Raw genomic sequence first — 144,179 nt, 5'->3', positions numbered from 1 at the left:
TCGTGCCATGGATCATCACTGGAGGCTTCGTGCCATGGATCATCACTGGAGGCTTCGGGCCATGGATCATCACTGGTGCGGGGCGCTGGCCCATGATGCACTGGGCTGTGGACACGCACCGCTGGTTTGGTGCGAGGAGCAGGTACGGGGCGCACTGGGCTGGCGACACGCACCACTGGTTTGGTGCGAGGAGCAGGTACGGGCGTACCGGGCTGGCGATACGCACCACTGGTTTGGTGCGAGGAGCAGGCACGGGCCGTACTGGTCTGTGAAGGCGCACTGGTGGCACAGTGCGTAAATCCGGCGCATAGCCTGGTGCTTGCACGGTCACACGCTCCTCAAAGCGAGTGCAGGGAGTTGGCTCTCTTCTGAAGTCTGGCTCCACCAGCCTCTGGTCTAAGGACTGAGCTCTCTGCTGCTGGAGGGTTAACTCCTCTCTCAGCTCCTCCTGTTGTCTGGCCAGCTCCTCTCTCCGTGCATCCACTGACTCCTTCTCCCTGTGGGCCTCCTGCAGCGCCTCCCTCTGGAGGGAGCTCTCCTGCTCTCTCTTAGCTAACAGCCCCCGTAAGGTAGTTATCTCCTCTCTCAGAGTGCTGAGCTGCATGTCTTGGAGGGCCTCTATAATGGCGGCCTCCTCTTCCTCCACAGTCAGCCCTTTCAGGGCCTCCTTCTGCTCCGTGTGGCCCCCCCAAAAATGTTTCTTGGGGCTGCCTCTCGTGCTTCCTTTGCGGTCGGCACTGTCGGCGTCGCCGTTGATCCTCTCCTGCCTGGGCTTCCTCCTTCGCCCAGGGTCCTTTACAGGCTAATATCTCCTCCCATGTCCAAAATGTCTTCCCCACCTGTGTCCAGGGTGTCTGCTCCTCCTGGCCTCGCTGCTTGGTCCGTTACTGGTGGGATCTTCTGTCACGTTCGTTGTATAAAGGATTGGACCAAGGTGCAGCGTGGTATGCGCACATAGTCGTTTATTCTAATAAACACCGACATAATAACAAAATCCAACAGAACGTGAAGTTCAAGAGGCTACACATACAACAAGCCAAACAGTACTAGAAACAAGATCCCACAACATAGGTAGGCAAAATGGCTGCCTATGTATGATCCCCAATCAGAGACAACGATCGACAGCTGCCTCTGATTGGGCACCACACCCGGCCAAACATAGAAATAGATACACTAGAATGTATCCAAATCACACCCTGACCTAACCAAACAGAGAATACAGGTGATCTCTAAGGTCAGGGCGTGACATCAAGTGTTTTGTGTGTGCGTCTACCTATTCATTTGACAGGACGTATTGCAACACAGACGAGCACCATGAGCACCGCTCCCTCTCCCAGATCCAGGCCATTAAACTCTACCTGACCGGACGCAAGACAAACATCAAATGTAAGTTACACCACACTGGGATCTATAGGCTACTGGGGTTTCATTATATATCCTGGGAAATCATATAACCTAGCCTTAACCCTAACCCTAGCTGCAACCCCAACCCTAACCCTAGCCTTATATTCTATGTCCTGTCTGTAGAGGACTTGGTAGTGTGTTTCCAGGACTGAACCACTCCCTCTCTGCCGTAGGTGACAGGGAGCTGATCCAGGAGGTGTTGTTTGATGCTGTGGTCACAGCCCCACTGGAGGCCTACTGGACCGGCCTGGCCCTCAACAAGTCAGAGTGAGTCTAGCCTACTAACTCCTCCTCAACGCCTTTATGCAACATACCTCCCTCTGTTGCTCTCTCACAGGATGATACTTTATAAATTGCCAGGTTGGTCATAGTTACAAATAGTTATGAACATCAACTCCATCAAAGTGTCACTATGTCTCTCTGCTTTCATCACCTGTGTAGTCAGCCTCTTCCCACAGTTCTCTCTACTCTGTGATATTGTGATTAATGTGTTTGTTTTCATTTTTTGTTTGTTTGTTTCAATCACCGCAACAGGAATTCAGACAAAGGAGTGGAGATTGCTTACCTAGGCACACGCACTGGCCTCTCTAGAACCAACCTGTTTGTTGTCCCAGAGCACCTATCCAATCAGTGAGTATGATACTGAGCATCTGGCCAATCAGTGCAACAACTGAGACAAAGCAATGTAACAGTGAGTTGTAGTTTCAGTAGTGACTTGTAGTTTCAGTAGTGACTTGTAGTTTCACCAGTGACTTGTAGTTTAACCAGTGACTTGAAGTTTCAGCAGTGACTTTAAGTTTCTCTTCTGACTCCTCCATGTCTTCCTGTGTCTCATTAGAGACTTCCTGATGGCAGAGGATAAGGAGGGGGTGTTCAACGCTGACCACTTCCCTCTGTGGTACAAGAGAGCAGCGGAGCAGGTTCCCGGCACCTTCGTCTACTCTATCCCCTTTGGAGGTATGGAGACACTTACACAAAATGTACCTTTACTCTATATCCAGAATCCCCACACCCAACACAAGGTGTTACACCTTCATCATTTACTTGCACTGTATTTGTATTATGTTGTCTTTGAAATACTACTTCATTTTACTTTAATCAATATACAGTTTTTCTAATATAAAGTAGCTCACTCTCCCTAACTTGTAATTGAGTGTCATCTGCAGCTTATTTTCCCCACACCCCACTCAATATATTTATTTAGTTAACCCTGTGTACTGTATCTCTGTGGGTTACCGTGGAGATTCTGTGTATCTGTGTCTCTGATATAGGGTGTACTCAGCCTCTTCATTCCGGGAGACCTGCACACATTAATCTGGTCTCCCGTCGCTGAAGGCAACATCCCGTACCCCAAAAACATATTTACCAGCCCTCTGGTTTATCTATTTCTGATCAACTTTTCCTGTCACCGAAGGCAAATCTATAATCCGGAATGCCTTACCAGTTTGTACGGGCTATACACTCTGTGAAAATAAACGTTTAAATCCAACTTTTCCAGAGTTTACCGAATTCACACCATATCACCCTAAAGCCAAAGGTTAGTTTCCATCTGAGATCACACGGTAATCTTGCATGGCAGCTACTATGGAGTATGGGGACTAGGGAGTGAACTTTGGAAAATTTTGATTTAAATGTTTATTTTTACCATAGTTCACACATTGTATAGCCCGTTCTGATCGGTAAGGCATTCCGTATTATATATATGCCTTGTGACGGGAAAGGTTTCCCGGAAATAGGTAAATCAGAGGGCTGGTAAATATGTTTTCAGGGTATGGGATGTCGCCTGCAGTGACGGGAGACCAGATTAATGTGTACAAGTCTCACTGAGCGAAGAGGCTAGGGTGTACTGTACAGCTCATCTCTCTCACTGTAATGAATGTAATTAATGTGCCCCACTTTCTTCCCACTGAGGGAAGGAGAGGATCAGGATCATACTGTTGTTCCCTGTTGTCTACCAGCCTCTAACTGCTCTTATCTCTTAGTCTGTTGTTTAATGTCCCTCCTTTACTCCCACCTCCGCTGTTTAATACTATAACCTCCTCCAACAATCCCTGTCCCCAGAGGTTCTGTAGTGCTATTACCAGAACTGTTTTTTCCACAGAACACATCACTCTCTCTCTGTCAGAATAATTTCAAACATCCTGGTTGTAGCGTACTGATGGAATTCCATCACTGAGTGTGGTACTGTGGGTTGCGATTGCCTGCTGAAAGCTGTTGGTATGGCGCCATCTTTTGGTTAGAAAAGGTGTTTTCTCTTTTATTTCTGTAACTTGGTTTTCCTGCTGTGATTATGCAGAGGTGCTGAGGGTGGAATGGAATATATAGTGTATTTTATAAGATCTATTGAAATAGTAGAAATTGTTATTTTCCTTACACAACATTTGTTGATTGAGGCTAATGTCTGTGCTCTGTGTTCCTGTTTTTCTCCAGGAAATAAGAATAAGAGTGTGGTTTTGGCCAGCACCGCCATACAGCTGCTGGATGACAGGAAGTCGCCTATTGTTGCTTGTAAGCTCCCTGAAAAAACCTTAACTTCTCCCTAGAAGTCTCCCTAGAATAGTGTATAATGCCCCTAACATAGAGAGCTACTGTACCTGTTACAGGCTTCTAACTGTAATGTTTTCGATATAAAGCCCCCTTTGAAGACGTGTGAAGAAACTCTTTAATACATGTGTAATTCCTCTTCTAGATCTACAGTGTGCTGACTGTGTTCTGTTTGTCTTTTTGTTAAATTCACTATAGCCGTTGGGATTCAGATGAAGCTGGATTTCTTTCAGAGGAAGTTCTGGACCGCTAGCAGACAGGTAGACACACACACACAAACACACACACACACACACACACACACACACACACACACACACACACACACACATACACATAAACAATATCCAGTGTTGTGAGACATGCTTTATTGATTATTCTAATAATTGATTCATCTTATTGATTCGATCCAGTGTGCTGCTCTGGATGGGAAGTGCACCATCAGCTGTGATAATGAGGTAAGACCAGACAGTACCTGTCTGTCACTGTCTCATGCTACTTCCTGTTTCTTAGCCTCTGGTCTGTGTCTCAGCTTTTCTACTTCCTGTCTGTACTGTCTGTGACCTTTCTCTGTTTCCTCTCAGTATTGAATTACTAAATTATGTCATGCCTTGAAGATTGATCTGTATTTCTAACAGGACATCAAGTGTTACCTTATAGACAACAACGGATTTATTCTGGTCACAGAGGACTACTCTCAGGTACCATTAATAATATAATAGACACGTGTGTGTGTGTGTGTATATGTGTCCCGTAGCTCCCCTGGCTCCTAGTATTTGCCTTTAAATAAACATCTTCTTCCTCAGACGGGGCTGTTCTTTGGAGAGGTGGAGGGTGCTGTTATGAACAAGCTGCTTCTCATGGGCTCCTTCAAAAGGTTAGAGGAGAAATCCTGTTACTGTCGTACCCTGAACACACACACACACACACTGAGAATGGTCTATTGTCTCCTCTCTCTAGGATCACTCTGTATGACTACCAGGCTCTCTGTAGAGAGTATGCTGGCAGCAGTGACAGCTCCTGCTCTTTATCACATGTAAGTACTGCCCCTAAATAGTATCACATGTAGGTACTGCCCCTAAATAGTATCACATGTAAGTACTGCCCCTAAATAGTATCACATGTAAGCACTGCCCCTAAATATTATCACATGTAAGCACTGTCCCTAAATAGTATCGCATGTAAGCACTGCCCCTAAATAGTATCACATGTAAGTACTGCCCCTAAATAGTATCACATGTAGGTACTGCCCCTAAATAGTATCACATGTAAGTACTGCCCCTAAATAGTATCACATGTAAGCACTGCCCCTAAATATTATCACATGTAAGCACTGTCCCTAAATAGTATCGCATGTAAGCACTGCCCCTAAATAGTATCACATGTAAGTACTGCCCCTAAATATTATCACATGTAAGTACTGCCCCTAAATATTATCACATGTAAGTACTGCCCCTAAATTGTATCACATGTAATTACTGCCCCTAAATAGGAACGGTGTAGCTCAGTTGGTAGAGCATAGCGCTTGCAACGCCAGGGTTGTGGGTTCGATTCCCACGGGGGGCCAGTATGAAAAAAAATGTATGCACTCACTAACTGTAAGTCGCTTTGGATAAGAGTGTCTGCTAAATGACGTAAATGTAAATACTATCACATGTAAGTATTGCCCCTAAATAGTATCACATGTAAGAACTGCCCCTAAATACTATCACATGTAAGAACTGCCCCTAAATACTATCACATGTAAGTACTGTTCCTAAATATTATCACATGTCCCAAAACTACTCATCAGACTTACATACATCCAGTCAATGCTAATTATTTAATTTCTTCTCTCCCAGCCCTTCTCCATTGTGAAATGGCTCCTGACCGAACTTGTCATGTGAGAATAATAAAAGAATCACCTTGAAACGATAAAATAATGAGATGCATTGATTATCAACCACAGTACATATTATTGTATAAATGTATGTTTGTGTTATCCTCATCAGTTTCCTGCTGGAGTTCAACCTTTACAGCTGGTGGCATGTTGATCTCTCAGTCAAAGGTCAGTATGTGCAAGAACATACCTTGAGGTGTGTGTGTGTCTGTAGGTGCGTGCGTGTCTATGTCTGTGGGTGCTTGCACACATGCATGTGTGTGTGTGAGTCTTGCGTGTTTTTAGTATGTTAAGATTTACATATCCCATTTCCAGCCCAAAGATCGAGGGAAAGACCATGATGGTGCCATGTGACACGGAGTACCCTGCCTTCGTCTCTGAGCGCACCATCAAAGAGACCACGGGAAACATCGACTGTGAGGGCTGTGCCAGGTACTGGTAACAGTTACCTTACCTGTATCTTAGGCACTGATAAACTCACTTAGCCTGTGTGTTGATGGTGTATACACTATACAGGGTAATTTCATGCATTAGTGTAGTAATATTAAAAGCATCAACTGAATCAACGCAACTCTCTCTTTATTTCTCTCTCTCTCTCGCTTTTTGTCTCTCTCTTTCTGTCTTTCATTCCGTCTCTCTCTCCCTCCTCAGATCTTTTGTAATTCAGCAAATTCCTAGTAGTAACCTCTTCATGGTCGTCGTGGACAACAAGTGTGACTGCAGTTCTGCCCCCCTGGTTTCCATGGATCCCATCGAGATTATGTATATCCTTTACTAAGCCTCAATAAGTTTGAGGAGTTTGAGTGTATTTTTAGTACAAAGCTTTTGTGAGTATTTTTTAGTAGAAATATTTTGTAAGTAAATGTTTAGTAGATGGGTTTTGTAAGTTAACTGTAAGTGAACTCTGAACTTTTGTTTTCTGAGAACGTGAACAACCTTTTTCATTGTCAGAGGTATTAATACATTTCTCATACATGTAAGTATTTATGAAGCGTGCGTTATGGTTTTGTTTTCTCATCATGCTGGAATGATGTTGCAGAAACAGTCACCACAGTGTCAGTTAAATGTATCTGAGGTATCTGAGGTTCGCTTCATCATCAGTATTTATATCCTTAACCCCTCTGCACACAATGAGTCTCTGAAATGTGATAGGCTGAAGTTTCAGAAGGACAGAAAGCGGCCAGAATCGTGTCATCCTTTCCATCCCGAGGTACGCAGTATGTAGATGTGTGTGTGCGTCTGCGTCACAATTCTGTGATTACACAAAAAGTACATGAATGCCTGTTTGAGTGTTTAATAATGTGACATTAAGCATATATGTGACCATCTGTATATTGTCTGAACCATATAAATATATAGTGTATGTATTAATTAATTTCTAAGGTCTGAAACTCCTGTGATGCCCCCTGTGTCTGATGCAGGAGAATGCCATGGAGTGTGGAAGAGCAGCAGGCCTATCTGCCCCCCTCACAGCAGCACTGCTCCCCCTACTGGCCACTCTCATTAGCAGGTGACCACACCGCCCCCGAGGCCAACCGTCCTGGACCCAACACAGGACCCAACACTGGAGAGATTGATAGACTGGCGCACCATCAAATGATGACAACACACAGGGAGCCTCGCCAACAAGAATAACTTTCTCATAACTAACTGAGTTGCTTATTACCAATAGAGAGACTGCCCAATTATAAAGCATCTCCCTGACCAGCAGAGAAATAATGAATTAGAAGACAGAAACAGAACAATATTCCAAGGGGAAAACCATATTGACATTAGACTGAAAAAATATACCTTTAAGCAGCAATGAACGGGGTTCACAGGATGACAGAAAAGATACAAGATCAATTGGATAACAAAGCAAGCACTCTATAATGTAGGAACTATCTTCCTTTATGTGCAATCAGTGAAAGCATTACCATATTGATTAAAATGTTAGTTGGTACACTCCACATTAGCATTCCAAAATACTTCAGCACACTCTAACAGCTGTAATACGCTGACTGTGCAAGTGGCAAGACAGAATTTTACAGAATAAAATAGCCACTTTTCGCTACGTTCAGACAACATAACACGGGCAACGATATGTGATTATACAGATATACTAATCACAGTATTTGACATAATTTAAATCTAACATTCATTTACATGAGACAAAGTCCACTTGACCAATAATTATTGCTCTAGTATCCTATGGTGGCACTTGGGCTGATGAGATCTATAGTGCCACTAACTGGTCTGGTGCAGCCATCTAAGGTTGCAGTGACTTTATATACATACCACATTTCATTGCCCCTTGTCCATCGGCTCAGTTCTTAAAGCCAGTTGCCCATGGTGGAATTATCTACAAGGCTTGACATTGACTTTTTCTGCCACTTGTCCTTCAGACAAGTAAGACTGAGTTTTTACTTGTCCGAACGGTTAAGGAGAACTGGCCAAAACCTTCCCTGTTAAGGTGAGTGCAATGCGGATACTTGCAAAGGCTACAAGCCCAACGTTCATCAAAGCACAGCTCCCCTGCCAAGACCTGCCTACACTCTCGGCTCTGCCTTATATCAGTTTCTCAGAGTTCCGGGCAGAGTCTTGTATGCAGGCACAGGTGCGAGCAATTAGTTCATGATTGAGTGACATCTTCCCTTACTATCTGTCCTACAGCTTCACTAGACTATCCCCCCATCCTGGGTGGAAAATACCGTCTCTGAGTCACTCCGAAACCATGTGGTAACTTTGGACCACGCTTGTGGCTTCCGGTCTCGCACTGGTCGTGCTCCCCTAGAAGGTTGGGCTCCCGTTGACCTCCCTCCCACTGAAGGAGACGCTGATGGTGCCTCCCATTGCTGAAGAAGCCCGGAAGACCCCTCTCGTGGATGCTGGAGGTCAGATGACCCCTCTCGTGTGCTAGATGCGCTCGAGCAACCCAACTGACTGGGGATGATACGCAGAGGTTCGAGATTTGCAAACGTCTTTGAAAAGATTGGATTCAAAATGTCTTCTCTAATCGGAGTGAATACTGTGGGGGGGGGGGCGCCAAAGCGACAAATCCACTCCTCTGCTAAAACCTTAGCGATGGAGTAGGCTTCTTCGTTGGGAAGAGGAAACTCCTCTGTCCATTTCGAGAAATAATCTCAGACTACTAGGACTACTTATTCCCATGGCTGGTTAGAGGGAGGGGACCCAAGATATCCACAGTTATACGTTCATACGGCCGAGAGGTGACAGATGTGTTTAGGGGGGCACAGGGAGGCCGCCCTTGGGCTTTACGAGACATGCAGTCCACACACATGAGATCCCAAATCTAGAAGCAGTTTAGCTAACGCGTTCTGTTTTTTAAGAAAACGGCTAAGATTACGCAAACACTGTAGCTAGCTAGCAAGGCCTCCTCAGCAGCAATGTTATTTAATTTGAATTTAACTGTCATTGAAGTTGGTGGTCATTACTGGTTTCAGATGGCGAGTGAAACTGTCTGCCATGTTTTGTGTTTTGGTAAGGGCTCGGAGTGACGTCATGCACCAAAGAAGCCTCAAAACCAATCACGACAGATAAGGAACTTTCATGACCGGATATGCGATAACCCTACATCTCCCAAAAACGGATGTCAGGGGATTTAAAATCAATCTAAGAAATAGAGAAAAAGTGATTTGTTAATAGTTTCCTTATTTTTTTAATTGAATGAATACATCTCTTGATGCTCCTGAACACATCATCAGTGATGTAACCTGGAGTCATAGGGTGTTTCGGGTCAACATCACACACCCTCGCCCAGGCGACCCAGCCAATGTTGATCAGACCCTGACTTGTCTCCAGGTGGCATTACGCTGCTCCCCATGGATCTCCTCTCTTGATCCAGAGCCATCTTGAGGCTTTTTCAACTGCCTCGATGGTGTTGCTGATGGCTCTCCTCCTCTTCGCTCCATTGATGCCAAGTGTGCTGTAGGCTCTGTAGAGGGATTGCCCATCAAAACCCTTGCAGCCTACCTCGATAGGCATGCACCTAGCCTTCCAACCCTGCTTCTGACAGTCGATGACCAGTCCCTCGTACTTCGCCCTCTTCCTCTCATATGCCTCCTGAAGACGAACTGTCCAAGGGACTGTCAGTTCCAGAATAATGATGGTCTTTGTGGACTGAGACCAGGGTTATGTCTGGTCTAAGGGTTGTCTTGACAATGTGCTGCAGGAACTTGAGCTGCTTCTCCAGGTCTGCTGTCAGCTGCCAGTCCCGAGCAGTAGCTAGGATCCCTGCTGGTGGTCTGGATTTTGAGCCTGGCTGCTCTCCAGCTCGAACGAAAGTGATCTTCTGACAGGTGTCCCAAGCTCGCTTGCTCTTGCAGATTCCTGTGTCGATTGCTTCTGCAATGGTCTTGAGAACCTGGTCATGGCGCCAGCGATAACGGCCCCCTCCCAGAGCTTTAGGTCAGCAGCTCCAGTGTCCCTCTCTTGTAGCATAGCGGGCATGCAGGAGATTCCACAATGTCAAACTTAACATGGCTCATAACGGTAATGTCTTTGATGACCATAAAACGTTTGAAGTTGAATGGCCATTGTGAAGTGGATTTACAAAGGATTTAAATGGATACGTAAAATCTGATTTCAGATTGATCAATAAATCAACCATCTCAGCCATCTCTTAACCAATCCTTAAATTTAGCGATGTTCGATGGGCCTACATACTGAATTTGGTTTTACTTGGACCTATGGTTCATGAGAATAAGTTTTTTCAAAGATTTTCCAAAATGTCCAAGATAGAGGAAAATCTATCCTAACGGACCTTATGGGTCCTTGAGAAAAATGTGTGCAGCATGAGAAAAGACACCTACATACAAATGTTCCTGTCTCTAGGTCAAACGGGGCAGCAGATATGAAGGTTTAAGTTAGACTGCTTATATCAGCGCCACCTATAGGCCAATCGGTGCAATTATTTTTGACCAAGTTACTCCAGTTTCTGTAAGCAAAATTAGAATAAAGTTATCTATGCTTGAGTTATTTGTCCTTGTCAAGGGGAAATAAAATCTAAGAATAACAATAGGTTTCACAGCTTCGCTCTGGACCCCTAATAAAGGATGAGAAAGCACTGTGACTGCAATGATGAGATCCTGAGAGCATTACAGACACCTAAGTGGATGACAGAGCAAAGAAATCAATATCCCTGTCTACTGTACATGCACTGTAGAAAGTAACAAGAGTTTCTATGTCAAGGTAGTTATATGAATGAAAAGAACTAGAAAAAATGGCACCTTTAAAAAAAAGAGTACTATACAATTGACATTTTTTTTTTTTTAATTATGGTATAGAGCCGCGATTGTACCGTTTTTAGAGGTAAATATTTGTAGCTTTATTTTGAAGAATCTAATTCTGTCTTTTGGGATATGGAAGGGATCTTGTAAAATAACATAGACGAGAGGATGGTTGAAGTCAATTTATTCTGCCTGCTTTACATTTGACAGCAGAGAACATTTTAAAGACTAAAAAGTTGCATGTGAAGGACAAAAAATACATTTAAGTTCCGTGAAAGGAATAAAGTTCAGAGCTCTGGCTGCAAACTGAAAATATGAACATTTGCCTGTTTTAAAAATGTTATTGTAACCTTGACTAAAATCCCTAATGCTTACCCCGATCCCAAACCGCTTCCTTTTGAGAACGCTGCTAATATCTAAATAAACACACATTTTCTATCATTGTCTTTCAGCTCCATTTCTTTACTAAACTTCAACAGTTGCTTTTATGTTGGTGTTATTTTACAGTAATCCTAATGGAATTAGCTAAACTAATGAATAAAAAGCTAATGTATTTAGCCATTACGGTTTATCATAATGATCTTACACGAAAACACGAGAACTAGTAAAACATAAAATAAGTATAAATACCATCATAGAGCCATGTGATAATAGAGAGCAGTGATAGCCATTCTCTACATACAACATTCTGTAAGAGACTCAAAGGGTGTGGTGCAGACATAGGACATTTTGCGATCAGTAGCTACAGTGCTGTGAAAAAGTATTTGCCACCTTTCTAATTTTCTCTACTTTTGCATATTTTTGATACTTAATGTTATCAGACTCTCATGTCGCTGTGGAGGAATTTTGGCCCACTCTTCCATGCAGAACTGCTTTAAATCAGTGACATTTGTGGGTTTTCAAGCATGAACTGCTCGTTTCAAGTCCTGCCACAACATCTCAATTGGGATTAGGTCTGGACTTTGACTAGGTCATTCCAAAACTTCACATTTGTTGCTTTTTAGCCATTTTCATGTAGAATTGATTGTGTGTTTTGGATCATTGTCTTGCTGCATGACCCAGCTGCGCTTTAGCTTCAGCTCACAGACAGATGGCCTGATATTCTCCTGTAGAATTATCTGATACAGAGTGACATGAGAGACTGATTGTGATGAGTGATTTGAAGGAGTCAGGCGCGGGAGGGTAAATCACAGAATAACAGGATTTATTCCGGAATACAGAGTTACACAGTAATGCGTCAAAACAGTCCAGTGCGCAAAATAGGTGCACTGGAACTAACAAGGCACACAGGGAAAATAACCTGGCGAATACAAAATACAAGGAGCTCTACCGAGCTTCACGATCCTCACAATAAACAATCACACACAAAGACAAGGGGGGCAGAGGGAAAACTTATACAGGTACTGATGAGGGGATATGAACCAGGTGTGTGTAATAAACAAGACAAAACAAATGTAATGATGAGATGAGGAGAGGAGACAGCTTCGGAGGAAGTCGAGACACTGATCAACAACTACAGGAAGCGTTTGGTTGCAGGCATTGCAGTTTAAGGTGGCACAACCAGTTAGAGTGTAAGGGGGCAATTCCTTTTTCACACAGGGGAATTGAGTGTTGCATAACTTTGTTAATTAAATAAAATAAGTATCTTACTCAGGTTCCCTTTATCTGATATTAGGTTTTGGTTGAAGATCTGATAACATTCAGTATCAAAAATAGAGAAAATCAGAAAGGGGGCAAATACTTTTTCACGGCACTGTAGAGAAAGTCACAGTTGTGGTTTCAAAACTACATCAGTAGGTTGTCCTGCTGGGCTGAGGTTGCTGGTGTGTCGGGGATTGAGCTGTATACGTGGTACATATCAGACTAGATAAAAGAAACAGACAATTTCACTTTAGACCTTTGAAAATACACATTTGTACATACTGTATTATTGATTTAGGATGATTTAGACAGGAAGTGCAAAAAATGCTAATGTTTGTATCATTGATTTGCATTGGATATGTACTACAAATTCTAAAAAAGTTAGCATTTGGAAACAGTGGCCAGGTAAATAAAACCAAAGCATGGATTGTTGTCATACCTTGTCTAAAGGCTGCTTACAGGGTAAGGAATCCAATGTGTAAATGTGTAATATGGTTGAACTATCCCTCTAACAGGAGTTCCTGCAATGCATTTGATGTGATATAAATACACTTTTTATTTTAAAGAAAACTATGCTTTTGTCATCTCTTAAGAAAGCAGCTTGGGCAGCAACATCTGGGGCCTGCTTGGATAATGAGAATAAAACCAGTTTGGTCCCAGGTGGACAGCCCAATTGAAAACCACATTTACAGCCTACTTATTTCCCTAGCGGGCAAATTGAGGACTTACCCGCATGGGTCCCAGATGTTTACCCAAATGGGTTACATCTGGGTAACCCATTTGGGTAAACACCTGGGACCTATGCAGGTAAGTCCTCAATTCGCCCCCTAGGGCAATTTATGGAGCCCAACATGAACCCACATGAAGCCCACATGGCAACCACATGTGGGGCCAATGTGGTTATTGAGGACAAAACTTTGTGGGACCCTTGTGGTTATCCTTCATAGGGGCCCAAGTGTTAACCCTTCTTTGGCCCACATGGGTTATCACACATTTGCCCACTGGGGTCCCTCAATAAGCCCAACATGAACCCACATAAAGACCAACATGGCAACCACATGTGGGGCCAACGTGGATACTGAGGACAAAACTTGGTGGGTCACTGTTGGGTTTCTCTAATGGGGCCCGTGATGTACCAAGGGCCTACATATTGTAAAGCAGGCAGAATTATTTGTACCTACCGTGTGTTTCCTGAGAATTCATTTTTCAAAGGTTTTTAAAGATTTCCAAAATGGAGGAAAATCTATCCTGTCCTTGAGGCAAATTTGTTCAGCATGAGGAAAGACACCTACATACAAAGTTTCAAGTCTCTAGGTCGGGGGGTATTAAACAAATGTTGCCCCGGGGGCTGCATTCGGTCATAAACGAGGTCCGGAGGACCGCACTGACAATCATTTATATTTCCTTGCCATCAAAAATGTCCCTAAATAGTCCTCTATCCATCATTTTTAAACTTTTATGCTCCCTGACTGTCTAGATTTAATTTGGGTGATTATAAGCAAGCTAGACAGTCAATAAACTGTATGAATGTAGGTCTATTATTATTTCTAAAGTTTCGATTTGGTTTTAGTGATTTTAAAGTACAGTGCAATCGGAAAGTATTCAGACCCCTTCACTTTTTCCACATTTTGTTACTTTACAGCCTTATTCTAAATTGGATTAAATCATTGTTCCCTCTCACCAATCTACCTACGCACAATACCCCATAATGACAAAGCAAAAACTGGTTTTTAGAAATGTTTGCAAATGTATTACAAATAAAAATGGAAATATCACATTTACATAAATATTCAGACCCTTTACTCAGTACTTTGTTGAAGAACCTCTGATAGCGATTACTGCCTCAAGTCTTCTTGGGTATGACGGTACAAGCTTGGCACACCTGTATTTGGGGAGTTTCTCCCATTCTTCTCTGCAGATCCTCTCAAGATCTGTCAGGTTGGATGGGGAGCGTCGCTACACAGCTATTTTCAGGTCTCTCCAGAGATGTTAGATCGGGTTCAAGTACGGGCTCAGGCTGCGCCAATCAAGGACATTCAGAGACTTGTCCCGAAGCCACTCCTGCGTTGTCTTAGCTGTGTGCTTAGGGTTATTGCCCTGTTGGATGGTGAACCTTCACCCCAGTCTGAGGTCCTGAGCGCTCTGGACCAGGTTTTCATCAAGGATCTCTCTGTACATTGCTCTGTTCATCTTTGCCTCGATCCTGACTAGTTTGCCAGTCCCTGCCGCTGAAAAACATCCCCCAAAGCATGATGCTGCCATAACCATGCTTCACCGTAGGGATGGTGCCAGTTTCCTCCAGACGTGACGCTTGACATTCAGGCTAAAAAGTTCAATCTTGGTTTCATCAGACCAGATAATCTTGTTTCTTATGGTCTAAGAGTCTTTAGGTGCCTTTTGGCAAACTCCAAGCGGGCTGTCATGTGCCTTTTACTGAAGAGTGGCTTCCGTCTGGCCACTCTACCATAAAGGCCTGATTGGTGGAGTGCTGCAGCGATGGTTGTCATTCTGGAAGGTTCTCACATCTCCACAGAGGAACTCTGGAGCTCTGTCAGAGTGACCATCGGGTTCTTGGCCACCTCCCTGACCAAGGCCCTTCTCCCCTGATTGCTCAGTTTGGCCGGGCGGCCAGCTCTAGGAAGAGTCTTGGTGGTTCCAAACTTTTTCCATTTAAGAATGACGGAGGCCACTGTGTTCTTGGGGACCATCAATGCTGCAGACATTTTTTTGGTACCCTTGTCCAGATCTGTGCCTCGACACAATCTGAGCTTTACGGACAATTCCTTCGACCTCATGGCTTGGTTTTTGTTCTGACATGCACTGTCAGTTGTGGGACAGGTGTGTGCCTTTCCAAATCATGTCCAATCAATTGAATTTACCACAGGAGGACTCCAATCAAGTTGTAGAAACATCTTAAGGAAGATCAATGGAAACAGGATGCACCTGAGCTCAATATCGAGTCTCATAGGAAAGGGCCTGAATACTTATGTAAATGAGGTATTTCTGTTTTGTACCAAAAACAGATGACCATCCATATCAGGGGTGAATAACACCATTTTCACAGATCCTCAGACTGTCACAAACTACTAAGAGTATGGTGTCTGTGACTGAGAGAATGGTTTGAATAGAGAGGTATATGAGAAGCTTCCTCGCAGGAAAACCACAATGTCCATTAACTATGAAGTAGTGTCTCACATCATGAGGTTGGGGGAAGGTCAATCAGTCAATGTTCAACATGGTGTCTGTAGTTATCTTTGGCTCCTAAAAAATTAAAATAACCAAAAAACATTAGCTTCACTGTCAGAGTAAATTAATATATTTTATTTGAGGCCTTTTTGACTGTGACAACTCTGATAAAAAGACTCTGTAACTCAACAACACTGTACATTTCTATTGACATCTTACAATAATTGAAGCATTAATACATTTCTCATATTGGTATTTTTAGAGGGTGAATTTAGTTTTGGTATTCATATCTAAAATAGTCTGGTAAATATGTTGAATGTAAGCATAGTGTCAGTTGAATGTATCTGAGGTATCTGAGGTTTGGTTCAACTTCAACAGTTGCTTTTATGTGTAAGGTGGATGTTGGTGTTGTTTTTACAGTTTGCCTAATTGACACCTAATGGAATTAGCTAAACAGATGAATACAAAGCTAATATACTTATTAAGCCACCTCAGTTTATCATAATAAAAAAATGAGAAATACAAAAAACACAGAGACAGGCCTAACAGATAGGTAAGTGTGTAACATACATTTTTACTATCTGACCATTATACTCAAGACATGCTGTATATACAGCATCCTGTGAGAGACAAGCATTTAACTTGTTGGGCGGAACAGACATAGGATATTATATGAGAGGTGTATTTTGGGATCTGTAGCTAGAGAAAGTGACAGCTGTGGTTTCACTATAATCATGCTGGGCTGAGGTTGCTGGTCTGTCTGGGATTGTGCTGTACAAGTGTAACAGACAGTTTGACAATTAGGCCTTTGACTCTACAGAATTTAGCATATAAATTATATGGTAAGAACAATTTAAAGAAGTGCAGAACACAACCACACGGGTGATTGTGAATTAGACAAACTATGGCTATCATTATTATTTGTGCTGTCCTTTTGAGGTGCCTGTGTATCCACTCCAACAGTGGGCATTAACGTGAATGGTACAGAAGTTATCAGACTGTAGTTTCCTGTATCCCCTGCATCAACCTGGAGGAGAGACAGAGAGAGATATTAGTTATCCTGTCTGTCTGTCACTTTGAATGTTCAAGGGTCATTCTTGAATTGCGGTGGCATTTGGGCATAACATTTTGTGAAAAATTACTTACTTCTTTAAAGATTTGTTATCTATTTAAATGTATTTGGGTACATCTTCCCATTCTAAATCAACTAATATGGCAGCTTAATGACTTTAAATCATGTTTACCCTTATGGTAACATTGTGCCACCAGTAGAGTAGTAACACCAATTACAATTTTTTGGTAATTTTAGGTAATTACCCTTTTAAAATAATAGACTATATCAATATGATTAATCATTTCGGTTACAATTAAATTGAGTTACATCAATGGCACTTTGTATTAGGCACACCAAATGATCAATGGAATCCTCAAATGTATGGCATACTAGAAGGGTGGGATTCTTTTAGAATGTGCTTTAATATAGACCCCTCTCCCACAGGGAAGTAAAAACATAGGAGGGCACCAAGGTCCGGACATCTGTAACTTCCTGTCACATCCTGGCTCTGGGACTCTATTTGTTGAGCCAGGGTGTGTTTATTCTATGTGTTTATTTCTATGTTGGGGGTTCTAGTTTGTTGATTTCTATGTTTGCCTGAGTGACTCCCAATCAGAGGCAACGAGTGTCAGCTGTTGGCTGGTTGTCTCTGATTGGGAGCCATATTTAAACTGTCTGTTTTCCCTTTGTGTTTGTGGGTTTTTGTTCCGTGTTCGGTCATTGATACCGTGGACGTCACGAGTCGTTTCTTGTTTTGTATTCATGTTTAAACTTTAACTAATTAAAGTATGTTTGTTCATCACGCTGCGCCTTGGTCTGTTACCTATGACGATCGTGACAGAAAAACCCACCATGCAACGACCAAGCAGCGTGTCCAGGGGCAGCTCTTGGGCTGGACATGGGAGGAAGCGCCGGGAGAAGAGACGGTGGAGGCGCGCCGTAGAGAGGAGCAGGCAGCCTGGACATGGGAGGAGATATTGGACGGTAAAGGGTCCTGGACTTGGGAGGAAATCCTGGCCGGGATGGATCGCCGGCCATGGAGTGAGACAGTGGAGAGGCGACGGAGAGAGGAGCAACGGCGTGATCAGGGTCGTCGTCGGACGGTCGAGAGGCAACCCCAGAACATTTTTAGGGGGGGGCACACGGCATGGACGACGGGGCTGACGGAGGCAGAAAAGGGGCGGATCCAGAAGGCCACCAGGTTACGGATACACCGCCCTGTACGTCCTGTGCGGATGCCTCACACAGAGTGTGTGAGGGTAGGCATTCAGCCAGGACGGGTTGTGGCCGCTCTTCACTCCAGGTCTCCTATCCGTCTCCACAGCCCGGTTCAGCCTGTCCCTGCTCCACGCACCAAGCCTACGGTGTGCGTCGCCAGCCCGGTTCGGCCTGTCCCTGCTCCACGCACCAAGCCTACGGTGTGCGTCGCCAGCCCGGTTCGGCCTGTCCCTGCTCCACGCACCAAGCCTACGGTGTGCGTCGCCAGCCCAGTCCGGCCTGTCCCTGCTCCACGCACCAAGCCTACGGTGTGCGTCGCCAGCCCAGCCCGGCCTGTCCCTGCTCTACGCACCAAGCCTACGGTGCGCGTCGCCAGCCCGGCCCGGCCTGTTCCTGCCACTCGCACCAAGTCTACGGTGCGCGTCGCCAGCCCGGCCCGGCCTGTTCCGGCCACTCGCACCAAGTATACGGTGCGCGTCGCCAGCCCGGCCCGGCCTGTTCCTGCCACTCGCACCAAGCCAGGGGTGCGAGTCGTCAGCCTGGTGCCTAACCAGGTACCGGTCAACGGCTCCACTACGGAGTTGAAGCTAACCGCTCCTGCTACGTCCAGTCCAGCTCCAGCCAGCGGGGCCAGACCGGACCAGGGGCGCTATGGGGGGTTTGTTGGAGGGTGGTGGGCAAGGCCGGAGCCAGAACCGCCGCCGAGGAGGTATGCCCACCCAGCCCTCCCCTGTTTTGCTCTTATTGAGGAGCGGTCGCAGTCCGCGCCTTTAGGGGGGGGTACTGTCACACCCTGGCTCTGGGACTCTATTTGTTGAGCCAGGGTGTGTTTATTCTATGTGTTTATTTCTATGTTGGGGGTTCTAGTTTGTTGATTTCTATGTTTGCCTGAGTGACTCCCAATCAGAGGCAACGAGTGTCAGCTGTTGGCTGGTTGTCTCTGATTGGGAGCCATATTTAAACTGTCTGTTTTCCCTTTGTGTTTGTGGGTTTTTGTTCCGTGTTCGGTCATTGATACCGTGGACGTCACGAGTCGTTTCTTGTTTTGTATTCATGTTTAAACTTTAACTAATTAAAGTATGTTTGTTCATCACGCTGCGCCTTGGTCTGTTACCTATGACGATCGTGACACTTCCTCTAATTTGCAAAAAATTATAATAATAAACATATATTTTTTCTACACAATAAAGAACATAAATTATGGGTCAACATCTAAATACTGTCCTCGGTTGCAACACTCACTACCGAGTTCCAAACTGCCTCTGGATGCAACTTCAGCACAATAACTGTTCGTAGGGAGATTCTTGAAATGGGTTTCTATGGCCAAGCAGCCTCACACAAGCTTAAGATCACCATGTGCAATACCAAGCGTCGGCTGGAGTGGTGTAAAGCTCGCCGCCATTGGACTGATGATTCACGCTTCACCATCTGGCAGTCCGATGGACAAATCTGGGTTTGGCGGATGCCATGAGAACGCTACCTGCCCCAATGCATAGTGCCAACTGTAAAGTTTGGTGGAGAAGGAATAATGGTCTGGGGCTGTTTTTCATGATACGGTCTAGGCCCCCTAGTTCCAGTGAAGGGAAACCTTAACACTACAGCATACAATGACATTCTAGATGATTCTGTGCTTCCAACTTTGTGGCAACAGTTTGGGGAAGGCCCTTTCCTGTTTCAGTATGAAAATAACCTTGTGCACAAAGCCAGGTCCATACAGAAATTGTTTGTCAAGATCGATGTGGAAGTTGGCCTGCAGAGAGCTCTGACCTCAACCTCATCGAACACCTTTGGGATTAATTGGAACGCCGACTGCGAGCCAGTCCTAATCGCCCAACATCAGTGCCCGACCTCACTAATGCTCTTGTGGCTGAATGGAAGCAAGTCCCTGCAGCAGTGTTCCAACATCTAGTGGAAAGCCTTCCCAGAAGAGTGGAGGCTGTTATAGCAGCAAATGTTCAATGAGCTGCTCACATACTTTTGGTCATGTAGTGTATTAGAAATGTTCACATTTTGTAATGTAAAACCAATTTTAATGTAAACCCTTTTTAACAGGCTCTCTCGGAGAACCTACACTCCTGTTGGATGATTCACTGTCATGCTGAAGGGGGGAGGAGAACCGGAAGTCAAACCTAGTGAGAAGAAACTGTCCAATAAGCATCTTAATTATTTATCACAGCAACAGTATTTTGCTAAGATATCTTCCGCTTTAGAATATCTTAACTACTTACCATAAATCACACAGTACTTGCAACAGATGTAACTGGACTCTGGTTGGTATGTATCAGTTTCCCCCAAACTGTCTCTCAATATGTGTGTGTGTGTGTGTGTGATCTGATTCATTCTGTTGAAATGAATCAAAGCTTTCATGAATATGTCTGTTAGATGATACCAAGAAGCTTTGCAAATATATGATGATTTTTTCGGTGAATTTTTTCTTTTTCTCAAGGAACTAATAATGAAACAAGGGTTACAAGGGGCTCGATTTAAAGATCTCGGCTACAGCGTGATAGAAAGTGAAAGGCAATGTTCCTTCCCACTGTTACAGATTTCCCTGCCTGTGAGTTTTATAACTTAATGCAGCTCACTCCACCCATCCCCCAACAATTCCAGAGAGACTAGGCGATCATAAACTGTCTCCCCAAACTCCCAGTGACCTCTGCTACCAGGCCACCAATAGGTTGCTAGGGGGCAGGACACCTGACAGTCCTTCTGGCTGCTCAGGTCAGAGCCTCCTCAGTCTCTCTCCAAGTGGACAAGAGTGATGGAGTGCGTGGACAGAAGTGAGTGATGTTGTTATTGAAACTTTTGTTGGTGGTTACTATTGCTAGTTTTTAATAGCAGTTGATGCTGTGATTTATACAGTCCTTTGCTTATGTCACTATCTCCTTATACAGTCAATATTATTATTGCTCATGTGCTATTACTCATTAATTATCATGCTATGTTTAATAGTATATTCATTTATATTATTCTCTGTAAAGAACCACAACCATCTCATATGTCCTCTGGAAATAAAGTTATTTAGTGTGTTTAGCTCTCTGTGAGGTTGCCTTATTCCTCTGACCGGGAAAGGTGGTTTTTTCATGCTCAACAGTATCAAGAATGATCCACCACCCAAAGGACATCCAGCCAACTTGACACAACTGTGGGAAGCATTGGAGTCAACATGGGCCAGCATCCCTGTGGAAGGCTTTCAACACCTTGTGGAGTACATGCCCTGACGAATTGAGGCTGCTATGAGGGCAAAAGGGGTGCAACTCAATATTAGGAATGTTTTGTACACTCAGTGTATGATGACACTCTTATTCATAACAAAAAAACAGGTAGCTAAATATAATAACAAGACGCAATCATGTGCCTTTAGTGAGAAGAGTTCAAATCTAGTCCTATTTATTTTATCTTTGGATTCTAAAATTATTAGAAATAGGCATCTATTTCCTATTATTTATTTCATTTCCTTGATCATTGCAGAATAAATTCCTCACCTTTTCTGAATGTGATGGTTTCATGCTAGTGAAATAGCTTATAGGCCTACAACATGCGCATTTTAACGGTAGAACAGACAGTTCACCCTTTCCATTGGCGTTTGTAGGCTATGTCTTAATACTGTAATGTCACATTTCTCGAGTATACAATATTCATTTATAAACATAATACATAATAAATATATCATAACCATTGCATAATAAATTCCTCACCTTTTCTGGCCATGAAAAGTTCATATTCACTAAGTAGCCATACAACAAATTACCATGCACATCTCATTTAATTGGGCCTATTAGATCTATTGCAGGATATTACATTTGTTTTTGCTCTATGCATCCGAAAGGGAGCGCGGTTTATAACACAGGCCTACAGTAGAATTTGACAGGTGAACAGGCAGTTTTTTGCATTGAAGTGTGTAGGCTACCACTGCAAGTAGGCCTACTGTAGTTTTCATAATTTTATTTGAGAATTCGCAAGCAGTGCAGTATATTTAGGTAAAAAGTAAATGCAAAACATTATTGAATGCAAACGATCTGTTTACAGGTCCAAAAATATTTGCAATTGTTTTTGTGTTTCAGAAACGGTCAGAAACAGATACAGCAAATGTATTTGATCTTTTTTTCAACCAACTTCTCACCTAAATCCAATGAAATTGGTGAAAGACCAGGTGTTCTTAATGTTTTGTATACAATATTCACATGAAATATAATCAAATTGATCAAATAAGACACTCAATACCAATGTTACAGCTGTATACAGTATATACAGTGGGGGGAAAAAGTATTTAGTCAGCCACCAATTGTGCAAGTTCTCCCACTTAAAAAGATGAGAGAGGCCTGTAATTTTCATCATAGGTACACGTCAACTATGACAGACAAATTGAAACAAAAATTTCCAGAAAATCACATTGTAGGATTTTTTATGAATTTATTTGCAAATTATGGTGGAAAATAAGTATTTGGTCACCTACAAACAAGCAAGATTTCTGGCTCTCACAGACCTGTAACTTCTTCTTTAAGAGGCTCCTTTGTCCTCCTGTTACCTGTATTAATGGCACCTGTTTGAACTTGTTATCAGTATAAAAGACACCTGTCCACAACCTCAAACAGTCACACTCCAAACTCCTGGAGGTCCTGGAGTGGCCTAGCCAGTCTACTGATCTCAACCCCATAGAAAATCTTTGGAGGGAGTTGAAAGTACGTGTTGCCCAGCGACAGCCCCAAAACATCACTGCTCTAGAGGAGATCTGCATGGAGGAATGGGCCAAAATACCAGCAACAGTGTGTGAAAACCTTGTGAAGACTTACAGAAAATGTTTGACCTGTGTCATTGCCAACAAAGGGTATATAACAAAGTATTGAGAAACTTTTGTTATTGACCAAATACTTATTTTCCACCATAATTTGCAAATAAATTCATTAAAAATCCTACAATGTGATTTTCTGGAAAAACAAATCTCAATTTGTCTGTCATAGTTGACGTGTACCTATGGTGAAAATTACAGGCCTCTCGCATCTTTTTAAGTGGGAGAACTTGCACAATTGGTGGCTGACTAAATACTTTTTTCCCCACTGTATACTAGTGTAAGAGCTGGATCGGAGGAATAACTCACAGCAAATGAGGATGACGAAAAACAGATGACGAGCCAGATCAGGGGTGAATAATGCTATTTTCCTGAGAAACAGACTGTCACAAACTACATAATAAGTACGGTATCTGTGACTGAGAGAATGGTTTTAATAGAGAGGAAGATGAGGAGTCTGCTCACAGGAAAACCACAAAGAAAGTTAATCAACTGGTGTGATGGGAGGTTGGGGAGGGGTCAATGTCTCCTGCTCCTTACATGAGCCAAAACCATTTGCTTATCTGTCAGAGTAAATTACTATATTTTATTCAGGCTTTCTTTTTAACCTTTTTGATTATGACAACTACACTTCACAATAAAAAGCAGGTTTCATGTACAAAACTGGTGTGATGGGAGCTCTGCGTGGTCTGCGTGGTCCTCTGTAGCTCAGCTGGTAGAGCACGGAGCTTGTAACGCCAAGGTAGTGGGTTCGATCCCCGGGACCACCCATACACAAAACATTTATGCACGCATGACTGTAAGTCGCTTTGGATAAAAGCGTCTGCTAAATGGCATATTAATTAATTATGAAATGGGAGGTTGGGCAGGGGTCAATGTCTCCTGCTCCTTACATGAGCCCAAATGACTATATTTTATTCAGGCTTTCTTTTTAACCTTTTTGATTATGACAACTACACTTCACAATAACAACTACAGTATATATTGCCAACATCCAAAAGTCACCAATGGCCAGAAAAAGGTGACAGATAACAGGACATATTTTTTGCATTATCTTGAATAATCAAAATCAAATAATGTAAAATACTAACAAAGACGAGGGAACGGTTTAAGTCAATTTATTCTGTTACTTTTTTGTTTTACAGATTTATATAGGAGGTGAGGGGGGAGCCACCCATTTTTTCAACAAACAAAGCCATCCCCCATAGCCTGATCAACCATCCTGACCGCTGGGCTCAAGTGTGCATCGAAACAGAATGTAAGCTCGCAAGATCAGGAAGGTCAAACGAGGCTAATCCCCGCATGTTAACTATAAAAATATGTAATGAAAGTTATGATCTCACACCGTTTACATCTTAACCACTCCGCAGTCATTGGACTAAAACGCTAGAAAGTGTCTACAACACTGCACATTGAAGGAGCGACTGAAGTGCTGAGTAAATTGAAATTAAACTGGGAACTTGGAAAATAACAGGTAAACACAGGGAAATTGGGAGATTTGTATAGCATTTAGGAAATCTGTATTTTAAGTTTTGATGATCTGATGTTGCCAACAATGTAAACACTTTTAAAACTAAAATATTATATTTTGTAGCATGAAGCAAAGTGTGTGGGCAATATCAGTATAAATGATTTTGCTATAAGATAAGGCTTTTGGGGTTCGCAAACTTTTGCCGCAAAAATTGTTAAATTAAACATAAAAATAAACATTTGACTTTTACCTCAGTTTTTTAAAAAACATTTTAGTGGCCCCCCCTCCTGGCGGCGGAGAGAAACATTTTGAGCTTTAAAGTTAATGTCCTGCAATTCTACACATTTTGCCATGGGGCGGAGAGAACTTTGCAGTTATAAAGTTAATTTCCTGCAATTCTACACATTGTGTCATGGGGTTGAAATAATACAATTCATTTTTAAAAGCTAATTTCCTGCAGTTCTACACATTTTGCCATGGGATGGAGAGACATTTTAAAGATAATTTCCTGCAATTCTACACATTTTGCCATGACTTATGCCATGTTCATTTGATTTCTGAGTGAGAGTGACTAACAAAATCATTGGGGGCCCCCTGGATGTCAGGGCCCCTGGGCAGTAATTTAGCCATTGCTACAAGGCTTAGATAGCTGGCTAGACTAACTTGCCTAGCAATCTATCAAATGTAGCTGACATGGGCTAATTGAGTGACTGTCAGTGACATAACAAGAGGAAAACTGCTAATGAAGAACCACATTTTGAAACTGCACGTTGTGTATTCTACTTTCCTAAGTAACAGTAACTTGAGACCCCAACTGACGTTTTTTTGGTGTGTGGGGGGGGCTCTAGCGGCCACTTATGTCTCACAGCAGTAGATGTATTAGATACTTATTCACAGTACCATGTTGTATGATAAATAAAGGACATCCTACATAGAAGAGTATTTATGTGAGACATAGTTATAGAAAGCCAGTGGTGTAGTTTCAGTGTGCCTGCAGAAGACTGTACAACCCATCCGGCTGGGCTGAAGTTGCTGGTCTGTCGGGGATTGAGCTGTATACGTGGTACACATCAGACTAGAGAAAATAAACAGACAGTTTAACTTCAGTCCTTTGAATCTACAATATTGTACATGTAAATGTGTATACTAAGATGTAACATCAATCTGAAACTGAGAGTCGTTCACAATCACCAAACACAGTGGATGATTCTGAACTTACATTGTCGTTTTCAGATGACTGTCCATTTTCTTCAAAAGGGCCTGTACATCACAGAGGGAACCTAAGTTAGAGTTTGTGTGTATGTATGTGTGTGTGTGTTTGTGTGTGTGTTTTTGTGTGTGTGTGTGTGTGTGCGTCAGTGTGGGTGTGGTTCTGCGTGTCACTTTGCTGTGCTTAATGTCACTTCCCACTTCTCCTCCTGACTCAAACCATCCTGTAGACTTACAGCTCTATTCTCATGCTTTCAAGATGCTCTAACACATTATCTTTTGTATAACTTAAATACATACATGCTTACTGATGTGACTACATCAGACCAAAATCCAAGCCTAAACAACAAATAGACTAACCTGATGGTATAGATGTGGATGGTACAGAAGTGATCAGGCTGTAGATCCTTACATTCTCTGAATCCACCTGGAGGAAAGAGAGAGAGATCGATCCATATTATCCCTCAGTCTGTCTGTCTGTCCGTCCGAAAACAAGTATGTATCTCTATCCAAGGTTAATATTTTTGCTGTACTTACATCTTCATTTGCAGATACCTGCACAGGACCTGCATGTCAACGAGAGAGACAAAGCCACAAGTAAGAGGTTGTGTGTGTGTGGGGTTGGGGTGGGGTCAGAAGAAGTGAAAATAACAGGGCTTGATGTCACTTCACACTTCTCCTCCTGACTCAAACCACCCTGGTGACTTTCATCTCTGTTCTCAAACTCTTAAGATGCTCTGACTAATACATTTTAAGTTAGTATGGTTGGCATTGAGTGACCAAGTGTTATTGTGCTGGGGGTCCCAAATTCACGTCCCAGGTCAGGAAGACAGGGACAGAAGACATTCTGTTACAAACTCACCTGAGGGCAAAAACGTGGACGGTACAAAGGTGATGAGAGAATTGATCCCAGCATCCCTTGAATCCAACATGCCTGCACTGCTCACAGCTCCCATCACCAAATCATCTAGAACAGATACTAAATGAAAACGTAATTACAACATGTGTTTGTACATGTATGTGTGTAGTTGTGTTAGTAGTGTGTGCAGTGTTTGATGTATTTTTTTTTATACATACATCGGCTGTGATCATCCTGAATGGCTGTAGGTCTATACAAAATACAAGTATAAGAAGGTTGTGGTAAGAACATCTCATCATGGACAATACAGAACTAAAGGTTGAGATAGAATCTGCATCATAAAATATCCACAAAGGGAATTATTACCTCTGGGAATAGTTTTTCTCTGAAAAACAAATTAGGCTAAATTAATTATATTGATTATAGCCTATCCTATACAATATGACCAAAATGAGTTGATAGATTAACCCATGTCAAAGGCACTTACATTCAAATGAGAAAGGAAAATGCTTGCAAATTATTTGTTATGCAGAATCAGAAGTACTCACTGTTCCTCCTACAGAGACAGACAGCTGTCATTCCCATCAGGAACATGCCAACTCCAGAAGCCATACCCACTGCTGCCTGCCATAATTGCACCGCTGTTTGGTGACATGATGACATCAGGAGAGGTCATTATCAAATCAAATCACATACACGTGTTTAGCAGATGTTATAGCGGGTGTAGCGAAATGCTTGTGCTTCTAGCTCCGACACTGCAGTAATATGTAACAATTACGCAACATATACCCAATACACACACAAAAGTAAGGAATGGGATTTAATAATATCAAATCAAATCAAATCAAATTATATTGGCCACATGCGCCGAATACAACAGGTGTAGATATTACATTGAAATGCTTACTTACAGCCCTTAACCAATAATGCATTTATTTTTTTTATAAAAAAAGTAAAATAAAACAACAACAAAAAAGGGTTGAGAAAAAAAGAGCAGAAGTAAAATAAAATAACAGTAGGGAGGCTATATATACAGGGGGGTACCGGTGCAGAGTCAATGTGCGGGGGCACCAGCTAATTGAGGTAGTTAAGGTAATATGTACATGTGGGTAGAGTTAAAGTGTACTCCCGAGTGGCGCAGTGGTCTAAGGCAAAAATGTATGCACTCACTAACTGTAAGTCGCTCTGGATAAGAGCGTCTGCTAGTCGCTCTGGATAAGAGCGTCTGGTAAATGTATGCATAAATAATAATACATTTTTCCTGTAGTCCACAATCATCTCTTTGTCTTGGTCACGTTGATGGAGAGGTTGTTATCCTGGCACCACACGGCCAGGTCTCTGACCTCCTCCCTATAGGCTGTCTCATCGTTGTCGGTGATCAGGCCACTGTTGTGTCATCGGCAAACATAACGATGGTGTTGGAATCGTGCCTGGCCATGCAGTCACGGGTGAACAGGGAGTACAGGAGGGGACTGAGGGGCCCCCGTGATGAGGATCAGTGTGGCAGATGTGTTGTGACCTACCCTTACCACCTGGGGGCGGCCCGTCAGGAAGTCCAGGATCCAGTTGTAGAGGGAGGTGTTTAGTCCCAGGATCCTTAGCTTAGTGATTAGCTTTGAGGGCACTATGGTGTTGAATGCTGAGCTGTAGTCAATGAATAGCATTCTCACGTAGGTGTTCCTCTTGTCCAGGTGGGAAAGGGCAGTGTGGAGTGCAATAGAGATTGCATCATCTGTGGATCTGTTGGGGCAGTATGCAAAATGGAGTGGGTCTAGGGTTTCTGGGATAATGGTGTTGATGTGAGCCATGACCAGCCTTTCAAAGCACTTCATGGCTACAGACGTCAGTGCTACGGGTCGGTAGTCATTTAGGCAGGTTATCTTAGTGTCCTTGGGCACGAGGACTATGGTGGTCTGCTTGAAACATGTCGGTATTACAGACTCAGTCAGGGACATGTTGAAAATGTCAGTGAAGACACTTGCCAGTTGTTCAGCACATGCTCAGAGTACATATACATACAGTGAGGGAAAAAAGTATTTGATCCCCTGCTGATTTTGTACGTTTGCCCACTGACAAAGACATGATCAGTCTATAATTTTAATGGTAGGTTTATTTGAACAGTGAGAGACAGAATAACAACAAAGAAATCCAGAAAAACGCATGTCAAAAATGTTATAAATTGATTTGCATTTTAATGAGGGAAATAAGTATTTGACCCCTCTGCAAAACATGACTTAGTACTTGGTGGCAAAACCCTTGTTGGCAATCACAGAGGTCAGACGTTTCTTGTAGTTGGCCACCAGGTTTGCACACATCTCAGGAGGGATTTTGTTCCACTCCTCTTTGCAGATCTTCTCCAAGTCATTAAGGTTTCGAGGCTGACGTTTGGCAACTCGAACCTTCAGCTCCCTCTACAGATTTTCTATGGGATTAAAGTCTGGAGACTGGCTAAGCTGCTTCTTCTTGAGCCACTCCTTTGTTGGCTTGGCCGTGTGTTTTGGGTCATTGACATGCTGGAATACCCATCCACGACCCATTTTCAATGCCCTGGCTGAGGGAAGGATGTTCTCACCCAATATTTGACGGTACATGGCCCCATCCATTGTCCCTTTGATGCGGTGAAGTTGTCCTGTCCCCTTAACAGAAAAACACCCCCAAAGCATAATGTTTCCACCTCCATTTTTGAAGGTGGAGATGGTGTTCTTCGGGTCATAGGCAGCATTCCTCCTCCTCCAAACACGGCGAGTTGAGTTGATGCCAAAGAGCTCCATTTTGGTCTCATCTGACCACAACACTTTCACCCAGTTCTCCTCTGAATCATTCAGATGTTCATCGGCAAACTTCAGACGGCCCTGTATATGTGCTTTCTTGAGCAGGGGGGACCTTGCGGGCGCTGCAGGATTTCAGTCCTTCACAGCGTAGTGTGTTACCAATTGTTTTCTTGGTGACTATGGTCCCAGCTGCCTTGAGCTCATTGACAAGATCCTCCTGTGTAGTTCTGGGCTGATTCCTCACCATTCTCATGATCATTGCAACTCCACGAGGTGAGATCTTGCATGGAGCCCCAGGCCGAGGGAGATTGACAGGTCTTTTGTGTTTCTTCCATTTGCGAATAATCGCACCAACTGTTGTCACCTTCTCACCAAGCTGCTTGGCGATGGTCTTGTAGCCCATTCCAGCCTTGTGTAGGTCTACAATCTTGTCCCTGACATCCTTGGAGAGCTCTTTGGTCTTGGCCATGGTGGAGAGTTTGGAATCTGATTGATTGATTGCTTCTGTGGACAGGTGTCTTTTATACAGGTAACAAACTGAGATTAGGAGCACTCCTTTAAGAGTGTGTTCCTAATCTCAGCTCGATACCTGTATAAAAGACACCTGGGAGCCAGAAACCTTTCTCATTGAGAGGGGGTCAAATACTTATTTCCCTCATTAAAATGCAAATCAATTTATAACATTTTTGACATGCGTTCTTCTGGATGTTTTTGTTGTTATTCAGTCTCTCACTCTTCAAATAAACCTACCATTAAAATGATAGACTGATCATTTCTTTGTCAGTGGGCAAACGTACAAAATCAGCAGGGGATCAAATGCTTTTTTTCCCTCACTGTACATGGACAAGCAATGACAGAGCGGCATGGACTAAGATACAGAAGAATATTATAGAATAGAATGCAGTATATACATATGAGATGAGTAGTGCAAGATATGTAAACATTATTAAAGTGACTAGTGTTCCATTTCTTAAAGTGGCCATTGATTTCAATAGGCAGCAGCAGCCTCTAATGTGCTAGTGATGGCTATTTAACAGTCTGATGGCCTTGAGATAGAAGCTGTTTTTTATTCTCTCGGTCCCAGCTTTGATGCACCTGTACTGACCTCGCCTTCTGGATGATAGCGGGGTGAACATGCAGTGGCTCGGGTGGTTGATGTCCTTGATGATCTTTTTGGCCTTCCTGTGACATCGGGTGCTGTATGTGTCTTGGAGGGAGGCTAGTTTTCCCTCAGTAATGCGTTCGGCAGACCGCACCACCCTCTGGAGAGCCCTGCGGTTGTGGGTGGTGCAGTTGCCGTACCAGGCGGTGATACAGCCCAACAGGATGCTCTCAATTGTGCATCTGTAAAGGTTTGTGAGGGTTTTAGGTGATAAGCCAAATTTCTTCAGCCTCCTGAGGTTGAAGATGCTCTGTTGCGCCTTCTTCACCACACTGTCTGCGTGGGTGGACCATTTCAGTTTGTCGGTGATGTGTACGCCAAGGAACTTGAAGCAACACCTTCTCCACTGTCAATGTGGATAGGGGGGTGCACCCTCTGCTGTTTCCTGAAGTCCACAATCATCTCCTTTGTTTTGTTGATGTTGAGTGAGAGGTTATTTTCCTGGCACCACACTCCCAGAGCCCTCACCTCCTCCCTGTAGGAGGTCTCGTCATTGTTGGTAATCAAGCCTACTACTGTTGTGTCGTCTACAAACTTGATGATTGAGTTGGAGGCGTGCTTGGCCACGCAGTCATGGGTGAACAGGGAGTACAGGAGAGGGCTGAGCATGCACCCTTGAGGGGCCCCAGTGTTGAGGATCAGCGAAGTGGAGATGTTGTTTCCTACCTTCACCACCTGGGGGCGGCCCGTCAGGATGTCCAGGACCCAGTTGCACAGGGCGGGGTTCAGACCCAGGGCCTCGAGCTTAATGATGAGCTTGGAGGGTACTATGGTGTTGAATGCTGAGCTATAGTCAATGAACAGCATTCATCTTGAAGCATGCAAGCGCCCTCTGCTGTTTCCTGAAGTCCACGATCATCTCCTTTGTTTGGTTGATGTTGAGTGAGAGGTTATTTTCCTGGCACCACACTCCCAGAGCCATTACCTCCTCCCTGTAGGCGGTCTCGTCATTGTTGGTAATCAAGCCTACTACTGTGGTGTCGTCTGCAAACTTGATGATTGAGTTGGAGGCGTGCTTGGCCACGCAGTCATGGGTGAACAGGGAGTTCAGGAGGGCGCTGACTTTGCTGATAACTACTTTGTTGAGGGAAAATGTACTTGCTACGATTGTGATATGTTGTTGTCTCACCTAGCTATCTTAAGATGAATGCACTCTGGATAAGAGCGTCTGCTAAATGACTTTTCGTGGAAATTACCACCTGAAGTCAATATTAAATGAATCATTCTTTATTATCAGCAAGCTGGAGAGGTGCCAACAAACTTAATTCACCAGAGTACACGTCGGTCGGGAGCTCCGCCGGGGCAGTTAGTTCTCTTATATACTGCTTACACAGACAAGTTATATTTGCATGATTTAGCTTATTACTTATTCATCATTAATATTTGGTTCATGCATGTGACCAACCAATACCTCACGAGGCTTCTTCTCTTCAAGCTGAGACCTTGAAACTGAGACACCCCGTTCTGTTCTCCAAACAATGTTTTGGGCGTACTGACAAATTGCTTGTACTGGTAGTGAGGATTCCTCCCAGGCACGATCAATCAGTCACTCGCATGAACCCAGTTGAATTGGCTTTCCAGAGAGACATCAAGGCCTGTAACATACTCTGTTTCACGGAAACATGGCTCTCTTGGGATATTCTGTCGAAATCGGTCCAGCCAGATGGGTTCTCAGTTCATCGCCCAGACAGGAATAAAGGGCGGAGGTGTGTGTTTCATGATTAACGACTCATGGTGTAATTTTAGTAACATAGAGGAACTCGAGTCCTTCTGTTCACCCGACCTAGAATTTCTCACAATCAAATGCCGACCGTATTATCTCCCAAGAGAATTCTCTTCGGTTATAGTCATGGCCGTGTATATCCCCCCTCAAGCAAATACCACGATGGCCCTCAAAGAACTTCACTGGACCTTATGCAAACAGGAAACCACATATCCTGAGGCTGCATTTATTGTGGGATTTTAACAAAGCAAATTTGAGGACTAGGCTGCCGAAGTTCTATCAACATATCGACTGTTGTACTCGCGCTGCTAAAATCCTCGACCATTGCTATTCAAACTTCCGGGATGGTTATAAGGCCCTCCCCCGCCCTCCTTTCGGCAAATCTGACCACGACTCCATTTTGCTTCTCCCTTCCTATAGGCAGAAACTCACACAGGAAGTACCCGTGCTAAGGACTATTCAACACTGGTCTGACCAATCGGAATCCACGCTTCAAGATTGTTTTGATCACGCGGACTGGGATATGTTAACCACCGCATTTGGGATAGGCACTGTCCTGTCTGAGGGTGGCAGGTAGCTTAGTGGTTAAGAGCGTTGTGCCAGTAACTGAAAAGTCACTTGTTCTAATCCCCGAGCCGACTAGGTGAAAAATCTGTCGATGTGCCCTTGAGCAAGGCACTTAACCCTAATTGCTCTTGTAAGTCGCTCTGGATAAGAGCGTCTGCTAAATGACAACAAAAAATAAATTCAACCATGGCAAGGTGACTGGGAATATGGCAGAATACAAACAGTGTAGCTACTCACTCCGCAAGGCAATTAAACTGGCAAAACATCAGTATAGAGACGAAGTGGAGTCGCAATTCAACGGCTCAGACACGAGACGTATGTAGCAGGGTCTACAGACAATCACGGACTACAAAAAGAAAACCAGCCACGTTGCAGACACCGACGTCTCGCTTCCAGACAAGCTAAACACCTTCTTCACCCGCTTTGAGGATAACACAGTGCCACTGACGAGGCCCACTACCAAGGAATATGGCCGATGTGCATGTTAACCCCCGCAAGGCTGCCGGACCAGACGGCATCCCTAGCCACGTCCTCAGAGCATGCACAGACCAGCAGCTGGTGTGTTCATGGACATATTCAATCGCTCCCTTTCCCAGTCTGCTGTTCCCACATGCTTCAAGATGGCCACCATTGTTCCTGTACCCAAGAAAGCAAAGGTAACTGAACTAAATGACTATCCCCTGTAGCACTCACCTCTGTCATCATGAAGTGCTTTGAGAGACTAGTCAAGGATGCATGGCCAAGCACGGTTGTGGGTGGTGCATATATGTATATATTCTTAAATCCCATTCCTTACTTTTTGTGTGTATTGGGTATATGTTGTGTAATTGTTAGATATTACTGCACTGTTGGATCTAGTACAAGTACAAGCATTTCGCTACACCCGCTATAACATCTGCTAAACACGTGTATGTGACAAATAACATTTGATTTGATTTGATTTAGCAGGAAAGTACTAAATGAAGATACTTACCCAAAACTCTTTTCTGACCGTTTGACTTCACAACACTGTCTGTGGAGCTTTGACCTCCTGTGCACATGCAAGAGAGAGACGGTTTGTTAACAGTTAACACACATCACAACTTAGTAAATACCAATAAACTAAAATCGTGTGGCCACACTCACTTTCAGTTGGACTCTTTGGGGTGTCAGATGTCAAAGTAGGACTAACAGTCAAATCTGGTGCAAAGCAAAGTCATTGGATCTGGTTATACAATAAGGTATCTTAATAGGATTATTTAATCAATCCAATATCTACCTCTTTTCTAGAAATTAGGCAAATTTGTGATCGGGAAAAAAAATACAAAAACCTGGGTAAGATAAAGGAAGTCCATTTGTTTCAGTTTTGCTAACTAAAGATGACCAACACACCTGATATAAGATTCACTGCTGTGCTGGGGGCAAAAGGAGAGGTCAAACCTGGTGAGAAGAAATGAGAAGAAAAATTTATATTTGTTTCATATAAAATAAAATACACTTTTATTTATCTCCCGAGTGGCGCAGTGGTCTAAGGCACTGCATCGCAGTGCTAGCTGTGCCACTAGAGATCCTGGTTTGAATCCAGGGTTGTGGGTTCAATCCCCACGGGGGGCCATTATGAAAGAAATTAAAATAATGTATGCACTCACTAACTGTAAGTCGCTCTGGATAAGAGCATCAGCTAAATGACTAAAATGTAAATTTGTCACATGTGCCGAATACAACAGGATGTTACAATACAACCTTACCGTGAAATGCTTACTTACATGCCCTTAACCAACAATGCAGTTTTTTCTAAGTAAGAAAATATTTGCTAAAACAATGATACATATATAAATAAACTAAAGTAACAAAAAAGTAACACAATAAAATAACAATAACGAGGCTAATACAGGAGGTTATTGAGGTAATATGTACATTTGGTATGGTTAAAGTGACTATGCATAGGTAATAAATAGCGAGTAGCAGCAGTGTAAAAAAGGGGGTCAATGCAAATAGTCCGGGTAGCCATTTAATTAACTGTTTAGCAGTCTTATGGCTTGGGGTTAGAAGCTGTTAAGGTGCCTTTTGGACCTTGAATTGGCACTCCGGTACCGCTTGCATATCTTGGCATTCTTGGGTAGAGGGACTATGGTGGTCTGCTTGAAACATGTCGGTATTACTGACTCGGTCATGGAGAGGATGAAAATGTGCTCTCAGTACACGTCCTGGTAATCCGTCTGGCCCTGCAGTCTTGTGAATGTTGACCTGTTTAAAGGTCTTACTCACATCGGCTACGGAGAGCATGATCTCACAGTCGTCCAGAACAGCTGGTGCTCTAATGCATGGTTCAGTGTTGCTTGCCTCGAAGCAAGCATAGAAGGCATTTAGCTCATCTGGTAGGCTTTCGTCACTGGGCAGCTCATGGCTGGGTTTCCCTTTGTAATCCATAATAGTTTACAAGCCCTGCCATATCCGATGAGCATCAGAGCCGGTGTAGTAGGATTCAATCTTAGTCCTGTATTGACGCTTTGCCTATTTGATGGTTCGTCTGAGGGCATAGCAGGATTTCTTATAAGCGTCTGGATTAGTTACCCGCTTCTTGAAAGCGACAGCTCTAGCTTTTAGCTCAGTGCGGATGTTGCCTGTAATCCATGGCTTCTGGTTGGGATATGTATGTACGGTCACCGTGGGGACGACGTCGTCGATGCACTTATTGATGAAGTCGGTGACTGTGGTGGTATACTCCTCAATTCCATCGGATGAATCCCTAAACATATTCTAGTCTGTGCTAGCAAAACAGTCCTGTAGCTTAGCATCCGCGTCATCCGACCACTTCCGTGATGAGCGAGTTACTGGCACGTCCTGCTTGAGTTTTTGCTTGTTAGCAGGAATCAGGAGGATAGAATTATGGTCAGATTTGCCAAATGGTGGGTCGAGGGAGAGCTTTGTACGTGTCTCTTTGTGTTGTAGTAAAGGTGGTCTAGAGTTGTTTTCCCTCTAGTTGCACATTTTACATGCTGGTAGAGATGAAGTAAAACAGATTTAAGTTTTCCTGCATTAAAGTCCCCAGCCAATAGGAGCGCTGCTTCTGGGTGAGCATTCTCTTGTTTGCTTATGGACTTATACAGCTCGTTGAGTGCGGTCTTATTGCCTGCATCGGTTTGTGATGGTAAATAGACAGCTATGAAAAATATAGATAAACTCTCTTTGTAAATATTGTGGTCTTCAGCTTATCATGAGATCCTCTACCTCAGACGAGCAAAACCTCTAGACTTCCTTAATATTAGAGATCGCGCACCAGCTGTTATTGACAAATAGACACAGACCACCACCCCTCCTCTTACTGGAAGTTTATTGTTCTGTCTTGCCGATGCACGGAAAACCCAGCCAACTGCATATTATCCATGTCCTCGTTCAGCCACGACTCGGTGAAACATAAGATAGTGGGACAGATGGTAAAGGCGGATTATCCACTTGCAGACTAATTCTCACCAAGCATCCGGATCTGCGGCCCCTGTATCGGCGTCTCCTCTTCATGCGAATGACGGGGCCTGGTCCGAGAGGAGATGTCAATCTTTCTCCTCCAATTCATTACAGAAAAAATCTTTGTCCAGTGAGTAATTGCTGTTCTGATGTCCAGAAGCTCTTTTCGGTCATAAGAAACATTATGTACAAAAAAAGTTACAAACAACGTGAAAGAACACCCAGAATAGCACAATTGGTTAGGAGCCCATAAAACGGCAGCCATCCCCCTCCAGCGCCATTCATATCTAAGAAAAGAACAACAATTTAGAGTGAAAGTACAAGCAGCTATGAATAAGTCTATGAGTAAACCTGTTGGAGTTTTAGTGAATTAGAGCAGTGGCGGCTCCTGAAAAAATTCTCAGGAGGGGCAATTTTTCTGATGATTTAGGTGACCTACACACATTTAAAAAAAGATATGTCCAGCAACAACATGAAGACAGGGGCAGCATATAAGTCAATACCAGAAGCATTTATTGACTGATCTCAAAAGTGTTGGCTTACCAGGGTTGGTGGAGCCCTCAGTTTCATCTTTGCCTCGCAAAGCTAACTCAAACACTCCGCAAAACTTCACACACTGGATTAGCCGGCTGAGGATGTGGCGGTTCTTGCTAATGTCGTAGTAAATATATTTGTTATAGTGAATATGGAATATGATATGTTGAGTAAAATGTTGTGCTAAGATCTATTTAGGTCAGGAGCTGGTTATAAGTTCTGTTCCTATCCAATAACAATGGACAAAAGGGTCCTATCTTGTCAGCCTTGTCAGCAGGTGGCCAAGGACAACACCCACGCCATAGGCCTCTCAGTTCTTCCAACTCACGAGTTCTTGCTCTGAGGACACACACACACACAAACACACACACACACACATCATCACTGTTAAACACACACACACACACACACATCATCACTGTTAAACACACACACACACACACACACAAATCCCCTCTCTTAGGCTGAACATTTGAAGACAGAGAACCCGACTCAGAGCCAATGCAACAGTGACAGTAGCCTGCAGGGGACCTCGCCCAACTCATCAGGACCAATCAGAAGATCAGAACTACTAGATTGAACCTACTTCATTTATTGCATAAAATGTCTGCACACAATGTTTCGGGGCTCTCTTCAGATAATAATAATAATAATAATAATAATAATAATATGCCATTTAGCAGACGCTTTTATCCAAAGCGACTTACAGTCATGCGTGCATACATTTTTGTGTATGGGTGGTCCCGGGGATCGAACCCACTACCTTGGCGTTACAAGCACCATGCTCTACCAGCTGAGCTACAGAAAGTGGATACTCATGGATGCGCATTGCAATTGTAAAATGTCAACACAATTGGAGACACCACGTCATTTTTGGAGACATGTTATTGACAGTAAACTATTGTAGATGCGACTGCTAACTAAATAAAACATTTTAGCTGGCTAGCTAATCATCTTAGCTAAATGTGGGGCAAACAATTCAGTTATTTACCGTTAATTTGAGGGATTGGGGTGAAAGAAATCGAGTTACATAGTGATACTTTACGATATACTGTATTGACAATATCGCAATATTTTAGCGCTAGTTGGCTGTACCTGCACCAAAACACCATTATTGTTCCTTCATAGCTTGTTCTCAATCTTTTCACATTGGGAGCAAATTTGTTTTCAGCACTTTTATTTCCATGACTGATCAAAACTCGTTCTCATGGCTTTCTGATCCCTCTGCAACAGACATATGGTGCGCAATAAAATCACAGTATCGAATCGCAATACGTATAGAATCATGAGACTCGCAATGCTGATGCACATATCTTATCGTGAGGTTCCTGGCAATTCCCAGCCCAAGTTCATTTGCCACAACAAATCTCTTCGCTAGCAAACGCGATGTCTTCTCCAAAACGGCAATGTGTCTCCAGCAATGTTTACTTTTTTGACGTTCTATGGCATCTCCACTTTCCAAGCATATATGACCACATGTAATATTTTGGTAAGTGATGCAAATAGTGAACTATGTAGGGCCAGGATGTAAAATATATGTAGCTGCAGCAATTTCTCTTATCTGATATGGTAAGTAATGGGGCTTAATTTATAGCTCCCTAAGGAGTTTGACGAACGGGTCCGTGAACGCGATTCCAGATATATTTACCTCTGAATAAACTGCCTTTATTACACCATATCCACATCCAGTAAACTTGTGATTATCAACACTAACCTCATCGTTGTGGCGGCGGACAGCTAGCCTGTATCCCTCGTCATCCAGTTGAGTGAGTGGCAATGTCTTTTTCGTTCAGTACCAATTTTTGGAAAATCCTCGGGTGTAGGACTTTCCGCCTTTAGTAGAAACCTGTTGAATTATTAAATTTGGTCTGGGAGGTCCTAATTGTTTCGTTGCCAATTTATCTTAATTTGTTCGCCGACAAAAAGGAACTTCTTTCAAACAATCCACTCTTTTCTCAGTTACGTTCATGGTTACGTAACGTATGACGCAAAGCGTAAGTGCAAGCCCACAGACACCCATTGAGATTGTATTGAAGGCTCTGAAATTTGAAAAAAATAGATTTTACATGGGAGTCTATTACAGACTTCTGGGCGATTTTCAACCTGACTGAAATCGCCCCAAAAGGGGGGGGAGCCATTTGAAGCACGACTTTAGCCTGATTCGACATTTAGTGGCAGTGTGGCACTGTGGCAGATCAGACGTATAGATTACAACACTGATAACTACTGTTGCCGTGATATAATTGATTAGAAAAAAAATCCCTTCCTTTTCCCGTTTGGCAGTGCGTCGCCCATATCGCCCTATTGAACAGGCCGCCCCTGAATTAGAGTGAACAAAAATGGAATTGCAAAGTAAGGGATACTTACTAGTTGGTCTCACTGTGATGTCAGGGGTCAAAGTAGAAGTAACAGTCGAACCTGTTGGAAGTAATAAAAGTGAATTCTGTATCTGATTACACAAGAAGAAAGGTATTCATTATTTCTGTTAGAAAACAACACCACTCAGTCAGTAGAAAGATTAAATGTTTAAAATGTCATAATTGGGCATATTATTGTTAAAACCCAGACCCTTAAAAGCTTATGGTGTACCATGGGATGCCCCGTTAACATCCCACATAATGCTTACATGGACAGACCTTTCATTAACTTCTAAAATGGTCTCTGCCACTTGTGATTGCCTGCTGTCTGTTAAATGCTACACATTGGGTGTCACTCTAGTATGGAACTGTGAAATGCAGGGATTGGGGCATGACCTGAACTGGGATACCATTTGGGAAAATATATTTGTTACCTCTAAAAACCCAGCACACCAGCTTATACATTATAAGGTTATGCGTAGAAGTTATGCAACCCCATTTTAGATGTTTTAAGATTAAGCAGATTCCTACTCCAATATGTGATAGATGCTGTATGAATGCTGTTGAAACACTAATGCACATGTTTTGGGAATGTCCTATGGTGTCCCAGTTCTGGTCACATGTTTCAGATTTCCTTACAAAAAGTATGTGTTTCCCTGTGAACAAAGATCCACCATTATTTTTGTTGAATGATCACTCTTCCTTTGTACTGCAACTGGTTCAGAAAATAAGCCTTTATGCGAGATTAACAGCAGCAATAAAAGGTTATCCTTAGTGTTTGGATTACCCCTACAATCCTCTCGCCTCAAACATGGTTATCATATTATCAAGATATTGTTCGTATAGAGCGATCAGCGGCCGTGATAAACAAAGCTCCGGCAAATACAGTTGATGCATGGGATGTATTATGCAAAACTCTATCAGATATCAACAACTCTTGACCAAGCAGTGGACCTACATGGTAAGGGAGTGGGGGGGGGGAGACAGTTTCTTTTCTGAGAATAATATAGAATATGTTTAATTGTAAACTCTACTTCCTTCCTGTAAATGTCATATTGTGCACTCAAATAATTGACTCCTGACAGTATGTAAATAGTTTATTTTATGTTAGTGTTGTCATGTCTGCTAATATTTGTATCATGATCCTGCCTTGTGTGCTGTATAAGGTGAAATAAAAATAAAATGTTGATCACAAAAAAATAAACAGACCCTTGACATAAGGTACAGGTGGAAACAGTATTTGAGCGCCCACTCCAGAAGCCACACCCACTGCTGCCTGCCATAATTGCACAGTTTGGTGACATTGGAAAGGTTATTAACTTGTATTCCCAGGGTCAATACTACATCTCAAGATTTGTGTGTGAAAAAAAAGGTAGTCAGCTAGAGAAGGATACTTACCCAGAACGCTTTCTGTGGAGCTTTGACCTCCTGGGCACATGCAAGAGAGAGACTGTTTAATAACAGTTAACACACAACACAACTTATTACGCCACTAAACTAAAATCATGTGGCCACTTTGGGGTATCAGTTGTCAAAGTAGAACTAGTAGTCCAACCTGGTGCAAAGCAAAGTCATTGGATCTGATTACACAAAAATAAAGATATCTAAATGGGTTGATTTAATTAATTAAATATCAACTTTCTTTTTTATCAGGGAAAATGTGTGAGTAAAAAACCTGGGTAAGATAAAGCTATTCTATTTGTTTAGGTTCTATCTACTAACTAGAGAAAGATGACCAACACACCTGATGTAGGATTCACTGCTGTACTGGGGGTCAAAGGAGAGGTCAAACCTGGTGAGATGAGATAACTCATATTACACAAAAACAAATATAAATTAATGTAATATCTAAGGTCATTCAATAAGCAGAAAGAGAGAAGTACACTACACATTACCTACAAATCAGATGAACAAAAAAAAAATCTAAATCTGGACTGAAAATCACAAGCAGCTGTAGTGGAACAGGTTGAGAGCTTCAAGTTCCTTGGTGCCCTCAAAATTGTCAAAGACTCCAGCCACCCTAGTCATAGACTGTTCTCTCTGCTACCGCACGGCAAGCGGTACCGGAGTGCCAAGTCTAGATCCAAAAGACTTCTCAACAGCTTCTACCCCCAAGCCATAAGACTCCTGAACAGCTAATCATGGCTACCCGGACTATTTGCACTGCCCCCCACCCCATCCTTTTTACGCTGCTGCTACTCTGTTAAGTATTTATGCATAGTCACTTTAACTCTACCCACATGTACATATTACCTCAACTACCTCAACTAGCCGGTGCCCCCGCACATTGACTCTGCAACGGTACCCCCTGTATATATAGCCTCCCTACTGTCACTTTATTTTACTTCTGCTCTTTTTTTCTCAACACTTTTTTTGTTGTTGTTTTATTCTTACTTTTTTTGTTTAAAATAAATGCACTGTTGGTTAAGGGCTGTAAGTAAGCATTTCACTGTAATGTCTGCACCTGTTGTATTCGGCGCATGTGACCAATAAAATTTGATTTGATTTGAATGGGTCAATTCATAAATCGGTTGGAGCTTTAGTGAATTAATGTGACAAAAAATATAGATGTAAGTTAAACTTTGTAGGCCTACTTACTGGTAGTTGGTCTCACTGTGGTGTCTGAGGTCAAAGTAGAAGTAACAGTTGAAACTAGTCGGAAGCAATATGATTACACAAGAATACAGTATTACATTAAAATGTTGGTCACTTAATTTTACAGGCCCGTGATCTAAACCCTTGACTGTACAATTGGTATTTGCAGAGATGGTGATTTAGAGGACCAACACACCTTCTGTAGGACTCACTGTCGTGGTGGGCGGCAAAGTAGATCTAGGACCTGGAGTCAAACCCACTGAGAAGGCATATTAATGAAATTAGCATTTTATTCATGATCATATTAATGATCATTATGTTGTTGTTGGCCTTTTGAAATATCTTTATGACAAAGTAGGACTATAAAAATCACTACAGACAGATTGCTTCTAGCCCAGGTTGATTATATTTCTCCTCATTATAGAGATGATAAGACCAATTCATAAGGTGATAAAGTCTTTCAGGACAGATAAGGTGTTGATTGTTGTTGACAGCTTCCTAGAATAAGGTCACCGTGTTATCTAACAGCAGAAGCATAACAGTGCATAGATACGATCTAAACACTAAACCAGATTGAACAAAGAAATTGTATTACTTGTGGTAATGGTCCCAGGCGCTGATGTTGAGACTGGTTTCATATTTATGAACACAATTATATAAGGTTTCTAATGTAAAGTGTTCTAAATAACATCCTCCATCATCAACACAATGAATTACAGAGAAAGCCATTCCAACAGCTATACTTACTGCTGAAACCCCCTTTGTCTCCCTGCTGTAGAGAATGTCTGTTTAGCTGTTGGATCACTGATGTGAACTCCCACCAGATCTACAACCATTTTGGGATTGGAATGTGGTCTTTAGCTTGTGGGTCAGAATGCTATTAACTGGCAGTAGCTCCCCGCCTGCCCTCATCCTCAAGGAGCCATCCCCCAACTGGCCACACCCAAGAGGAAGACAGAGAGCCAGGTGGTCCGACCAGTTGGGGGACGATGTACACAACCTGGGACTCAACACCAGATCAGCCTGGGACCTGGCCCAGAATAAGAGTGTGGAGATCCATATGTTGAAGCGCTATGCTCCAAGGAGCGAGCGAAGATGAGAGTGAGTGAGTGAGTGAGTGAGTGAGTGAGTGATTGAGTGAGTGGGGGAGGGTCAGAATGAATATAGTCATACTAAAATGATCAAAGGGAAGTCAGATCATGAAGACCTGCAGCACTGATAGATTATTATTGTATAGATTATGACTCACCTGTAAATCTGTACCCATCACTGCGTGGAGAGAGAGAGTTTGGTTCTGAGCTCACTCTGTAGTCACAGCTCACCTCCTTACGCCTCACTGACTGTAGACGTCGGATCAGATCACTCTCAGCCACAAAGAATTGACAGAACCAGCCTTTGGAATCTGTGTGTTTCTTCTTCCTGATGGGAGCTCTTATAAAATACTGACTCTGCTCTCCAACATACAGGTTACAGGGGGTGTCATTACTGACAGAGCCAGGAATTAAACAGGTGATGATGAGGTTCTCTTTCAGACTGACTGTAATATTTGGTTTCTGACCTGTTGGGAGAGGACAAAGACTTAATGAAGTAAAAGGCACACCATTCTGCATATAAAAATATACTGTAGAGCCTACAGTCTTTCACAATGCAAGTTCAAATCATGATAGTCATAAACATAACATGGATTTATGATTTGTATAACTATTTTGAAGAAACTTGGACTGTGATTTAAAAACATTAATTAAAGCTAATTGATTTTGTTCTAAATTAGTTAGCAATAAATTAAGCAATTCCCCAATGTGCACATACATCAGTTCCACATGATTTACATTTGATTGAGTTGTCAACTAATGTGAATTCAAAGTGAATTCAAAAGAATTTCAGCCATGTCATTGGATTTAGGTTAAAGTTGGGTGAAAGAAAGACAAGCATTCCCAAAATTCCTTTATGTCGATGGCTTTTGGCAAATCCAATACATTTTCCACGTTGATTTAATGTCATCAGAAGGAAAAACATTGTAATTCTTTGTTGAAAAGACGTGAAAACAATGTAGATTCAACCAGTTTTTGCCCATACTAATAAAACTGCACTTAAAAAATGTACATATAATACATATTTCTGTATTTTTTATTTAAGTATCTTACCTGTGATAATGTATTCATCACTGCGGGGAGAGAGCGAGTGTAACCCTGTGTTCACTCTATAGTCACATCTCACATCTCTCTTCAACTGCAGATGCCTGAACAGATCATTCTTAGTAACACTGAAGGTACAGAATAGTTTGGATGATGCTGCGTTAAATCTCCTGACCCAAGCCTTTTTGTAAGCCTGAGGCTGGTCTCCAGTGTACAGGTTACAGCTACTACCATCACTGACAGACTCAGGAAGAACACAGGCAATAGTGATGTCATGAGAAGATTCGTCATTGACACTAATGTCTGGTTTCTGTAGTTCACCTGTGAGGAGAACACATCAATAACGGTCTATACCGTAGGTTAATGAGAATACACACCTCTTTCTGTATTAGATAACTAAAATAGTAAGAAATACATTGTTTGTATATGTTAGCATGACATTACATATTCCAATCCTATTACAGTGAGCCAGTCAGATCAGTGTATTCATAATAATAATCTCTTACCAAGAATAGTGATAGGCGCAGGGTCAGTGTGCGTCGATGGATAGTGAGTCTCTACTGTGTAAAAACATCTCAGTTTGACCTCAGCAGATGAACTTTGACCTGCCCATGAGAGTAGCTCAGTCCCCGTGAGTGACCTCGTACAGGGTGAGGGTTTAGGATGTCTCCCCTCTGTGTAGAAGTAACACTGAGACACAGAGACAGATGGAGGAGCCTCACAGCTCAGCTGAACTGAGTCTCTCTCTGTGATGACTGTAGAACTCACTGTCAGTCTGGGCTGAGGGAGGTCTGTAACATCAGAATAAGGAAGTAAACCACTTTCAACAGCTTGCTAAAATACAGTACCAGTCAAAGGTTTGGACGCACCTACTCATTCCATGGTTTTTCTTTATTATTACTATTTTCTATATTGTAGAATAATAGTGAAGACATCAAAACTATGAAATAACACACATTGAATCATGTAGTAACCAAAAAACTGTTAAACAAATCAAAATATATTTTATATTTGAGATTCTTCAAAGTAGCCACCTGGAATGCATTTCAATTAACAGTGTGCCTTCTTAAAGGTTAATTTGTGGAATTTCTAGCCTTCTTAATACGTTTGAGCCAATCAGTTGTGTTGTGACAAGGTAGGGGTGGTATACAGAAGATAGCCCTATTTGGGAAAAGACCAAGTCCATATTATGGAAAGAACAGCTCAAATCAGAAAAGAGAAATGACAGTCCATCATTACTTTAAGACATGAAGGTCAGTCAATACGGAACATTTCAAGAACGTTTAAAGTTTCTTCAAGTGCAGTCGCAAAAACCATCAAGCGCTATGATGAAATTGGCTCTCATGAGGACCGCTACAGGAAAGCAAGACCCAGAGTTACCTCTGCTGCAGAGGATAAGTTCATAAGAGTTAACTGCACCTCAGATTGCAGCCCAAATTAATTATTCAAAGAGTTCAAGTAACAGACACATCTCAACATCAACTGTTCAGAGGAAACTATGTGAATCAGGCCTTCATTGGTTGAATTGCTGCAAAGAAACCACTTCTAAAGGACACCAATAAGAAGAAGAGACTTGCTTGGGCCAAGAAACACGAGCAATGGACATTGGACTGGTGGAAATCTGTTCTTTGGTCTAATGAGTCCAAATTTGAGATTTTTGGTTCCAACCGACGTGTCTTTGTAAGACACAGAGTAGGTGAACGGATGATCTCTGCATGTTTGGTTCCCACCGTGAAGCATGGAGGAGGTGTGATGGTGTGGGGGTGCTTTGTTGGTGACACTGTTGGTGATATCTTTAGAATTCAAGGCACACTTAACCAGCATGGCTACCACAGCATTCTGCAGCGATACGCCAACCCATCTGGTTTGAGCTTAGCGGGACTATCATTTGTTTTTCAACAGGACAATGACCCAAAACACACCTCCAGTTTCTTTAAGGGCTATTAGACCAAGGAGAATGATGGAGTGCTGCATCAGATGACCTGGCCTCCACAATCACCCGACCTCAACCAATTGAGATGGTTTGTGATGAGTTGGACCGCAAGAGTGAAGGAAAAGCAGCCAACAAGTGCTCAGCATATGTGGGAACTCCTTCAAGACTGTTGGAAAAGCACTCCAGTTGACTACCTCATGAAGCTGGTTGAGAGAATGTCAAGAGTGTGCAATGCTGTCATCAAGGCTGTTACGGATACAGGTATCCTGTGTTTTTGTGTGTTTCTCTCCTTCTGCCCTAATCACAGGTGTCCTGTATGTTCCTGATTGGTGGTCGTTGAGGTGTCTGCTGATTGGACCAATCAGTGAACATTCCTGTTAATTGCACCACCTGTTATTCGTTTGTTCAATCACACATCCCATTTTATAAAAACCAGACTTGTGTTTGTTGGAGGAGAGAGAGACTTTTTGCCATATGTGAGTATGGACACGGTGGTGTCCTGTGTGTTGTGTACGCACTAAGTTGTTGGTTACCCTGTTGGTAACGTTATTAGAATATATTTCTTTACCTGAGTGTGGATACTGTTGTATCCTGTGTACTTATTTAATCGCTGATTACCCTGTTTAGTAGCTTTGTGTGTTTTTGGGAAAAAGGGGAGTTTAAGCTAGTTGCCCTTGGGCGTACATTACCCGTAGGGAAGAAATCTGTCTATAAACACCAGTTAGACCTGAGCGGACCACCCACTGTATTTTTGTATGGTAGCAGTAGCCTAGCGGTTCTTTAGGCAGGCTAGATCAGTTTAGGGGGTTTTACACCATTGTTTCATTTCTTGGGTCCTGCTCAGCCCTTTTTCCCAAACCTTTACCGTGTGTTTAGCAATAAACCATTTAAGTTTGACGGTAGTTCATGGTTGTTGTGTCATTTTTGGTTCTCACTGTTCCATGTCACACTTATAATTTGCATAATTTATGTTACGGGTCTCATGTCCATCCACCCTAGACGTTTAGAGCCACGGGGTTCGTAACATGAAGTGGGGGCTCGTCTGGGATTTATCCCATGCTACTCATGCAAATTAGTAAGTGTCTGGTTCAGTGTTGAGCTTGGCAGCTGTCCTACCTGTTTTTTTTTGTGTGTTCAGTAGTCGACGGCTCGTGTTGCTAGTAGGATGGCTACTTTTGATTTGGAAGCATTTTTGGAAAACCCTACGTGGGAGATTTTTGAGAATTGTCGTAGAGTGGATCTACAGGCTTTGGCTGACCACTTTTCTGCACCCATACCGAGGGGTTTAGTGAAAGCAGAAGTTAGGGAAGTAGTGCTAGCGATATTGTTGAACGAGCGAGTGCTTGAGTTACCGCCGCCTGAGTCTGCTGCTCCTGTAGGGGATGTGGTTGCTGTTCCTGTAAGCCCATCAGTGTCTGAGGACGAGACTAAGGCTCCAGCCACATTGCCCCGTTATGACCCACTCTCCCCACTGACTGACAGTGATGCCAGGATGGATGTCCGCTCGACACGGCTCCAAATGGAGGCGGAAGAGCGGGCACAAATCAGGCTAGACAAACTGGAAACGCGTAGGCTTGATCAGGAGACGCGTAAGCTAGAGGCAGAGCTGGAAACGCGTAGGCTTGATCAGGAACTGGAGACGCGTAAGATGGAACTGGAGACGCGTAGGCTTGATCAAGAACTGGAGACGCGTAAGATGGAACTGGAGTTGCGTAAAATGGAACTAGAGGCAGAAACAGCGGGGTTAGTCTCTGCTCATACTATGCCTGCTAGTGAGCCATCCTCACCAGCTGGGTCGTCTACTACGTTTGATATTAGTAGGCAGATCACCTTGGTACCTGTGTTCAGGGAGTCAGAGGTTGATTCCTATTTCAGTGTGTTTGAACGGATAGCGGTAGCATTGAAATGGCCCGAAGAGGTATGGTGCCTATTACTTCAGTGTAAACTAACAGGTAAAGCCCAAGAGGTTCTGGCAGCGCTACCTCTTGAAGACAGTTTGAATTATGAAGTGGTCAAAGCTACTGTTCTTCGTGCCTATGAGCTTGTTCCTGAGGCATATCGACAGAGATTTAGGTCTCATAAAAAGTCTCCTACTCAGACTTATGTGGAGTTTGCTAGAGACAAAGGAAATCTGTTTGACAAATGGCACAGTGCTAGTAAGGTAACTGATTTTAACTCTCTACGGGAGTTAATCTTGTTAGAAGAGTTTAAAAATTGTTTACCGGAACGCATTGTAGTTTATCTGAACGAACAGAAAGTATCCTCACTGTCGGAAGCGTCTGTATTGGCAGACGAGTTTGTGTTGACGCATAAGAGCGTGTTTTCGGCTCGTACGGAGAGCAGGGCTGCAGAGTTGCTAACTTTTAGTCCTAGTCGACCAGCAGTACATCCAGCACGCCCAAAAGATGTGCGTCACTGTTTCTATTGTCATAAGGTGGGACATATAGTTAATGATTGCTTTCTGCTAAAACGCAAACCGGGGATGCCTCAGCACGCCAGACCGCCAACGGGTGTTGGGCTGATTCGTACGGTTGTAAGGCCGGAATCAAGACAGAAGCCTCATAGTGAATGTGGTTTGAAAGTCCCTGTCCCAGATCACAGTTATGAACCGTTCATTTTTGAGGGGTTTGTTTCTATATCAGATGACGAAGCGTCTCAGCGTCCAGTTAGAATCCTCAGAGATACTGGTGCGGGCGCAGTCGTTCATACTCGCTGATGTGTTGCCCTTGTCCAGTAATACATATTGTGGTTCCAGTGTGTTAGTACAAGGAATTGAAATGGGATTTGTCCCAGTGCCATTGCACTTTGTGAACGTACACTCTGAGTTAGTCAGTGGATTGTTCAGAGTGGGCGTACGTCCTATGTTGCCAGTAAAAGGTGTGACATTTATAATGGGCAACGATATTGCCGGAGGAAAGGTAATACCCATATTGGAGGTATTGGATAAAAGTGACCAGTCTCTCTCCGAGGAGCTGGCACAGGGTTATCCAGATGTGTTCCCCGCTTGTGCTGTCACACGTGCTCAAGCACGACAAGTGGGTGAAGTGATAGATTTGTCGAACACGATTCTATTCAGAGAGTGTGACCCAGAGGATAGTTCGGGTGCTACCTCTGGTAAGCTGGTGCAGTCTGACCAACAGCCCAGAGAAAGGAAGAAGGATGTGGAACTTGTTGCTGAAGCAATACAGTTACCAGTTACTCGTGAGCAGCTGATCGCTAACCAACAGGTTGACATTAGTCTGGCTAAATGTTTTTCTAGTGTTGTCTCAGAGGACGAGCTAAAGAAGAAAAACATGGCATACTTCATTGATGGTAATCTCCTCATGCGTAAATGGACATCCCATGTTGACGCTGGCGGAGATTGGAATGCTGTTTACCAAATAGTGATTCCTACAGCCTTTCGACAAAATGTTTTATCCTCGCTCATGATCACCAGTGGTCCGGACATCTGGGAGTCACCAAGACTTATGATCGAAGTTTTGCGACATTTCTTTTGGCCTGGCTTAAAACAAGATGTGGCTCAGTTCTGTCGGACTTGCCACACCTGTCAAGTAGTTGGGAAACCGAACCAGGTTATTTCCCCCGCGCCTCTTTGTCCCATACCGGCCATAGGTGAACCATTCGAACATGTGATGGTTGATTGTGTTGGACCATTACCAAAAACAAAATCTGGTAACCAGTTTATGTTGACAATTATGTGTGTGGCCACCAGGTACCCAGAGGCCATTCCTCTGCGAAGGATTACTGCTCCAGTGGTGAGTAAAGCGTTGATCAAATTCTTCTCAACTTTTGGATTACCTAGGGTGATACAAACTGATCAGGGTACGAATTTCCTTTCTAAACTTTTCAAACAAGTGTTAAAATCCTTGTCAGTTACACACCGTGTGTCAAGCGCATATCACCCAGAGTCTCAGGGTGCGCTTGAACGTTGGCATCAGACCCTGAAGTCTATGCTCCGTAAATATTGTTTGGAATCTGAGAAAGATTGGGATGAGGGAGTTCCTCTAGTGTTGTTTGCTGTCCGTGAGACAGTACAGGAATCCCTAGGGTTCAGCCCAGCTGAACTGGTGTTTGGACACACCATGAGAGGACCTATGAAAGTCCTTAAGGATCAGTTTTTGTCACAAGAGTTGTGTGTGAAAGAAAATGTGTTGGACTACGTTAGTCGCTTTCGTGAGCGCCTACATGCTGCCTGTGCTCTAGCAAAGGAAGCGCTGTCTTCCTCACAGAAACGGATGAAACGACACTATGACACACAGGCTGTTTCTCGTTCACTGCAGCCAGGTGACCGAGTTCTTGTGTTGTTGCCTGTGCCAGGAGCGTCATTGTCAGCACGTTTCTCTGGTCCTTATGTCATTGAAAAGAAACTAACTGAAACTGACTATGTGATACAGACTCCTGATAGAAAACGCCAATCTCGTGTGTGCCACGTTAACATGTTGAAGACATACCACAACAGACCCGTCACTCAGGTAGACAGTCCAGAGAAACTGGCCGAGTCGGCTGTCTCTGTTGCTGCTACGGCTGTAGTGGGAGGTAATGTTAATGATGTGGACGGAGATGGTTTGGAGTTGCGCAATACTCAGCAGCAGTGTGCTAGATTGCCCAATTCAGAGATGCTGTTGTCTCTCCCGGCAAGCCTGATTCATTTAACGGACAGACAGTCAGATGATATTGTGAGACTGTTACACAGCTTTCCATGTCTTTTTAATGATGTTCCTACATGTACAAATGTGTTAGAACATGACATTAATGTTGGAAACGCTGCACCTATCAAGCAACATCCTTATCGTGTCAACGTCGCTAAGAGAAAGATAATGAGGGGTGAGGTCGGTTATTTGCTGGAGAATAACCTGGCTATGCCAAGTTCAAGTCCTTGGAGTTCTCCGTGCATTCTGGTTCCTAAACCTGATGGGACATCCAGATTATGTACGGACTATCGGAAAGTCAATGCTGTCACAGTGCCCGACTCGTTCCCGTTACCCAGACTGGATGACTGTATTGATACTGTTGGTGCTGCTACTTATGTAACCAAATTAGATCTTCTAAAAGGTTACTGGCAGGTGCCGTTAACCCCACGTGCCTCCGACATCTCTGCCTTTGTTATCCCAGATCACTTCCTACAATATGCTGTCATGGCATTTGGGATGCGGAACGCACCAGCCACTTTCCAACGCCTGGTTAACACAGTATTGGCTGGAGTTCCTAATTGTAGTGCTTACCTTGATGATCTGGTAATTTATTCAACTGAGTGGTCTGATCATGTTAACACTCTAAGGGTAGTGTGTGAACGTCTAGCAACCGCTTCTCTAACCCCTGAACTTAGCAAAGTGCGAGTTTGGGAAGGCCACTGTTACTTATCTTGGTAAACAGGTCGGCCATGGTCAGGTGCGCCCTGTAGATGCCAAGGTCTCAGCTATAAACGCATTTCCCGCACCTACCACCAGAAGAGAGCTACGCCGTTTTTTAGGGATGGTTGGCTACTACCGTAGTTTCTGTAAAAATTTCTCTGCGGTAGTTGCTCCATTAACGGATTTGCTCAGTCCGGCGAGAAAATTTGTATGGTCTGAAGATTGTTGTACTGCTTTCAACACTGCTAAAGCACTCTTGTGTAGTACTCCTGTTCTTGCTGCGCCAGATTTTGAGCGGCCGTTTAAACTGGAGGTAGATGCAAGTGCCAGAGGTGCTGGTGCTGTTCTACTGCAGCAAGACCAGAGTGGAGTGGACCATCCTGTCTGTTATTTTTCACGGAAATTTAACAAATGTCAGACAAACTATTCCACCATTGAACAAGAAGCTCTAGCTTTGTTGTTAGCTCTGCAGTACTTTGAAGTTTATGTTGGTTCCAGTGCATTACCAGTGGTAGTGTATACTGACCATAATCCCTTAGTTTTTCTCCACCGGATGTACAACCAGAACCAACGCCTTATGCGTTGGGCACTTGTCGTGCAAAATTATAATTTGGAGATCCGCCACAAAAAGGGGTTAGATAATGTGTTGGCAGATGCTTTGTCTCGTGTGTAATGATCTAGGTTTTTTTTTGTTATCCCGGCAGGATGATTATTGAATTTTGGGTGTTGTGATAGTACGTGTGTCGCAAACCATTTTGGTTTGCTCTTTTAAGGGTGGGAGTGTTACGGATACAGGTATCCTGTGTTTTTGTGTGTTTCTCTCCTTCTGCCCTAATCACAGGTGTCCTGTATGTTCCTGATTGGTGGTCGTTGAGGTGTCTGCTGATTGGACCAATCAGTGAACATTCCTGTTAATTGCACCACCTGTTATTCGTTTGTTCAATCACACATCCCATTTTATAAAAACCAGACTTGTGTTTGTTGGAGGAGAGAGAGACTTTTTGCCATATGTGAGTATGGACACGGTGGTGTCCTGTGTGTTGTGTACGCACTAAGTTGTTGGTTACCCTGTTGGTAACGTTATTAGAATATATTTCTTTACCTGAGTGTGGATACTGTTGTATCCTGTGTACTTATTTAATCGCTGATTACCCTGTTTAGTAGCTTTGTGTGTTTTTGGGAAAAGGGGAGTTTAAGCTAGTTGCCCTTGGGCGTACATTACCCGTAGGAAGAAATCTGTCTATAAACACCAGTTAGACCTGAGCGGACCACCCACTGTATTTTTGTATGGTAGCAGTAGCCTAGCGGTTCTTTAGGCAGGCTAGATCAGTTTAGGGGTTTTACACCATTGTTTCATTTCTTGGGTCCTGCTCAGCCCTTTTTCCCAAACCTTTACCGTGTGTTTAGCAATAAACCATTTAAGTTTGACGGTAGTTCATGGTTGTTGTGTCATTTTTGGTTCTCACTGTTCCATGTCACACTTATAATTTGCATAATTTATGTTACGGGTCTCATGTCCATCCACCCTAGACGTTTAGAGCCACGGGGTTCGTAACAAAGGCAAAGGGTGGCTACTTTGATGAATCTCAAATATAAAATATATTTTGATTTGTTCAACACTTTTTTGGTTACTACATGATTCCATATGTGTTATTTCATTGTTTTGATGTCTTCCCTATTATTCTACAATGTAAAAAATAGTAAAAATAAAGAAAAACCCTTGAATGAGTAGGTGTGTCCAAACTTTTGACTGGTACTGTACATTCCATGAAATAATCCCAAAAATCTAAAAGTGCATAACTTCATCTCTTATTGCTTCAGTCAGTATTTATTATATAAATAATATAAATGAATCCGGTGTGCTAATCTTGACCAGAATAGAAAAACACTGGGGTATAATAATACATAAACTACCCCGCTTACCCAGGAGAATGACTGAGACAGGGTCACTGTAAGGAGAGTATATAGACATCTCTACAGCATAGTAGATACATCTCACGTTGACCTCAGTGGTTGGACCACGACCTGCCAATTCAAGCAGCTTGGTCCCTGTGATTGACTGCTGACAGGATGTAGTATGTTGGAGACTACGTCTTTCCTCTATGTAGAAGTTACACTGAGACACAGAGGTAGATTGAGAAGTGTGACATCTCAGCTGAACTGAGTCTGTATCCCTGATGACTTTAGGACTCACTGTCAGCTGAGGAGGGACTGTGAGTTCAGAGGAAAATAGTATGTCAATATAATATTTAACAGATTACTATTACATAAAATCATCATGTTCAACAGACCTGAGCATTTCAAGAAAATGATTCATCACTTCAAATTACTTCTCGATTGTAAAAAGACAGTAAATCATTTCATGAAACATATGTCTTTGAAATCAGAATAATATTGTTGCAGGTTAGTGTATTGTTGCAGATTGTATCTCATAATATGGTACGATTTTAAAGGAGGGTCATGTTTACAATTATGTAAACAACCTGCTTACCTTGGACAGTGACTGAGACAGGGTCACTGTGAGAGGATGGGGAAGAACTCCCTACAGCGTAGTAGTAACATCTCACTTTGACCACAGCAGGTGAACGCTGATCTGACCACGAGAGGAGCTCAGTCCCTGTGAGTGTCTGCCGACAGGATGGTTTAGAGCCTCCATTCTCAGTGAAGAGATAACACTGAGACACAGAGACGGATGGACTCTCACAGCTCAGCTGAACTGAGTCTCTCTCTCTGATGACTGCAAGACTCACTGTCAACCTGGGAAGAGGAGGACCTGTAAGATCAGAAAATAGTCATTTGTCACATTTTTTGACTGGTTTTGAGAAATGTACTGACAACCATTCAATTAGATTTAAATATGTATGTCTATTATAAAATCAAGTCAATCTATCAACATTTAACACTTATCTTCATGTTTATTGAGACTAAAGAATTTTGATAATAAGGTCCATTGCTTCATATAATGATAGTATGTGAAATATATAATCTATTGTTTTAAGTAATAGCGTTTTGAGACTGCTCTTCTCTGTGTCACGGAGGCTCTCCGCACTGCTAAAGCTAACTCTCTCTCCTCTGCTCTTATCCTTCTCGATCCATCTGCTGCCTTTGATACTGTGAACCATCAGATCCTCCTCTCCACCCTCTCCGAATTGGGCATCTCCGGCGCTGCTCACTCTTGGATTGCGTCCTACCTGACAAGTCGCTCCTACCAGATGGCGTGGCGAGAATCTTTCTCCGCACCACTTAATCTCACCACTGGTGTCCCCCAGGGCTCAGTTCTAGGCCCTCTCCTATTCTCTCTATACACCAAGTCACTTGGCTCTGTCATATCCTCACATGGTCTCTCCTATCATTGCTACGCAGATGACACACAATTAATTTTCTCCTTTCCCCCTTCTGATAACCAGGTGACGAATCGCATCTCTACATGTCTGGCAAACATATCAGTGTGGATGTCGGATCACCACCTCAAGCTGAACCTCGGCAAGACAGAACTGCTATTCCTCCCAGGGAAGGACTGCCCGCTCCATGATCTCGCAATCACGGTTGACAACTCCATTGTGTCCTCCTCCCAGAGTGCAAAGAACCTTGGCGTGACCCTGGACAACACCCTGTCGTTCTCCGCTAACATCAAAGCGGTAACCCGATCCTGCAGGTTCATGCTCTACAACATTTGCAGAGTATGACCCTACCTCACACAGAAAGCGGCTGTCACGATCGTCGGAGGAAGTGGACCAATGCGCAGCGTGATAAGTGAACATACTTATTTTATTCCAGAACAAAACAACAAACGATACGAAACGTGCAGTCCTACGGTTACACAAACCAAACGGAACAAGATCCCACAACACACCGTGGAAAACAGGCTGCCTAAGTATGGTTCCCAATCAGAGACAACAAGCAACAGCTGATTCACGTTGCCTCTGATTGAGAACCACACCGGCCAACATAGAAACAAATGAACTAGAATATCACCCTAGCACACAAAACACAAAGAAACAACACCCTGGCTCAACATAACAGAGTCCCAGAGCCAGGGCGTGACAGTACCCCCCCCCAAAGGCGCGGACTGCGACCGCGTCAAACATAAACCGAACAGGGGAGGGCCGGGTGGGCATTCCTCCTCGGAGGCGGTTCCGGCTCCGGGCATGACCCCCACTCCCTCTCTAACCCCCCAAAGCGCCCCTGGTCTGGTCTGGCCCTGCTGGCCGGAGCTGGACTAAACACTGGTGGAGCGGATTGCTCTAGCTCCGGAGTGGAGCAGCTGACCGGTGCTGGACCAGGCACCGGTGGAACAGGCACGGGCTGTGCCGGACTGACGACGCGCACCACAGGCTTGGTGCGGGGAGCATGGACGGGCCGAACCGGGCTGACGAAGCGCACCACTGGCTTGGTGCGGGGAGCAGGGACGGGCCGAACCGGGCTGACGAAGAGCACCACTGGCTTGGTGCGGGGAGCAGGAACAGGCCGGACCGGGCTGACGACGCGCACCATTGGCTTGGTGCGGGGAGCAGGGACGGGCCGAACCGGGCTGACGAAGCGCACCACTGGTTTGGTGTGGGGAGCAGGAACAGGCCGGACCGGGCTGACGACGCGCACCATTGGCTTGGTGCGGGGAGCAGGGACGGGCCGAACCGGTTGACGAGCGCACCACTGGCTTGGTGCGGGGAGCAGGGGACGGGCCGAACCGGGCTGACGGAGCGCACCACTGGCTTGGTGCGGGAGCAGGAACAGGACGGACCGGGCTGACGACGCGCACCATTGGCTTGGTGCGGAGAGCAGGGACGGGCCGAACCGGGCTGACGAAGCGCACCACTGGCTTGGTGCGGGGAGCAGAGACGGGCCGAACCGGGCTGACGAAGCGCACCACTGGTTTGGTGCGAGGGGCAGGAACAGGCCGGACCGGGCTGGCGACGTGCACCACAGGCTTGGTGCGAGGGGCAGGAACATGCCGGACCAGGCTGGCGACGCGCACCACAGGCTCGGTGCGAGGGACAGGAACAAGCCGGACCGTACTGGGGACACACACCACTGGCCCTACGCGGGGATCAGGAACGGGCCGGACCGGACTGGCAACACACCCCAGTACCTCTCGCCGTGCCTCTACATCCTCCTTCCCCCTGGTGACCAGTGACTCCCGTAACCTGGCGGCCTCCTGCTGCCCCGTCGTCCACGGCGTGAGCCCCCCCCTAAAAAAATTCTGGGTGTCTCTCCTCCCCGTGGGCCAGGCCTCCATGGCTCTCGCCAGACTCTTGCTCCTCTGCTCCCAAGTCCAGCCTCTCTCCTCCTCCCGCGGCTTGACCCAGTCGAGGTTGATGTTCGTTAGAGTCCTCTCTGGCGTTGACTCCTGGACACGCTGCTTGGTCCAGTTAAGGTGGGATCTTCTGTCACGATCGTCGGAGGAAGTGGACCAATGCACAGCGTGATAAGTGAACATACTTCTTTTATTCCAGAACAAAACAACAAACGATACGAAATGTGCAGTCCTACGGTTACACAAACCAAACGGAACAAGATCCCACAACACACCGTGGAAAACAGGCTGCCTAAGTATGGTTCCCAATCAGAGACAACAAGCAACAGCTGATTCACGTTGCCTCTGATTGAGAACCACACCGGCCAACATAGAAACAAATTAACTAGAATATCACCCTAGCACACAAAACACAAAGAAACAACACCCTGGCTCAACATAACAGAGTCCCAGAGCCAGGGCGTGACAGCGGCATAGGTCCTAATCCAGGCACTTGTCATCTCCCGTCTGGATTACTGCAACTCGCTGTTGGCTGGGCTCCCTGCCTGTGCCATTAAACCCTTACAACTTATCCAGAATGCTGCAGCCCATCTGGTGTTCAACCTTCCCAAGTTCTCTCATGTCACCCCGCTCCTCCGCACACTCCACTGGCTTCCAGTTGAGGCTTGCATCTACTACAAGACCATGGTGCTTGCCTACGGAGCTGTGAGGGGAACGGCACCTCCGTACCTTCAGGCTCTGATCAGACCCTACACCCAAACGAGGGCACTACGTTCATCCACCTCTGGCCTGTTAGCCCCACTACCTCTACGGAAGCACAGTTCCCGCTCAGCCCAGTCAAAGCTATTCGCTGCTCTGGCACCCCAATGGTGGAACAAGCTCCCCCACGACGCCAGGACAGCGGAGTCACTGACCACCTTCCGGAGACACTTGAAACCCTACCTCTTTAAGGAATACCTGGAATAGTATAAAAGTAATCCTTCTACCCCTCCCTCCCCCACCCACCCATATTTTTTTTTTTTTTTTTAAGTGGTTGTCCCACTGGCTATCATAAGTTGAATGCACCAATTTGTAAGTCGCTCTGGATAAGAGCGTCTGCTAAATGATGTAAATGTTAATAACAAATATTTCAGACTGGGCTGAGGAAGGTCTGAGAGAACAGAGGAACTGAGCATTTTGTGACTGGTTTGGGAACTGTACTTTCAGCCGTTGAACATAAAATAATCACACCTTGTTTTTTCAGACCCAAGGTTCTGAGAATAATTCCCAGCGATAGTATGGGGAAAAAAAGGGGATATAATATATTGATTCATGCAATGGCTCTTCACAAAAGACAATATGACAATGTATTCCGAGAGGACCAATTGAGCAGTACAGTGTTTGCAGTGTTTACAGCTATAGAATGAATAAATTACCCTGAATTTGGACAGAAGTAGGTTCATTGTATACGGATTTAAACTGCCAACCTTCAGCACTGTATTGTATTAATTATTTATCTTTTGAATTCATCATGTCATATGGATACGGTATCAGCTAATGTTATGTTTGAATAATAAGAATTGACAGCAGGATTCTTTTTTTTTTTTTGTGGGTAACTAAAAACTCATAATAATGATACTGACCTTGGGCTTTGATGGATTGGAAGGTATCTAGAAATTACAAAATAGTTTATCATCATCTGCCATTAATGTAAACAAATGTAAAACGTGAGACACCTGAACACTTCACACAAGTTGGTAACGTAGCATAACCTACTGTAATGCATTAATAGGAATCAAGCAGCGGTCATTCTTATCTGAACAAAATGTAAAATACTGACAGAGAAAAATAAATAAGATTATTAATTAATTAATGGAATAAGATACAAGACACTAATCATGAAGTAAAGTAAAGTAAAATACTAAAAATTAAGACTAAAAGAGGGGAGAGAAGAAGAGGAATATCCTGTAGCACAAACAGATGACTGTAAGTCGCTTTGGATAAAAGCATCTGCTAAATGGCTTATTATATTATTATATATTATATGGAATTTGGAATGGAGGAATAACTCACCAAAAAGGAGGATGACCAAAAACAGATGACCAGCCATATCAGGGATGAACAATGCCATTTGGCAGACAGCTACAGACTGTTACTATGACTTCACAGTATGGTGTGTGACTGAGTCAGATGATTGTTTAAATAGAGAAGTAGATGTGGAGCTTGTTCACAGCAAAACCACAGAGAGCAGAAATTTAAACCACAGTCTCATAAAGCAAGTGTGAGCTAATGTTGCAGAGGTAAGGGTATCTGACCAATCAGAATAATTTATCGGTCATACACTCCCCTCCATATGCATTTGGACAGTGAAGCCCCTAAAAAACATTTGTCTCTAAAGTCCAGTATTTTAGATTTGAGATAGAATGTTTCATATAAGGCGACAGTACAGAATTTCCGCTTTTAATTGAGGATATTTTAATAAAGTATTTATACCCCTTGACTTATTACACATTTTCTTACAGCCTGAATTCAAAATGTATCAAATAAAATAAATGTCCACCCATCTAGACACAATACCCCCAGTATGACCAAGTGAAAACATGTTTTTAGTCATTTTTGCTAATTTATTGAAAATGAAATACAGAAATATCTCATTTAGATAAGTATTTACACCCCTGAGTCAATACTTTGTAGAAGCACTTTTGACAGTGATTACAGCTGTCAGTCTTACTGGGTCTCTAAGACCTTTCCACACCTGGAATGTGCAACATTTACCCATTATTATTTTCAAATTTCTTCAAGCTCTGTCAAATTGGTTGTTGATCATTGCTAGACAACCATTTTCAGGTCTAGCCATAGATTTTCAAGTAGATTTAAGTCAAAACTGTAACTCGGCCACTCAGGAAAATTCACTGTCTTCTTGGTAAGCAACTCCAGTGTAGATTTGGCCTTGTGTTTTAGGTTATTGTCCTGCTGAAAGGTGAATTCATCTTCCAGTGTCTGGTGGAAAGCATCCTCAACCAAGTTTTCCTCTAGGACTTTGACTGTGCTTAGCTGCATTCGGTATATTTTCTATCCTGAAAAACTCCCCAGTCCTTAATGATTACAATCATACCCATAACATGATGCAGCCACCACTGTGCTTGAAAATATGGAGAATGGTACTCAGTAATGTGTTGTATTGGATTTGCCCCAAACATAACATTTTGTATTCAGGACAAAAAGTGAATTGCTTTGCCAAATGTTTTACAGTATTACTTTAGTACCTTGTTGCAAACAGGTCCAGGCTTCCTTCTTTTTACTCTGTCATTTAGGTTAGTATTGTGGATTAACTACAATGTTGTTGATCCACCCACAGTTTTCTCCTATCACAGCCATTAAACTCTGTAACTGTTTTAAATTTACCATTGGCCTCATGGTGAAATCTCTGAGCGGGTTTCTTCCTCTCCGGCAACTAAGTTAGGAAGGACACCTGTATCTTTGTAGTGACTGGGTGTATTGATACAACATCCAAAGTGTAATTAAAAACTTAACCATGCTCAAAGGGATATTCAATGCCTACGTTTCTTCTTCTTTTTTTTCCCCATCTACAAATAAGTGCCCTTCTTTGCGAGGCATTAGACAACCTCCCTGGTCTTTGTGGTTGAATCTGTGTTTGAATTTCACTGCCTGACTGACCGACCTTACAGATAATTGTATGTGTAAGGTACAGAGATGAAGTAGTCATTAAAAAATCATGTTAAACACTATTATTGCACACAGAGTGAGTCCATGCAACTTATTATGTGACTTGTTCAGCAAGTTTTTACTCCTGAACTTACCGGTAATTAGGCTTTCCATAACAAATGTGTTGAATACTTAATGACTCTTTGTATTTTATTTTTTATTTTATACATAATTCCACTTTGACATTATGGGGTATTGTGTGTAGGCCAGTGACAAAAATCTAAATGTAATCAATTTTAAATTCAGGCTGTAACACAACAAAATGTGGAAAAATTCAAGGGGTGTGAATACTTTCTGAAGGCACTGTATGTTTTACCATTTAGAAATAAAAACACTTTATGTATATAGTCCCCCCATTTGAAGAAGTCATAAGTATTTGGACAAATTCCTTTATAGTGTATTAAAGTAGCCAAACATTTAGTTTTTTTCCCCACATTCCTTTCACGCAATAAATACATCAAGCTTGTGACTCAACAAACTTTTTGGATGCATTTGCAGGTTGTTTTGGTTGTGTTTTGGATTGTGTTTTGCCCAATAGGAAATGAATTGTATAAACCGTTATGGAAGGAGGTATCACACAGGTGACATAATAGACATAAATACAGTAGATTTAGCATTTATTAGGGGGAAGAAATAAGAAAGATGCTCAAAGGGGAGTTTGCCCCGGACCCCTCCAATATTAACACACTAACAGATATTATGGATAGACATGTAACAGAAGCCAGTTGTCCACGTATAATACAGTCAATATATTACCTGCTAAGCGACTTATTTACAATAACTGGATGTGTGATAAACAAAGGATATCATGTGAAAAAAAGGTATTTATGTGAGATGTGTGAGACATATCTACAGAAAGCCAGTGGTGTAGTTTCAGTGTGTCTGCAGACTGTAAAACCCATCCGGCTGGGCTGAGGTTGCTGGTCTGTCAGGGATTGAGTTGTATACATGGTACGTATCAGACTAGAGAAAATAAACAGATTTACTTTAGGGCTTCAAATCTACAGTACTGTAAATGTAATTCATAAGGGGTATTTTATGAGGATGTAACGCCAGTCTTAAATTGAAAGTCATAAAACACAGTGTGAGAGAGAGAGCGAGAGAGAGAGAGATACTTTAATCCTCTACTTAGTCTGTCTGTGAAAACAATACTATATATAATAATAATAATAATATAACAATATAATACAATATAATGAATAGGACAACCGATATAACTGTACTCCGTGCAATTATTTGTGCTGTACTTACATCTTCATTTGCAAATGGCTGTGTATCCACATCAATGGGACCTGCACATCACAAAGAGAGACAATTCCATGAATAAGAGGTTGTGTATGTACACTACCAGTCAAAGGTTTTAGAACACCTATTAATTAAAGGGTTTTTCTTTATTTGTACTATTTCCTACATTGTAGAATAATAGTGAAGACATCAAAACTATGAAATAACACCTGGAAGCATGTAGTAACCAAAAAAGTGTTAAACAAATATATTTTATATTTGAGATTCTTCAAATAGCCACCCTTTGCCTTGAAGACAGCTTTGCACACTCGTTGAATTCTCTCAACCAGCTTCACCTGGAATGCTTTTCCAACAGTCTAGAAAGAGTTCCCACATATGCTGAGCACTTGTTGGCTGCTTTTCCTTCACTCTGCCGTCCGACTCATCCCAAACCATCTCAATTTGGTTGAGGTCAGGGGATGGTGGAGGCCAGGTAATCTGATGCAGCACTCCATCACTCTCCTTCTTTGTAAAATAGCCCTTACACAGCCTGGAGGTGTGTTTTGGGTCATTGTCCTGTTGAAAAACTAATGATAGTCCCACTAAGCCAAAACCAGATGGGATGGTGTATCGCTGCAGAATGCTGAGGTAGCCATGCTGGTTAAGTGTGCCTTGAATTCTAAATAAATCACAGACAGTGTCACCAGCAAAGCACCCCCACACCATAACACCTCCTCCTCCAAGCTTTATGGTGGGAAATACACATGCGGAGATAATCCATTCACCCACACGCGTCTCACAAAGACACAGCGGTTGGAACCAAAAATCTCAAATTTAGACTCCAGACCAAAGGACACATTTCCACCGGTCTAATGTCCATTGCTCGTGTTTCTTGGCCCAAGAAAGTATCTTCTTATTGGTGTCCTTTAGTAGTGGTTTCTTTGCAGCAAGGGTACCATGAAGGCCTGATTCACACAGTCTCCTCTGAACAGTTGATGTTGAGATGTGTCTGTTACTTGAACTCTGTGAAGCATTTATTTGGGCTGCAATTTCTGAGAGTGATAACGCTAATGAACTTATCCCCTGCAGCAGAAGTAACTCTGGGTCTTCCTTTCCTGTGGCGGTCCTCATTAGAGCCAGTTTCATCATAGCGCTTGATGGTTTGTGCGACTGCACTTGAAGAAACTTTCAAAGTTATTGAAATGTTCCGTATTGACTGACCTTCATGTCTTAAAGTAATGATGGACTGTCGTTTCTCTTTGCTTATTTGAGCTGTTCTTGCCATAATATGGACTTGGTCTTTTACCAAATAGGGCTATCTTCTGTATACCACCCTACCTTGTAACAACACAACTGATTGGCTCAAACGCATTAAGAAGGAAAGAAATTCCACAAATTAACTTTTAAGAAGGCACACCAGTTGATTGAAATGCATTCCAGGTGACTACCTCATGAAGCTGGTTGAGAGAATGCCAAGAGTGTGCAAAGCTGTCATCAAGGCAAAGGGTGGCTATTTGAATATAAAATATATTTTGATTTGTTTAACAGTTTTATGGTTACTACATGATTCCATATGTGTTATTTCATAGTTTTGATGTCTTCACTATTATTCTACAATGTAGAAAATTTTAAAATTAAAGAAAAACCCTTTAATGAGTACAGTGAGGGAAAAAAGTATTTGATCCCCTGCTGATTTTGTACGTTTGCCCACTGACAAAAAAATGATCAGTCTATAATTTTAATGGTAGGTTTATTTGAACAGTGAGAGACAGAATAACAACAAAAAAATCCAGAAAAACGCATGTGAAAATTTTTATAAATTGATTTGTATTTTAATGAGGGAAATAAGTATTTGACCCCTCTGCAAAACATGACTTAGTACTTGGTGGCAAAACCCTTGTTGGCAGTCACAGAGGTCAGACGTTTCTTGTAGTTGGCCACCAGGTTTGCACACATCTCAGGAGGGATTTTGTCCCACTCCTCTTTGCAGATCTTCTCCAAGTCATTAAGGTTTCGAGGATGACATTTGGCAACTCGAACCTTCAGCTCCCTCCACAGATTTCCTATGGGATTAAGGTCTGGAGACTGGCTAGGCCACTCCAGGACCTTAACGTGCTTCTTCTTGAGCCACTCCTTTGTTGCTTTGGCCGTGTGTTTTGGGTCATTGTCATGCTGGAATACCCATCCACGACCCATTTTCGTCCATCGTCCCTTTGATGCGGTGAAGTTGTCCTGTCCCCTTAGAAGAAAAACACCCCCAAAGCATAATGTTTCCACCTCCATGTTTGACGGTGGGGATGGTGTTCTTGGGGTCATAGGCAGCATTCCTCCTCCTCCAAACACGGCGAGTTGAGATGATGCCAAAGAGCTCCATTTTGGTCTCATCTGACCACAATACTTTCACCCAGTTCTCCTCTGAATCATTCAGATGTTCATTGGCAAACTTCAGACGGGCATGTATATGTGCTTTCTTGAGCAGGGGGGACTTTGCGGGCGCTGCAGGATTTCAGTCCTTCACGGCGTAGTGTGTTACCAATTATTTTCTTGGTGACTATGGTCCCAGCTGCCTTGAGATCATTGACAAGATCCTCCCGTGTAGTTCTGGGCTGATTCCTCACCGTTCTCATGATCATTGCAACTCCACGAGGTGAGAACTTGCATGGAGCCCCAGGCCGAGGGAGATTGACAGGTCTTTTGTGTTTCTTCCATTTGCGAATAATCGCACCAACTGTTGTCACCTTCTCACCAAGCTGCTTGGCAATGGTCTTGTAGCCCATTCCAGCCTTGTGTAGGTCTACAATCTTGTCCCTGACATCCTTGGAGAGCTCTTTGGTCTTGTCCATGGTGGAGAGTTTGGAATCTGATTAATTGATTGCTTCTGTGGACAGGTGTCTTTTATACAGGTAACAAGCTGAGATTAGGAGCACTCCCTTTAAGAGTGTGCTCCTAATCTCAGCTCGTTACCTGTATAAAAGACACCTGGGAGCCAGAAATCTTTCTGATTGAGAGGGGGTCAAATACTTATTTCCCTCATTAAAATGCAAATCAATTTATAACATTCTGTCTCTCACTGTTCAAATAAACCTACCATTAAAATTATAGACTGATCATTTCCTTGTCAGTGGGCAAACATACAAAATCAGCAGGGGATCAAATACTTTTTTCCCTCACTGTAGGTGTTCTAAAACTTTTGACCGGTAGTGTATGTATGAGTGTGTGTTTGGGGGGGGGGTCATGTGTATATTGCATGTGCACCTTGCATGTGTGTTACTTAGTCGAGTTGCCATTTTGCGTTAGTAACAGCAAAACAGAAGAAGTGCAAGTAACAGGGCTTGATGTCATTTCACACTTCTCCTCATGGTTCAAACCACCCTGCAGATCTACAGCTCTATTCTCACGCTCCACAGATGCTCTGACACATTTCTGTTTTAAGTGCCATATATGCTTGTTGATATGGTTAGGCCCAAAGTTTAAAATGCTGACTAAACATGTACAGTAGCTGTGTACTTGCAGATGGTCTTGAGTTCTGAGGGACAAACCTGAGAGCATGAATGTGGACTGTACAGAAGTGATCTGGCAATAGATTCCAGCATCTCCTGAATCCACCTGTAGTAGAGAGAGAGGGAGAAAAAGAGAGAGAAAAGAGAGAGAGAGACTTTTTATGCTCCAGTCTAACAAACTCTGTCTATTCTACTCTCTAACTCGTAACATGAACTGCACCCTCCTTTGTATCACAGGAAGTGTTTGTGGGTTTTGTCATTTTGAGGTCAACCCATATCCAATGGTAGGTTATTTGATCAAAAATAGTTTATACGACTGAACTCTGTACCTACTTAGGAACAAATCTACAAGGTTTACATTAATTAATGTATTAGGAAATTATTTCAGGTGAAAACATCTTATTTGGTAATAAATATAAATTACCATATACATCTGTAAATAAATATAGCTGTTGGTTCGATACTTTGAACATTCATATGTTGAAGCACTACTAATGTAACATTAAGGTCTTGAACCTCATATCAGACAGTCAGAGGGCAGAGGAGGCTGGTGGGAGGAGTTATAGGAGGACGGGCTCATTGTAATGGCTGCAATGGAATGGAGTCAAACACGTGGGATCCATGTATTTGATTTGTTTGACTCCAATCCATTGATTCCATTCCAGCCATTACAATGAGCCCGTCCTCCCATAACTCCTCCCACCAGTCTCCTCTGTCAGAGGGGTATATGTGCATAGATACCACTGTAATGTCTAGAATACTCACCATGCCTCCACTGCTCACCACTCCCATAGACACCAAATCATCTACAACACAAACACAATGAAAATTGAATGAGTGTTTGTACATGTATGTGTGTAGTTGTGTTAGTAGTGTGTGCAGTGTTTGATGTATTTTGTTTGGAACATACATTGGCTGTGATCATCCTGTCTGGCTGTAGGTCTATACGAAATACAAGTATAAGAAGGTTGTGGTAAGAACATCTCATCATGGACAATACAGAACTAAAGGTTGATAGAAAGATTGATAGAATCTGCATCATACAATATCCCAAACAAGGGGAATTCCTACCTCTGAGAATTGTTTTTCTCTGAAAAACAAATGAGGCTAAATTAATTATATTGATTATAGCCTACCCTATACAATATGATCCAAAGGAGTTGATAAATTAAATAATGCCAAAGGTACTTATATTAATGTCAGCATGGTACATTTTCAAATGAATGTCCCGTGTAGCTCAGTTGGTAGAGCATGGCGTTTGCAACGTCAGGGTTGTGGGTTCGATTCCCACGGGGGGCCAGTATGAAAAAAATATGTATGCATTCAGTAACTGTAAGTTGCTCTGGAAAAGAGTGTCTGCTAAATGACTTAAAAGTAAAATGATATGCAGAATCGAATGTACTCACTGGTCCTCCTGCAGAGACAGACAGCTGTCAATCCTACAAGGAACACGCCCACTCCAGAAGCCACACCCACTGCTGCCTGCCATAATTGTGCCACTATTTGGTGACATGATGACATCGAGAGAAGTCATTAGCTCTTGATGACCACATTGTTCTTCTGATAAAATGTGCACAGCTCTGTTTTCATATGTGTGAGAAAAGACAGCTAGAAAAGGATACTTACCCAGAATGCTTTCTTGACTGTTTGATTCCACATCACTTTCTGTGGAGCTTTGACCTCCTGGGCACATGCAAAAGAGAAAGACAGTTTAATAACAGAGTTATGTACATATTTCTATAATGAGACTGTCACACCCTGGCTCTGGGGACTCTATATGTTGAGCCAGGGTGTGTAGATTCTATGTGTTCTAGTTCTGTGTTGTAGGTCTTTGTGTTATATTTCTATTTTGGCCAGTGTGGTTCTCAATCAGAGGCAACGAGTGTCAGCTGTGGCTGGTTGTCTCTGATTGGGAACCATATTTAAACAGTCTGTTTTCCCTTTGTGTTTGTGGGATCTTGTTTCCGTTTGGTTTGTTTCCGTGTTGGTTGTGTAAACCGTAGGACTGCACGTTTCGTTTGTTGTTTTGTTGTTATATTATCACTAAAGATAATAAAGTTTAAGTATGTTTGCAACTAACGCTGCGCATTGGTCTACTCCGTCTAACGATCGTGACAGAGACAAATTGTTTGATTAATCCTAAACCCTTGACTGAATTTACATTTGGCTATATTTGCAAAACTGGTTCATGCTTTAGTAAACAAAAATATTTTGCAAACTAAATTAAATCTATTGGCTATACTTACTTTCCGTTGGACTCGCTGGGGTGTCAGTGGTCAAGGTACAACAAACAGTCGACCCTGATGCAAAGCAAATCATTGGATCGGATTATACACAAATACATCTAAATGGGATGATTTTATTCAATCAAATATCAACCTCTTTTTGTAATGAGGCAAATTTGTGATGGGAAAAAAATGTACAAAAACCTAGCTAATCTATTTGTTTTACTTATATTTGCTAACTAGATAAATATGACTAAGAGACCTGATGTAGGATTCAATGCCGTGCTGGGGGTCAAAGGGGAGGTCAAACCTGGTGAGAAGAGATGACTCATATTACACAAAAACAAATGTAAATTCATTTAATATCTGAGGTCATTCAATAAGCAGAAAAGAGAAGTACACTACACATTACCTACAAATCAGATGGACTAAAAGTACACAAATCTGGACTGAAATTACAAGCAGCTATGAATAGGTCTATTAGTAAACAGGTTGGAGCTTTAGTGAATTAATGTGAACAGAAATATTGTAATTGCAAACTAGGTTAAACTTAGTGGGCCTACTTACTGGTAGTTGGTCTCACTGTGGTGTCTGGGGTCAAAGTAGAAGTAACAGTTGAAACTAGTGAGAAGCAATATGATTACACAAGAATAAGGTTTTACATGAAAATGTTGGTCACTTAATTTTACAGGCCCGTAATCTAAACCCTTGACTGTACAATTGGTATTTGCAGAGATGGTGATTTAGAGGACCAACACACCTTCTGTAGGACTCACTGCCGTGGTGGCCGGCAAAGTAGATCTAGGACCTGGAGTCAAACCCACTGAGAAGACATATTAATGAAGTTTTCATTTTCTTCATGATCATTATGTTGTTGTTGGCCTTTTTAAATATCTTTATGACTTGTCTTTTCAAAGTGGGCAAAGTAGGACTATAAAAATCACTATGGATAGATTGCTTCAAACCCAGGTAGATTATATTTCTCCTCATTATAGAGATGATAAGACCAATTCATAAAGTGATCAAGTCTTTCAGGACAGATAAGGTGTTGATTGTTGTTGTCAGCTTCCTAGAATAAGATCACCATGTTATCTAACAGCAGAAGCATAACAGTGCATAGATACGATCTAAACACTCGACTTGATGAACACAGAAATGATATTACTTGTGCTGATGATCCCAGGCATTGGTGTTGAGGCTGGTGTCCTATCTATAGAACTGCTTAATTATCTAACAGAACAGCTTAATTTACACAACTATTCTTATTGCTGAAACCTGCTATGTTTTAAAATAACAGCAGTGCCACTATAAAATAACAAATGTGTAGCCTACCTGCTATAGAAGGTGTCTGAATAGTTTGTCATGCATATTTATGAGTGCCATTTAAATCATGTGTGCTGTGTGCTGTGTGACTTTCACTTAATTCCTTACATTCTCCGGTGTGAAATCAAATGGAATCGCATGCACTATTTTGCCTGCTTGTATGGTGTCCTGTGATTCCACAGATTAGCATGGACTAAAGTGACATTGAGACAGCTGTTGTTAATTCTCTATCAACTCCTCCCTCCCCAAACAAATTACTAAACACGCCCCAGAACTAGAGTTAAAAGGAACTGGACCAGTGACCTCTCGACCGACTCACTGCTCCTCTCCGCTGGTCCCCTGCTGTGGGAAAGACACAAATCACAACGCTCTCTATAGCACTACTAAAGGAAAGTGCTTGTTTCAAACATGTGACTGTGACCCCAATTGTTGGCCAGTACATGCTCTAATTGTATGTTTTGTGTCTCCCACGACTACAGACACTGGGGACACGCCCGACGCTGCTGTGATAGGCTAAACCCAACTCTACCACGCAGCTGGGCTGGTGCGGAGCGTAGGACAGTAGGCGACCTGCCGTTGAACACCGAACCAGCCATCGACTACCAGACCAGCCATCGACTACCAGACCAGCCATCGACTACCAGACCAGCCATCGACTACCAGACCAGCCATCGACTACCAGACCAGCCATCGACTACCAGACCAGCCATCGACTACCAGACCAGCCATCGGGTCTGACTACCAGACCAGCCATCGACTACCAGACCAGCCATCGACTACCAGACCAGCCATCGACTACCAGACCAGCCATCGACTTACGATCCCTGCTCGGGAGGAAGAACCAAACCCTGCTCAGGTAGAGCCGAACGAACCCTGCTTGGGTAGAACCGAACAAACTAACCCTGATCAGAAAGAACCGAATGAACATTGGCCACCGATCGGGAATGAACTGCTGTGTTAGTTTGGGAGACACAGAGACAGATGGAGGAGTCTCTTTCTCTGATTACTGTAAAACTGACTGTCAGCCTGGGAGGAGGTGGGTCTGTGAGATCAGAAGAATAGAGTATGCTTCTTTGATTGTTGCATTTAAAAACATTACAGGTAATCCATACATACTAACAGTATGTAAAATCTATAAATACTGTCGAACTCTTCATTTTCAACTACATCAGTATTCATGTTTACATTGTACAGTAAAACCTACAGTAAGACCTATTATGTGAATTGAAGACATTGGTGAAATATGACATAAGATCTAATTTTCTGAACAAGCATAATGAGCATACAGTATAACAGTGAAGTGTATAATTTTACAAACCACCTACTTACCCTGAACAGTGACTGAGACAGGGTCACTGAAAGGAGATATGTGAGACTTCCTTATAGAGTAGTAACATTTCACTTTGACCACAGCTGGAATTGTTGAACCCGCCCTCTTGAGCAGCTCAGTTCCTGTTATTGTCTGCGTACACGATGAGTCTGGAAGATCCTTCACCCCCTCTATGTAGAAGTAACAGTGAGACACATGGAGAGATGGAGGAGTCTCACAACTCAGCTGAACTGATTCTGTCACTCTGATGACTGTAGAACTCACTGTCAGCTGAGGATGGTCTGTGAGAATAGGGGAATTAAGCATTTAGCATTTTGTGGTTTTGAGAAATTTACTGACAGCCTAATCCCTCCTTGTTATTTTAGACTTAAGGATCTTGAGTCAATTATCTCATGTAGCGACATTATGGGAAATTAAGGAGATATCATATATTGCTTGATTACTTCATGTAATAGCTTATTACAACAAACAGTATGATAAAATATCCCAAGAGGAACATGGTAATCATGGCACAACAGTAAATAGTTTACAACCATTAAAAACAATCTTCTTACCCTGAATTGTGACTGTAGAAGGCTCACTGTATATGGATCTAAACTGTGAACCTGTATCATTGTACTGACATTGTATTTTGACCTCAGCTGGTGAGCTCTGACCTGTCCACCTCAACAGTAGTGTTCCTGTGAGTGTCTGTTGACAGGGTGATGGTAGGGTAAATTCCACTTGCCCCTCTATTTTGAAGTAACACTCAGAGACAGATGGAGGAGTCTGACAGTTCATCTGAACTGAGTCTCTCTCTTTGATGACTGCAGGAATCACTGTTAGACTGGGCTGGGGAAGATCTGTGAGATCAGAGGGATGATGGAGTGTCTCTTTTAATTTAATTATGAATTAATGTTCAATGTTTAACTACTCATATAGATCACAGGAGGTTGGTGGCATCTTAATTGGGGAGAACGGGCTCGTGGTAATGATTAGAGCGGAATAAGTGGAATGGTATCAAATACATCAAACATGGTTTCCATATGTTTGATGCCATTCCATTCAATCCATTCAAGCCATTATTATGAACCGTCCTCCCCTCAGCAGCATCCACTCATATAGATACTGTACCACTTAATATTATATAAGTTTGAAAGACAAAAAAAATGAAGTCACTGTTGACTATTTCAGCAATAAACCATGAGAACCTGTGCCAGGAACAGCCCTTAGGAGGGAGTTATCACACAATAATCCCCGGGGTCGAGGGTCATTTTGCTTTTATAAAATGGTTGCCAACATAAAAAAAAAAAAGATTAAGGACATGTTTTCATTAAAGACGTTGTTGTAATGAGTAAATTTGCTTTATTTAATCCTTCCACCAGAACATATGTGCCTCATTTTCGAACGTTGCTATATGGGCACAGCCAAATAACGGAAGTGATGGATTCGACTTCCGCTTGACTTACCTACTGCAGCGCGCTGGTGGCAAACTTGCCAGAGTAAATTATTTAAAAGAGTCCATTTATAGAGTATAAATGTCAAGTAAACAAGTATAAGTGTAATTTTATATTTATTTCATTCAAGTTCGGTAACGTTAGCTATACCTATTAGTAGCCTAGGCTAGTTCTGTTGTGATTAAAACGTTAGTTGTGTTGTGTTAAGGCCCGGGCCATCCAAGCCAATAACTATAACAAAAACTATAATGATAAACTATAGGCTACATAACTATAAAACGTTGGTGAGCATCCATACTAGAGGAAAATTGATAGTTTATCGTTCTACAGTCCTACACCTGTCAATCAACTGATCAACGCATCCTACTGCATGCTGCCTATTAATTAGGTGGTAACACAAGACCATTCATGAGGTCTCTAACGCACAGATACTGGTTCAGACCATTCAGTGCTTTCAGGGTGTGTTCATTGTCAGTGACAACTACAAATAATACTTCAATGTAGGCTACATGTAGACCTAATGAAAAATAATATAGTATTTAAATGTAGCAATTCAACAACAAACGCTGTTTAGCCTGCTAATCTTTTACAGCATGTCATTGCCTCCTTGCTCAAGTGGTTTGCAAGTGATTTCCATTTTGCTAATGGTTGTCAATGCCTTTTGGGTCTTTTTTTTGACTGCGCTCATCTGTGTGTGTCCTGTGCAACTATTTGCAATACATCAGTGCAACAATGTTATCATAACCTGCCAAAAGCGATCACACCAATGCATTTTCTCTCCTCAACTTTTCCCGACATACATTGTCTATGCTGTAGGCCTGTTTTAGATTCAGCAATTAGCAAGAGCAAGCCTGCTTCTTTCCCCAAATAGGCTATTAGGCCTAGTATAAACAATTATCAAAATAAATGTCCTATAGCTTTTGCAGCCTATAGGAATGGCCCATTGCGGAGAGGCATGCGTAGCCTATAGCCTGTTGCGAACGGGAACAGCTGGAAGAGTGGCTAGTGATGTGTAGCCGAAGTAAGAAGCTAAGTATTAGCTAGATATTAGGCCATTCATTAGTTAAATATTAGGAATGTTTGCTAAATATTTACCTGTCAAATAAATTAACACGTTATGAAATGGTTGATCTGTAGTGCGTTTCTCAACGCTGTGCTATGTGGTCCTCAGGCTCGCAAAGCTCCACTATTGATCAGGCCTACGTTTTTAGACAAGAAAATTATTATACCTGGGCTACAACAACACAGTGCAATGAAGAATGTATTATTGTTATCAAGTGAATACACAATTATTCTACATAGGTTGTAAACTGCAGTGCTAATTTGAATAACCGCTCATGCGTCCTGTTTTGTTTCATGCCTAAATAACTGCATAGGCCAACAACCTAGGCCTGATTATGTAACAATTTGGATCAGTTTGGGTCCATTCTCGATAGTTTAGATTTAGCAGGTCCAGAAAGGTACATTAGCAGGCCACTCATATGGTGTAGGCCTATTTTGTCAGGATGTAGCCCGGTGTTAAGATAGGCCTACTATCGGAAAATATGGGCTTCTCCAACTCCCCGCCCGTTAATGCTGTACCCTATTTTACATTCAGCAAGCAAGAGCAAGCATGCATCTCTCCTTCAATAGGCTACAATAGGCTACAGAAAACAAGTATAAATAAGTGTCCAACTGTCACGCCCTGGCTTTGGGGACTCTCAAATGTTGAGTCAGGGTGTGTAGTTTCTATGTTGTTTTTCTATGTTTAGTTCTAGATCGTTTAGATCTATGTTGGCCGGTGTGGTTCCCAATCAGGGGCAGCTGTAGCTCGTTGTCTCTGATTGGGGACCATACTTAGGCAGCCTTTTGGCACCAGTCTGTTGTGGGATCTTGTTCCGTGTGAGGTATGTTAGTTGTCTACCTTGGACTTCACGTTTCGTTTGTTGTTTTGTCGTGTGTTCAGTACGTAAATAAATATGAATGCATATCACGCTGCGCCTTGGTCCTTCTCGTTAAGTAACAAACGTGACAGAAGATCCCACCAAGCCTGGATCAAGCAGCGTGACGAGGAGAGAGGATGGACTTGGGAGGAGATGACGAGAGTCTGGCAAGAGGGATGGAGGCCATGATCACGGGGGAGAGACAAGCCCAATACATTTTTAGGGGGGGGCTCACGCCGTGGACGACGAGGCAGCAGGAGGCCGCGATAGAGCGGTTCAGCCGTTTAGCAGAGGAGGCCGCCAGGTTAAGGGGGTCATTGGTTCAGAGGGAACAGAAGGAAAGTGTAGAGGCACGGCAAGAGGAGCTGGTTAGGCAGCAGAAGGAGCGGGGGTTAATGAAGGAACCCAGTCCCGCTCCTCGCACCAATCAAGTGGTGCGTGTCGCCAGTCCGGTCCGGCCCGTTCCTGATTCCCGCACTAAGCCAGTGGTGGGTGTTCCCAGTACGGTTCGGCCTGTTCCTGCTCCTCGCATCAAGCCAGTGGTTCCCGTCGCCAGCCCGGCCCGGCCTGTTCCTGCTCCCCGCACCAAGCCAGTGGTGCGCGTCGTCAGCCCAGTCCGCCCCGTTCCTGCTCCCCGCACCAAGCCAGTGGTGCGCGTCGTCAGCCCGGCCCGTTCCTGCTCCCCGCACCAAGCCAGTGGTGCGCGTCGCCAGCCCGGCCCGGCCTGTTCCTGCTCCCCGCACCAAGCCAGTGGTGCGCGTCATCAGCCCAGTCCGGCCCGTTCCTGCTCCCCGCACCAAGCCAGTGGTGCGCGTCGTCAGCCCAGTCCGGCCCGTTCCTGCTCCCCGCACCAAGCCAGTGGTGCGCGTCGTCAGCCCGGCCCGTTCCTGCTCCCCGCACCAGGCCAGTGGTGCGTGTCGTCAGCGCAGTCCGGCCCGTTCCTGCTCCCCGCACCAAGCCAGGGGTGCGCGTCATCAGCCAGGTCCGGCCCTGTCCTGCTCCCCGCACCAAGCCAGTGGTGCGTTTGTCCAGTCCGGCACGGCCCGTGCCTGTTCCACCGGTGCCTGGTCCGGCACCGGTCAGCGGCTCCACTCCGGAGCCAGAGCAGTCCGCTCCACCGGTGCCTGATCCAGCCCCGGTCAGCGGCTCCACCCTGGAGCCAGAGCAGTTCGATCCACCGTCGTCGGGTCCAGCTCCAGTCAGCGCGCCGAGGTCCAGACCAGACCAGGGGCGCAACGGGGAGGTGGAGAGTAGGTGGTGGTCACGCCCGGAGCCGGATCTGCCTCCGAGGCGGAATGCCCACCCGGCCCCTACCCTGTTGTGTTTAGGTTGCGCGGTCGGAGTCCGCACCTTTGGGGGGGGGGTACTGTCACGCCCTAGCTCTGGGGACTCTCAAATGTTGAGTCAGGGTGTGTAGTTTCTATGTTGTTTTTCTATGTTTAGTTCTAGATCGTTTAGATCTATGTTGGCCGGTGTGGTTCCCAATCAGGGGCAGCTGTAGCTCATTGTCTCTGATTGGGGACCATACTTAGGCAGCCTTTTGGCACCAGTCTGTTGTGGGATCTTGTTCCGTGTGAGGTATGTTATTTGTCTACCTTGGACTTCACGTTTCGTTTGTTGTTTTGTCGTGTGTTCAGTACGTAAATAAATATGAATGCATATCACGAACGTGACACCAACAAGTTTTTGTAGTCTGACTTTTCCTGGGACTCCACAAGATTTAAAAGGAATAGCCGTGGCAGCAGAGAGGACAGGTTGAGCAACAGAACAATTAAGACAGACTCGAGATGTAGCCTATAGCCTAAGTTAGAAGCATATGCATATTAGCCCATAATTCATAAACTCAATGTTAGCCTTAATACTGCAGTGAATTCAGTGCCCTCCATAATTATTGGGACAGTGAAGCATTTATTATTATTTTGGCTCAATACTTACAATACTCAATAAAGTGCAGACTGTCAACTTGAATTTGCGTGTAATGGATGTTTTCATCCATATCGGGTGAACCGTTCAGAAATTAGAGCATTTTTTGTACATAGTCCCCCCATTTTAGGGGAGCAAAAGTATATGGTCCAACATTCATAGCACGAAATGACTACATCAAGCTTGTGACTCTACAAATTTGTTGGATACATTTGCTGTTTGTTTTGGTTGTGTTTCAGATTATTTTGTGTTGTGAAGTATATGTGGGTAGAGTTAAATTCACTATGCATAGATAATAAACAGTCTGGGTAGCCATGATTAACTGTTCATGAGTCTTATGGCTTGCGGGTAGAAGCTGTTAAGAAGCCTCTTGGACCTGGACTTGGCACTCCGGTACAGCTTGCCGTGCGGTAGCATAGAGACCAGTCTATGACTAAGGTGGCTGGAGTCTATGACACTTTTTAGGGCCTTCCTCTGACACCGCCTGGTATAGAGGTCCTGGATGGCAGGAAGCTTGGCCCCAGTGATGTACTGGGCCATACGCACTACCCTCTGTAGTGCCTTGCAGTCGGAGGCCGAGCAGTTGCCATACCAGGCAGTGATGCAACCAGTCAGGATGCTCTAGATGGTGCAGCTGTAAAACTTTTTGAGGATCTGAGGACCCATGCCAAATCTTTTAACGCTAATATTTGAAATTCGATCTCCAGCTGTCCCATAGTAATAAACGAATGTGTCGGGATGAGACAGTCTGGCAGCTTTTCTCAGCCAGTCGAAATCATGAATCAGTATAATTTTTATGGATATATATAAAGAACACAAAATCCAGCTAGTTTGCTGTCATTCCAGCTTCAGTTTGAAGTGATTATGTTAGCTGTGTAGTTGGCTAGCTATTCTGAATAGTGTCCTGGAGAGAGAGCACATTTTCTATGCCAGGCAAAATCGCGCATCGAGTCATTAGCTCATTGTTATGGATGTATCCCCCCAAAAAAATCAATAGAAAACAGCTTAAACAAACGCAAATGCAGCTTCTTTGCTGGTATTCTGGCTGCACTGTTTGACGTGACTGTGTTAGCTGAAGTTGCCTAGCTAGCAAGCAAGGGATAAGAACGTTGACAGCCATCATGGCAATGGAACATTTAGAATGATTGACCAGCCGGCTTGGGTACCAACCCTAGATTTGTGTATACCAAAGTACTACACCGAGTATACCAAACGGCCCTCTGGTTCGTTCAGCCATTCTTATGGGAAAAATTAATGGGGAAAGAATAGGGTTTTGGAATAAACGCTGAAAATAAGGTCTGAATTTAACACAGGCTTATGAGATCTTATACGTTTCATTCTATGAGATAATAGCAGTCAGTTAACATGACCTTTATGAATTATGAAGTCTTTATGTGATTTATGTGTTTTTTATTATTACATAAATTCTTCAAAATTCACAAAAAGTGATGTTAGCTGATGAAGATGATCTCATAGAACAAAACGTATAAGATATCCTAAGCCTCTGTTTACCACAGACCTTATTTTCGGTGTTTATCTAAAAACCCTCCAAAAACCACATACATTTTCCTCATAGGCTTTGTCCAACGAACCATGGCGGAGTTATTGCCTACAAAAAGACGCGATTACTATTTATCTCTATAGAAACAACATTTCAATTGTATTTCGTCTCTATTGTTTATTGAAAATATACATTAATTTGCACAATGAGCGCTTGTTGTCTCTCAAATACATCGTTAAGGTACAGTTTTTGGTTAGCTAGCTAGCGCATTTTTGCCATATTAGCATTGACATGAAATCAGTCAAAACACCTCAAAACAAGACATGGTATCAATAAATAACATGAAACAAGCCACTTATGACTCCCCACATGGCAGTCTCTAAAGTTATGTATTTGAGGTTAACAAGGTAATTAGAACGACAAAGTTGCCATTTTGATTTACAGTGGATAATGATCACTTTGATTGATTGGTGGTAATATTATGTAGTAAAAATAGTTAACTGAATTGTTTAAAATTGAAAATCATTACAGTTTAAAGATGCACTAAACAGAAATCTCTCCGCCATTTCCTGGTTGCTAAAATTCTAATATTTCGCCTAATTTCAGTTTGTGACAAAACAAGCAAGTATAGTGTAGAGAATCATTGAACCATCTAAACCGCTGTGAAATATATTTTCCATAACCAAAAATATTGTATTATCAGCTGTTTGAAGCTGGTGTACAAAACAGAAAGTAAAAGAAGCAAAAACAAAACTTAAAAACGGGAAGCATAGAAATAGCGCACATAGAACAGACCTACCGCTTCTTAGACTTGCTTTCAATGCGGATGACAGATCTATAACTCACAATTCTATTTGAAATTGTCTGGTAGCCCAAAAAATTACATATTGCAGCTTTAAATTCAGAATAATGATACTGACCTTGGCCTTTGATGTATTGGAAGGTATCTAGAAATAACAAAATGGGTCATTATCATGCTCTTTTTACTATTATGAAAAATAAGAAAACATGAGAGGGGAACACTTTACACAAGTTGGCGAAGCAGAATAGCCTGTAATGCATTCACGGCCATGTTATCAAGAAGTGGTCCTTCTTAGCTGAACAAAATGTAAAATAATGACAGAGAAACATTTATCAATAGGATGATCAATGGAATAAGACACACTTATTATAACCATAAAATGTAGAAATATCAAGAGTTCCTAAAGTAAAAGACTAAAAGAGGGGAAAGAAGAAGAAGAGGAATATCGTGTAGCACAAACAGATGATGGAATTTGGAATGGAGGAATAACTCACCGAAAAGGAGGATGACCAAAAACAGATGACCAGCCATATCAGGGATGAAGAATGCCATTTTTTAGAGAGCTACATACATACTGTTAGTCTGACTTCACAGAATATGGTGGCTGTGACTGGGACATAGAATAAATATTTCAATAGAGAAGTAGATGTGGAGCTTGTTCACAGGAAAACCACAGATGTCTCATATGGCAAGTGTGGGCTAATGTTGCAGAGGACAGGGGGGCTGAACATTCAGAATCATTTATAATAATAAGAATATGCCATTTAGCAGACGCTTTTATCCAAAGCGACTTACAGTCATGCGTGCATACATTTTTTGTGTATGGGTGGTCCCGGGGATCGAACCAACTACCTTGGCATTACAAGCGCGTGCTCTACCAGTTGGGCTACAGAGAACCACATCAGTCATTAAAGCTATGTCTTTAACATATATTATTTTGCATCATTATTGGCGTCAATTTGATTTTTAAAACCAACAGACTAACATGTCTGTCTGAGTAAAATATTTATCTTTGACCTTTTGTTTTAAGTTTTTGACAGCTGTACAAAGTTTAATTACAAAAACCCTGCATTTGTGGTTGAGAGTTTTATGATCACCCTATAGTCTGCCCACTTGTATGGGATTATTGTTATTGAGCTACACCCATTGCAATGGAGGGTGTAACATTGCTCATTCAATTACTTGTATGGGTATCTCACTTCTCCTCATGGTGTCCATGATTGCATGCGTAGGCATGTCTATATACATTGCTAACTCTTGTTTCTTGGAGCTGAGAAGAAAAAGCAGCAGGAGAAACCTTCAGAGGAAGGTATGGTTTTAGTTATGTTCTGACTATTGGCATTGTTCAAGTGGTTTTGGTGTATAGGGAATTTTTGTAATACTTGTCATAATGGGTACTGTTCCCTATTTGGGCTTTATGGTTAAAATGAACCTAAAATGTTCAATGGGTGATTGTCTGGCAAACCTGTCATTTATCTATCAGGATGCAGAACTCAGGAAGGCCGCAAAAGCATCTGCATCCAAGGTGTCCCCTGCTAAGAAGCCCAGGTCAAAGAGGCCTGCAGAGGACAAAGAGGCAGAGGGAGAGCTGAGGATCAACCCAAAGCACAGAAGACTACCAAAGCTGCCAAGGGTGAAGGAGCAGCCAAGAAGGGTGCAAAGGCCAAAGCTTCCCAGAAGCCTGCAGAGGGTGATGAAGGGGACAATGCTGCTCCTGAAGCTAAAACCACAGGGAAACGAGAAAAGAGGGCAGCAGCAGAGTGACTGCACTCCTTTTATCCAAATGTTGGTTTTAAAGATTCACTTTGTATGTTTTTGAATAAAGCAGTTTGTTTTTTGAAGTTCTTGTTTGTGGTATTAAGTGTAGACCTGGCTGCTGTAAAATGTAATTGTGCAGTCTCCACTTTTCCTGTAGAAAAGCGTTGATGGTAGCTAGGGGTTTGTGAAGATGTTTAATGATTCACTGATGCTTTTTTAAAAAGTTGTTTCTTATACCTGCTTAATGAGTACCCTCTTCTGCCAGGTTACTTGTATCACTAGGACAGTGACTCCCCTGTTCCTAGAATATATTGATGGCAAAGGTGTTTTCTATACAGTCAAGACTTCGTTGTTCGTCCATCATAGGTTGATGACCATGACACGATTCATTGGGATAATCTGGTACAGTGAGTGTACACATGGCTGAGACCAATCTGAGCCCGGCACACTGGACATGACATCTTGGTACCAGTCTCCTGAGGGACGGCTTATACTGGTCTTTCGCTGTTCTCTTCACCGTGGCATTTTTGGTCCTGCTGGTTTGTGGTAGCAGCAGTCTTTCTGTACAGTTAGAACTAACCATCTCAAACTAACATTTCCCATAACTATGAAGCCATGGGAAATTATTAAACTATTCTGTTATGGGTCAGTGCCCACAATGGTGCAATGCAACATGTTGTACCACTTCAGTTTGAATACCCAATTAGTTCTTGCACCACCTTGTGGACACAGTTTGATATTCCTGATCAAAGGTACCCAAAACAGAGCATTGCGGTCCGGTGGTGCTCCTGGTTCTTTATTCCCTGGAGGTTTAACCAGCTTCTACTCAACCACCCCTAAGGAGAATAATAAATCATTAATGCTGTGGACCTCAAGGCCTGGATTTGAAAAAGGATACACGGGAAGAGACAAAGCCAGGTTTTACTCTGCCCAGAATCTGTCCACGACGTGAGGAATTTGTATGGGGGTCAATGAGTCAAATTTGGTCAATAAATAATTGGCAATTTGCTACGTGGGGCTTATTTTGATCGAATTTTTTGTTGTTGTAATTGTTAGGTTATGCAGAGTGACGCACGAGGCATTTCTGCAACTGAAAACTACATATTGGAGTTGTGTCTGTTGTGATACTTATGGACATTGCCATGGAGGGCTTCCACTATTTTAACGTAGTCAACCGGGTGGGAATTCCTGAGTTGGGAGAAATCTGCCATTGAAGAAAATTGAATACTTTAACATGGAGAGCATAGGCAACGCCATTGAAGCTGTCACTGATACAGATGAGTTATATATCTGTATCTGCCCTCTCATTCGTTAGAATGGTCCCGCCTGCCTTCCATTTTTGAGGACATTGTTAGAGCGGTCACTCGACTAGCTTGACAATACAGGTAATATTTGCTACACAACAAAAACATGAGGTTGAAATAGAAACTGGGTGATGTTGACTCAATGACAAGTCAATCCTTCATTTTTAAAACAGCATTTTTATTTGTTTAAAAAAATAACATTTCATTTCATTGTCACTAATAAACAGTACGGAAGCACTGAAAGTCTGAGCAGTTTCACAGCTCTTCAAGTATGTTCATTCAGTTTAGTCTCTGCAGGGGCAGGGCCAAGAGTGCAGGGCTTCAAGCTGAGCATATTCCGACTCAGTGTCCTGATCCAATCAGGCCCAACGTCGCGTCCAATAGAAACAAGTCAAGAACCCATCACTTGCTTGATCCAGTGATGAACAAATTAGATGTTGTCCTCAGTAGTGCACTGTAGTTAGTCACATCAATCCTCCCAGAAAGAAGAGCGATTTGGTGAAATGGGCAAAGAGAGGGGCAGAGGAAGAGAAACAAAGGAAGAGAACATATTGGGAGTAAGGAAAGGAAGGGAGAAAGGAGAGATTTTGGGGTTAGAGAAAAGGAGAGCGAAAAAAGGGAAAGACACTTGCCATGTGGATCATCAAAATGCCAGCTGTTTACCTTCCGTATCCAGCCACAAGAGAAAGCCCTCAAGAATCTGCATTAATGACTGCAATAACATGAAGAAACAAATTCAATACCACTTGAATCAATTCTAAAGCAATAAAACATCTTCCACATGTAAACAATTTCACTGTTTGAAGAGAGAGAGAAATAAAAGTGTGCAGTTCTCCTGGCTCCTCATCCTCCTCTTTTCCGCTAAGCCCGCCCATTGTGCTGGCGCCACCACAGTTACATCAGAGGCAGTGTACGAGTTTGTTAGTTAGTCCCCTCCCCTCACACCAGGCCCCGCCTCTCCGTCCCTCATTGTTCCGGGAGCCCCACCCCTAGGTCGCCTCCCCTCGTCATTTATTAAGAGAGCCCCCCCGTAGGTCAACTCGGGGACAACAGGAAGCGATCCAGGTACTGCGAGATTTTCTCCCAGTTCCTCCACAGGAAGGCGAGGAGGACGACGAAGAGCAGTGTGGAGAAGGTGCGGCTGCGCGTCTTCATCAGGGGCACCACGCAGTTGGCCACGGTGGAGACGAACACCAGGAGCACGGCCATGACGGCTAGCAGCACGTTGATGAGCTTGCCCAGCAGGGTCCGGGCCGTGGCGTTCTCTAGGCCCTCTAGCTGGACCACCTGCTGCTGTTGCTGCTGCAGCTCCATCTTGGAGATACGTGTCTGGCACACCTCCAGAGCCTCCTACATGGGGGGGGGGACATGGTTAAACAGTTTGGAACGTCACCAACTCGCTTCAGCACAAAACACAGCTAGACCCTATCGTAGAACATATTTTAAATATACACACACACGTATATACACATATATACATATACACACACACATATATATACGCATACATACATACATACATATATATATATATATATATATATATATATACATACAGTTGAAGTCGGATGTTTACATACACCTTTGCCAAATACATTTAAACTCAGTTTTTCACAATTCCTGACATTTAATCCTAGTAAAAATTCCCTGTCTTAAGTCAGTTAGGATCACCACTTTATTTTAAGAATGTGAAATGTTAGAATAATAGTAGAGAGAATGATTTATTTCAGCTTTTATTTCTTTCATCACATTCACAGTGGGTCAGAAGTTTACATACACTCAATTAGTATTTGGTAGCATTGCCTTTAAATTGTTTAACTTGGGTCAAATGTATCGGGTAGTCTTCCAGAAGCTTCCCACAATAAATTGGGTGAATTTTGGCCCAATCCTCCTGACAGAGCTAGTGTAACGGAGTCAGGTTTGTAGGCCTCCTTGCTCGCACATGCTTTTTCAGTTCTGCCCACAAATTTTCTATAGGATTGAGGTCAGGGCTTTGTGATGGCCACTCCAATACCTTGACGTTGTTGTCCTTAAGCCATTTTGCCACAACTTTGGAAGTATGCTTGGGGCCATTGTCCATTTGGAAGACCCATTTGCGACCAAGCTTTAACTTCCTGACTGATGTCTTGAGATGTTGCTTCAATATATCCACATAATTTTCCTTCCTCATGATGCCATCTATTTTGTGAAGTGCACCAGTCCCTCCTGCAGCAAAGCACCCCCACAGCATGATGCTGCCACCCCCGTGCTTCACGGTTGGGATGGTGTTCTTCGGCTTGCAAGCAACCCCCTTTTTCCTCCAAACATAACGATGGTCATTATGGCCAAACAGTTCTATTTTTGTTTCATCAGACCAGAGGACATTTCTCCAAAAAGTCCCCATGTGCAGTTGCAAACCGTAGTCTGGCTTTTTTATGGTGGTTTTGGAGCAGTGGCTTCTTCCTTGCTGAGCGGCCTTTCAGGTTTTGTCAATATAGGACTCGTTTTACTGTGGATATAAATACTTTTGTACCTGTTTCCTCCAGCATCTGCACAAGGTCCTTTGCTGTTGTTCTGGGATTGATTTGCACTTTTCACACCAAACTACGTTCATCTCTAGGAGACAGAACGCGTCTCCTTCCTGAGCGGTATGACGGCTGCGTGGTCCTATGGTGTTTATACTTGCGTTCTATTGTTTGTACAGATGAACATGGTACCTTCAGGCATTTGGAAATTGCCCCCAAGGATGAACCAGACTAGTGGAGGTCTACAATTCGTTTTCTGAATCCTTGGCTGATTTCTTTAGATTTTCCCATGATGTCAAGCAAAGAGGCACTGAGTTTGAAGGTAGGCCTTGAAATACATCCACAGGTACACCTCCAATTGACTCAAATTATGTCAATTAGCCTATCAGAAGCTTCTAAAGCCATGACATCATTTTCTGGAATTTTCCAAGCTGTTTAAAGGAACATTCAACTTAGTGTATGTAAAGTATTTTTTGAGTGTATGTAAACTTCTGACCCACTGGAATTGTGATTCAGTGAATTATAAGTGAAATAATCTGTCTGTAAACAATTGTTGGAAAAATTATTTGTGTCTTGCACAAAGTAGATGTCCTAACCGACTTGCCAAAACTATAGTTTGTTAACAAGAAATGTGTGGAGTGGTTGAAAAACTAGTTTTAATGACTCCAACTTAAGTGTATGTACATTTCCGACTTCAACTGTACTTCCATTTTTTTTTTAATTGGTACCGGGCTACCTTAAGACGAGGCTTGTGAGGCTTGTGGGGTGGGTGTCCTAGAGCAAAACAAACAACATATACGTGTTCGTGAGAGTCTCACCTTTCGATGGTGAGGTCATAGTGCAGAGTTTCCCAAACTCGGTCCTCGGGACCTCAAAGGGTGCACGTTTTGGTTTTTTCCCTAACACTACACAGCTGATTCAAATTATCAAAGCATGATGATTAGTTAATTATTTGAATCAGCAGTTTGGAAAACCCTGTATTAATGTGTAGGCTAAACTGTTCAGACGCTACAGACAGAAGTTGGCAGATCGGTGGTACCGACTGACACTTGTGGGGGTCGTAGAGCAAAACGGAGAACACCATCGTGTTTGTGAGAATCTCATCTTTCCTTAGAGTTTGTAGGCCAAACCGTTCGGACGCTACAGACATTTTGTGAGAAGACAGATTTGCGGGATGTCTCCTAGTCTGACAAACACCTCTGTAGCTCTGCCACCTTCCACCGCAGATTCGGAAGGCCGACATCGGCGGATGCGGTGGATTGAGACGCAGTCGATGCAAAACAGAAATCTCTAGCTTAATCAGACAGATTTTTAATGGGGATGTTTTTATTATGCTAATTATATTTCCTCAGGGGCGCGGACATTGACTTTTAATGAGATCCACTGGATGAGTCCTCATTCTCCATGTTTTCAGAAAAGACTCCTGAAGATGCACAATGACTACTTCTACACTGAAGTCAAGGGAACTCCCTTCAGGTGAGGGGAGATGCTTTGAGAGTAGGGTACACACGCTTCTTTCGTTTTTCAGCACATTTATTGATTTATCCATTTATCTTGATAAATTCTCTGATGTCCTTCTGAAAGTTGACATGATGGCTGGTTCAGTGCCATGTGTCTCTGTGGGCCCATTTCCCAGACATAGATAACGCCTAGTCCAGTGGAGGCTGCTGAGGGGAGGACGGCTCATAATAATGTCTGGAACGGGGCAAATGGAATGGCATCAAACACATGGAAACCTTGTGTTTATGTATTTGATACCATTCCATCTATTCCGCTCTAGCCAATACCACAAGCCCGTTCTCCCCAATTAAGGTGCCACCAACCTCCTGTGGCCTAGTCCTAAACTGAAAAGCAGAGACTTCCTGATGGCGGAGGATAAGGAGGGGGTGTTCAACGCTGACCACTTCCCTCTGTGGTGCAAGAGAGCAGCGGAGCAGGTTCCCGGCACCTTCGTCTACTCTATCCCCTTTGGAGGTATGGAGACACTTACACAAAATGTACCTTTACTCTATATCCAGAATCCCCACACCCAACACAAGGTGTTACACGTTCATCATTTACTTGCACTGTATTTGTATTATGTTGTCTTTGAAATACTACTTCATTTTACTTTAATCAATATACAGTTTCTCTAATATATTCTTTAAATGGAGTGTCATCTGCAGCTTATTTTCCCCACACCCCACTCAATAGATCTCTTTAGTTAACCCTGTGTACTGTATTTCTGTGGGTTACCGTGGAGATTCGGTGTGTCTCTGATAGGTTTATCATGGAGATTCTGTGTATCTGTGTCTCTGATATAGGGTGTACTCAGCCTCTTCGCTCCGGGAGACCTGCACACATTAATCTGGTCTCCCGTCGCTGAAGGCGACATCCCGTACCCCAAAAACATATTTACCAGCCCTCTAGTTTATCTATTTCCGATCAACTTTTCCTGTCACCGAAGGCAAATCTATAATCCGGAATGTCTTACCAGTTTGTACGGACTATACACTCTGTGAAAATAAACGTTTAAATCCAACTTTTCCAGAGTTTACCGAATTCACACCATATCACCCTAAAGCCAAAGGTTCATTGACATCTGAGATCACACGGTAATCTTGCATGGCAACTACTACAGAGTATGGCGACTAGGGAGTGACCTTTGGAAAAAAATTATTTCAACGTTTACTTTTCCCATAGTTCACACATTGTATAGGCCGTACCGATCGGTAAGGTATTATAGATTTGCCTTGTGACGGGAAAAGTTTCCCGGAAATAGGTCAATCAGAGGGCTGGTAAATATGTTTTCAGGGTATGGGATGTCGCCTGCAGTGACGGGAGACCAGATTAATGTGTACAAGTCTCACTGAGCGAAGAGGCTAGGGTGTACTGTATAGCTCATCTCTCTCACTGTAATGAATGTAATGAATGTGCCCCACTTTCTTCCCACTGAGGGAAGGAGAGGATCAGGATCATACTGTTGTTCCCTGTTGTCTACCAGCCTCTACCTTCCTCTAACTGCTCTTATCTCTTAGTCTGTTGTTTAATGTCCCTCCTTTACTCCCACCTCCGCTGTTTAATACTATAACCTCCTCCAACAATCCCTGTCCCCAGAGGTTCTGTAGTGCAATTACCAGAACTGTCTTTTCCACAGAACACATCACTCTCTCTCTGTCAGAATAATTTCAAACATCCTGGTTGTAGCGTACTGATGGAATTCCATCACTGAGTGTGGTACTGTGGGTTGCGATTGCCTGCTGAAAGCTGTTGGTATGGCGCCATCTTTTGGTTAGAAAAGGTGTTTTCAATTTTATTTCTGTGACTTGGTTTTCCTGCTGTGATTATGCAGAGGTGCTGAGGGTGGAATGGAATATATAGTGTATTTTATAAGATCTATTGAAATAGTAGAAATTGTTATTTTCCATTTACACAACATTTGTTGATTGAGGCTAATGTCTGTGCTCTGTGTTCCTGTTTTTCTCCAGGAAATAAGAATAAGAGTGTGGTTTTGGCCAGCACCGCCATACAGCTGCTGGATGACAGGAAGTCGCCTATTGTTGCTTGTAAGCTCCCTGAAAAAACCTTAACTTCTCCCTAGAAGTCTCCCTAGAATAGTGTATAATGCCCCTAACATAGAGAGCTACTGTACCTGTTACAGGCTTGTAACTGTAATGTTTTCGATATAAAGCCCCCTTTGAAGACGTGTGAAGAAACTCTTTAATACATTTGTAATTCCTCTTCTAGATCTACAGTGTGCTGACTGTGTTCTGTTTGTGTTTTTGTTAAATTCACTATAGCCGTTGGGATTCAGATGAAGCTGGATTTCTTTCAGAGGAAGTTCTGGACCGCTAGCAGACAGGTAGACAAACACACACAAACACACACACACACACACATGAACAATATCCAGTGCTGTGAGACATGCTTTATTGATTATTCTAATAATTGATTCATCTTATTGATTCGATCCAGTGTGCTGCTCTGGATGGGAAGTGCACCATCAGCTGTGATAATGAGGTAAGACCAGACAGTACCTGTCTGTCACTGTCTCATGCTACTTCCTGTTTCTTAGCCTCTGGTCTGTGTCTCAGCTTTTCTACTTCCTGTCTGTACTGTCTGTGACCTTTCTCTGTTTCCTCTCAGTATTGAATTACTAAATTATGTCATGCCTTGAAGATTGATCTGTATTTCTAACAGGACATCAAGTGTTACCTTATAGACAACAACGGATTTATTCTGGTCACAGAGGACTACTCTCAGGTACCATTAATAATATAATAGACACGTGTGTGTGTGTGTGTGTGTGTGTGTGTGTGTGTGTGTGTGTGTCCCGTAGCTCCCCTGGCTCCTAGTATTTGCCTTTAAATAAACATCTTCTTCCTCAGACGGGGCTGTTCTTTGGAGAGGTGGAGGGTGCTGTTATGAACAAGCTGCTTCTCATGGGCTCCTTCAAAAGGTTAGAGGAGAAATCCTGTTACAGTCGTACCCTGAACACACACACACACACACTGAGAATGGTCTATTGTCTCCTCTCTCTAGGATCACTCTGTATGACTACCAGGCTCTCTGTAGAGAGTATGCTGGCAGCAGTGACAGCGCCCGCTCTTTATCACATGTAAGTACTGCCCCTAAATAGTATCACATGTAAGTACTGTCCCTAAATAGTATCACATGTAAGTACTGCCCCTAAATAGTATCACATGTAAGCACTGCCCCTAAATATTATCACATGTAAGCACTGCCCCTAAATATTATCACATGTAAGTACTGTCCCTAAATAGTATCACATGTAAGCACTGCCCCTAAATATTATCACATGTAAGCACTGCCCCTAAATAGTATCACATGTAAGTACTGCCCCTAAATAGTATCACATGTAAGCACTGCCCCTAAATAGTATCACATGTAAGTACTGCCCCTAAATAGTATCACATGTAAGCACTGCCCCTAAATATTATCGCATGTAAGCACTGCCCCTAAATAGTATCACATGTAAGTACTGCCCCTAAATATTATCACATGTAAGTACTGCCCCTAAATATTATCACATGTAAGTACTGCCCCTAAATTGTATCACATGTAAGTACTGCCCCTAAATAGGTCCGGTGTAGCTCAGTTGGTAGAGCATAGCGCTTGCAACGCCAGGGTTGTGGGTTCGATTCCCACGGGGGGCCAGTATGAAAAAAAATTTATGCACTCACTAACTGTAAGTCGCTTTGGATAAGAGTGTCTGCTAAATGACGTAAATGTAAATACTATCACATGTAAGTATTGCCCCTAAATAGTATCACATGTAAGAACTGCCCCTAAATACTATCACATGTAAGAACTGCCCCTAAATACTATCACATGTAAGTACTGCCCCTAAATAGTATCACATGTAAGTACTGTTCCTAAATATTATCACATGTCCCAAAACTACTCATCAGACTTACATACATCCAGTCAATGCTAATTATTTAATTTCTTCTCTCCCAGCCCTTCTCCATTGTGAAATGGCTCCTGACCGAACTTGTCATGTGAGAATAATAAAAGAATCACCTTGAAACGATAAAATAATGAGATGCATTGATTAACAACCACAGTACATATTATTGTATAAATGTATGTTTGTGTTATCCTCATCAGTTTCCTGCTGGAGTTCAACCTTTACAGCTGGTGGCATGTTGATCTCTCAGTCAAAGGTCAGTATGTGCAAGAACATACCTTGAGGTGTGTGTGTGTCTGTAGGTGCGTGCGTGTCTATGTCTGTGGGTGCTTGCACACATGCATGTGTGAGTCTTGCGTGTTTTTAGTATGTTAAGATTTACATATCCCATTTCCAGCCCAAAGATCGAGGGGAAAGACCATGATGGTGCCATGTGACACGGAGTACCCTGCCTTCGTCTCTGAGCGCACCATCAAAGAGACCACGGGAAACATCGACTGTGAGGGCTGTGCCAGGTACTGGTAACAGTTACCTTACCTGTATCTTAGGCACTGATAAACTCACTTAGCCTGTGTGTTGATGGTGTATACACTATACAGGGTAATTTCATGCATTAGTGTAGTAATATTAAAAGCATCAACTGAATCAACGCAACTCTCTCTTTATTTCTCTCTCTCTCTGCTTTTTGTCTCTCTCTTTCTGTCTTTCATTCCGTCTCTCTCTCCCTCCTCAGATCTTTTGTAATTCAGCAAATTCCTAGTAGTAACCTCTTCATGGTCGTCGTGGACAACAAGTGTGACTGCAGTTCTGCCCCCTGGTTTCCATGGATCCCATCGAGATTATGTATATCCTTTACTAAGCCTCAATAAGTTTGAGGAGTTTGAGTGTATTTTTAGTACAAAGCTTTTGTGAGTATTTTTTAGTAGAAATATTTTGTAAGTAAATGTTTAGTAGATGGGTTTTGTAAGTTAACTGTAAGTGAACTCTGAACTTTTGTTTTCTGAGAACGTGAACAACCTTTTTCATTGTCAGAGGTATTAATACATTTCTCATACATGTAGGTATTTATGAAGCGTGCGTTATGGTTTTGTTTTCTCATCATGCTAGAATGATGTTGCAGAAATGGTCACCACAGTGTCAGTTAAATGTATCTGAGGTATCTGAGGTTCGCTTCATCATCAGTATTTCTATCCTTAACCCCTCTGCACACAATGACTCTCTGAAATGTGACAGGCTGAAGTTTCAGAAGGACAGAAAGCGGCCAGAATCGTGTCATCCTTTCCATCCCGAGGTACGCAGTATGTAGATGTGTGTGTGCGTCTGCGTCACAATTCTGTGATTACACAAAAAGTACATGAATGCCTGTTTGAGTGTTTAATAATGTGACATTAAGCATATATGTGACCATCTGTATATTGTCTGAACCATATAAATATATAGTGTATGTATTAATTAATTTCTAAGGTCTGAAACTCCTGTGATGCCCCCTGTGTCTGATGCAGGAGAATGCCATGGAGTGTGGAAGAGCAGCAGGCCTATCTGCCCCCCTCACAGCAGCACTGCTCCCCCCTACTGGCCACTCTCATTAGCAGGTGACCACACCGCCCCCGAGGCCAACCGTCCTGGACCCAACACAGGACCCAACACTGGAGAGATTGATAGACTGGCGCACCATCAAATGATGACAACACACAGGGAGCCTCGCCAACAAGAATAACTTTCTCATAACTAACTGAGTTGCTTATAACCAATAGAGAGACTGCCCAATTATAAAGCATCTCCCTGACCAGCAGAGAAATAATGAATTAGAAGACAGAAACAGAACAATATTCCAAGGGGAAAACCATATGGACATTAGACTGAAAAAATATACCTGCAAGCAGCAATGAACGGGGTTCACAGGATGACAGAAAAGATACAAGATCAATTGGATAACAAAGCAAGCACTCTATAATGTAGGAACTATCTTCCTTTATGTGCAATCAGTGAAAGCATTACCATATTGATTAAAATGTTAGTTGGTACACTCCATATTAGCATTCAAAATACTCTAACAGCTGTAATACGCTGACTGTGCAAGTGGCAAGACATAATTTTACAGAATACAATAGCCACTTTTCGCTACGTTCAGACAACATAACACGGGCAACGATATGTGATTATACAGATATACTAATCACAGTATTTGACATAATTTAAATCTAACATTCATTTACATGAGACAAAGTCCACTTGAGCAATAATTATTGCTCTAGTATCCTATGGTGGCACTTGGGCTGATGAGATCTATAGTGCCACTAACTGGTCTGGTGCAGCCATCTAAGGTTGCAGTGACTTTATATACATACCACATTTCATTGCCCCTTGTCCATCGGCTCAGTTCTTAAAGCCAGTTGCCCATGGTGGAATTATCTACAAGGCTTGACATTGACTTTTTCTGCCACTTGTCCTTCAGACAAGTAAGACTGAGTTTTTACTTGTCCGAACGGTTAAGGAGAACTGGCCAAAACCTTCCCTGTTAAGGTGAGTGCAATGCGGATACTTGCAAAGGCTACAAGCCCAACGTTCATCAAAGCACAGCTCCCCTGCCAAGACCTGCCTACACTCTCGGCTCTGCCTTATATCAGTTTCTCAGAGTTCCGGGCAGAGTCTTGTATGCAGGCACAGGTGCGAGCAATTAGTTCATGATTGAGTGACATCTTCCCTTACTATCTGTCCTACAGCTTCACTAGACTATCCCCCATCCTGGGTGGAAAATACCGTCTCTGAGTCACTCCGAAACCATGTGGTAACTTTGGACCACGCTTGTGGCTTCCGGTCTCGCACTGGTCGTGCTCCCCTAGAAGGTTGGGCTCCCGTTGACCTCCCTCCCACTGAAGGAGACGCTGATGGTGCCTCCCATTGCTGAAGAAGCCCGGAAGACCCCTCTCGTGGATGCTGGAGGTCAGATGACCCCTCTCGTGTGCTAGATGCGCTCGAGCAACCCAACTGACTGGGGATGATACGCAGAGGTTCGAGATTTGCAAACGTCTTTGAAAAGATTGGATTCAAAATGTCTTCTCTAATCGGAGTGAATACTGTGGGGGGGGGGGGGCGCCAAAGCGACAAATCCACTCCTCTGCTAAAACCTTAGCGATGGAGTAGGCTTCTTCGTTGGGAAGAGGAAACTCCTCTGTCCATTTCGAGAAATAATCTCAGACTACTAGGATGTACTTATTCCCATGGCTGGTTAGAGGGAGGGGACCCAAGATATCCACAGTTATACGTTCATACGGCCGAGAGGTGACAGATGTGTTTAGGGGGGCACAGGGAGGCCGCCCTTGGGCTTTACGAGACATGCAGTCCACACACATGAGATCCCAAATCTAGAAGCAGTTTAGCTAACGTGTTCTGTTTTTTAAGAAAACGGCTAAGATTACGCAAACACTGTAGCTAGCTAGCAAGGCCTCCTCAGCAGCAATGTTATTTAATTTGAATTTAACTGTCATTGAAGTTGGTGGTCATTACTGGTTTCAGATGGCGAGTGAAACTGTCTGCCATGTTTTGTGTTTTGGTAAGGGCTCGGAGTGACGTCATGCACCAAAGAAGCCTCAAAACCAATCACGACAGATAAGGAACTTTCATGACCGGATATGCGATAACCCTACATCTCCCAAAAACGGATGTCAGGGGATTTAAAATCAATCTAAGAAATAGAGAAAAAGTGATTTGTTAATTGTTTCCTAATTTTTTTAATTGAATGAATACATCTCTTGATGCTCCTGAACACATCATCAGTGATGTAACCTGGAGTCATAGGGTGTTTCGGGTCAACATCACACACCCTCGCCCAGGCGACCCAGCCAATGTTGATCAGACCCTGACTTGTCTCCAGGTGGCATTACGCTGCTCCCCATGGATCTCCTCTCTTGATCCAGAGCCATCTTGAGGCTTTTTCAGCTGCCTCGATGGTGTTGCTGATGGCTCTCCTCCTCTTCGCTCCATTGATGCCAAGTGTGCTGTAGGCTCTGTAGAGGGATTGCCCATCAAAACCCTTGCAGCCTACCTCGATAGGCATGCACCTAGCCTTCCAACCCTGCTTCTGACAGTCGATGACCAGTCCCTCGTACTTCGCCCTCTTCCTCTCATATGCCTCCTGAAGACGAACTGTCCAAGGGACTGTCAGTTCCAGAATAATGATGGTCTTTGTGGACTGAGACCAGGGTTATGTCTGGTCTAAGGGTTGTCTTGACAATGTGCTGCAGGAACTTGAGCTGCTTCTCCAGGTCTGCTGTCAGCTGCCAGTCCCGAGCAGTAGCTAGGATCCCTGCTGGTGGTCTGGATTTTGAGCCTGGCTGCTCTCCAGCTCGAACGAAAGTGATCTTCTGACAGGTGTCCCAAGCTCGCTTGCTCTTGCAGATTCCTGTGTCGATTGCTTCTGCAATGGTCTTGAGAACCTGGTCATGGCGCCAGCGATAACGGCCCCCCTCCCAGAGCTTTAGGTCAGCAGCTCCAGTGTCCCTCTCTTGTAGCATAGCGGGCATGCAGGAGATTCCACAATGTCAAACTTAACATGGCTCATAACGGTAATGTCTTTGATGACCATAAAACGTTTGAAGTTGAATGGCCATTATGAAGTGGATTTACAAAGGATTTAAATGGATACGTAAAATCTGATTTCAGATTGATCAATAAATCAACCATCTCAGCCATCTCTTAACCAATCCTTAAATTTAGCGATGTTCCATGGGCCTACATACTGAATTTGGTTTTACTTGGACCTATGGTTCATGAGAATAAGTTTTTTCAAAGATTTTCCAAAATGTCCAAGATAGAGGAAAATCTATCCTAACGGACCTTATGGGTCCTTGAGAAAAATGTGTGCAGCATGAGGAAAGACACCTACATACAAATGTTCCTGTCTCTAGGTCAAACGGGGCAGCAGATATGAAGGTTTAAGTTAGACTGCTTATATCAGCGCCACCTATAGGCCAATCGGTGCAATTATTTTTGACCAAGTTACTCCAGTTTCTGTAAGCAAAATTAGAATAAAGTTATCTATGCTTGAGTTATTTGTCCTTGTCAAGGGGAAATAAAATCTAAGAATAACAATAGGTTTCACAGCTTCGCTCTGGACCCCTAATAAAGGATGAGAAAGCACTGTGACTGCAATGATGAGATCCTGAGAGCATTACAGACACCTAAGTGGATGACAGAGCAAAGAAATCAATATCCCTGTCTACTGTACATGCACTGTAGAAAGTAACAAGAGTTTCTATGTCAAGGTAGTTATATGAATGAAAAGAACTAGAAAAAATGGCACCTTTAAAAAAAAGAGTACTATACAATTGAAAAAAAAAATGTAAAAATTATGGTATAGAGCCGCGATTGTACCGTTTTTAGAGGTAAATATTTGTAGCTTTATTTTGAAGAATCTAATTCTGTCTTTTGGGATATGGAAGGGATCTTGTAAAATAACATAGACGAGAGGATGGTTGAAGTCAATTTATTCTGCCTGCTTTACATTTGACAGCAGAGAACATTTTAAAGACTAAAAAGTTGCATGTGAAGGACAAAAAATACATTTAAGTTCCGTGAAAGGAATAAAGTTCAGAGCTCTGGCTGCAAACTGAAAATATGAACATTTGCCTGTTTTAAAAATGTTATTGTAACCTTGACTAAAATCCCTAATGCTTACCCCCGATCCCAAACCGCTTCCTTTTGAGAACGCTGCTAATATCTAAATAAACACACATTTTCTATCATTGTCTTTCAGCTCCATTTCTTTACTAAACTTCAACAGTTGCTTTTATGTTGGTGTTATTTTACAGTAATCCTAATGGAATTAGCTAAACTAATGAATAAAAAGCTAATGTATTTAGCCATTACGGTTTATCATAATGATCTTACACGAAAACACGAGAACTAGTAAAACATAAAATAAGTATAAATACCATCATAGAGCCATGTGATAATAGAGAGCAGTGATAGCCATTCTCTACATACAACATTCTGTAAGAGACTCAAAGGGTGTGGTGCAGACATAGGACATTTTGCGATCAGTAGCTACAGTGCTGTGAAAAAGTATTTGCCACCTTTCTAATTTTCTCTACTTTTGCATATTTTTGATACTTAATGTTATCAGACTCTCATGTCGCTGTGGAGGAATTTTGGCCCACTCTTCCATGCAGAACTGCTTTAAATCAGTGACATTTGTGGGTTTTCAAGCATGAACTGCTCGTTTCAAGTCCTGCCACAACATCTCAATTGGGATTAGGTCTGGACTTTGACTAGGTCATTCCAAAACTTCACATTTGTTGCTTTTTAGCCATTTTCATGTAGACTTGATTGTGTGTTTTGGATCATTGTCTTGCTGCATGACCCAGCTGCGCTTTAGCTTCAGCTCACAGACAGATGGCCTGATATTCTCCTGTAGAATTATCTGATACAGAGTGACATGAGAGACTGATTGTGATGAGTGATTTGAAGGAGTCAGGCGCGGGAGGGTAAATCACAGAATAACAGGATTTATTCCGGAATACAGAGTTACACAGTAATGCGTCAAAACAGTCCAGTGCGCAAAATAGGTGCACTGGAACTAACAAGGCACACAGGGAAAATAACCTGGCGAATACAAAATACAAGGAGCTCTACCGAGCTTCACGATCCTCACAATAAATAATCACACACAAAGACAAGGGGGCAGAGGGAAAACTTATACAGGTACTGATGAGGGGATATGAACCAGGTGTGTGTAATAAACAAGACAAAACAAATGTAATGATGAGATGAGGAGAGGAGACAGCTTCGGAGGAAGTCGAGACACTGATCAACAACTACAGGAAGCGTTTGGTTGCAGGCATTGCAGTTTAAGGTGGCACAACCAGTTAGAGTGTAAGGGGGCAATTCCTTTTTCACACAGGGGAATTGAGTGTTGCATAACTTTGTTAATTAAATAAAATAAGTATCTTACTCAGGTTCCCTTTATCTGATATTAGGTTTTGGTTGAAGATCTGATAACATTCAGTATCAAAAATAGAGAAAATCAGAAAGGGGGCAAATACTTTTTCACGGCACTGTAGAGAAAGTCACAGTTGTGGTTTCAAAACTACATCAGTAGGTTGTCCTGCTGGGCTGAGGTTGCTGGTGTGTCGGGGATTGAGCTGTATACGTGGTACATATCAGACTAGATAAAAGAAACAGACAATTTCACTTTAGACCTTTGAAAATACACATTTGTACATACTGTATTATTGATTTAGGATGATTTAGACAGGAAGTGCAAAAAATGCTAATGTTTGTATCATTGATTTGCATTGGATATGTACTACAAATTCTAAAAAGTTAGCATTTGGAAACAGTGGCCAGGTAAATAAAACCAAAGCATGGATTGTTGTCATACCTTGTCTAAAGGCTGCTTACAGGGTAAGGAATCCAATGTGTAAATGTGTAATATGGCTGAACTATCCCTCTAACAGGAGTTCCTGCAATGCATTTGATGTGATATAAATACACTTTTTATTTTAAAGAAAACTATGCTTTTGTCATCTCTTAAGAAAGCAGCTTGGGCAGCAACATCTGGGGCCTGCTTGGATAATGAGAATAAAACCAGTTTGGTCCCAGGTGGACAGCCCAATTGAAAACCACATTTACAGCCTACTTATTTCCCTAGCGGGCAAATTGAGGACTTACCCGCATGGGTCCCAGATGTTTACCCAAATGGGTTACATCTGGGTAACCCATTTGGGTAAACACCTGGGACCTATGCAGGTAAGTCCTCAATTCGCCCCCTAGGGCAATTTATGGAGCCCAACATGAACACACATGAAGCCCACATGGCAACCACATGTGGGGCCAATGTGGTTATTGAGGACAAAACTTTGTGGGACCCTTGTGGTTATCCTTCATAGGGGCCCAAGTGTTAACCCTTCTTTGGCCCACATGGGTTATCACACATTTGCCCACTGGGGTCCCTCAATAAGCCCAACATGAACCCACATAAAGACCAACATGGCAACCACATGTGGGGCCAACGTGGATACTGAGGACAAAACTTGGTGGGTCACTGTTGGGTTTCTCTAATGGGGCCCGTGATGTACCAAGGGCCTACATATTGTAAAGCAGGCAGAATTATTTGTACCTACCGTGTGTTTCCTGAGAATTCATTTTTCAAAGGTTTTTAAAGATTTCCAAAATGGAGGAAAATCTATCCTGTCCTTGAGGCAAATTTGTTCAGCATGAGGAAAGACACCTACATACAAAGTTTCAAGTCTCTAGGTCGGGGGGGGTATTAAACAAATGTTGCCCCGGGGGCTGCATTCGGTCATAAACGAGGTCCGGAGGACCGCACTGACAATCATTTATATTTCCTTGCCATCAAAAATGTCCCTAAATAGTCCTCTATCCATCATTTTTTAAACTTTTTATGCTCCCTGACTGTCTAGATTTAATTTGGGTGATTATAAGCAAGCTAGACAGTCAATAAACTGTATGAATGTAGGTCTATTATTATTTCTAAAGTTTCGATTTGGTTTTAGTGATTTTAAAGTACAGTGCAATCGGAAAGTATTCAGACCCCTTCACTTTTTCCACATTTTGTTACTTTACAGCCTTATTCTAAATTGGATTAAATCATTGTTCCCTCTCACCAATCTACCTACGCACAATACCCCATAATGACAAAGCAAAAACTGGTTTTTAGAAATGTTTGCAAATGTATTACAAATAAAAATGGAAATATTACATTTACATAAATATTCAGACCCTTTACTCAGTACTTTGTTGAAGAACCTCTGATAGCGATTACTGCCTCAAGTCTTCTTGGGTATGACGGTACAAGCTTGGCACACCTGTATTTGGGGAGTTTCTCCCATTCTTCTCTGCAGATCCTCTCAAGATCTGTCAGGTTGGATGGGGAGCGTCGCTACACAGCTATTTTCAGGTCTCTCCAGAGATGTTAGATCGGGTTCAAGTACGGGCTCAGGCTGCGCCAATCAAGGACATTCAGAGACTTGTCCCGAAGCCACTCCTGCGTTGTCTTAGCTGTGTGCTTAGGGTTATTGTCCTGTTGGATGGTGAACCTTCACCCCAGTCTGAGGTCCTGAGCGCTCTGGACCAGGTTTTCATCAAGGATCTCTCTGTACATTGCTCTGTTCATCTTTGCCTCGATCCTGACTAGTTTGCCAGTCCCTGCCGCTGAAAAACATCCCCAAAGCATGATGCTGCCATAACCATGCTTCACCGTAGGGATGGTGCCAGTTTCCTCCAGACGTGACGCTTGACATTCAGGCTAAAAAGTTCAATCTTGGTTTCATCAGACCAGATAATCTTGTTTCTTATGGTCTAAGAGTCTTTAGGTGCCTTTTGGCAAACTCCAAGCGGGCTGTCATGTGCCTTTTACTGAAGAGTGGCTTCCGTCTGGCCACTCTACCATAAAGGCCTGATTGGTGGAGTGCTGCAGCGATGGTTGTCATTCTGGAAGGTTCTCACATCTCCACAGAGGAACTCTGGAGCTCTGTCAGAGTGACCATCGGGTTCTTGGCCACCTCCCTGACCAAGGCCCTTCTCCCCTGATTGCTCAGTTTGGCCGGGCGGCCAGCTCTAGGAAGAGTCTTGGTGGTTCCAAACTTTTTCCATTTAAGAATGACGGAGGCCACTGTGTTCTTGGGGACCTTCAATGCTGCAGACATTTTTTGGTACCCTTGTCCAGATCTGTGCCTCGACACAATCTGAGCTTTACGGACAATTCCTTCGACCTCATGGCTTGGTTTTTGTTCTGACATGCACTGTCAGTTGTGGGACAGGTGTGTGCCTTTCCAAATCATGTCCAATCAATTGAATTTACCACAGGAGGACTCCAATCAAGTTGTAGAAACATCTTAAGGAAGATCAATGGAAACAGGATGCACCTGAGCTCAATATCGAGTCTCATAGGAAAGGGCCTGAATACTTATGTAAATTAGGTATTTCTGTTTTGTACCAAAAACAGATGACCATCCATATCAGGGGTGAATAACACCATTTTCACAGATCCTCAGACTGTCACAAACTACTAAGAGTATGGTGTCTGTGACTGAGAGAATGGTTTGAATAGAGAGGTATATGAGAAGCTTCCTCACAGGAAAACCACAATGTCCATTAACTATGAAGTAGTGTCTCACATCATGAGGTTGGGGGAAGGTCAATCAGTCAATGTTCAACATGGTGTCTGTAGTTATCTTTGGCTCCTAAAAAATTAAAATAACCAAAAAACATTAGCTTCACTGTCAGAGTAAATTAATATATTTTATTTGAGGCCTTTTTGACTGTGACAACTCTGATAAAAAGACTCTGTAACTCAACAACACTGTACATTTCTATTGACATCTTACAATAATTGAAGCATTAATACATTTCTCATATTGGTATTTTTAGAGGGTGAATTTAGTTTTGGTATTCATATCTAAAATAGTCTGGTAAAGATGTTGAATGTAAGCATAGTGTCAGTTGAATGTATCTGAGGTATCTGAGGTTTGGTTCAACTTCAACAGTTGCTTTTATGTGTAAGGTGGATGTTGGTGTTGTTTTACAGTTTGCCTAATTGACACCTAATGGAATTAGCTAAACAGATGAATACAAAGCTAATATACTTATTAAGCCACCTCAGTTTATCATAATAAAAAAATGAGAAATACAAAAAACACAGAGACAGGCCTAACAGATAGGTAAGTGTGTAACATACATTTTTACTATCTGACCATTATACTCAAGACATGCTGTATATACAGCATCCTGTGAGAGACAAGCATTTAACTTGTTGGGCGGAACAGACATAGGATATTATATGAGAGGTGTATTTTGGGATCTGTAGCTAGAGAAAGTGACAGTTGTGGTTTCACTATAATCATGCTGGGCTGAGGTTGCTGGTCTGTCTGGGATTGTGCTGTACACGTGTAACAGACAGTTTGACAATTAGGCCTTTGACTCTACAGAATTTAGCATATAAATTATATGGTAAGAACAATTTAAAGAAGTGCAGAACACAACCACACGGGTGATTGTGAATTAGACAAACTATGGCTATCATTATTATTTGTGCTGTCCTTTTGAGATGCCTGTGTATCCACTCCAACAGTGGGCATTAACGTGAATGGTACAGAAGTTATCAGACTGTAGTTTCCTGTATCCCCTGCATCAACCTGGAGGAGAGACAGAGAGAGATATTAGTTATCCTGTCTGTCTGTCACTTTGAATGTTCAAGGGTCATTCTTGAATTGCGGTGGCATTTGGGCATAACATTTTGTGAAAAATTACTTACTTCTTTAAAGATTTGTTATCTATTTAAATGTATTTGGGTACATCTTCCCATTCTAAATCAACTAATATGGCAGCTTAATGACTTTAAATCATGTTTACCCTTATGGTAACATTGTGCCACCAGTAGAGTAGTAACACCAATGACAATTTTTTGGTAATTTTAGGTAATTACCCTTTTAAAATAATAGACTATATCAATATGATTAATCATTTCGGTTACAATTAAATAGAGTTACATCAATGGCACTTTGTATTAGGCACACCAAATGATCAATGGAATCCTCAAATGTATGGCATACTAGAAGGGTGGGATTCTTTTAGAATGTGCTTTAATATAGACCCCTCTCCCACAGGGAAGTAAAAACATAGGAGGGCACCAAGGTCCGGACATCTGTAACTTCCTTTAATTTGCAAAAAATTATAATAATAAACATATATTTTTTCTACACAATAAAGAACATAAATTATGGGTCAACATCTAAATACTGTCCTCGGTTGCAACACTCACTACCGAGTTCCAAACTGCCTCTGGATGCAACTTCAGCACAATAACTGTTCGTAGGGAGATTCGTGAAATGGGTTTCTATGGCCGAGCAGCCTCACACAAGCTTAAGATCACCATGTGCAATGCCAAGCGTCGGCTGGAGTGGTGTAAAGCTCGCCGCCATTGGACTGATGATTCACGCTTCACCATCTGGCAGTCCGATGGACAAATCTGGGTTTGGCGGATGCCATGAGAACGCTACCTGCCCCAATGCATAGTGCCAACTGTAAAGTTTGGTAGAGAAGGAATAATGGTCTGGGGCTGTTTTTCATGATACGGTCTAGGCCCCCTAGTTCCAGTGAAGGGAAACCTTAACACTACAGCATACAATGACATTCTAGATGATTCTGTGCTTCCAACTTTGTGGCAACAGTTTGGGGAAGGCCCTTTCCTGTTTCAGTATGAAAATAACCTTGTGCACAAAGCCAGGTCCATACAGAAATTGTTTGTCAAGATCGATGTGGAAGTTGGCCTGCAGAGAGCTCTGACCTCAACCTCATCGAACATCTTTGGGATTAATTGGAACGCCGACTGCGAGCCAGGCCTAATCGCCCAACATCAGTGCCCGACCTCACTAATGCTCTTGTGGCTGAATGGAAGCAAGTCCCTGCAGCAGTGTTCCAACATCTAGTGGAAAGCCTTCCCAGAAGAGTGGAGGCTGTTATAGCAGCAAATGTTCAATGAGCTGGTCACATACTTTTGGTCATGTAGTGTATTAGAAATGTTCACATTTTGTAATGTAAAACCGATTTTAATGTAAACCCTTTTTAACAGGCTCTCTCGGAGAACCTACACTCCTGTTGGATGATTCACTGTCATGCTGAAGGGGGGAGGAGAACCGGAAGTCAAACCTAGTGAGAAGAAACTGTCCAATAAGCATCTTAATTATTTATCACAGCAACAGTATTTTGCTAAGATATCTTCCGCTTTAGAATATCTTAACTACTTACCATAAATCGCACAGTACTTGCAACAGATGTAACTGGACTCTGGTTGGTATGTATCAGTTTCCCCCAAACTGTCTCTCAATATGTGTGTGTGTGTGTGTGTGATCTGATTCATTCTGTTGAAATGAATCAAAGCTTTCATGAATATGTCTGTTAGATGATACCAAGAAGTTTTGCAAATATATGATGATTTTTTCGGTGAATTTTTTCTTTTTCTCAAGGAACTAATAATGTAACAAGGGTTACAAGGGGCTCGATTTAAAGATCTCGGCTACAGCGTGATAGAAAGTGAAAGGCAATGTTCCTTCCCACTGTTACAGATTTCCCTGCCTGTGAGTTTTATAACTTAATGCAGCTCACTCCACCCATCCCCCAACAATTCCAGAGAGACTAGGCGATCATAAACTGTCTCCCCAAACTCCCAGTGACCTCTGCTACCAGGCCACCAATAGGTTGCTAGGGGGAAGAACACCTGACAGTCCTTCTGCCTGCTCAGGTCAGAGCCTCCTCAGTCTCTCTCCAAGTGGACAAGAGTGATGGAGTGCGTGGACAGAAGTGAGTGATGTTGTTATTGAAACTTGTGCATTTACTGTTGGTTGTTACTATTGCTAGTTTTTAATAGCAGTTGATGCTGTGATTTATACAGTCCTTTGCTTATGTCACTATCTCCTTATACAGTCAATATTATTATTGCTCATGTGCTATTACTCATTAATTCTCATGCTATGTTTAATAGTATATTCATTTATATTATTCTCTGTAAAGAACCACAACCATCTCATATGTCCTCTGGAAATAAAGTTATTTAGTGTGTTTAGCTCTCTGTGAGGTTGCCTTATTCCTCTGACTGTGAAAGGTGGTTTTTTCATGCTCAACAGTATCAAGAATGATCCACCACCCAAAGGACATCCAGCCAACTTGACACAACTGTGGGAAGCATTGGAGTCAACATGGGCCAGCATCCCTGTGGAAGGCTTTCAACACCTTGTGGAGTACATGCCCTGACGAATTGAGGCTGCTATGAGGGCAAAAGGGGTGCAACTCAATATTAGGAATGTTTTGTACACTCAGTGTATGATGACACTCTTATTCATAACAAAAAAACAGGTAGATAAATATAATAACAAGACGCAATCATGTGCCTTTAGTGAGAAGAGTTCAAATCTAGACCTATTTATTTTATCTTTGGATTCTAAAATAATTAGAAATAGGCATCTATTTCATATTATTTATTTCATTTCCATGATCATTGCAGAATAAATTCCTCACCTTTTCTGACTGTGATGGTTTCATGCTAGTGAAATAGCTTATAGGCCTACAACATGCGCATTTTAACGGTAGAACAGACAGTTCACCCTTTCCATTGGCGTTTGTAGGCTATGTCTTAATACTGTAATGTCACATTTCTCGAGTATACAATATTAATTTATAAACATAATACATAATAAATATATCATAACCATTGCATAATAAATTCCTCACCTTTTCTGGCCATGAAAAGTTCATATTCACTAAGTAGCCATACAACAAATTACCATGCATATCTCATTTAATTGGGCCTATTAGATCTATTGCAGGATATTACATTTGTTTTTGCTCTATGCATCCGAAAGGGAGCGCGGTTTATAACACAGGCCTACAGTAGAATTTGACAGGTGAACAGGCAGTTTTTTGCATTGAAGTGTGTAGGCTACCACTGCAAGTAGGCCTACTGTAGTTTTCATAATTTTATTTGTGAATTCGCAAGCAGTGCAGTATATTTAGGTAAAAAGTAAATGCAAAACATTATTGAATGCAAACGATCTGTTTACAGGTCCAAAAATATTTGCAATTGTTTTTGTGTTTCAGAAACGGTCAGATACAGATACAGCAAATGTATTTGATCTTTTTTTCAACCAACTTTTCACCTAAATCCAATGAAATTGGTGAAAGACCAGGTGTTCTTAATGTTTTGTATACAATATTCACATGAAATATAATCAAATTGATCAAATAAGACACTCAATACCAATGTTACAGCTGTATATAGTATATACAGTGGGGGAAAAAGAGATTCTTCAAAGTAGCCACCTGGAATGCATTTCAATTAACAGTGTGCATTCTTAAAGGTTAATTTGTGGAATTTCTAGCCTTCTTAATACGTTTGAGCCAATCAGTTGTGTTGTGACAAGGTAGGGGTGGTATACAGAAGATAGCCCTATTTGGGAAAAGACCAAGTCCATATTATGGCAAGAACAGCTCAAATCAGAAAAGAGAAACGACAGTCCATCATTAGTTTAAGACATGAAGGTCAGTCAATACGGAACATTTCAAGAACTTTTTAAGTTTCTTCAAGTGCAGTCGCAAAAACCATCAAGCGCTATGATGAAACTGGCTCTCATGAGGACCGCCACAGGAAAGCAAAACCTAGAGTTACCTCTGCTGCAGAGGATAAGTTCATAAGAGTTAACTGCACCTCAGATTGCAGCCCAAATAAATTATTCAAAGAGTTCAAGTAACAGACACATCTCAACATCAACTGTTCAGAGGAGACTATGTGAATCAGGCCTTCATTGGTTGAATTGCTGCAAAGAAACCACTTCTAAAGGACACCAATAAGAAGAATTGGACTGGTGTAAATCTGTTCTTTGGTCTAATGAGTCCAAATTTGAGATTTTTGGTTCCAACCGACGTGTCTTTGTAAGACACAGAGTAGGTGAACGGATGATCTCTGCATGTTTGGTTCCCACCGTGAAGCATGGAGGAGGTGTGATGGTGTGGGGGTGCTTTGCTGGTGACACTGTTGGTGATTTCTTTAGAATTCAAGGCACACTTAACCAGCATGGCTACCACAGCATTCTGCAGCGATACGCCATCTCATCTGGTTTGAGCTTAGCGGGACTATCACTTGTTTTTCAACAGGACAATGACCCAAAACACACCTCCAGGCTCTGTAAGGGCTATTTGACCAAGGAGAATGATGGAGTGCTGCATCAGATGACCTGGCCTCCACAATCACCCGACCTCAACCCAATTGAGATGGTTTGTGATGAGTTGGACCGCAAGAGTGAAGGAAAAGCAGCCAACAAGTGCTCAGCATATGTGGGAACTCCTTCAAGACTGTTGGAAAAGCACTCCAGTTGACTACCTCATGAAGCTGGTTGAGAGAATGCCAAGAGTGTGCAATGCTGTCATCAAGGCAAAAGGTGGCTACTTTGACGAATCTCAAATATAAAATATATTTTGATTTGTTCAACACTTTTTTGGTTACTACATGATTCCATATGTGTTTTTTCATTGTTTTGATGTTTTCCCTATTATTCTAATGTAGAAAATAGTAAAAATAAAGAAAAACCCTTGAATGAGTAGGTGTGTCCAAACTTTTGACTGGTACTGTACATTGCATGAAATAATCCCAAAAATCTAAAAGTGCATAACTTCATCTCTTATTGCTTCAGTCAGTATTTAAAATGTATGTTACAGTGGGGGAAAAAAGTATTTAGTCAGCCACCAATTGTGCAAGTTCTCCCACTTAAAAAGATGAGAGAGGCCTGTAATTTTCATCATAGGTACACGTCAACTATGACAGACAAATTGAGAATTTTTTTTCCAGAAAATCACATGTAGGATTTTTTATGAATTTATTTGCAAATTATGGTGGAAAATAAGTATTTGGTCACCTACAAACAAGCAAGATTTCTGGCTCTCACAGACCTGTAACTTCTTCTTTAAGAGGCTCCTCTGTCCTCCACTCGTTACCTATATTAATGGCACCTGTTTGAACTTGTTATCAGTATAAAAGACACCTGTCCACAACCTCAAACAGTCACACTCCAAACTCCTGGAGGTCCTGGAGTGGCCTAGCCAGTCTACTGATCTCAACCCCATAGAAAATCTTTGGAGGGAGTTGAAAGTACGTGTTGCCCAGTGACAGCCCCAAAACATCACTGCTCTAGAGGAGATCTGCATGGAGGAATGGGCCAAAATACCAGCAACAGTGTGTGAAAACCTTGTGAAGACTTACAGAAAATGTTTGACCTGTGTCATTGCCAACAAAGGGTATATAACAAAGTATTGAGAAACTTTTGTTATTGACCAAATACTTATTTTCCACCATAATTTGCAAATAAATTCATTAAAAATCCTACAATGTGATTTTCTGGAAAAAAAATTCTCAATTTGTCTGTCATAGTTGACGTGTACCTATGGTGAAAATTACAGGCCTCTCTCATCTTTTTAAGTGGGAGAACTTGCACAATTGGTGGCTGACTAAATACTTTTTTTCCCCACTGTATACTAGTGTAAGAGCTGGATCGGAGGAATAACTCACAGCAAATGAGAATGACGAAAAACAGATGACGAGCCAGATCAGGGGTGAATAACGCCATTTTCCTGAGAAACAGACTGTCACAAACTACATAATAAGTACGGTATCTGTGACTGAGAGAATGGTTTTAATAGAGAGGAAGATGAGGAGCCTGCTCACAGGAAAACCACAAAGAAAGTTCATCAACTGGTGTGATGGGAGCTCTGCGTGGTCTGCGTGGTCCTCTGTAGCTCAGCTGGTAGAGCACGGCGCTTGTAACGCCAAGGTAGTGGGTTCGATCCCCGGGACCACCCATACACAAAAAATGTATGCGCTCATGACTGTAAGTCGCTTTGGATAAAAGTGTCTGCTAAATGGCATATTAATTAATTATTAAATGGTAGGTTGGGCAGGGGTCAATGTCTCTTGCTCCTTACATGAGCCCAAATGACAATATTTTATTCAGGCTTTCTTTTTAACCTTTTTGATTATGACAACTACACTTCACAATAAAAAGCAGGTTTCATGTACAACTACAGTATATATTGCCAACAATAAAAAAACAGGACATATTTTTAGCATTATCTTGAATAATCAAAATCAAATAATGTAAAATACTAACAAAGACGAGGGAAGGGTATAAGTCAATTTATTATGTTACTTTTTTGTTTTACAGAAGAGAGTATTTCCAACAGAGCAAAAAAGAATAGGATTTTGTATTTACTGTACCTCAAGGGTCTTATAGAAGAGGGATTTATATAGGAGGTGAGGGGGGAGCCACCCATTTTTTCAACAAACAAAGCCATCCCCCATAGCCTGATCCACCATCCTGACCGCTGAGCTCAAGTGTGCATCAAAACAGAATGTAAGCTCACAAGATCAGGAAGGTCAAACGAGGCTAATCCCCGCATGTTAACTATAAAAATATGTAATGAAAGTTATGGTCTCACACCGTTTGCATCTTAACCACTCCGCAGTCATTGGACTAAAACGCTAGAAAGTGTCTACAACACTGCACATTGAAGGAGCGACTGAAGTGCTAAGTAAATAGAAATTAAACTGGGAACTTGGAAAATAACAGGTAAACACAGGGAAATTGGGAGATTTGTATAGCATTTAGGAAATCTGTATTTTAAGTTTTGATGATCTGATGTTGCCAACAATGTAAACACTTTTAAAACTAAAATATTATATTTTGTAGCATGAAGCAAAGTGTGTGGGCAATATCAATATAAATGCTTTTGCTATAAGATAAGGCTTTTGGGGTTTGCAAACTTTTGCCGCAAAAATTGTTAAATTAACATTTGACTTTTACCTCAGTTTTTTTTTAAACATTTTAGTGGCCCCCCCTCATGGCGGCGGAGAGAAACATTTTGAGCTTTAAAGTTAATGTCCTGCAATTCTACACATTTTGCCATGAGGCGGAGAGAACTTTGCAGTTATAAAGTTAATTTCCTGCAATTCTACACATTGTGTCATGGGGTTGAAATAATACAATTCATTTTTAAAAGCTAATTTCCTGCAGTTCTACACATTTTGCCATGGGATGGAGAGACATTTTAAAGATAATTTCCTGCAATTCTACACATTTTGCCATGACTTATGCCATGTTCATTTGATTTCTGAGTGAGAGTGACTAACAAAATCATTGGGGGCCCCCTGGATGTCAGGGCCCCTGGGCAGTAATTTAGCCATTGCTACAAGGCTTAGATAGCTGGCTAGACTAACTTGCCTAGCAATCTATCAAATGTAGCTGACATGGGCTAATTGAGTGACTGTCAGTGACATAACAAGAGGGAAACTGCTTATGAAGAACCACATTTTGAAACTGCACGTTGTGTATTCTACTTTCCTAAGTAACAGTAACTTGAGACCCCAACTGACGTTTTTTTGGTGTGTGTGTGTGGGGGGGGGGGCCTCTAGCGGCCACTTATGTCTCTTATGACTAGAAACGGCACAGCAGTAGATGTATTAGATACTTATTCACAGTACCATGTTGTATGACAAATAAAGGACATCCTACATAGAAGAGTATTTCTGTGAGACATAGTTATAGAAAGCCAGTGGTGTAGTTTCAGTGTGCCTGCAGAAGACTGTACAACCCATCCGGCTGGGCTGAAGTTGCTGGTCTGTCGGGGATTGAGCTGTATACGTGGTACACATCAGACTAGAGAAAATAAACAGACAGTTTAACTTCAGTCCTTTGAATCTACAATATTGTACATGTAAATGTGTATACTAAGATGTAACATCAATCTGAAACTGAGAGTCGTTCACAATCACCAAACACAGTGGATGATTCTGAACTTACATTGTCGTTTTCAGATGACTGTCCATTTTCTTCAAAAGGGCCTGTACATCACAGAGGGAACCTAAGTTAGAGTTTGTGTGTATGTATGTGTGTGTGTGTTTGTGTGTGTGTTTTTGTGTGTGTGTGTGTGTGTGCGTCAGTGTGGGTGTGGTTCTGCGTGTCACTTTGCTGTGCTCAATGTCACTTCCCACTTCTCCTCCTGACTCAAACCATCCTGTAGACTTACAGCTCTATTCTCATGCTTTCAAGATGCTCTAACACATTATCTTTTGTATAACTTAAATACATACATGCTTACTGATGTGACTACATCAGACCAAAATCCAGGCCTAAACAACAAATAGACTAACCTGATGGTATAGATGTGGATGGTACAGAAGTGATCAGGCTGTAGATCCTTACATTCTCTGAATCCACCTGGAGGAAAGAGAGAGAGATCGATCCATATTATCCCTCAGTCTGTCTGTCTGTCCGTCCGAAAACAAGTATGTATCTCTATCCAAGGTTAATATTTTTGCTGTACTTACATCTTCATTTGCAGATACCTGCACAGGACCTGCATGTCAACAAAGCCACAAGTAAGAGGTTGTGTGTGTGTGGGGTTGGGGTGGGGTCAGAAGAAGTGAAAATAACAGGGCTTGATGTCACTTCACACTTCTCCTCCTGACTCAAACCACCCTGGTGACTTTCATCTCTGTTCTCACACTCTTAAGATGCTCTGACTAATACATTTTAAGTTAGTATGGTTGGCATTGAGTGACCAAGTGTTATTGTGCTGGGGGTCCCAAATTCACGTCCCAGGTCAGGAAGACAGGGACAGAAGACATTCTGTTACAAACTCACCTGAGGGCAAAAACGTGGACGGTACAAAGGTGATGAGAGAATTGATCCCAGCATCCCTTGAATCCAACATGCCTGCACTGCTCACAGCTCCCATCACCAAATCATCTAGAACAGATACTAAATGAAACGTAATTACAACATGTGTTTGTACATGTATGTGTGTAGTTGTGTTAGTAGTGTGTGCAGTGTTTGATGTATTTTTTTTTATACATACATCGGCTGTGATCATCCTGAATGGCTGTAGGTCTATACAAAATACAAGTATAAGAAGGTTGTGGTAAGAACATCTCATCATGGACAATACAGAACTAAAGGTTGAGATAGAATCTGCATCATAAAATATCCACAAAGGGAATTCTTACCTCTGGGAATAGTTTTTCTCTGAAAAACAAATTAGGCTAAATTAATTATATTGATTATAGCCTATCCTATACAATATGACCAAAATGAGTTGATAGATTAACCCATGTCAAAGGCACTTACATTCAAATGAGAAAGGAAAATGCTTGCAAATTATTTGTTATGCAGAATCAGAAGTACTCACTGTTCCTCCTACAGAGACAGACAGCTGTCATTCCCATCAGGAACATGCCAACTCCAGAAGCCATACCCACTGCTGCCTGCCATAATTGCACCGCTGTTTGGTGACATGATGACATCAGGAGAGGTCATTATCAAATCAAATCACATACACGTGTTTAGCAGATGTTATAGCGGGTGTAGCGAAATGCTTGTGCTTCTAGCTCCGACACTGCAGTAATATGTAACAATTACGCAACATATACCCAATACACACACAAAAGTAAGGAATGGGATTTAATAATATCAAATCAAATCAAATCAAATTGTATTGGCCACATGCGCCGAATACAACAGGTGTAGATATTACATTGAAATGCTTACTTACAGCCCTTAACCAATAATGCATTTATTTTTTTTTATAAAAAAAGTAAAATAAAACAACAACAAAAAAGTGTTGAGAAAAAAAGAGCAGAAGTAAAATAAAATAACAGTAGGGAGGCTATATATACAGGGGGGTACCGGTGCAGAGTCAATGTGTGGGGGCACCAGCTAATTGAGGTAGTTAAGGTAATATGTACATGTGGGTAGAGTTAAAGTGTACTCCCGAGTGGCGCAGTGGTCTAAGGCAAAAATGTATGCACTCACTAACTGTAAGTCGCTCTGGATAAGAGCGTCTGCTAGTCGCTCTGGATAAGAGCGTCTGGTAAATGTATGCATAAATAATAATACATTTTTCCTGTAGTCCACAATCATCTCCTTTGTCTTGGTCACGTTGAGGGAGAGGTTGTTATCCTGGCACCACACGGCCAGGTCTCTGACCTCCTCCCTATAGGCTGTCTCATCGTTGTCGGTGATCAGGCCACTGTTGTGTCATCGGCAAACTTAACGATGGTGTTGGAATCGTGCCTGGCCATGCAGTCATGGGTGAACAGGGAGTACAGGAGGGGACTGAGGGGCCCCCGTGATGAGGATCAGTGTGGCAGATGTGTTGTTACCTACCCTTACCACCTGGGGGCGGCCCATCAGGAAGTCCAGGATCCAGTTGCAGAGGGAGGTGTTTAGTCCCAGGATCCTTAGCTTAGTGATTAGCTTTGAGGGCACTATGGTGTTGAATGCTGAGCTGTAGTCAATGAATAGCATTCTCACGTAGGTGTTCCTCTTGTCCAGGTGGGAAAGGGCAGTGTGGAGTGCAATAGAGATTGCATCATCTGTGGATCTGTTGGGGCAGTATGCAAAATGGAGTGGGTCTAGGGTTTCTGGGATAATGGTGTTGATGTGAGCCATGACCAGCCTTTCAAAGCACTTCATGGCTACAGACGTCAGTGCTACGGGTCGGTAGTCATTTAGGCAGGTTATCTTAGTGTCCTTGGGCACGAGGACTATGGTGGTCTGCTTGAAACATGTCGGTATTACAGACTCAGTCAGGGACATGTTGAAAATGTCAGTGAAGACACTTGCCAGTTGTTCAGCACATGCTCAGAGTACATATACATACAGTGAGGGAAAAAAGTATTTGATCCCCTGCTGATTTTGTACGTTTGCCCACTGACAAAGACATGATCAGTCTATAATTTTAATGGTAGGTTTATTTGAACAGTGAGAGACAGAACAACAACAAAAAAATCCAGAAAAACGCATGTCAAAAATGTTATAAATTGATTTGCATTTTAATGAGGGAAATAAGTATTTGACCCCTCTGCAAAACATGACTTAGTACTTGGTGGCAAAACCCTTGTTGGCAATCACAGAGGTCAGACGTTTCTTGTAGTTGGCCACCAGGTTTGCACACATCTCAGGAGGGATTTTGTTCCACTCCTCTTTGCAGATCTTCTCCAAGTCATTAAGGTTTCGAGGCTGACGTTTGGCAACTCGAACCTTCAGCTCCCTCTACAGATTTTCTATGGGATTAAAGTCTGGAGACTGGCTAAGCTGCTTCTTCTTGAGCCACTCCTTTGTTGGCTTGGCCGTGTGTTTTGGGTCATTGTCATGCTGGAATTCCCATCCACGACCCATTTTCAATGCCCTGGCTGAGGGAAGGATGTTCTCACCCAAGATTTGACGGTACATGGCCCCATCCATTGTCCCTTTGATGCGGTGAAGTTGTCCTGTCCCCTTAACAGAAAAACACCCCCAAAGCATAATGTTTCCACCTCCATTTTTGACGGTGGAGAGGGTGTTCTTCGGGTCATAGGCAGCATTCCTCCTCCTCCAAACACGGCGAGTTGAGTTGATGCCAAAGAGCTCCATTTTGGTCTCATCTGACCACAACACTTTCACCCAGTTCTCCTCTGAATCATTCAGATGTTCATCGGCAAACTTCAGACGGCCCTGTATATGTGCTTTCTTGAGCAGGGGGACCTTGCGGGCGCTGCAGGATTTCAGTCCTTCACGGCGTAGTGTGTTACCAATTGTTTTCTTGGTGACTATGGTCCCAGCTGCCTTGAGCTCATTGACAAGATCCTCCTGTGTAGTTCTGGGCTGATTCCTCACCATTCTCATGATCATTGCAACTCCACGAGGTGAGATCTTGCATGGAGCCCCAGGCCGAGGGAGATTGACAGGTCTTTTGTGTTTCTTCCATTTGCGAATAATCGCACCAACTGTTGTCACCTTCTCACCAAGCTGCTTGGCGATGGTCTTGTAGCCCATTCCAGCCTTGTGTAGGTCTACAATCTTGTCCCTGACATCCTTGGAGAGCTCTTTGGTCTTGGCCATGGTGGAGAGTTTGGAATCTGATTGATTGATTGCTTCTGTGGACAGGTGTCTTTTATACAGGTAACAAACTGAGATTAGGAGCACTCCCTTTAAGAGTGTGTTCCTAATCTCAGCTCGATACCTGTATAAAAGACACCTGGGAGCCAGAAACCTTTCTCATTGAGAGGGGGTCAAATACTTATTTCCCTCATTAAAATGCAAATCAATTTATAACATTTTTGACATGCGTTCTTCTGGATGTTTTTGTTGTTATTCAGTCTCTCACTGTTCAAATAAACCTACCATTAAAATGATAGACTGATCATTTCTTTGTCAGTGGGCAAACGTACAAAATCAGCAGGGGATCAAATGCTTTTTTCCCTCACTGTACATGGACAAGCAATGACAGAGCGGCATGGACTAAGATACAGAAGAATATTATAGAATAGAATGCAGTATATACATATGAGATGAGTAGTGCAAGATATGTAAACATTATTAAAGTGACTAGTGTTCCATTTCTTAAAGTGGCCATTGATTTCAATAGGCAGCAGCAGCCTCTAATGTGCTAGTGATGGCTATTTAACAGTCTGATGGCCTTGAGATAGAAGCTGTTTTTTATTCTCTCGGTCCCAGCTTTGATGCACCTGTACTGACCTCGCCTTCTGGATGATAGCGGGGTGAACATGCAGTGGCTCGGGTGGTTGATGTCCTTGATGATCTTTTTGGCCTTCCTGTGACATCGGGTGCTGTATGTGTCTTGGAGGGAGGCTAGTTTTCCCCCAGTAATGCGTTCGGCAGACCGCACCACCCTCTGGAGAGCCCTGCGGTTGTGGGTGGTGCAGTTGCCGTACCAGGCGGTGATACAGCCCGACAGGATGCTCTCAATTGTGCATCTGTAAAGGTTTGCGAGGCTTTTAGGTGATAAGCCAAATTTCTTCAGCCTCCTGAGGTTGAAGATGCTCTGTTGCGCCTTCTTCACCACACTGTCTGCGTGGGTGGACCATTTCAGTTTGTCGGTGATGTGTACGCCAAGGAATTTGAAGCAACACCTTCTCCACTGTCAATGTGGATAGGGGGGTGCACCCTCTGCTGTTTCCTGAAGTCCACAATCATCTCCTTTGTTTTGTTGATGTTGAGTGAGAGGTTATTTTCCTGGCACCACACTCCCAGAGCCCTCACCTCCTCCCTGTAGGCGGTCTCGTCATTGTTGGTAATCAAGCCTACTACTGTTGTGTCGTCTACAAACTTGATGATTGAGTTGGAGGCGTGCTTGGCCACGCAGTCATGGGTGAACAGGGAGTACAGGAGAGGGCTGAGCATGCACCCTTGAGGGGCCCCAGTGTTGAGGATCAGCGAAGTGGAGATGTTGTTTCCTACCTTCACCACCTGGGTGCGGCCCGTCAGGATGTCCAGGACCCAGTTGCACAGGGCGGGGTTCAGACCCAGGGCCTCGAGCTTAATGATGAGCTTGGAGGGTACTATGGTGTTGAATGCTGAGCTATAGTCAATGAACAGCATTCATCTTGAAGCATGCAAGCACCCTCTGCTGTTTCCTGAAGTCCACGATCATCTCCTTTGTTTGGTTGATGTTGAGTGAGAGGTTATTTTCCTGGCACCACACTCCCAGAGCCATTACCTCCTCCCTGTAGGCGGTCTCGTCATTGTTGGTAATCAAGCCTACTACTGTGGTGTCGTCTGCAAACTTGATGATTGAGTTGGAGGCATGCTTGGCCACGCAGTCATGGGTGAACAGGGAGTTCAGGAGGGCGCTGACTTTGCTGATAACTACTTTGTTGAGGGAAAATGTACTTGCTACGATTGTGATATGTTGTTGTCTCACCTAGCTATCTTAAGATGAATGCACTAATGTAAGTCGCTCTGGATAAGAGCGTCTGCTAAATGACTTGTCGTGGAAATTACCACCTGAAGTCAATATTAAATGAATCATTCTTTATTATCAGCAAGCTGGAGAGGTGCCAACAAACTTAATGCACCAGAGTACACGTCGGTCGGGAGCTCCGCCGGGGCAGTTAGTTCTCTTATATACTGCTTACACAGACAAGTTATATTTGCATGATTTAGCTTATTACTTATTCATCATTAATATTTGGTTCATGCATGTGACCAACCAATACCTCACGAGGCTTCTTCTCTTGAAGCTGAGACCTTGAAACTGAGACACCCCGTTCTGTTCTCCAAACAATGTTTTGGGCGTACTGACAAATTGGTTATACTGGTAGTGAGGATTCCTCCCAGGCACGATCAATCAGTCACTTGCATGAACCCAGTTGAATTGGCTTTCCAGAGAGACATCAAGGCCTGTGACATACTCTGTTTCACGGAAACATGGCTCTCTTGGGATATTCTGTCGAAATCGGTCCAGCCCGATGGGTTCTCAGTTCATCGCCCAGACAGGAATAAAGGGCGGAGGTGTGTGTTTCATGATTAACGACTCATGGTGTAATTGTAGTAACATAGAGGAACTCGAGTCCTTCTGTTCACCCGACCTAGAATTTCTCACAATCGAATGCCGACCGTATTATCTCCCAAGAGAATTCTCTTCGGTTATAGTCATGGCCGTGTATATCCCCCCTCAAGCCAATACCACGATGGCCCTCAAATAACTTCACTGGACCTTATGCAAACAGGAAACCACATATCCTGAGGCTGAATTTATTGTGGGATTTAAAAAAAGCAAATTTGAGGACTAGGCTGCCGAAGTTCTATCAACATATCGACTGTTGTACTCGCGCTGCTAAAATCCTCGACCATTGCTATTCAAACTTCCGGGATGGTTATAAGGCCCTCCCCCGCCCTCCTTTCGGCAAATCTGACCACGACTCCATTTTGCTTCTCCCTTCCTATAGGCAGAAACTCACACAGGAAGTACCCGTGCTAAGGACTATTCAACACTGGTCTGACCAATCGGAATCCACGCTTCAAGATTGTTTTGATCACGCGGACTGGGATATGTTAACCACCGCATTTGGGATAGGCACTGTCCTGTCTGAGGGTGGCAGGTAGCTTAGTGGTTAAGAGCGTTGTGCCAGTAACCGAAAAGTCACTTGTTCTAATCCCCGAGCCGACTAGGTGAAAAATCTGTCGATGTGCCCTTGAGCAAGGCACTTAACCCTAATTGCTCTTGTAAGTCGCTCTGGATAAGAGCGTCTGCTAAATGACAACAAAAAATTAATTTAACCATGGCAAGGTGACTGGGAATATGGCAGAATAAAAAACAGTGTAGCTACTCACTCCGCAAGGCAATTAAACTGGCAAAACATCAGTATAGAGACGAAGTGGAGTCGCAATTCAACGGCTCAGACACGAGACGTATGTAGCAGGGTCTACAGACAATCACGGACTACAAAAAGAAAACCAGCCACGTTGCAGACACCGACGTCTCGCTTCCAGACAAGCTAAACACCTTCTTCACCCGCTTTGAGGATAACACAGTGCCACTGACGAGGCCCACTACCAAGGAATATGGCCGATGTGCATGTTAACCCCCGCAAGGCTGCCGGACCAGACGGCATCCCTAGCCACGTCCTCAGAGCATGCACAGACCAGCTGCTGGTGTGTTCATGGACATATTCAATCTCTCCCTTTCCCAGTCTGCTGTTCCCACATGCTTCAAGATGGCCACCATTGTTCCTGTACCCAAGAAAGCAAAGGTAACTGAACTAAATGACTATCCCCTGTAGCACTCACCTCTGTCATCATGAAGTGCTTTGAGAGACTAGTCAAGGATGCATGGCCAAGCATGGTTGTGGGTGGTGCATATATGTATATATTCTTAAATCCCATTCCTTACTTCTTGTGTGTATTGGGTATATGTTGTGTAATTGTTAGATATTACTGCACTGTTGGATCTAGTACAAGTACAAGCATTTCGCTACACCCGCTATAACATCTGCTAAACACGTGTATGTGACAAATAACATTTGATTTGATTTGATTTAGCAGGAAAGTACTAAATGAAGATAATTACCCAAAACTCTTTTCTGACCGTTTGAATTCACAACACTGTCTGTGGAGCTTTGACCTCCTGTGCACATGCAAGAGAGAGACGGTTTGTTAACAGTTAACACACATCACAACTTAGTAAATACCAATAAACTAAAATCGTGTGGCCACACTCACTTTCAGTTGGACTCTTTGGGGTGTCAGATGTCAAAGTAGGACTAACAGTCAAATCTGGTGCAAAGCAAAGTCATTGGATCTGGTTATACAATAAGGTATCTTAATAGGATTATTTAATCAAACCAATATCTACCTCTTTTCTAGAAATTAGGCAAATTTGTGATCGGGAAAAAAAATACAAAAACCTGGGTAAGATAAAGGAAGTCTATTTGTTTCAGTTTTGCTAACTAAAGATGACCAACACACCTGATATAAGATTCACTGCTGTGCTGGGGGCAAAAGGAGAGGTCAAACCTGGTGAGAAGAAATGAGAAGAAAAATGTATATTTGTTTCATATAAAATAAAATACACTTTTATTTATCTCCCGAGTGGCGCAGTGGTCTAAGGCACTGCATCGCAGTGCTAGCTGTGCTACTAGAGATCCTGGTTTGAATCCAGGGTTGTGGGTTCAATTCCCACGGGGGGCCATTATGAAAGAAATTAAAATAATGTATGCACTCACTAACTGTAAGTCGCTCTGGATAAGAGCGTCAGCTAAATGACTAAAATGTAAATTTGTCACATGTGCCGAATACAACAGGATGTTACAATACAACCTTACCGTGAAATGCTTACTTACATGCCCTTAACCAACAATGCAGTTTTTTATAAGTAAGAAAATATTTGCTAAAACAATGATACATATATTAAAATAAACTAAAGTAACAAAAAAGTAACACAATAAAATAACAATAACGAGGCTAATACAGGAGGTTATTGAGGTAATATGTACATGTAGGTATGGTTAAAGTGACTATGCATAGGTAATAAACAGCGAGTAGCAGCAGTGTAAAAAAGGGGGTCAAAGCAAATAGTCTGGGTAGCCATTTAATTAACTGTTTAGCAGTCTTATTGCTTGGGGTTAGAAGCTGTTAAGGAGCCTTTTGGACCTTGAATTGGCACTCCGGTACCGCTTGCATACCTTGGCATTCTTGGGCAGAGGGACTATGGTGGTCTGCTTGAAACATGTCGGTATTACTGACTCGGTCATGGAGAGGATGAAAATGTGCTCTCAGTACACGTCCTGGTAATCCGTCTGGCCCTGCAGTCTTGTGAATGTTGACCTGTTTAAAGGTCTTACTCACATCGGCTACGGAGAGCATGATCTCACAGTCGTCCAGAACAGCTGGTGCTCTAATGCATGGTTCAGTGTTGCTTGCCTCGAAGCAAGCATAGAAGGCATTTAGCTCATCTGGTAGGCTTTCGTCACTGGGCAGCTCATGGCTGGGTTTCCCTTTGTAATCCATAATAGTTTACAAGCCCTGCCATATCCAATGAGCATCAGAGCCGGTGTAGTAGGATTCAATCTTAGTCCTGTATTGACGCTTTGCCTATTTGATGGTTCGTCGGAGGGCATAGCAGGATTTCTTATAAGCGTCTGGATTAGTTACCCGCTTCTTGAAAGCGACAGCTCTAGCTTTTAGCTCAGTGCGGATGTTGCCTGTAATCCATGGCTTCTGGTTGGGATATGTATGTACGGTCACCGTGGGGACGACGTCGTCGATGCACTTATTGATGAAGTCGGTGACTGTGGTGGTATACTCCTCAATTCCATCGGATGAATCCCTAAACATATTCTAGTCTGTGCTAGCAAAACAGTCCTGTAGCTTAGCATCCGCGTCATCTGACCACTTCCGTGATGAGCGAGTTACTGGCACGTCCTGCTTGAGTTTTTGCTTGTTAGCAGGAATCAGGAGGATAGAATTATGGTCAGATTTGCCAAATGGTGGGTCGAGGGAGAGCTTTGTACGTGTCTCTTTGTGTTGTAGTAAAGGTGGTCTAGAGTTGTTTTCCCTCTGGTTGCACATTTTACATGCTGGTAGAGATGAAGTAAAACAGATTTAAGTTTTCCTGCATTAAAGTCCCCAGCCAATAGGAGCGCTGCTTCTGGGTGAGCATTCTCTTGTTTGCTTATGGACTTATACAGCTCGTTGAGTGCGGTCTTATTGCCTGCATCGGTTTGTGATGGTAAATAGACAGCTATGAAAAATATAGATAAACTCTCTTTGTAAATATTGTGGTCTTCAGCTTATCATGAGATCCTCTACCTCAGACGAGCAAAACCTCTAGACTTCCTTAATATTAGAGATCGCGCACCAGCTGTTATTGACAAATAGACACAGACCACCACCCCTCCTCTTACTGGAAGTTTATTGTTCTGTCTTGCCGATGCACGGAAAACCCAGCCAACTGCATATTATCCATGTCCTCGTTCAGCCACGACTCGGTGAAACATAAGATAGTGGGACGGATGGTAAAGGCGGATTATCCACTTGCAGACTAATTCTCACCAAGCATCCGGATCTGCGGCCCCTGTATCGGCGTCTCCTCTTCATGCGAATGACGGGGCCTGGTCCGAGAGGAGATGTCAATCTTTCTCCTCCAATTCATTACAGAAAAAATATTTGTCCAGTGAGTAATTGCTGTTCTGATGTCCAGAAGCTCTTTTCAGTCATAAGAAACATTATGTACAAAAAAAGTTACAAACAACGTGAAAGAACACCCAGAATAGCACAATTGGTTAGGAGCCCATAAAACGGCAGCCATCCCCCTCCAGCGCCATTCATATCTAAGAAAAGAACAACAATTTAGAGTGAAAGTACAAGCAGCTATGAATAAGTCTATGAGTAAACCTGTTGGAGTTTTAGTGAATTAGAGTGAACAAAAATGGAATTGCAAAGTAAGGGATACTTACTAGTTGGTCTCACTGTGATGTCAGGGGTCAAAGTAGAAGTAACAGTCGAACCTGTTGGAAGTAATAAAAGTGAATTCTGTATCTGATTACACAAGAAGAAAGGTATTCATTATTTCTGTTAGAAAACAACACCACTCAGTCAGTAGAAAGATTAAATGTTTAAAATGTCATAATTTGGCATATTATTGTTAAAACCCAGACCCTTAAAAGCTTATGGTGTACCATGGGATGCCCCGTTAACATCCCACATAATGCTTACATGGACAGACCTTTCATTAACTTCTAAAATGGTCTCTGCCACTTGTGATTGCCTGCTGTCTGTTAAATGCTCTACATTGGTATCAATCTAGTTTGGAACTGTGAAATTCAGGGATTGGGGCATGACCTGAACTGGGATACCATTTGGGAAAATATATTTGTTACCTCTAAAAACCCAGCACACCAGCTTATACATTATAAGGTTATGCGTAGAATTTATGCAACCCCATTTAGATGTTTTAAGATTAAGCAGATTCCTACTCCAATATGTGATAGATGCTGTATGAATGCTGTTGAAACACTAATGCACATGTTTTGGGAATGTCCTATGGTGTCCCAGTTCTGGTCACATGTTTCAGATTTCCTTACAAAAAGTATGTGTTTCCCTGTGAACAAAGATCCACCATTATTTTTGTTGAATGATCACTCTTCCTTTGTACTGCAACTGGTTCAGAAAATAAGCCTTTATGCAAGATTAACAGCAGCAATAAAAGGTTATCCTTAGTGTTTGGATTACCCCTACAATCCTCTCGCCTCAAACATGGTTATCATATTATCAAGATATTGTTCGTATAGAGCGATCAGCGGCCGTGATAAACAAAGCTCCGGCAAATACAGTTGATGCATGGGATGTATTATGCAAAACTCTATCAGATATCAACAACTCTTGACCAAGCAGTGGACCTACATGGTAAGGGAGTGGGGGGGGAGACAGTTTCTTTTCTGAGAATAATATAGAATATGTTTCATTGTAAACTCTACTTCCTTCCTGTAAATGTCATATTGTGCACTCAAATAATTGACTCCTGACAGTATGTAAATAGTTTATTTTATGTTAGTGTTGTCATGTCTGCTAATATTTGTAACATGATCCTGCCTTGTGTGCTGTATAAGGTGAAATAAAAATTAAATGTTGATCACAAAAAAATAAACAGACCCTTGACATAAGGTACAGGTGGAAACAGTATTTGAGCGCCCACTCCAGAAGCCACATTGGACATTGGAAAGGTTATTAACTTGTATTCCCAGGGTCAATACTACATCTCAAGATTTGTGTGTGAAAAAACAGGTAGTCAGCTAGAGAAGGATACTTACCCAGAACGCTTTCTGTGGAGCTTTGACCTCCTGGGCACATGCAAGAGAGAGACTGTTTAATAACAGTTAACACACAACACAACTTATTACGCCACTAAACTAAAATCGTGTGGCCACTTTGGGGTATCAGTTGTCAAAGTAGAACTAGTAGTCCAACCTGGTGCAAAGCAAAGTCATTGGATCTGATTACACAAAAATAAAGATATCTAAATGGGTTGATTTAATTAATTAAATATCAAATTTCTTTTTTATCAGGGAAAATGTGTGAGTAAAAAACCTGGGTAAGATAAAGCTATTCTATTTGTTTAGGTTCTATCTACTAACTAGAGAAAGATGACCAACACACCTGATGTAGGATTCACTGCTGTACTGGGGGTCAAAGGAGAGGTCAAACCTGGTGAGATGAGATAACTCATATTACACAAAAACAAATATAAATTAATGTAATATCTAAGGTCATTCAATAAGCAGAAAGAGAGAAGTACACTACACATTACCTACAAATCAGATGAACAAAAAAAAAATCTAAATCTGGACTGAAAATCACAAGCAGCTATGAATGGGTCAATTCATAAATCGGTTGGAGCTTTAGTGAATTAATGTGACTAAAAATATAGATGTAAGTTAAACTTTGTAGGCCTACTTACTGGTAGTTGGTCTCACTGTGGTGTCTGAGGTCAAAGTAGAAGTAACAGTTGAAACTAGTCGGAAGCAATATGATTACACAAGAATACAGTATTACATTAAAATGTTGGTCACTTAATTTTACAGGCCCGTGATCTAAACCCTTGACTGTACAATTGGTATTTGCAGAGATGGTGATTTAGAGGACCAACACACCTTCTGTAGGACTCACTGTCGTGCTGGCCGGCAAAGTAGATCTAGGACCTGGAGTCAAACCCACTGAGAAGAAATATTAATGAAATTAGCATTTTTTTCATGATCATATTAATGATCATTATGTTGTTGTTGGCCTTTTGAAATATCTTTATGACAAAGTAGGACTATAAAAATCACTACAGACAGATTGCTTCTAGCCCAGGTTGATTATATTTCTCCTCATTATAGAGATGATAAGACCAATTCATAAGGTGATAAAGTCTTTCAGGACAGATAAGGTGTTGATTGTTGTTGACAGCTTCCTAGAATAAGGTCACCGTGTTATCTAACAGCAGAAGCATAACAGTGCATAGATACGATCTAAACACTAAACCAGATTGAACAAAGAAATTGTATTACTTGTGGTAATGGTCCCAGGCGCTGATGTTGAGACTGGTTTCATATTTATGAACACAATTATATAAGGTTTCTAATGTAAAGTGTTCTAAACAACATCCTCCATCATCAACACAATGAATTACAGAGAAAGCCATTCCAACAGCTATACTTACTGCTGAAACCCCCTTTGTCTCCCTGCTGTAGAGAATGTCTGTTTAGCTGTTGGATCACTGATGTGAACTCCCACCAGATCTACAACCATTTTGGGATTGGAATGTGGTCTTTAGCTTGTGGGTCAGAATGCTATTAAGTGGCAGTAGCTCCCCGCCTGCCCTCATCCTCAAGGAGCCATCCCCCAACTGGCCACACCCAAGAGGAAGACAGAGAGCCAGGTGGTCCGACCAGTTGGGGGACGATGTACACAACCTGGGACTCAACACCAGATCAGCCTGGGACCTGGCCCAGAATAAGAGTGTGGAGATCCATATGTTGAAGCGCTATGCTCCAAGGAGCGAGCGAAGATGAGAGTGAGTGAGTGAGTGAGTGAGTGATTGAGTGAGTGGGGGAGGGTCAGAATGAATATAGTCATACTAAAATGATCAAAGGGAAGTCAGATCATGAAGACCTGCAGCACTGATAGATTATTATTGTATAGATCATGACTCACCTGTAAATCTGTACCCATCACTGCGTGGAGAGAGAGAGTTTGGTTCTGAGCTCACTCTGTAGTCACAGCTCACCTCCTTACGCCTCACTGACTGTAGACGTCGGATCAGATCACTCTCAGCCACAAAGAATTGACAGAACCAGCCTTTAGAATCTGTGTGTTTCTTCTTCCTGATGGGTGCTCTTATAAAATACTGACTCTGCTCTCCAACATACAGGTTACAGGGGGTGTCAGGACTCACAGATCCAGGAATTAAACAGGTGATGATGAGGTTCTCTTTCAGACTGACTGTAATATTTGGTTTCTGACCTGTTGGGAGAGGACAAAGACTTAATGAAGTAAAAGGCACACCATTCTGCATATAAAAATATACTGTAGAGCCTACAGTCTTTCACAATGCAAGTTCAAATCATAATAGTCATAAACATAACATGGATTTATGATTTGTATAACTATTTTGAAGAAACTTGGACTGTGATTTAAAAACATTAATTAAAGCTAATTGATTTTGTTCTAAATTAGTTACCAATAAATTAAGCAATTCCCCAATGTGCACATACATCAGTTCCACATGATTTACATTTGATTGAGTTGTCAACTAATGTGAATTCAAAGTGAATTCAAAAGAATTTCAGCCATGTCATTGGATTTAGGTTAAAGTTGGGTGAAAGAAAGACAAGCATTCCCAAAATTCCTTTATGTCGATGGCTTTTGGCAAATCCAATACATTTTCCACGTTGATTTAATGTCATCAGAAGGAAAAACATTGTAATTCTTTGTTGAAAAGACGTGAAAACAATGTAGATTCAACCAGTTTTTGCCCATACTAATAAAACTGCACTTAAAAAATGTACATATAATACATATTTCTGTATTTTTTATGTAAGTATCTTACCTGTGATAATGTATTCATCACTGCGGGGAGAGAGCGAGTGTAACCCTGTGTTCACTCTATAGTCACATCTCACATCTCTCTTCAACTGCAGATGCCTGAACAGATCATTCTTAGTAACACTGAAGGTACAGAATAGTTTGGATGATGCTGCGTTAAATCTCCTGACCCAAGCCTCTTTGTAAGCCTGAGGCTGGTCTCCAGTGTACAGGTTACAGCTACTACCATCACTGACAGACTCAGGAAGAACACAGGCAATAGTGATGTCATGAGAAGATTCGTCATTGACACTAATGTCTGGTTTCTGTAGTTCACCTGTGAGGAGAACACATCAATAACGGTCTATACCGTAGGTTAATGAGAATACACACCTCTTTCTGTATTAGATAACTAAAAGAGTAAGAAATACATTGTTTGCATATGTTAGCATGACATTATATATTCCAATCCTATTACAGTGAGCCAGTCAGATCAGTGTATTCATAATGATAATCTCTTACCAAGAATAGTGATAGGCGCAGGGTCAGTGTGCGTCGATGGATAGCGAGTCTCTACTGTGTAAAAACATCTCAGTTTGACCTCAGCAGATGAACTTTGACCTGCCCATGAGAGTAGCTCAGTCCCCGTGAGTGACCTCGTACAGGGTGAGGGTTTAGGATGTCTCCCCTCTGTGTAGAAGTAACACTGAGACACAGAGACATATGGAGGAGCCTCACAGCTCAGCTGAACTGAGTCTCTCTCTCTGATGACTGTAGAACTCACTGTCAGTCTGGGCTGAGGGAGGTCTGTAACATCAGAATAAGGAAGTAAACCACTTTCAACAGCTTGCTAAAATACAGTACCAGTCAAAGGTTTGGACGCACCTACTCATTCCATGGTTTTTCTTTATTTTTACAATTTTCTACATTGTAGAATAATAGTGAAGACATCAAAACTATGAAATAACACACATTGAATCATGTAGTAACCAAAAAACTGTTAAACAAATCAAAATATATTTTATATTTGAGATTCTTCAAAGTAGCCACCTGGAATGCATTTCAATTAACAGTGTGCATTCTTAAAGGTTAATTTGTGGAATTTCTAGCCTTCTTAATACGTTTGAGCCAATCAGTTGTGTTGTGACAAGGTAGGGGTGGTATACAGAAGATAGCCCTATTTGGGAAAAGACCAAGTCCATATTATGGCAAGAACAGCTCAAATCAGAAAAGAGAAACGACAGTCCATCATTACTTTAAGACATGAAGGTCAGTCAATACGGAACATTTCAAGAACTTTTTAAGTTTCTTCAAGTGCAGTCGCAAAAACCATCAAGCGCTATGATGAAACTGGCTCTCATGAGGACCGCCACAGGAAAGCAAAACCCAAAGTTACCTCTGCTGCAGAGGATAAGTTCATAAGAGTTAACTGCACCTCAGATTGCAGCCCAAATAAATTATTCAAAGAGTTCAAGTAACAGACACATCTCAACATCAACTGTTCAGAGGAGACTATGTGAATCAGGCCTTCATTGGTTGAATTGCTGCAAAGAAACCACTTCTAAAGGACACCAATAAGAAGAAGAGACTTGCTTGGGCCAAGAAACACGAGCAATGGACATTGGACTGGTGGAAATCTGTTCTTTGGTCTAATGAGTCCAAATGTGAGATTTTTGGTTCCAACCGACGTGTCTTTGTAAGACACAGAGTAGGTGAACGGATGATCTCTGCATGTTTGGTTCCCACCGTGAAGCATGGAGGAGGTGTGATGGTGTGGGGGTGCTTTGCTGGTGACACTGTTGGTGATTTCTTTAGAATTCAAGGCACACTTAACCAGCATGGCTACCACAGCATTCTGCAGCGATACACCATCCCATCTGGTTTGAGCTTAGCGGGACTATCACTTGTTTTTCAACAGGACAATGACCCAAAACACACCTCCAGGCTCTGTAAGGGCTATTTGACCAAGGAGAATGATGGAGTGCTGCATCAGATGACCTGGCCTCTACAATCACCCGACCTCAACCCAATTGAGATGGTTTGTGATGAGTTGGACCGCAAGAGTGAAGGAAAAGCAGCCAACAAGAGCTCAGCATATGTGGGAACTCCTTCAAGACTGTTGGAAAAGCACTCCAGTTGACTACCTCATGAAGCTGGTTGAGAGAATGCCAAGAGTGTGCAATGCTGTCATCAAGGCAAAGGGTGGCTACTTTGACGAATCTCAAATATAAAATATATTTTGATTTGTTCAACACTATTTTGGTTACTACATGATTCCATATGTGTTATTTCATTGTTTTGATGTATTCCCTATTATTCTAATGTAGAAAATAGTAAAAATAAAGAAAAACCCTTAAATGAGTAGGTGTGTCCAAACTTTTGACTGGTACTGTACATTGCATGAAATAATCCCAAAAATCTAAAAGTGCATAACTTCATCTCTTATTGCTTCAGTCAGTATTTAAAATGTATGTTATATAAATAATATAAATGAATCCGGTGTGCTAATCTTGACCAGAATAGAAAAACACTGGGGTATAATAATACATAAACTACCCCGCTTACCCAGGAGAGTGACTGAGACAGTGTCACTGTAAGGAGAGTAGATAGACATCTCTACAGCATAGTAGATACATCTCACGTTGACCTCAGTGGTTGGACCACGACCTGCCAATTCAAGCAGCTTGGTCCCTGTGATTGACTGCTGACAGGATGTAGTATGTTGGAGACTACGTCTTTCCTCTATGTAGAAGTAACACTGAGACACAGAGGTAGATTGAGAAGTGTGACATCTCAGCTGAACTGAGTCTGTATCCCTGATGACTTTAGGACTCACTGTCAGCTGAGGAAGGACTGTGAGTTCAGAGGAAAATAGTATGTCAATATAATATTTAACAGATTACTATTACATAAAATCATCATGTTCAACAGACCTGAGCATTTCAAGAACATGATTCTTCACTTCAAATTACTTCTCGATTGTAAAAAGACAGTAAATCATTTCATGAAACATAAGTCTTTGAAATCAGAATAATATTGTTGCAGGTTAGTGTATTGTTGCAGATTGTATCTCATAATATGGTACGATTTTAAAGGAGGGTCATGTTTACAATTATGTAAACAACCTGCTTACCTTGGACAGTGACTGAGACAGGGTCACTGTGAGAGGATGGGGAAGAACTCCCTGCAGCGTAGTAGTAACATCTCACTTTGACCACAGCAGGTGAACGCTGATCTGACCACGAGAGGAGCTCAGTCCCTGTGAGTGTCTGCCGACAGGATGGTTTAGAGTCTCCATTCTCAGTGAAGAGATAACACTGAGACACAGAGACGGATGGACTCTCACAGCTCAGCTGAACTGAGTCTCTCTCTCTGATGACTGCAAGACTCACTGTCAACCTGGGAAGAGGAGGGCCTGTAAGAACAGAAAAGAGAAGAATGTCACATTTTTTGACTGGTTTTGAGAAATGTACTGACAACCATTCAATTAGATTTAAATATGTATGTCTATTATAAAATCAAGTAAATCTATCAACATTTAACACTTATCTTCATGTTTATTGAGACTAAAGAATTTTGATAATAAGGTCCATTGCTTCATATAATGATAGTATGTGAAATATATAATCTATTGTTTTAAGTAATAGCGTTTTGAGACTGCGCTTCTCTGTGTCACGGAGGCTCTCCGCACTGCTAAAGCTAACTCTCTCTCCTCTGCTCTTATCCTTCTCGACCTATCTGCTGCCTTTGATACTGTGAACCATCAGATCCTCCTCTCCACCCTCTCCGAATTGGACATCTCCGGCGCTGCTCACTCTTGGATTGCGTCCTACCTGACAGGTCGCTCCTACCAGGTGGCGTGGCGAGAATCTGTCTCCGCACCACTTAATCTCACCACTGGTGTCCCCCAGGGCTCAGTTCTAGGCCCTCTCCTATTCTCTCTATACACCAAGTCACTTGGCTCTGTCATATCCTCACATGGTCTCTCCTATCATTGCTACGCAGATGACACACAATTCATTTTCTCCTTTCCCCCTTCTGATAACCAGGTGGCGAATCGCATCTCTACATGTCTGGCAAACATATCAGTGTGGATGTCGGATCACCACCTCAAGCTGAACCTCGGCAAGACGGAACTGCTATTCCTCCCGGGGAAGGACTGCCCGCTCCATGATCTCGCCATCACGGTTGACAACTCCATTGTGTCCTCCTCCCAGAGTGCAAAGAACCTTGGCGTGACCCTGGACAACACGCTGTCGTTCTCCGCTAACATCAAAGCGTTGACCCGATCCTGCAGGTTCATGCTCTACAACATTCGCAGAGTACGACCCTACCTCACACAGAAAGCGGCACAGGTCCTAATCCAGGCACTTGTCATCTCCCGTCTGGATTACTGCAACTCGCTGTTGGCTGGGCTCCCTGCCTGTGCCATTAAACCCCTACAACTTATCCAGAACGCTGCAGCCCATCTGGTGTTCAACCTTCCCAAGTTCTCTCATGTCACCCCGCTCCTCCGCACACTCCACTGGCTTCCAGTTGAGGCTTGCATCTATTACAAGACCATGGTGCTTGCCTACGGAGCTGTGAGGGGAACGGCACCTCCTTACCTTCAGGCTCTGATCAGACCCTACACCCAAACGAGGGCACTACGTTCATCCACCTCTGGCCTGCTAGCCCCACTACCTCTACGGAAGCACAGTTCCCGCTCAGCCCAGTCAAAGCTATTCGCTGCTCTGGCACCCCAATGGTGGAACAAGCTCCCCCACGACGCCAGGACAGCGGAGTCACTGACCACCTTCCGGAGACACTTGAAACCCTACCTCTTTAAGGAATACCTGGAACAGTATAAAAGTAATCCTTCTACCCCTCCCTCCCCCACCCACCCATACTTTATTTATTTTTTTAAGTGGTTGTCCCACTGGCTATCATAAGTTGAATGCACCAATTTGTAAGTCGCTCTGGATAAGAGCATCTGCTAAATGATGTAAATGTTAATAACAAATATTTCAGACTGGGCTGAGGAAGGTCTGAGAGAACAGAGGAACTGAGCATTTTGTGACTGGTTTGGGAACTGTACTGTCAGCCGTTGAACATAAAATAATCACACCTTGTTTTTTCAGACCCAAGGTTTTGAGAATAATTCCCAGCGATAGTATGGGAAATAAAGGGGATATAATATATTGATTCATGCAATGGCTCTTCACAAAAGACAATATGACAATGTATTCCGAGAGGACCAATTGAGCAGTACAGTGTTTGCATTGTTTACAGCTATAGAATGAATAAATTACCCTGAATTTGGACAGAAGTAGGTTCATTGTATACGGATTTAAACTGCCAACCTTCAGCACTGTATTGTATTAATTATTTATCTTTTGAATTCATCATGTCATATGGATACGGTATCAGCTAATGTTATGTTTGAATAATAAGAATTGACAGCAGGATTCATTTTTTTTTTTGTGGGTAACTAAAAACTCATAATAATGTTACTGACCTTGGGCTTTGATGGATTGGAAGGTATCTAGAAATTACAAAATAGTTTATCATCATCTGCCATTAATGTAAACAAATGTAAAACGTGAGACACCTGAACACTTCACACAAGTTGGTAACGTAGCATAACCTACTGTAATGCATTAATGGGAATCAAGCAGCGGTCATTCTTATCTGAACAAAATGTAAAATACTGACAGAGAAAAATAAATAAGATTATTAATTAATTAATGGAATAAGATACAAGACACTAATCATGAAGTAAAGTAAAGTAAAATACTAAAAATTAAGACTAAAAGAGGGGAGAGAAGAAGAGGAATATCCTGTAGCACAAACAGATGATGGAATTTGGAATGGAGGAATAACTCACCAAAAAGGAGGATGACCAAAAACAGATGACCAGCCATATCAGAGATTAACAATGCCATTTGGCAGACAGCTACAGACTGTTACTATGACTTCACAGTATGGTGTGTGACTGAGTCAGATGATTGTTTAAATAGAGAAGTAGATGTGGAGCTTGTTCACAGCAAAACCACAGAGAGCAGAAATTTAAACCACCGTCTCATAAAGCAAGTGTGAGCTAATGTTGCAAAGGTAAGGGTATCTGACCAATCAGAATAATTTATTGGTCATACACTCCCCTCCTTATGCATTTGGACAGTGAAACCCCTAAAAAACATTTGTCTCTAAAGTCCAGTATTTTAGATTTGAGATAGAATGTTTCATATAAGGCGACAGTACAGAATTTCCGCTTTTAATTGAGGATATTTTAATAAAGTATTTATACCCCTTGACTTATTACACATTTTCTTACAGCCTGAATTCAAAATGTATCAAATAAAATAAATGTCCACCCATCTAGACACTTTAGTCATTTTTGCTAATTTATTGAAAATGAAATACAGAAATATCTCATTTAGATAAGTATTTACACCCCTGAGTCAATACTTTGTAGAAGCACTTTTGACAGTGATAACAGCTGTCAGTCTTACTGGGTCTCTAAGACCTTTTCACACCTGGAATGTGCAACATTTACCCATTATTATTTTCAAATTTCTTCAAGCTCTGTCAAATTGGTTGTTGATCATTGCTAGATAACCATTTTCAGGTCTAGCCATAGATTTTCAAGTAGATTTAAGTCAAAACTGTAACTCGGCCACTCAGGAAAATTCACTGTCTTCTTGGTAAGCAACTCCAGTGTAGATTTGGCCTTGTGTTTTAGGTTATTGTCCTGCTGAAAGGTGAATTCATCTTCCAGTGTCTGGTGGAAAGCATCCTCAACCAAGTTTTCCTCTAGGACTTTGACTGTGCTTAGCTCCATTCGGTTTATTTTCTATGCTGAAAAACTCCCCAGTCCTTAATGATTACAATCATACCCATAACATGATGCAGCCACCACTGTGCTTGAAAATATGGAGAATGGTACTCAGTAATGTGTTGTATTGGATTTGCCCCAAACATAACATTTTTTATTCAGGACAAAAAGTGAATTGCTTTGCCAAATGTTTTACAGTATTACTTTAGTACCTTGTTGCAAACAGGTCCAGGCTTCCTTCTTTTCACTCTGTCATTTAGGTTAGTATTGTGGATTGACTACAATGTTGTTGATCCATCCACAGTTTTCTCCTATCACAGCCATTAAACTCTGTAACTGTTTTAAATTCACCATTGGCCTCATGGTGAAATCTCTGAGCGGGTTTCTTCCTCTCCGGCAACTAAGTTAGGAAGGACACCTGTATCTTTGTAGTGACTGGGTGTATTGATACAACATCCAAAGTGTAATTAATAACTTAACCATGCTCAAAGGGATATTCAATGTCTACTTTTCTTCTTCTTTTTTTCCCCATCTACAAATAAGTGCCCTTCTTTGCGAGGCATTAGACAACCTCCCTGGTCTTTGTGGTTGAATCTGTGTTTGAATTTCACTGCTCGACTGACCGACCTTACAGATAATTGTATGTGTGGGGTACAGAGATGAGGTAGTCATTAAAAAATCATGTTAAACACTATTATTGCACACAGAGTGAGTCCATGCAACTTATTATGTGACTTGTTCTGCAAGTTTTTACTCCTGAACTTAATTAGGCTTCCCATAACAAATGTGTTGAATACTTAATGACTCTTTGTATTTTATTTTTTATTTTATACATAATTCCACTTTGACATTATGGGGTATTGTGTGTAGGCCAGTGACAAAAATATAAATTTAAAAATTTTGAATTCAGGCTGTAACACAACGAAATGTGGAAAAAGTCAAGGGGTGTGAATACTTTCTGAAGGCACTGTATGTTTTACCATTTAGAAATAAAAACACTTTATGTATATAGTCCCCCCATTTGAAGAAGTCATAAGTATTTGGACAAATTCCTTTATAGTGTATTAAAGTAGCCAAACATTTAGTATTTTGTTCCCACATTGCTTTCACGCAATAAATACATCAAGCTTGTGACTCAACAAACTTTTTGGATGCATTTGCGGGTTGTTTTGGTTGTGTTTTGGATTGTGTTTTGCCCAATAGGAAATTAATTGTATCCAACCGTTATGGAAGGAGGTATCACACAGGTGACATAATAGACATAAATACAGTAGATTTAGCATTTATTAGGGGGAAGAAATAAGAAAGATGCTCAAAGGGGAGTTTGCCCCGGACCCCTCCAATATTAACACAGTAACAGATATTATGGATAGACATGTAACAGAAGCCAGTTGTCCACGTATAATACAGTCAATATATTACCTGCTAAGCGAGTTATTTACAATAACTGGATGTGTGATAAACAAAGGATATCATGTGAGAAAAAGGTATTTATGTGAGATGTGTGAGACATATCTACAGAAAGCCAGTGGTGTAGTTTCAGTGTGTCTGCAGACTGTAAAACCCATCCGGCTGGGCTGAGGTTGCTGGTCTGTCGAGGATTGAGTTGTATACATGGTATGTATCAGACTAGAGAAAATAAACAGATTTACTTCAGAGCTTCGAATCTACAGTACTGTAAATGTAATTCATAAGGGGTATTTTATGAGGATGTAACGCCAATCTTAAATTGAAAGTCATAAAACACAGTGAGAGAGAGAGAGCGAGAGAGAGAGAGATACTTTAATCCTCTACTTAGTCTGTCTGTGAAAACAATACTATATATAATAATAATAATAATATAACAATATAATATAATACAATGAATAGGACAACCGATATAACTGTACTCCATGCAATTATTTGTGCTGTACTTACATCTCATTTGCAAATGGCTGTGTATCCACATCAATGGGACCTGCACATCACAGAGAGAGACAATTCCATGAGTAAGAGGTTATGTATGTACACTACCAGTCAAAGGTTTTAGAACGCCTACTCATTAAAGGGTTTTTCTTTATTTGTACTATTTCCTACATTGTAGAATAATAGTGAAGACATCAAAACTATGAAATAACACCTGGAATCATGTAGTAACCAAAAAAGTGTTAAACAAATATATTTTATATTTGAGATTCTTCAAATAGCCACCCTTTGCCTTGAAGACAGCTTTGCACACTCATTGAATTCTCTCAACCAGCTTCACCTGGAATGCTTTTCCAACAGTCTAGAAAGAGTTCCAACATATGCTGAGCACTTGTTGGCTGCTTTTCCTTCACTCTGCCGTCCGACTCATCCCAAACCATCTCAATTTGGTTGAGGTCAGGGGATGGTGGAGGCCAGGTCATCTGATGCAGCACTCCATCACTCTCCTTCTTGGTAAAATAGCCCTTACACAGCCTGGAGGTGTGTTGGGTCATTGTCCTGTTGAAAAACGAATGATAGTCCCACTAAGCCAAAACCAGATGGGATGGTGTATCGCTGCAGAATGCTGAAGTAGCCATGCTGGTTAAGTGTGCCTTGAATTCTAAATAAATCACAGACAGTGTCACCAGCAAAGCACCCCCACACCATAACACCTCCTCATCCAAGCTTTATGGTGGGAAATACACATGCGGAGATCATCCATTCACCCACACCGCGTCTCACAAAGACACAGCGGTTGGAACCAAATTTAGACTCCAGACCAAAGGACAAATTTCCACCGGTCTAATGTCCATTGCTCGTGTTTCTTGGCCCAAGAAAGTCTCTTCTTATTGGTGTCCTTTAGTAGTGGTTTCTTTGCAGCAAGTGTACCATGAAGGCCTGATTCACACAGTCTCCTCTGAACAGTTGATGTTGAGATGTGTCTGTCACTTGAACTCTGTGAAGCATTTATTTGGGCTGCAATTTCTGAAAGTGATAACGCTAATGAACTTATCCCCTGCAGCAGAAGTAACTCTGGGTCTTCCTTTCCTGTGGCGGTCCTCATTAGAGCCCGTTTCATCATAGCGCTTAATGGTTTGTGCGACTGCACTTGAAGAAACTTTCAAAGTTATTGAAATGTTCCGTATTGACTAACCTTCATGTCTTAAAGTAATGATGGACTGTCGTTTCTCTTTGCTTATTTTAGCTGTTCTTGCCATAATATGGACTTGGTCTTTTACCAAATAGGGCTATCTTCTGTATACCCCCCTACCTTGTCACAACACAACTGATTGCCTCAAACGCATTAAGAAGGAAAGAAATTCCACAAATTAACTTTTAAGAAGGCACACCTGTTGATTGAAATGCATTCCAGGTGACTACCTCATGAAGCTGGTTGAGAGAATGCCAAGAGTGTGCAAAACTGTCATCAAGGCAAAGGGTGGCTATTTGAATATAAAATATATTTTGATTTGTTTAACAGTTTTATGGTTACTACATGATTCCATATGTGTTATTTCATAGTTTTGATGTCTTCACTATTATTCTATAATGTAGAAAATTGTAAAATTAAAGAAAAACCCTTTAATGAGTACAGTGAGGGAAAAAAGTATTTGATCCCCTGCTGATTTTGTGCGTTTGCCCACTGACAAAGAAATTATCAGTCTATAATTTTAATGGTAGGTTTATTTGAACAGTGAGAGACAGAATAACAACAAAAAAATTCAGAAAAACACATGTCAAAAATGTTATAAATTGATTTGTATTTTAATGAGGGAAATACGTATTTGACCCCTCTGCAAAACATGACTTAGTACTTGGTGGCAAAACCCTTGTTGGCAGTCACAGAGGTCAGACGTTTCTTGTAGTTGGCCACCAGGTTTGCACACATCTCAGGAGGGATTTTGTCCCACTCCTCTTTGCAGATCTTCTCCAAGTCATTAAGGTTTCGAGGATGACATTTGGCAACTCGCACCTTCAGCTCCCTCCACAGATTTCCTATGGGATTAAGGTCTAGAGACTGGCTAGGCCACTCCAGGACCTTAATGTGCTTCTTCTTGAGCCACTCCTTTGTTGCTTTGGCCATGTGTTTTGGGTCATTGTTATGCTGGAATACCCATCCACGACCCATTTTCGTCCATCGTCCCTTTGATGTAGAAAAACACCCCCAAAGCATAATGTTTCCACCTCCATGTTTGACGGTGGGGATGGTGTTCTTGGGGTCATAGGCAGCATTCCTCCTCCTCCAAACACGGCGAGTTGAGATGATGCCAAAGAGCTACATTTTGGTCTCATCTGACCACAACACTTTCACCCAGTTCTCCTCTGAATCATTCAGATGTTCATTGGCAAACTTAAGACGGGCATGTATATGTGCTTTCTTGAGCAGGGGGACCTTGCGGGCGCTGCAGGATTTCAGTCCTTCACGGCGTAGTGTGTTACCAATTGTTTTCTTGGTGACTATGGTCCCAGCTGCCTTGAGATCATTGACAAGATCCTCCTGTGTAGTTCTGGGCTGATTCCTCACCGTTCTCATGATCATTGCAACTCTACGAGGTGAGATCTTGCATGGAGCCCCAGGCCGAGGGAGATTGACAGGTCTTTTGTGTTTCTTCCATTTGCGAATAATCGCACCAACTGTTGTCACCTTCTCACCAAGCTGCTTGGCGATGGTCTTGTAGCCCATTTCAGCCTTGTGTAGGTCTACAATCTTGTCCCTGACATCCTTGGAGAGCTCTTTGGTCTTGGCCATGGTGGAGAATTTGGAATCTGATTAATTGATTGCTTCTGTGGACAGGTGTCTTTTATACAGGTAACAAGCTGAGATTAGGAGCACTCCCTTTAAGAGTGTGCTCCTAATCCCAGCTCGTTACCTGTATAAAAGACACCTGGGAGCCAGAAATCTTTCTGATTGAGAGGGGGTCAAATACTTATTTCCCTCATTAAAATGCAAATCATTTTTTACAAGCGTTTTTCTGGATTTTTTTGTTGTTATTCTGTCTCTCACCGTTCAAATAAACCTACCATTAAAATTATAGACTGATCATTTCTTTGTCAGTGGGCAAACGTACAAAATCAGCAGGGGATAAAATACTTTTTTCCCTCACTGTAGGTGTTCTAAAACTTTTGACCGGTAGTGTATGTATGAGTGTGTGTTTGGGGAGGATCATGTGTATATTGCATGTGCACCTTGCATGTGTGTTACTTAGTCGACTTTGCCCTTTTGCGTTAGTAACAGCAAAACAGAAGAAGTGCAAGTAACAGGGCTTGATGTCATTTCACACTTCTCCTCATGGTTCAAACCACCCTGCAGATCTACAGCTCTATTCTCACGCTCCACAGATGCTCTGACACATTCATTTCTGTTTTAAGTGCCATTTACAGTGGGGGAAAAAAGTATTTAGTCAGCCACCAATTGTGCAAGTTCTCCCACTTAAAAAGATGAGAGAGGCCTGTAATTTTCATCATAGGTACACGTCAACTATGACAGACAAATTGAGATAAAAAAATCCCGAAAATCACATTGTAGGATTTTTTATGAATTTATTTGCAAATTATGGTGGAAAATAAGTATTTGGTCACCTACAACAAGCAAGATTTCTGGCTCTCACAGACCTGTAACTTCTTATTTAAGAGGCTCCTCTGTCCTCCACTCGTTACCTGTATTAATGGCACCTGTTTGAAATTGTTATCAGTATAAAAGACACCTGTCCACAACCTCAAACAGTCACACTCCAAACTCCACTATGGCCAAGACCAAAGAGCTGTCAAAGGTTTGAAGCTATTGGCTATACTTACTTTCCGTTGGACTCGCTATGGTGTCAGTGGTCAAGGTACAGCAAACAAACAAAAATGAGAAGACATATTAATGAAGTTAACATTTTCTTCATGATCATATTAATGATCATTATGTTATTGTTGGACTTTTGAAATATCTTTATGACTTTCAAAGTGGGCAAAGTAGGACTATAAAAATCACTACGGACAGATTGCTTCTATTCCAGGTAGATTATATTTCTCCTCATTATAGAGATGATAAGACCAATTCATAAAGTGATCAAGTCTTTCAGGACAGATAAGGTGTTGATTGTTGTTGTCAGCTTCCTAGAATAAGATCACCATGTTATCTAACAACAGAAGCATAACAGTGCATAGATACAATCTAAACACTCGACTAGATGAACACAGAAATGATATTACTTGTGCTCATGATCCCAGGCATTGGTGTTGAGGCTGGTGTCCTATCTATAGAACAGCTTAATTATCTAAAAGAACAACTTAATTTACACAACTATTCTTATTGCTGATGTAGTGTCTAAACAGTTTATGACTTTGCTGACGTTTGCAAATGGTGTGTTAGAGGAAGTTGACTCAGCTTGCGGAAGCATCTGGAAAGCATTACTATAGGGGCCCCCTAAAACAGAGGAAGTCTGTTATGTGGAGGCCAGGGATTGGTTTATGGGGAAAACCACCCATATCATGTTACAGATTATAATTACCATGGTTGAAACAAAGGACGGGGAGGAACAACATATTAGAGATTGGGTCAGTTGTTCTCCAGATGTCTGCAGGAGTCTGTAAATTGACGCTGAAATCTTTGGTGTAATAAACTATTATAATCAAGGACAGTGTCAGCGGATTTCTTGTCATCACAGCATGATTAGCATCGTTATCTCGACACTACACTGAAACCCGCTATGTTTTAAAATAACAGCAGTGCCACTATAAAAGAACAAATGTGTAGCCTACATGCTATAGAAGGTGTCTGTATAATTGTTGGATCACTAATGTGAACTCCCACCAGATCTAAAAACATTTTTGGGATTGAAATGTGGTATTTAGTTTGTGGGTCAGAATGAATATAGTAATACTAAGAAGATGCTAAAATCAAAGTGAGTCAGATCATGAAGACCTGCAGCACTGATAGATTTGTATAGTTAATCACTCACCTGTAAATCTGTACCCATCACTGTGTGGAGAGAGAGAGTTTGGTCCTGAGCTCACTCTATAGTCACAGCTCACCTCCTTACGCCTCACTGACTGTAGACGTCTGATCAGATCACTCTCAGTTACAAAGAATTGACAGAACCACTGTTTGGAAGCTTTGGTTTTTTCTTTCCAGATCTTTACTGTCAATAACAGCTGACTCTCCTCTCCAACATACAGGTTACAGGTGGTGTCAGGACTCACAGATCCAGGAATCAAACAGATGATGTTGAAGTACCCATCAAAATGGACTGTAATGTCTGGTTTTGGATCTGTTAGGAAAGGACAGAGACTCCTTTTTGCATTACTCTATTAGAATGTAATGTATATATCACAAGTGACACTGACTCTTACTAAACTAGAGCCTACCATTCTCTTTATATTACGTATCAGCATGTCTTATTTGATATCATGCCTATTTATGAGTGCCATTTAATCATGTGTGCTGTGTGTTTACAACGATTGCCTTTCACTTAATTCCTTACATTCTCCCGTGTGAAATCAAATGGAATCGCATGGACTATTTTGCCTACTTGTATGGTGTCCTGTGATTCCACAGATATGCATGGACTAAAGTGACATTGAGACAGCTGTTGCCAATTCTCTATCAACTCCTCCGTCCCCAAACTAATTACTAAACACGCCCCAGAACTAGAGTTAAAAGGAACTGGACCAGTGACCTCTCGACCGACTCACTGCTCCTCTCCGCTGGTCCCCTGCTGTGGGAAAGACACAAATCACAACGCTCTCTATAGCACTACTAAAGGAAAGTGCTTGTTTCAAACGTGTGACTGTGACCCCAATTGTTGGCCAGTACATGCTCTAATTGTATGTTTTGTGTCTCCCACGACTACAGACACTGGGGACACGCCCGACGCTGCTGTGATAGGCTAAACCCAACTCTACGACGCAGCTGGGCTGGTGCGGAGCGAGGGACAGTAGGCAACCTGCCGTTGAACACCGAACCAGCCATCGGCTACCAGACCAGCCATCGACTACCAGACCAGCCATCGACTACCAGACCAGCCATCGACTACCAAACCAGCCATCGACTACCAGACCAGCCATCGACTACCAGACCAGCCATCGACTACCAGACCAGCCATCGACTACCAGACCAGCCATCGACTACCAGACCAGCCATCGACTACCAGACCAGCCATCGACTACCAGACCAGCCATCGACTACCAGACCAGCCATCGACTACCAGACCAGCCATCGACTACCAGACCAGCCATCGACTACTAGACCAGCCATCGACTACCAGACCAGCCATCGACTACCAGACCAGCCATCGACTACCAGACCAGCCATCGACTACCAGACCAGCCATCGACTACCAGACCAACCATCGACTACCAGACCAGCCATCGACTACCAGACCAGCCATCGACTACCAGACCAGCCATCGACTTACGATCCCTGCTCGGGAGGAAGAGACGAACCCTGCTCAGGTAGAACCGAACAAACCCTGCTCGGGTAGAACCGAACAAACGAACCCTGCTCAGAAAGACCCAAATGAACATTGGCCACCGATCGGGAATGAACTGCTGTGTTAGTTTGGGAGAACAAGAGACAGATGGAGGAGTCTCACAGCTCAGCTGAACTGAGTCTCTTTCTCTGATTACTGTAGAACTGACTGTCAGCCTGGGAGGAGGTGGGTCTGTGAGATCAGAAGAATAGTGTGCTTCTTTGAAAGTTGCATTTAAAAACATTACAGGTAATCCATACATACTAACAGTGTGTAAAATGTATAAATACTGTCAAACTCTTCATTTTCAACTACATCAGTATCTATGTTTGCATAGTACAGTAAAACCTACAGTAAGACCTATTAAGTGAAATGAAGACATTGGTTAAATATGACATAAGATCTAATTTTCTGAACAAGCATAATGAGCATACAGTATAACAGTGAAGTGTATAATTTTACAAACCACCTACTTACCCTGAACAGTGACTGAGACAGGGTCACTGAAAGGAGATATGTGAGACTTCCTTATAGAGTAGTAACATTTCACTTTGACCACAGCTGGAATTGTTGATCCCGCCCTCTTGAGCAGCTCAGTTCCTGTTATTGTCTGCGTACACGATGAGTCTGGAAGATTCTTCACCCCCTCTATGTAGAAGTAACAGTGAGACACATGGAGAGATGGAGGAGTCTCACAACTCAGCTGAACTGATTCTCTCTCTCTGATGACTGCAGAACTCACTGTCAGCTGAGGATGGTCTGTGAGAATAGGGGAATTAAGCATTTAGCATTTTGTGGTTTTGAGAAATTTACTGACAGCCTAATCCCTCCATGTTATTTCAGACTTAAGGATCTTGAGTCAATTATCTCATGTAGCTACATTATGGGAAATTAAGGATATATCATATATTGCTTGATTACTTCATGTAATAGCTTATCACAACAAACAGTATGATAAAATATCCCAAGAGGAACATGGTAATCATGGCACAACAGTAAATTGTTTACAACCATTAAAAACAATCTTCTTACCCTGAATTGTGACTGTAGAAGGCTCACTGTATATGGATCTAAACTGTGAACCTGTAGCACTGTACTGACATTGTATTTTGACCTCAGTTGGTGAGCTCTGACCTGTCCACCTCAACAGTAGTGTTCCTGTGAGTGTCTGTTGACAGGGTGATGGTAGGGTAAATTCCACTTGCCCCTCTATTTTGAAGTAACACTCAGAGACAGATGGAGGAGTCTGACAGTTCATCTGAACTGAGTCTCTCTCTTTGATGACTGCAGGAATCACTGTTAGACTGGGCTGAGGAAGATCTGTGAGATCAGAGGGATGATGGAGTGTCTCTTAATTTAATTATGAATTAATTTTCAATGTTTAAGTACTCATATAGATCACAGGAGATTGGTGGCATCTTAATTGGGAAAACGGGCTTGTGGTAATGACTAGAGCAGAATAAGTTGAATGGTATCAAATACATCAAACATGGTTTCCATGTGTTTGATGCCATTCCATTCAATCCATTCAAGCCATTATTATGAGCCGTCCTCCCCTCAGCAGCATCCACTCATATAGATACTGTACCACTTAACATTATATAAGTTTGAAAGACAAAAGTGCCAGGAACAGCCTTCAGGAGGAAGTTATCACACAATAATCCCCGGGTTCGAGGGTCATTTTGCTTTTATAAAATGGTTGCCAACATTTTTTTTTTTTAAGATTAAGGACAAGTTTTCATTAAAGACGTTGTTGTAATGAGTAAATTTGCTTCATTTAATCCTTCCACCAGAACATATGTGCCTCATTTTCGAACGTTGCTATATGGGCACAGCCAAACAACGGAAGTGATGGATTCGACTTCTGCTTGACTTACCTACTGTAGCGCGCTGGTGGCAAACTTGCCAGAGTAAATTATTTAAAAGAGTCCATTTATAGAGTATAAATGTCAAGTAAACAAGTATAAGTGTAGTTTTATATTTATTTAATTCAAGTACTGGTTCAGACCATTCAATGCTTTCAGAGTGTGTTAATTGTCAGTGACAACTACAAATAATCCTTCAATGTAGGCTACATGTAGACCTAATGAAAAATAATATAGTATTTAAATGTAGCAATTCAACAACAAACGCTGTTTAGCCTGCTAATCTTTTACAGTATGTCATTGCCTCCTTGCTCAAGTGGTTTGCAAGTGATTTCCATTTTGCTAATGGTTGTCAATGCCTTTGGGTCTTCTTTTTTTACTGAGCTCATCTGTGTATGTCCTGTGCAACTATTTGCAATACATCAGTGCAACAATGTTATCATAACCGGCCAAAAGTGATCACACCAATGCATTTTCTCTCCTCAACTTTCCCCGACATACATTTTCTATGCTGTAGGCCTGTTTTAGATTCAGCAATTAGCAAGAGCAAGCCTGCTTCTTTCCCCAAATAGGCTATTAGGCCTATAGTATAAACAATTATCAAAATAAATGTCCTATAGCTTTTGTAGCCTATAGAAATGTCCCATTGCGGAGAGGCATGCGTAGCCTATAGCCTGTTGGGAACGGGAACAGCTGGAAGAGAGGCTAGTGATGTGTAGCCGAAGTAAGAAGCTAAGTATTAGCTAGATATTAGGCCATTCATTAGCTAAATATTAGGAATGTTTGCTAAATATTTACCTGTCAAATAAATTAACACGTTATGAAATGGTAGATCTGTAGTGTGTTCCTCCACACTGCGCTGTGGTCCCCAGGCACGCAAAGCTCCACTATTGATTAGGCCTATGTTTTTAGACAATACAATTATTATACTTGGGCTACAACAACACAGTGCAATTAATAATGTATTATTGTTATCAAGTGAATACACAATTATTCTACATAGGTTGTAAACTGCAGTGCTAATTTGAATAACCGCTCATGCGTCCTGTTTTGTTTCATGCCTAAATAACTGCATAGGCCAACAACCTAGGCCTGATTATGTAACCATTTGGATCAGTTTGGGTCCATTCTCGACAGTTTAGATTTAGCTGGTCCAGAAAGGTACATTAGCAGGCCACTCATATGGTGTAGGCCTATTTTGTCAGGATGTAGCCCGGTGTTAAGATAGGCCTACTATCGGAAAATATGGGCTTGTCCAACTCCCCGCCCATTAATGCTGTACCCTATTTTACATTCAGCAAGCAAGAGCAAGCATGCATCTCTCCTTCAAAAGGCTACAATAGGCTACAGAAAACAAGTCTAAATAAGTGTCCAACAAGTTTTTGTAGTCTGACTTTTCCTGGGACTCCACAAGATTTAAAAGGAATAGCCGTGGCAGCAGAGAGGACAGGTGCGTAATTGAGCAACAGAACAATTAAGATAGACTCGAGATGTAGCCTATAGCCTAAGTTAGAAGCATATGCATATTAGCCCATAATTCATCAACTCAATGTTACCCTTAATACTGCAGTGAATTCAGTGCCCTCCATAATTATTGGGACAGTGAAGCATTTGTTATTATTTTGGCTCAATACTTCAAAACGTTGGATTTAAAATTAAATAATGACTATGTGGTTAAAGTGCAAACTGTCAACTTGAATTTGCGTGTATTTTCATCCATATCGGGTGAACCGTTCAGAAATTAGAGCATTTTTTGTACATAGTCCCCCCATTTTAGGGGAGCAAAAGTATATGGTCCAACATTCATAGCACCAAATGACTACATCAAGCTTGTGACTCTACACATTTGTTGGATACATTTGCTGTTTGTTTTGGTTGTGTTTCAGATTATTTTGTGTTGTGAAGTATATGTGGGTAGAGTTAAATTCACTATGCATAGATAATAAACAGTCCGGGTAGCCATGATTAACTGTTCATGAGTCTTATGGCTTGGGGGTAGAAGCTGTTAAGAAGTCTCTTGGACCTAGACTTGGCACTCCGGTACTGCTTGCCGTGCGGTAGCATAGAGAACAGTCTATGACTAAGGTGGCTGGAGTCTTTGACACTTTTTAGGGCCTTCCTCTGACACCGCCTGGTATAGAGGTCCTGGATGGCAGGAAGCTTGGCCCCAGTGATGTACTGGGCCATACGCACTACCCTCTGTAGTGCCTTGCAGTCAGAGGCCGAGCAGTTGCCATACCAGGCAGTGATGCAACCAGTCAGGATGCTCTAGATGGTGCAGCTGTGAAACTTTTTAAGGATCTGAGGACCCATGCCAAATCTTTTAACGCTAATATTTGAAATTCGATCTCCAGCTGTCCCATAGTAATAAACGAATATGTCGGGATGAGACAGTCTGGCAGCTTTTCTCAGCCAGTCGAAATCATGAATCAGTATAATTTTTATGGATATATATAAAGAACACAAAATCCAGCTAGTTTGCTGTCATTCCAGCTTCAGTTTGAAGTGATTATGTTAGCTGTGTAGTTGGCTAGCTATTCTGAATAGTGTCCTGGAGAGAGAGCACATTTTCTATGCCAGGCAAAATCGCGCATCGAGTCATTAGCTCATTGTTATTATTGGGGATTTATTATTCTCCTAAATTGATGGGATGACTAACTTAGAAAGAATGCATTCTTGACTGGGCTAATGTAGGCTGTGACACCTGGCAAGGCTGTGATTGATGTGAAGAGCTGTTTTAGGGGGTAAAGGGAGATAAGGATTTGCCTCCAATATTCTAGACTATACTAGTTCTTTGTGATCTGTGGGCCTTCCTTGGACGTAGGAATGATGTCTAAGGGAGCTGGCTCTTCTCACTATGATAGGTTGTTATGATAATCTTGTGCCTGGCTGAAGTGTGCAACAAATGGCGCCGAGGAGATGAGACCAACCCCTGAATCAATGGATTGGCTGAGTAAGTTTAAACCACACTCAGTCCTCTACTCTAATTGGCCAGCAGAGAAGTGGGAAATTCCCTCTGTCAGAGTATTTGAGTATTGAATCTGAAACAATGTGTTAGTTGTCTGGGGTGTCCTGCGAGACATCTCAGAGAGCCCGTATATACGAAACATCATATTTACCATTGAAGGTTTTTGCATTAATTAAAATAACTAGTATATCTTAGAAGTCGTGTTGACCTCTTTTGTTCCTAATACCAGATTTGAATTGACGCGACTTTGACAATTGGTGACCCCGACGCGGTCTGGTAGAAGGGACTTTGCTGGGTAATGTCCGGCACATTTGGTCAACTCTTTCATCGAACCGTATGTTTCACAAACTGCCCGGGCTTCTAAAAAGGTAAGCAGATACCTATTGTTAAATAACCAAAGATCTGCACATTGGCTTTATCCAAATTAATTTTGTGAAACAACTGTCTGATGTAAGTGAACTAAATTATGAAACTATTATGAGTAGATAAGCACAATATTGTGACATGCAGGCCTTTGGTAAATGTGATGTTTAAACCTTGGTACCGTAGAGTATTGTTTCACCGGCACGTACCAGAAGCCTAGGTACGGATAGGATCGGGAAAATACTGAGGTCTCCAGGCTAGGATCACCAGGGGTTAGAACTGGAGACACAGGGAATTATTGGCTAAGGGCGTTGGCTACTGACACATATCCAGAAGAGATATGGCTAGGATCAGAGGAGCGCCAAAATTTTAGTTGAGTATTGTTTCTCTGACACATATCCAGAAGAGATATGGCTAGGTTCTGAGAAAATACTGAAGTCTCCAGGCTAGGATCACCAGGGGTGAGAACTGGAGACACAGGGAATTATTGGCTAAGGGCGTTGGCTACTGACACATATTCATCGAGATATGGCTAGGATCAGAGGAGCGCCACAATTTTAATTGAGTATTGTTCCCTTGACACATATTCAGAGAGATATGGCTAGGATCAAGGAAGATACTGAAGTCTCTGGACCACAAATGGTGGAACCGTGAGATACAGGGATTAATTGATTAAAGTGTAACGTTGTGGCACATATCCACTGAAGATATGGCTAGGATCATAATGGCCACTTACATTTTAGATAGTGTTACGCTACTGACACGTATCAGAAGGCTAGATACGGATAGAGTCAGGGGGACACTGGGTGTTGTTGTATGCATGAGTGCGCGAATGATCACAGACGAAATAAAATAGTGAATAGGAGTTATTAAAAATAATAAACCTGTATATTAAGACGTCTGTGGCTGTCCAAACTGTATAATTTGGGAATAACTGTTGGATTTGTGGTTGCTTAAACCATATAACCCGTTAAAAACAATTGGGAACATAAAGCTAAAGAGATGAATTGTGTGACTGAACTAAAACGTTTGAACTGATATATTTGAAATATAACGTTTGGTGTTTGAAATAGCATAATACTGCTTTTGAATAGTTGTGTCGAAACAATTCGGTTTAGTATTTGATTTAACGTTTGATGTTTGACCGTGCACAATACTGGTTAAACAATTAGACCGAAATAATTCG

At 42.3% G+C, this 144,179-nt stretch overlaps 3 protein-coding genes and 2 long non-coding RNA genes across 7 annotated transcripts in view; 2 read left to right on the top strand and 3 right to left on the bottom strand.

The window, feature by feature from the left end:
• The window catches only part of LOC121575425 (voltage-dependent calcium channel subunit alpha-2/delta-3-like), a 63,580-nt gene extending 55,088 nt beyond the window's left edge, over positions 1-8,492 (top strand). Inside the window, exons 23-38 of the mRNA XM_045223061.1 lie at positions 1,289-1,386; positions 1,578-1,671; positions 1,939-2,034; positions 2,243-2,361; positions 3,835-3,912; positions 4,147-4,208; positions 4,362-4,406; positions 4,587-4,649; positions 4,755-4,825; positions 4,909-4,984; positions 5,790-5,830; positions 5,940-6,003; positions 6,156-6,259; positions 6,479-6,591; positions 6,955-7,037; positions 7,249-8,492. Of these exons, the coding sequence (XP_045078996.1) occupies positions 1,289-1,386; positions 1,578-1,671; positions 1,939-2,034; positions 2,243-2,361; positions 3,835-3,912; positions 4,147-4,208; positions 4,362-4,406; positions 4,587-4,649; positions 4,755-4,825; positions 4,909-4,984; positions 5,790-5,830; positions 5,940-6,003; positions 6,156-6,259; positions 6,479-6,591; positions 6,955-7,037; positions 7,249-7,341 (1,300 nt within the window). The 3' untranslated portion in view covers positions 7,342-8,492. The remainder of the gene's footprint in view (positions 1-1,288; positions 1,387-1,577; positions 1,672-1,938; positions 2,035-2,242; positions 2,362-3,834; positions 3,913-4,146; positions 4,209-4,361; positions 4,407-4,586; positions 4,650-4,754; positions 4,826-4,908; positions 4,985-5,789; positions 5,831-5,939; positions 6,004-6,155; positions 6,260-6,478; positions 6,592-6,954; positions 7,038-7,248) is intronic.
• Positions 8,493-33,832: 25,340 nt separating this feature from the next.
• On the bottom strand, positions 33,833-41,852 carry LOC123491620. The gene is made up of 7 exons (XR_006661493.1): positions 41,832-41,852; positions 41,639-41,692; positions 40,785-40,832; positions 40,439-40,468; positions 39,051-39,101; positions 34,077-34,124; positions 33,833-33,884 (listed from the first exon to the last, which is right to left on the bottom strand). It is a non-coding gene; the product is annotated as an uncharacterized LOC123491620 (long non-coding RNA).
• Positions 41,853-60,739: 18,887 nt separating this feature from the next.
• LOC121574647 lies at positions 60,740-128,183 on the bottom strand. Of its 3 annotated transcripts, none has more exons than XM_045223056.1 (22): positions 128,079-128,183; positions 125,715-125,996; positions 125,147-125,434; positions 123,104-123,388; positions 122,607-122,918; positions 121,712-122,020; positions 120,667-120,729; positions 120,474-120,527; positions 120,173-120,220; positions 119,827-119,856; positions 118,474-118,524; positions 115,985-116,032; positions 115,739-115,792; positions 115,587-115,643; positions 108,924-109,016; positions 108,742-108,760; positions 108,594-108,625; positions 108,380-108,496; positions 108,064-108,092; positions 107,887-107,953; positions 107,537-107,577; positions 106,851-107,392 (listed from the first exon to the last, which is right to left on the bottom strand). In XM_045223056.1, the coding sequence occupies exons 3-22, from the start codon at positions 125,193-125,195 to the stop codon at positions 107,300-107,302; spliced, it is 1,851 nt and encodes a 616-aa protein (XP_045078991.1). In that variant the 5' UTR covers positions 125,196-125,434; positions 125,715-125,996; positions 128,079-128,183; the 3' UTR covers positions 106,851-107,299. The 3 variants fall into 3 exon arrangements, with proteins under 3 accessions (XP_045078993.1, XP_045078991.1, XP_045078992.1); XM_045223057.1 differs by having other exon boundaries at positions 120,474-120,497; XM_045223058.1 differs by lacking the exons at positions 106,851-107,392; positions 107,537-107,577; positions 107,887-107,953; ... (2 more) ...; positions 108,594-108,625; positions 108,742-108,760 and adding exons at positions 60,740-60,976; positions 61,265-61,305; positions 64,777-64,843; ... (1 more) ...; positions 65,648-65,679; positions 65,809-65,827.
• LOC123491619 lies at positions 88,223-88,990 on the top strand. The gene is made up of 4 exons (XR_006661491.1): positions 88,223-88,266; positions 88,376-88,431; positions 88,573-88,690; positions 88,909-88,990. It is a non-coding gene; the product is annotated as an uncharacterized LOC123491619 (long non-coding RNA).
• Positions 128,184-130,661: 2,478 nt separating the features above from the next.
• On the bottom strand, positions 130,662-138,903 carry LOC123491617. Its single transcript, XM_045223060.1, has 5 exons — positions 138,275-138,903; positions 136,289-136,597; positions 135,138-135,152; positions 131,313-131,352; positions 130,662-131,024 (listed from the first exon to the last, which is right to left on the bottom strand). The coding sequence occupies exons 1-5, from the start codon at positions 138,579-138,581 to the stop codon at positions 130,868-130,870; spliced, it is 828 nt and encodes a 275-aa protein (XP_045078995.1). The 5' UTR covers positions 138,582-138,903; the 3' UTR covers positions 130,662-130,867.
• Between the last annotated feature and the right edge of the window lie 5,276 nt (positions 138,904-144,179).

This window comes from Coregonus clupeaformis, chromosome 10, assembly GCF_020615455.1.
Source record: "Coregonus clupeaformis isolate EN_2021a chromosome 10, ASM2061545v1, whole genome shotgun sequence".
NCBI classification, from domain to species: domain Eukaryota; kingdom Metazoa; phylum Chordata; class Actinopteri; order Salmoniformes; family Salmonidae; genus Coregonus; species Coregonus clupeaformis.
The sequence above is the reverse complement of the archived record's forward strand: the minus strand, read 5'-3'. Positions and strand labels throughout refer to the sequence as shown.

Coding starts and splice junctions, on each gene's coding strand:
- LOC123491617 (XM_045223060.1), bottom strand. CDS start 138,581: ATGCTTAATTCCCCTATTCTCACAGACCATCCTCAGCTGACAGTGAGT. Junction 136,598..138,274: donor TGTCTCAGTCACTGTTCAGG/GTAAGTAGGTGG, acceptor CTTTCCTAACAG/ATCCAAAACCAGACATTACA. Junction 131,025..131,312: donor CAGCCATTTGCAAATGAGAT/GTAAGTACAGCA, acceptor TATTTTCTCTAG/TCTGATACATACCATGTATA.
- LOC121574647 (XM_045223056.1), bottom strand. CDS start 125,195: ATGTCTATCTACTCTCCTTACAGTGACACTGTCTCAGTCACTCTCCTG. Junction 119,857..120,172: donor AGCAGTGAATCCTACATCAG/GTGTGTTGGTCA, acceptor GCATGTGCCCAG/GAGGTCAAAGCTCCACAGAA. Junction 108,093..108,379: donor GTCCACGTTTTTGCCCTCAG/GTGAGTTTGTAA, acceptor GTTGACATGCAG/GTCCTGTGCAGGTATCTGCA.